A 142,476-nucleotide genomic window follows, 5' to 3' on the forward strand; every position below is an offset into this window, starting at 1 on the left:
TACAGCCGATGATGAAGTGCTTCTGTTGTTGCGTTGAAAAGCCTTTATGCTACATAGAATAATATATGCTATAATATATGCTATTTTTAAATGTACGTCCCTGTGCCTCAAATCCTGTTCGGAACGATCATGTCTGCAGTTTGCCTGTCTAACTAACTGTAGATTAAATGTTGATTTTTTTACTGCTTCGTCTCTGTTTATCGGTTTTATTCTTCCTGAAGTAATCAGTGGAACAACGTTTCTGCTGTGAAGCTCCAAAGGAAGCTACGTTTCTAAAACCCGAAACGTTTTCAGATGTCTGCAGGTTTTCTGTATTTGTGGACTTCACAGCACAATGACTGTGAGTAATTGGTCTAGTAATAAAATCTTTTTGTTGGTGCCTTTGATAAGAGCCTCTAAGGAATCATGGTTTTAATAATGTTGGCTGATCGGCAATCGGTCGATATTTACGTGTGAAGCTGATCGTCAGTAGAATAATACTGGAACATTGACGATGTATCGTGACAATAAAACACCGGAGCAGGTCAGTTGAAAACAAAGATCAAAATCGGCTGGTCAGGATTTGTAAAGGTCACTGATCAGAAATCTGTGATCGTTGCAGTGTTGCTAACAGCTGGTCACTGAAGGAAGCAGTAAATCCTTCAGTCACTGGTTCAAAGTCACGGGATTTGAACCAGTGACTTTTGTCTGCCAGCTGATTTAACTCAACTTTGAACCTCTGAAAGAAGCAGAATAGAAAAGGAGACATGAATCCAGGTGTGTTTGTTTCATCAGTCACTGTTTTCAGACATTTCCAGAGGACTCCTCTGTCCCTGCCAGCTGATTCTGTCCCGGTTGGACTTCGGGCCAAACGTCCTGCTGGTTCTGTCTGAGTCTGACTGATGCTGCTGCCCTTCAGAGGAACACAGAACTTTAAAGGTGGAGAAAAAAGATTCCAACCTGCAGATCAAACCTTCAGCCGTCATGGAAGAATTCAGGAAGGAAACGTCCTGCAGACGGATCAGAGCTGAGAGAGGAGAAGAGGCGAAGATCTGATGAGGAGGAAGCAGAGGAGCTCCGTCACCAAGGAGGAGCTCCGTCACCAAGGAGGAGCTCCGTCACCAGAGAGGAGCTCCGTCACCAAGGAGGAGCTCCGTCACCAGAGAGGAGCTCCGTCACCAGAGAGGAGCTCCGTCACCAAGGAGGAGCTCCGTCACCAGAGAGGAGCTCCGTCACCAGAGAGGAGCTCCGTCACCCAGAGAGGAGCTCCGTCACCAGAGAGGAGCTCCGTCACCCAGAGAGGAGCTCCATCACCAAGGAGGAGCTCCATCACCAAGGAGGAGCTCCGTCACCAGAGAGGAGCTCCGTCACCAAGGAGGAGCTCCGTCACCAGAGAGGAGCTCCGTCACCAGAGAGGAGCTCCGTCACCAGAGAGGAGCTCCGTCACCAAGGAGGAGCTCCATCACCAGAGAGGAGCTCCATCACCAGAGAGGAGCTCCGTCACCAAGGAGGAGCTCCATCACCAGAGAGGAGCTCCGTCACCCAGAGAGGAGCTCCGTCACCAGAGAGGAGCTCCGTCACCAGAGAGGAGCTCCGTCACCAAGGAGGAGCTCCATCACCAGAGAGGAGCTCCGTCTCCAAGGAGGAGCTCCATCACCAGAGAGGAGCTCCGTCACCAGAGAGGAGCTCCGTCACCAAGGAGGAGCTCCGTCACCAAGGAGGAGCTCCGTCACCCAGAGAGGAGCTCCGTCACCAAGGAGGAGCTCCGTCACCAAGGAGGAGCTCCGTCACCAGAGAGGAGCTCCGTCACCAAGGAGGAGCTCCGTCACCCAGAGAGGAGCTCCGTCACCAGAGAGGAGCTCCGTCACCAAGGAGGAGCTCCGTCACCAGAGAGGAGCTCCGTCACCCAGAGAGGAGCTCCGTCACCAGAGAGGAGCTCCGTCACCAGAGAGGAGCTCCGTCACCAAGGAGGAGCTCCATCACCAGAGAGGAGCTCCGTCACCAAGGAGGAGCTCCGTCACCAAGGAGGAGCTCCGTCACCAAGGAGGAGCTCCATCACCCAGAGAGGAGCTCCATCACCAAGGAGGAGCTCCGTCACCAAGGAGGAGGTCCGTCACCAAGGAGGAGCTCCGTCACCCAGAGAGGAGCTCCGTCACCAAGGAGGAGCTCCGTCACCAAGGAGGAGCTCCGTCACCAGAGAGGAGCTCCGTCACCAAGGAGGAGCTCCGTCACCAGAGAGGAGCTCCGTCACCCAGAGAGGAGCTCCGTCACCAAGGAGGAGCTCCGTCACCAGAGAGGAGCTCCGTCACCCAGAGAGGAGCTCCGTCACCAGAGAAGAGCTCCATCACCCAGAGAGGAGCTCCGTCACCAGAGAAGAGCTCCGTCACCCAGAGAGGAGCTCCGTCACCAGAGAGGAGCTCCGTCACCAGAAAGGAGCTCCGTCACCAGAGAGGAGCTCCGTCACCCAGAGAGGAGCTCCGTCACCAGAGAGGAGCTCCATCACCAAGGAGGAGCTCCGTCACCAGAGAGGAGCTCCGTCACCAGAGAGGAGCTCCGTCACCAAGGAGGAGCTCCGTCACCAGAGAGGAGCTCCGTCACCCAGAGAGGAGCTCCATCATTGAGGAGGAGCTCCATCACCCAGAGAGGAGCTCCGTCACCAGAGAAGAGCTCCGTCACCCAGAGAGGAGCTCCGTCACCAGAGAGGAGCTCCGTCACCAGAAAGGAGCTCCGTCACCAGAGAGGAGCTCCGTCACCCAGAGAGGAGCTCCGTCACCAGAGAGGAGCTCCATCACCAAGGAGGAGCTCCGTCACCAGAGAGGAGCTCCGTCACCAGAGAGGAGCTCCGTCACCAAGGAGGAGCTCCGTCACCAGAGAGGAGCTCCGTCACCCAGAGAGGAGCTCCATCATTGAGGAGGAGCTCCGTCACCAAGGAGGAGCTCCGTCACCAGAGAGGAGCTCCGTCACCAGAGAGGAGCTCCGTCACCCAGAGAGGAGCTCCATCACCAGAGAGGAGCTCCATCACCAGAGAGGAGCTCCGTCACCCAGAGAGGAGCTCCGTCACCCAGAGAGGAGCTCCATCATTGAGGAGGAGCTCCGTCACCAGAGAGGAGCTCCGTCACCAAGGAGGAGCTCCGTCACCAAGGAGGAGCTCCGTCACCAGAGAGGAGCTCCGTCACCCAGAGAGGAGCTCCATCATTGAGGAGGAGCTCCGTCACCAAGGAGGAGCTCCGTCACCAGAGAGGAGCTCCGTCACCAGAGAGGAGCTCCGTCACCAGAGAGGAGCTCCGTCACCCAGAGAGGAGCTCCATCATTGAGGAGGAGCTCCGTCACCAAGGAGGAGCTCCGTCACCAGAGAGGAGCTCCGTCACCAGAGAGGAGCTCCGTCACCCAGAGAGGAGCTCCATCACCAAGGAGGAGCTCCGTCACCCAGAGAGGAGCTCCGTCACCAAGGAGGAGCTCCGTCACCAAGGAGGAGCTCCGTCACCAAGGAGGAGCTCCGTCACCAGAGAGGAGCTCCGTCACCAGAGAGGAGCTCCGTCACCCAGAGAGGAGCTCCGTCACCAGAGAGGAGCTCCGTCACCAAGGAGGAGCTCCGTCACCAGAAAGGAGCTCCGTCACCAAGGAGGAGCTCCGTCACCAGAAAGGAGTTCCGTCACCAGAGAGGAGCTCCGTCACCAAGGAGGAGCTCCGTCACCAGAGAGGAGCTCCGTCACCAGAGAGGAGCTCCGTCACCAGAGAGGAGCTCCGTCACCAGAGAGGAGCTCCGTCACCAAGGAGGAGCTCCGTCACCAGAGAGGAGCTCCGTCACCAGAGAGGAGCTCCGTCACCAGAGAGGAGCTCCGTCACCTGGTTGTTGATCAAGTGACTTTTGTGATGAAAAAAGTATTTTCTTGGTAGTTTAGTGAAATAAGCTACACCTCATTCACCTATTTTTTTTTAATTAAAAAATTAGTTTAACATTGATGTTTCCATAATGTAATTTTTTTTCAAAATGTCATGTTACCCATTTAGTTGTTCCGTGTTGATGCAGCTGGTGAAGCTGCTTCATTGCACACAGAGCTCTGCTAACATGCTGAAGCAGAGAAACATCCATGCTACATCCATGCCGTAGCATGTAGCATGTCGTAGCATGTCGTAGCATGTAGCATGTAGCTGAACACTAGGATAATGGGATAACTGTGTGTGTCTGCAGTGGATGAGCCTGTTCAGGTGAACCTGCTCCAGCGTCTGACAGACGTTCCTCTGAAACGTGAAGCGTCCTGACCTGACCCCGTCCCGCCTCTCAGCACCTCTCAGCGTGCCGCCCTGATGCCAACTCAAACAGCAGACGGTCCTTGAACGCCTCGCTGATGAGGCCGATCCAGAACATGTAAACATCTTTATCTGCTCCTGGTTTATTTCTGCCGCTCCTGCTTGGATGTTCACGTTGTGACGTTAATGAGACCTAAATATCCGTCTGCTGCTCCAGGAGAGCAGGGAAGGTCAGGGAAGGAGAGGAGAGGAGCGTCTCTCTGATCCTGATGATGTTTGTGTTATTTACAGTCTGAGCTGCTCGGTTATTTTTACCCTGCAGAAGATTCTGTTGTTCTGCTGCTGATCTGAGGACCAGTAGCTGTTTCAGGGCGACTGGAGACGCAAGAAACAGACAGAGAGCAAAAAAACAAGTTCAGTTATTAGGCATTGGACCAAAAGAGGAACAATCTAGATTCAACACACAGCTTCAGTTTTTACAGCTGGAAACTAGACATCAGGGTGACCTCTGACCTCTGACCTGACCCTTCAGAGCCACATAAAGCCGGTTCCACAGTGGACCTTCTTCAATCTGCAGAACATTTCAGGCCCAGAGGACGAAAGTCTGAGACCAGAGAAACTTTGATTCCTGCAGCAGGTCAGAGAGACGAACCAGAAGCTGCAGCTGGAGACCTGAGTAGAACCAGGAGGGTGGAGACACCAGCTGGTTCTACACCACCCGGTTCTACACCACCTGGTTCTACACCAGCTGGTTCTACACCACCCGGTTCAACACCACCTGGATCTACACCAGCTGGTTCTACACCAGCTGGTTCTACACCACCTGGTTCTACACCACCTCGTTCTACACCACCTGGTTCTACACCACCTCGTTCTACACCACCCGGTTCTACACGATCTAGTTCTACACCACCTGGTTCTACACCACCTGGTTCTACACCACCTGGTTCTACGCCACCTACTTCTACACCACCTGGTTCTACACCACCCGGTTCTACACCACCTAGTTCTACACCACCCGGTTCTACACTACCCAGTTCTACATCACCCAGTTCTACACCACCTGGTTCTACACCACCTGGTTCTACACCACCCGGTTCTACACCACCTAGTTCTACACCACCCGGTTCTACACTACCCAGTTCTACATCACCCAGTTCTACACCACCTGGTTCTACACCACCTAGTTCTACACCACCCGGTTCTACACTACCCAGTTCTACATCACCCAGTTCTACACCACCTGGTTCTACACCACCTGGTTCTACACCACCTGGTTCTACACCACCCGGTTCTACACCACCCGGCTCTACAGTCCTTGTCTGAGACAATAAGCTCCTGTTAGTTTATGCATCACAGATTAAAATCTGTTGTTATCTCAGTCTTCCAGATCTTTCAGGTCTTCTGGTTCTGGTTCTGCTCTAAATCCCCAGATGTTTTTATTTATTTTATATAATTATTTTTTGTTTTATTTTATATCATTTCAACTCTTTAATTTGTATTTTACTGAATGTATTTAAGTTAATAAGTAGATTCTAGGATAATTTTCTTGTTTTTCAGGTTCTGCGGTTTATAAGTTGGTTCTTTTGGATCATTTTATTAGTTCTAATGTCGGGTTAAACATCTCTGCTGCCCATTTCTGGGTTTTCTGCTTTGTAGCTCCATCAGTAGCGACCGGCGCTGTCCAGTCAGCTGCTGGTTCTGATCAGCTGCTGGTTCTGATCAGCTGCTGGTTCTGATCAGCTGCTGGTTCTGATCAGCTGCTGGTTCTACGCTGGTGGCCCGTTCCAGGCAGCGTCAGGTTCAGGTTCTGAGTCAACAACTGCACTTGAAGCTGGTGACTCATAAACACGCCGACGCTGTTCAGTGTGGCTGCAGACGGGCTGCAGGTCAGAGGTCATTGTGATTTACTGGGGGCTTGTCCGGGATGACAGGTGCTCACTGTGACTTTAATCCGCCACTTTTCAGAAACACGTTCACTTAAATCCAGAACCAAACAGATATTTTTACAGCCGTGGAGGTTAAAACGGGAATTTACTGCCATATTTTCATCTTAACTTGCACAACCACTGAAGTCTGCTGACATCATCAGCATGTCCAGCATTCACAGGCCACATGTTCTTCATCAGCCCAGGAACAGACTGTCGGTCTGTCTGGACGGCCGACGCAGTCCAGAGTGTCAGCACACACGTTTTCAGGCGTGTGCTAACGAGGAGTTCAGGGTTAGCGATGCTTCGTCGCCATGACGACAGGGTGTGAATTAAGGTTTAGGTAAAGTCAAGTTAAAACCTGTTGGGAAACGCCAGGTGATTTGAGTTTAGGTTGGGTTTGGGTCAGGCTTGTACTGGTAATGGTTCGGTTTAAGGTTCACTGCACAAACACGAAATATTACCAGGTTTGTTCAGTTTCTACTGCAAAAATATCAATACACCTTAAAATAAGACAAAACTGACTTATCAGTAACTTTTCAGCAAAATAAAGGCACATATGACATAGAGACAGTTTCAACATATCTAATAAAGTATTATAAAAAGTACATACTGCAGCTTTAATGCTGATGAAAATCATGACTTCCACTGGCAGATTATTCCACTTATGGGAAAAATGTCTTATCATAACTACAATAATCTGCCAGTGAAACTGCCACTTTTTCATGATTTATATTAATAAGTAATTAGCTTAAAATGAGCTTCTGTTATTGTAAGTTAGTGTTGTCTCAATTCAAATGTAAGAAGATATTCAGACTATAAACTAGAACAAAATACGTAATAATAAGGTTTTGTTTTTGCAGTGTGAAGGTCAGACTATGGAAATGAATGGAAGTCAATGCAAAGTCCCTGTGAAAATAGAAAGACATACTGTGTGTGTGTGTGTGTGTGTGTGTGTGTGTGTGTGTGTGTGTGTGTGTGTGTGTGTGTGTGTGTGTGTGTGTGTGTGTGTGTGTGAGAGAGAGAGAGAGAGAGAGAGAGAGAGAGAGAGAGAGACTGTGGGTATTTCATGGCAGCAGGTGTGTGTGTGACACCATGTAGAACATATGTAAAATATGCAGAAGCTTTGACACTTGAATAACTTAATCTTGAGTAGGTGTGTGTGTGTGTGTGTGTGTGTGTGTGTGTGTGTGTGTGTGTGTGTGTGTGTGTGTGTGTGTGTGTGTGTGTGTGTGTGTGTGTGTGTGTGTGTGTGTGTGTGTGTGTGGTTATTTTCCTGGAATGAGACATGGAACCAGGTTCTGCTGTGATGGACTTTTAATGACATCACATGATGAGGATGATGTTTCAGTAACTGAAGGAGTCGTGAAGTTCTGGTCCACGTTTCGCTGCGTTCTGACTCAAACTGGACTGAAAAACATCAAATCAAAGATAAAACTTTCACGTTTGTGAAATGTTTTTGCTGTAATCGTAATAATTATCAAAGTTCCTCCACCAACCCCCTCTATCAGAACCCCCCCCCTGCCCTCGTATTGCTGAGTGTTATCGGGTCGGTTTACAGGCCCGGCTGTCTCAGATGATCAGGATCAGCAGCCGCTCCCTTCATGTCTCCATGGCTGTGAATTATCATCATTCCTAGAGAAACTGAGCGCTGACGCTTCCATCTGCTCCAGCTTTCTGTCTTCAGACCAAATGGAAAAATGTTAATGAAGGAGTGAGACACAAATACAATGTTTTATAATTAGTTTGTTTCATTACAGCTGCTAGTTCAGCGGTGTCAATGACATGAAGACTGTGCTGCAATAAAAACAAACATTTATTCACACCTTCCTGTGTTTCTGGCTGCAGGGTTCAGCCAGCAGAGGGAGCTGCTGAGCTGCTGCTCTGACTGTGAAGAGCAGAAAACGCTCAACGCTCCTCTTAAGTTACAATGTACATCTGAAACTTTAAATATTAGCTGACCCTAACTTTTATAGACAGAAGAAGAGGATGGAGTAAAAATGTTTCCAAAAAGAGCAAATCCTTCACAACAAAGTTCTGCTGAGGTCTTGGATCTAACAGACCAGGTCCAAATGGACCTTACAACAGAAAACACATCAAACATCCATCCTCCGCCTTTGTCAGTGGCCCGGTTGGGGTGGAGCTGCTAGTGGAGCTGCTAGTGGAGTCAGGAAAACATCACTGCTTGCTACAACAGACTGTAATGCTGGACGTCGCATTAGCATGACGCCTCGTTAGCCGTTAGCACCTCGCATTAGCATGACGCCTCGTTAGCTGTTAGCACCTCGCATTAGCATGACGCCTCGTTAGCCGTTAGCACCTCGCATTAGCATGACGCCTCGTTAGCCGTTAGCACCTCGCATTAGCATGACGCCTCGTTAGCCGTTAGCACCTGCTGACGGAAACTCCTAAATAGGCTGGAGCATGAAATAACGTACCACACTGAACCGACCAGTACCAACCAGTACCGACCAGTACCAACCTGTACCAACCAGTACCGACCAGTACCGACCAGTACCAACCAGTACCATCCTATACCTACCAGTACCAACCAGTACCATCCCATACCTACCATAGCAACCAGTACCATCCTATACCTACCAGTACCTACCAGTACCAACCAGTACCATCCCATACCTACCATAGCAACCAGTACCATCCTACACCAACCAGTACCAACCAGTACCAACCAGTACCATCCTATACCAACCAGTACCAACCAGTACCAACCAGTACCATCCTATACCTACCAGTACCAACCAGTAACATCCCATACCTACCAGTAGCAACCAGTACCAACCAGTACCATCCCATACCTACCATAGCAACCAGTACCATCCTATACCAACCAGTACCAACCAGTACCAACCAGTACCATCCTATACCAACCAGTACCAACCAGTACCAACCAGTACCATCCCATACCTACCATAGCAACCAGTACCATCCTATACCAACCAGTACCATCCCATACCTACCATAGCAACCAGTACCATCCTATACCAACCAGTACCAACCAGTACCATCCTATACCTACCAGTACCAACCAGTACCATCCTATACCTACCATAGCAACCAGTACCATCCTATACCTACCATAGCAACCAGTACCATCCTATACCTACCATAGCAACCAGTACCATCCTATACCTACCAGTACCAACCAGTACCATCCTATACCTACCAGTACCAACCAGTACCATCCTATACCTACCATAGCAACCAGTACCATCCTATACCTACCATAGCAACCAGTACCATCCTATACCTACCAGTACCAACCAGTACCATCCTATACCTACCAGTACCAACCAGTACCATCCCATACCTACCATAGCAACCAGTACCATCCTATACCAACCTGTACCAACCTGTACCAACCAGTACCATCCCATACCTACCAGTACCAACCTGTACCATCCCATACCTACCTGTACCAACCTGTACCATCCCATACCTACCAGTACCGTACCGCTGAATGGAAGCGAGGCCTCAGAGGTCTGACCCTCGTTCTTGTCCAGAAAGAACAAAGAATGAGTATTTTACTGAAACTGTTAAAGACAGTGACAAACATTTATTGTTTTCCTGAGTTATAAATCGGACCTAAGTGTGACTCGGCCCTGAATCGATGGTGTATGAACAGATGGCCCGGCGGATTCCTCAGACTCTCTCAGACTGCCTGGACCTCCAGTGAGAGCCATTAATTAGGTCGTTCTTCTGCAGCAGCGGGACACACAGGCGTAAATAGGTGGCAAAGAGAGGCAGTAAATGTCTGAGAGACACACCGGGACACAGAACACACACACACAGACTCCTCTGTTTAATCTGAGGACGTCCATCTGGAAAACCGCAGCTACTGGTCAGGCTCTAACTATGAGCTACAACCTGGCAACACGTTGGTTCCGAGGTCGACTGGATCCGGTCGACACAGAAAGGAGAACATCAGATGAAAACCTCGTTTCAAATCTCTGAGAAGGAAAAAATTCACATCTAATAATCTGATTGGCTCGGCTTGATTTGGTATCAAAATTCCTTTTCAGTTGCTGTGGTTTGCTTTTTTTTTACCCAGAATGCCTTGTGTTGCATTTCACTTCCTGTTTCTGGAGCGCTCTACAGTCCGCTTGGCGTTCACATGTGCACCAGAGTTTGGTTGAACCGAACCCAGACTGAGGCTTACGGGACGACCAGAGTTCAGTTCTTCGGTCAGAGTTTGGTTCCACATCCACACCAGAAGAACCGGACTTTAAAGACAAACGGACTGGAGCCGATTGAAGTGGACCAACAGGGCTGATGTGAACGAAGTCTTACAGGATTTTATAACCTGGTTCTTCATCTGACATCCATCTCTGTGTCATTTCTTTGGAAACTCAGCACTCATTAAAATATGTTACTCTAAAAAGCCCCAAACTGCTGGAGCAAAGCAAAATAAAGGTTCAGATGATCCAACAAACAGAACCAATCAGCAGAAACACCAAAGAGGTTCTGCTTCAGAACAAAGCAACACCAGGAACTTCATTCAGAACAAAACCTGAGGCAGAGAAAGACTGGAGGAAGGAAAGGAGAAAACAGAAACCTTCCGTTCCAGTCAGGAAGGATTCAGGCTCTCCAGGAGGAACGTTACCGCCAGCGCAAAGCCTGCTGACCTCTGGCAGCAGAAAGGTGTGAGGGAGCCACAAATTAAACCAGTTCCTTCACTTGGACTCTGTTGATTCTGCATGTGGGTCAGAAAGTTAAACCCGAACATGTCAAATCAGTTCAGATCTTTAAGAGGAATCAGTTCAGATCTTTAAGAGGAATCAGTTCAGATCTTTAAGAGGAATCAGTTCAGATCTTTAAGAGGAATCAGTTCAGATCTTTAAGAGGAATCAGTTCAGATCTTTAAGAGGAATCAGTTCAGATCTTTAAGAGGAATCAGTTCAGATCTCTGAGAGGAATCAGTTCAGATCTCTGAGAGGAATCAGTTCAGATCTCTGAGAGGAATCAGTTCAGATCTTTAAGATGAATCAGTTCAGATCTCTGAGAGGAATCAGTTCAGATCTCTGAGAGGAATCAGTTCAGATCTTTAAGAGGAATCAGTTCAGATCTCTGAGAGGAATCAGTTCAGATCTCTGAGAGGAATCAGTTCAGATCTTTAAGAGGAATCAGTTCAGATCTCTGAGAGGAATCAGTTCAGATCTTTAAGATGAATCAGTTCAGATCTCTGAGAGGAATCAGTTCAGATCTTTAAGAGGAATCAGTTCAGATCTCTGAGAGGAATCAGTTCAGATCTTTAAGAGGAATCAGTTCAGATCTCTGAGAGGAATCAGTTCAGATCTCTGAGAGGAATCAGTTCAGATCTCTGAGAGGAATCAGTTCAGATCTTTAAGAGGAATCAGTTCAGATCTCTGAGAGGAATCAGTTCAGATCTTTAAGAGGAATCAGTTCAGATCTTTAAGAGGAATCAGTTCAAATCTTTAAGAGGAATCAGTTCAGATCTCTAAGAGGAATCAGTTCAGATCTCTGAGAGGAATCAGTTCAGATCTTTAAGAGGAATCAGTTCAGATCTCTGAGAGGAATCAGTTCAGATCTCTGAGAGGAATCAGTTCAGATCTTTAAAAGGAATCAGTTCAGATCTCTGAGAGGAATCAGTTCAGATCTTTAAGAGGAATCAGTTCAGATCTTTAAAAGGAATCAGTTCAGATCTTTAAGAGGAATCAGTTCAGATCTTTAAAAGGAATCAGTTCAGATCTTTAAAAGGAATCAGTTCAGATTTACAGCCACACCTGGATGAGATCTTCTGATCCATCTGGGAGGATTCATGGAGCTTGGTTCTGGTTGGACATCAGAACGAAACCTCCAAATCCTTTTGGTCAGTCTGATGTTGGAACCTCAGAACTTCCAGAATCTCTTCCTCTGAGTCGCATTCGGATCCGGGAGCCTTGTGGGGTTCAGGGTTAGGAGGTGTTTCTGTTTCATGTTGGTAAAATAAAACCATGTCATGTGTTTCTGACCAGCAGGATTAAAACACTCTGAGGTGATTCAGGTGTGTTTTAACATTAAACCTCAACACAGTGAGAATCAGAGCTAATGGAGTCACCAGCTGGAGGAGTGATGTCTGTTTCCTCACTCTGCATCAGGTAGGATACTGACGGATCACAGCCTTTCAGCAGAACCCCGACACATCAAGTCTGATCCGTCTCCTTCACTCCTGTCCTCAAGCCAATAATAATGATGGAAAGTTTCCGATGAGGTGGAAAAACTCCGATGTCATGCTGGTGAGCAGCGCCCTCTGCTGGCCGCCTGAAACATGACAGGGAGTTACGAACTGCAGGAAGGTCAGAGTTCAAATCACGTTTAGGTGAATCTGCTGTATTCAGAAGATATGAAGTGAAATATTTCAGATGAACTCCAGCTGTGATCCCATCAGCTCCGACTTCCTGGTTCTGGTCCAGATGATCACCAGCATGTACTGGAAACGGGTCCAGCCTCTTCCTCCTCTTCCTCCTCCTCCCAGTTGAACTACAGTAACCTCTCCACTGCTCCACACTGTTCTGAGGGGAGGCCTGTGTGTGTGTGTGTGTGTGTGTGTGTGTGTGTGTGTGTGTGTGTGTGTGTGTGTGTGTGTGTGTGTGTGTGTGTGTGTGTGTGTGTGTGTGTGTGTGTGTGTGTGTTGCTCTGAAACGGTCTGAATAAGACGTCCTGCCTCTCCAGATGTTGGTCCTGCTTTTTTCTCTCTCCAGCAGTTTGGAGTGGTTGCTATGAATCAACCCAAATATTCCTCCTGACAACCACTACCTCTTCCTCCTCTCCCTCCTCTTTCTCTTCTTCCTCCTCTCCCTCCTTTCCCTCCTCTCTCTCTTCTTCCTCCTCTTCCTCCTCTTCCTCCTTTCTCTCTTCTCCCTCCTCTTCCTCCTCTTTCTCTTCTTCCTCCTCTTTCTCTTCTTCCTCCTCTCCCTCCTCTTCCTCCTCTCTCTCTTCTTCCTCCTCTTCCTCCTCTCCCTCCTCTTTCTCTTCTTCCTCCTCTCCCTCCTCTTCCTCCTTTCTCTCTTCTTCCTCCTCTTCCTCCTCTCCCTCCTCTCCCTCCTCTCTTCTTCCTCCTCTTCCTCCTCTCCCTCCTCTTCCTCCTCTTTCTCTTCTTCCTCCTCTCCCTCCTCTTCCTCCTTTCTCTCTTCTCCCTCCTCTTCCTCCTCTCCCTCCGCTTCCTCCTCTCTCTTCTTCCTCCTCTCTCTCCTCTTCCTCCTCTTTCTCGAACGGCAGGATGAAGCAGCTCAGGGATCAAAACCCAAACCAGACAAAGTTCTGAAAAGTAGAACCGGTTCAGTAAAAATGAAGTTTTAGAGATTTTAGATCCTAAACAGAATATTTTACCAGTTTGTTTCCATCAGATTTTGTGATTAAAGTTTCCCCCAAACCTTCTGTTTTACGTTTTATTTGTGGATTTCCAGTTGTAAACTCCTCACCAGCTTCTTCATAACAGTAGATTTTAATAATTTATCAGTCTTAGTTTGTTTCTGTTGTAATCATTTATATAACCTGCTGCACATTTTAGGCGATGGTTGCATCAAATTTAAATGATTGTATTACTTTGTGTGTGTCAGTAATAAACATGATAAATGATTTAATTCTGACTCCCTGTTGCTGATTTATGATCATTTATTTTCACAACCTGTTTCTGATTCTGTAAGGAGCTTTTGATCCACTTCAAGTTTAGTTAATAAAGTTGTGATCAACAGTATCAAATGTTTTTCGATCTTAAAATACTCTTGCAGCTTTTTTTGTTATCTATAAACTTAGTGATTTATTGCAGAGACGTTTCTTTCTAGTGGATGAAATCCGTGGAGATCAGGATCTTTACGGGCCAAACCTGCAGCGTTTAGAGTCACTTCAGCCTTAAACCTTCATGTTTTCTTTGTTTTTCTGTCTCTTTTTTCTGTTTTTGGTCTAAAAAGAAAGAGGTGAGGCTCTGGGAAGCTGCCTCGCTCCAGCCGGCCGGATCAGATGCATCCAGTCAGTCAAACACGTTCCACTGAAATAAAAATAAAAATAAAACTCACCCTACAATCTGCCTGAAAGACACAAATTTAAGGAGAGACACAAAGAAACTGAGTTCTAAAATGTCTGCAGGGTGAATTCATAAGACAGCAGATCCAGGAGGATCATTCAGGATCCCATCAGAACCTTCCTGGTTCCTCCAGGAGGATCCAGGAAGTCCAGGAGGAATCCCACAGCACCACTACATGCATTCATGCTGAGTCACTGGTTGCCATGGTGACCTCATTTTGAGAACGAGCTCACGGCTCCGTTTTGGGCCTCGGACAAACAGCCTCTGTGAGGAAAGTGAAATCTGTGCCGAGACATTTTTGGCAGCGCAGAGCGAGAAGGTTGTCGTGGAAACGGATCCAGTTTTCTGAGTGTTTTTACCAGAGATCTGCAGAATCAGAGCTGGAACCTGAACGAGTCTGAACTCCGACCTGATTGGACAGAAAACTGTTTGTCTCACAGCAGGAAACTCACCGGGTGAAAGCAGCAGAAACGCCTTTCATAATGAAAATGTTTACTACAGAACATGAAATAAGAAACAACAGAATCTACAGGGACATCAGGCCGCTGCACAATCTCCAAAAATGATGAAACATAAAGCAGAATAAAAACTGTAAACCAGATCAACATGCAGTCAGAAGGTTAAAGTTCATCTTTCTGAGTCATTTTTACCTTTGAATTATGTTTCTGCAGCAAAGTACAGCTGAGCTGTGAGGCTAAAAACATAACTGAGTTTTTCTCCTTTAAAATCCACAATATGGCGTCATTTGTGACGTTTGACATGAATTTGGTATAAATACTGTAAAACGTCACAGCGCACGATTCCTGTTTCTCACAATGGGAGGAGCGAAGAATCAGAAGAAATGCGCACAATGCGTTAGCATTAGCGTTAGCATTAGCATTAGCATTGGCGACGGTAATGATCCAAACAGCTGTGATGTTTCATCAGATTAATCTGTGATTTATTCATAATCCTGTTCTCACATTTTTCCAATAAGTTGTCTGTGTTTGTTTCATGTTTGTTCAGAACTGGTTCATGTTCATAGTTCACCATTCAACTTGAACAAGTTCTCATTTATATCATGCAAATTGTCTGGAATAAAGCTTATAAATATTTCTTATGAATAATATGAGTTGTTAAACATCAGTTTGATTCTAAACGGAAAAGAGCATCATGACTGAACATGTTTATGTTGGAACTGATAATAATGTTTCATTTCCATTAAACCAGCTCAGCTACCAGTAGAAACATCTAATGGTGAAAAATACCCAGCAGTAAAACACTGAAGTTTTCTTATTCACTGAATATCTTTGTTTTATTATAAGTAAGTTAAAGCTCAGTCCTGTAATTCCTCAGCTGGATGGTCTGAAGGTTTAAATCTGCAAATTTCCTGCTCAGTTTTTCTCCATAGCCAACAGCAGAAACCAGGCGGCGTCTCGGATTGTGAAACATCCAAAGTTTGGGCTCAAAGAATCTTTTGTTCTTCCCCAACTGAGCCGCGTTCGATGACATCAGGTTTTCTTCATTTCATCAGCAGAGGAAGCTGTTTAACTCTTACATAACGACCCACAATGCAACACTGCTTGACTCCTCCAGCAGAAAGCAGCAGGTCCAGTTCAACCTGCAGTACTGCGGCCCGACGACCCGCTGGGTTCTGTTCTGCTGGGTCCCAAACACCAAGGCTCCCAGCAGGGTGTGTTATTCACTGGGAGAACAGAACCGCAGGAGAGAGAGAGAGAGAGAGAGAGAGAGAGAGAGAGAGAGAGAGAGAGAGAGAGAGAGAGAGAGAGAGAGAGAGAGAGAGAGAGAGAGAGAGAGAGGAGAGAGAGAGAGAGAGAGAGAGAGAGAGAGAGAGAGAGAGGAGAGAGAGAGAGAGAGAGAGAGAGAGAGAGAGGAGAGAGAGAGAGAGAGAGAGAGAGAGAGGAGAGAGAGAGAGAGAGAGAGAGAGAGAGAGAGAGAGAGAGAGAGAGAGAGAGAGAGAGAGAGAGAGAGAGGAGAGAGAGAGAGAGAGAGAGAGAGAGAGAGAGAGAGAGAGAGAGAGAGAGAGAGAGAGAGAGAGAGAGAGAGAGAGAGAGAGAGAGAGAGAGAGAGTTGAGTTTGAGCCCCAGAAGCCATAAAAATCTCTGGACTGATGCAAAAAGCACATCTGGGTTTGGACCAGCACCACGTGTCTGCTGCTGAACCGGGCCTCCGCTCCGAAAACAAACCCAGCTCAGGCTCAGGGCGACCGGACCGGACCGGACCGGACTGGACTGGACCAGACCGGACTGGACCGGACCGGGTCAAGCAGCCAGAACTGAACATCTCAAACAGAGAAAATAAAAATTTCAGATTTTATGTTAACGAGTTTGAAGCTCAGTTCTGATTCTGTCCAGAATCTGGACCCTCTGCTCACAATGTTTCAGGATCAGAATTTAACCTTTGACCTCTTCAGTGTGTAACAGCTGTCAATGAGGAGAATCCATCACAATCTTTAGGATCCATTCAGGAAAACTTGTTCGTAGTTCATAACTAATTCTAATTCTTTGTGATATGCAAATTTCATCTGATGTTTTTAAGCTTTTATATATCAAAGATCCAGAATTTTAAAATGTCAACAAAGAGATGATGCAAACGTTGTGCAGAGAAGACATGATGCTGACCTGGTCCAGAGGTGGTGTCCGGTTCTCTGAGCTCAGAACCATCTGGATGGACCATCAACCTCAGAACCTCAGAACCTGGATTGTGGATGAAGACGCTGCGGCCATTTTACCCCCGACGGTAGAAATCAGCTTCCAGACTGAGGAAGAGGAGGAAGAGGAAGGCCCGTCTGCTTCGGGTTCTGTTAGAGCTGCTTTGATTGCTGACCAGAGGAACTGATCCAAACTCAGGTCCAAGTCCATCCGGGTTTTATCGGATCGGAGCGGGTTGGTCAACCTGATGCTGGTTTGGAAACAAACGTCGTAAAATCGGATTTTATAGCAACTTTCTGCAGAAACACTGGAGCTTTAGGGAAACCAGACGGATGACGACGTGAACATTACAGGGAAACACACACACACACACACACACACACACACACACACACACACACACACACACACACACACACACACACACACTGAGGGCTTCAACAACAGAAGCCCTTCAGTTTCTTTATGTTCCGAAAGAGTTGGCCTAAAGCCCGGATTCTGTTTCTCACTAATTACGGGTCCAGGAGTTAAATTGTAGCAGTGACACAGAGGCTACAGAACCAGAGCTGGAGGAAACTAAAGTCTCCACTTCCTGTGAAAACTGTCAGAATAAAATGCAGCTAAATAAACCAAAGAAAAGCCAGACTGGAGATAAACACACTCTAACGGGAGCATCAACATGCTAATAGGTCAACATGCTAATGAAAGCACAGAGACTGATGATAACATTTTAGCAAACATTAGCATTTAGCTAATACAAGCTAAATGGAGTAGTAAACATGCTGGTAATAGCTGTCATGCTAGCATTAGCCTTATTGTAAAAATACAAATTTCAGCTATTTTTATATAATAGCTAAGTTTATCATACTGAACAGAGGCAGTCAATGTTAGCTAACAAGACAGTGATAGCCCACATGCTACTGAACAGCTCAGTTAATTTTAGCTTATATGCTAATACTTACACGTTAGCAGGCCCCTTTAAAGTTTCTCTCCTAACCAGTTAAAATGCTAAACATTTGATTTCTTCCCAGCTGACTCAGCAGATATTGTAATGAATTTTATAGCTCTTGGGCGCCCTGTGTCTTTCTGCCACCCTGGGCAACTGCCCATATGGCATATATCAAAAACTGTCGCTGGTTCTGGTACATTTAAAAACTCTGTTCCAAAATGAAATTAATTTTATTTACTAAGTAAAAATAAATGATTGAAATGTATAAATCCCACCACTTTTCTTCCTACCGGTTGTTTTTTAGTGTATTTGTTCTGTTTCGGTAAGTTTTCATTTCCCTCTGTTATGTTTGGATTCCCCTTCAGATGGTTTAACAGATTTTATGAGTTTTTCTCTCCCTTGCAGCAGTTTTGCTCTTTTATTTTGAATCCTGTTCCCCCCTCTCTCTGCTGGTGACGCTGGGTCTCCAGGCGCCTCCTCCTCTTCATCCTCCTCCTCCTCCTCCAAACATGGCGCCGGCTCGCTGCTGGGCTGCCTCCCCGACCGACGACGCAGAAAAGCAGAGAAAGAAGCGCAGACGCAGCGGGTAGAAACTTTCCTTTAACGTTTTTAGAACCTGTTTTTAACTTTCTCCCGCGGCGCTCCCGCTGTTTGGAGAGATCCACGCCAGACTTTTACGCGCAGCCTGCTTGTTTGGAGACGTTTGCGCGTCAGGCTGTGCGCGTAACGGGCATCTCACCTGTCCGACGAAGGGAGATTTCACTCCGCTTGTTGTAGGATGTGAATCTCCCTGATTTCCCCTGGTTGCGGAGCGCAGAGGCGGACATCTGCGGGGAAAACATGCGCAGCCCTGTGAGGAGCAGCACCGCAGGCGCAGCTGAGGACTGAGACTTTCCACGGAGGAAAAACACGTTTTCCACTCTTCAGGATGGATGGAGAACATTCTGCTCTGTCGGGAGTTGAGAGGGAAAGAGAGAGGCTTCCACCCATCTACACCAGCTCTCCTCCTGTAAGCTAACCCTCCTTTTCTCTCCGTCTGATGTCAGAAATGTTTCGGGTTTTTCTGGCCAGATGTTTCAGTTGGTAGATCCTGACGTGGGTGAGGATGAGAAGAATCGTGAACTTGAGAGTTTTTGAAAGTTCGCAGAAGTTCTTGTTTGTTTTGTCAGGACATTTTCTCTAACTGCTCGTCAGTCATTCCCTCTGCTTTCATTTAAAAGCATCACTTCCCTGCAGAATAAGACATTAGAGGCGAAACACAAACAGCTATGCAACATGACATCACACTTTTCATCTTGTTTTTTGGGTTTAAGTTTTCCTCCATTTGACCTGGAGCATCACTCCGGGTTCGATCTGCTGCTGAGTCAGCTCAGTCTGTGTTTTACGTAACGCCCGTGACGTCATCAGGCAGCTCTCCGGTCATCCGCCTCAGTCCAGAGCTCAGAGCTGAAGGCATCTCCACCTTCAGGCGGTTCTGATGGATGGATGGATCTAAACAGATTCTTCTGGCCCGTTCGTGGCGTAGCGTTCGGTTCCTGGATGTTTTAGTCGTTGGTGAAAACGGAACCGGTCCAAACCAGGAGACTGGATCTCCAGTAGAACCTTAATCTGACGGATCTGACAACCTGTTCGAATTGGGTGGTGAACTATGAACATGAACTAGTTCCGACCAGCCTAATAATCTGACCGGTCTGGACCTCTGGCTGAGTTCGGACTCTGTTCCGCCGTCTGGATCCAGGATTTTTCTCTGATGGTTCTGATTCAGACCTCATGACCTCATCAGGTTGGATTGATCCACTTCATCCATGTTACAAACTGAACAAACTTCTGCTCCACTGCTGAAGCAGAGGCTGATTCCCGACCAGAACCAGAACGTTTGACCTGCTGAAGGTTAAAAACCAGAAATCCAGGAGATGATTCTCATCATCACTGATCTCATGCAGATTTTAATGACGATCCTTCCTGTGGTTCTGACCGGGTCCGATCAGAACCACTTCGATCTAAACGATTGAAGAAACCTTCATTATGTTTTCAGAGTTAAACCTAAACTACCTCATATGGGCGAGTCGAGCTGAAAGTCTGGAAAACTTTGACTCTGTTTCGGAAACAACAGACAAAGCCCACCGGTCTCAGCCCAGAGGGTCGTCTTGCAGGATGGAGTTATTGTCAAGAGAAAATATAAAATAACCGTTCTGCCTTTATCAGTTCGTAATAAACGGCTGTCAGAAGGTGGCTAGCCTGCAGTCCGCTGCTTTACAGACGAGCTGCTCATCATTTGACATGCTGAGCTTCTCTCTGCGTCATCGGTAAACTGATCCGGTTTGTTAGTAAGGCTGTCTGCTGCGGCAGCCAGCCTGCAGTCTGCTGCTTTACAGGAACCTTCAGACATTAGCCGTTTAGAAACTGTAACTTTTTTTAAAGGTTTTGTTGGCTCTAGTGGCCTTTATTTGAAAGTAGTTCAACAGGAAGGAGGGTAATGAGGGAGGGGGAAGACATGCAGCGAATGTCACCAGACCGGGAATCGAACCTGTGACCACCGCCACGAGGACCAAGGCCTCAATACATGGGTTGTGCTTTGCCCCCTGCACCCCTAGAAACTGTAACTTTTTAAATCTTGATGACACATCAGGGACATAAATATCCTGAAATGGGAGAATAAATTATGAATAAACTGTTAAAATATTAAAACTTCCTCTGAATTTGATCGGAACATTAAATAATATACTGAAAACTGATTGATCAAATAATATTTGAGGATATTAACGTTGAAGTTTTAATAATTCTGGTTGTTTTAATAGAAGTTTTTATGCAGATTATTAAAAGTAAACATGACTGAAGGAGTTTAGTAAATTTGATAAATCATGAACCGATCAGGTTTCTGAGACAAACTGATTGATCACAACTGATCAGTTTGAAGTCCTGAAGACAAACCGTCACCCAGGCGACCAGCTGCATCACCAGTCCGGTCCGGTCCGGTTCCATCAACAGCTTCATTACAGCCAGTCTGTGTCTGTGACTCCTCTGAGACGGACCAGCGCTGGCCTGATTCTGTCAGAACCGGTACCAGACCCGTTCCAGACATGTGGTGAGTAAATCACCAGAAACCCACTAAGATGTCTGACCCAGTCTGCCTGCTGGAACCGGACCAGTACAGCCCAGTCCGCAGAGCCAGACCGTTTCCCAGCCGGCCCACACCTGCTGCTCTGCTGCCAGAACAAAACATGGCCGCCTGGTGGAGGCGGCGGCAGCACGGCGCGGTGGACACTGTGGACATGGTGGACATGATGGACATGATGGACATGGTGGACACTGTGGACATGGTGGACACTGTGGACATGATGGACACTGTGGACATGGTGGACACTGTGGACATGGTGGACATGATGGACATGGTGGACACTGTGGACATGATGGACATGGTGGACACTGTGGACATGGTGGACACTGTGGACATGGTGGACACTGTGGACATGGTGGACATGATGGACATGATGGACATGGTGGACACTGTGGACATGGTGGACACTGTGGACACTGTGGACATGGTTGACACTGTGGACATGGTGGACACTGTGGACACTGTGGACATGATGTACATGGTGGACACTGTGGACATGGTGGACACTGTGGACACTGTGGACATGGTTGACACTGTGGACATGGTGGACACTGTGGACATGGTGGGCACTGTGGACATGGTGGACACTGTGGACACACTTATGAGCTGCTCCATCAGCCACCAGCAGATGAATCCAGCTGCAGCAGAACTCCGTCACTCTCTGCCGTCACTCTCTGCCGTCAGATGTGATGTGAGGATTCAGTCCCAGCTCCAGGCAGAGGTGCATTCTGGGACGTTTCTCTGGATGTTTCGGGGTTCCCTCAGCAGCTGAGGGTGGCAGAGGTGCATTCTGGGACGTTTCTCTGGATGTTTCGGGGTTCCCTCAGCAGCTCAGGGTGGCAGAGGTGCATTCTGGGACGTTTCTCTGGATGTCTTGGGGTTCCCTCAGCAGCTGAGGGCGGCAGAGGTGCATTCTGGGACGTTTCTCTGGATGTCTCGGGGTTCCCTCAGCAGCTGAGGGCGGAGCTGTGAGAAGCTGCTCTCAGGTAACAAGCAGCTCTGACCACATCTTTCATCCAGCAGCTTCAGCTTCTCACCGTCTGACGGAGTTTCAAACCTGGACAGGAAACGCGACTGAATAAATCTGGTTTCATGGCCTTTAGTGGAAACTTCTAAAGTTTACAAAACATTAAACAACATATCCACACTTAAATCTCATTAAACGTATAAACATCATTTAACTTGTTTATCAGAGATGCACCAATCAATTTTCCTCATCAACTCATCAAAGTCGGAATTCTTCATCTTTAAACACCAATAAATTATATTTAGTTTAAATTAAAATCTTATAAAGGTTTATAATAAATGACTTTCACACAATAAATGTTGATATTTAAATTTCCTTCCTCTGTTAAACATCCTGCAGGATTTTTACAGTTTTTAGAAAAACCCTGACTCAGCAGGTTTAAAGAAAAACATAAATCTGCGTTGAATCCTGATTGGTGCGTCTTTAATGTTGAAATGATAACAGGAGGATCTGATCTGAAGTTTTTACTGCAGTAACTGTACGCCATGATGACGATCGGCTGATTATTTTACTGTTGGTCACAAACTGTGTTGACACAAACCTGTGTTTTCCTGCAGTCCCTGAACACACCACAGGTTTCTGTCTCTGTGAACATGTGGAGCTGCTCTGCATCCGTTCAGCTCTGAACCTCTTCATCCTATTTTCTTTCATTTCCATTTATTCCCCCGCTTCCTGAATTACTCTCTCTCTCATATCCCTCTCTTCCTGTCCTTTATCCTCCCCGTCTTCTGTCCATCCCACTTTTCTTCCTCGGCTCCTTCTTTTTTATCCTGTAATTTCCATCTCGCCTCGCTGCTCTCGTGGCTCTGCTGCTGCGACGCGTCTGATAGCGAGGCCGGCGCAGCGTGTGATTAATCACGGAGAGCAGTCGGTAAACGCTGGGCTCATGTGTTTAGTTTTGGTTATGCTCTCATTGTCTGATCATGCAGCCCAGAGTCTGGACCAGCTTAGGAAGTTCTGCTGAGAAACCTCAACATGTGAGAATGCAGAGAGTCACTTAGCCGACTTTATTGGTCGACTAAAGAGCCGCGAGACGACGGCTACTCGGTCATTAGCTGGAACGTTTGTCAGGAGAGCCCATAAAATAAATCTGCAGTTACGAATTTTTTCCAGAACAAGCTGGTTATAAACCAGCGTCTCATTTATGAGACGTACAGCAGCGGCAGATGGAAGCACCGCTGCCTCCGAGCAACAAGGTCCTGGGTTTGAATCCCAGCCGGGCGTCTCTGCATGTTTCACACTGGGGTTTTCTCTGGGTACTCCAGCTTCCTCCATCAGTCCAGAAGCAGGACTGTTCGGTCTCGAAGCTGTGTGTGTGCGCGTGTGTGTGTGTGTGTGTGTGTGTGTGTGTGTGTGTGTGTGTGTGTGTGTGTGTGTGTGTGTGTGTGTGTGTGTGTGTGTCCTGTGATGACTGCTGGACATCAGCTCCGGTTTTGGAGTCATTAAAGCTGCTGATGGGTCGTAAAGCAACGCCGAAGGAGCCGAAGGAGATTCCAACCAGCTCTGCTCATAATCCAGTGGAATAAGGAGCAGAGCTACAACTAACCTCTGGAAAAATGGGCCACAGTGTCCTGAACGCCTGGCCAGCTGTAAATCATGGTGGTGGCAGCATCATGCTGTGGAAAGTCACAGCATTAAAATCCACAACCGAACAACTTCAGTAGAAAACATGAAATGTCTCAGGATAAAGATGTGAATAATTTACTGAGCTTTTAAAATGTTTATGTTTAAAAACAGGAGGGCAGAATTCACATCAAAGGTGGAAAAAGTTATTAAATGATTTTCCTTGATCTCATTTTTATATCATGGAAACCAGCGGTGGGCAGCTAGCTAAAAGGTTAGCTGCGCTAACCCTAAAGCACTAATCACAAACATCCATCCACTTTCTGACACCCTTGTCCCCAGTGGGGTCAGGAGGGTGGGGGGTCCTGGTCTCCAGCGCTAAACACTTTCAAAGTTAGGACAAGGTGCTAAAGGAAAAAGTAGCTCCGCTATTAGCGCATTAGCAGAAGTGTATGTGCTCACACACATATCTGTCTTGTTTTTATTTTCCTCCAGACATCGTTCTGTTGTTACAGAGTATTAAACAGACGTTTTCTCCACGGCAGGTTTTGGGACGAGGACCCAAGCAGCCGTTTCCATCTCTGGGAACCTTCATCTCCACGCTCAGCCAGAGGAGAGACGCGGGAGGGCGGGGCTTCGCCATCGGCATCGGGGGCCCGCTGACCGGCCCGCTGGGGATCAGGCACAGTGAGTTACATCTGCTGAGGCACGATCCTGAGAACTGCTGCTGAAGCAGGCCATGCTGCTGGTACCAACGGCACACGCCTCCAAATTGCACCTAGGCTTGGCTGTGCTGGTTGCTAGGAGACCGAAGGAAGAATCTAGACTCTCAGGCTGATAAAATGGCAGCATTTACCTGTGAAGTCGATCAGCAGTCAGAAGGATCCGGAGGTTTGGGTTCAACTGAACTGAAAGCCAAGCAGACAGCAGACGGCTCCCAAACCAGGAAGTGGACTACAGCACAGGGCATTCTGGGTAAATAGAACCAAAACGAATATGCTAATTTAGTGCTAGCAGGAGAAATGACTCGTGGTTTTTAGCCAAAAACTGAAGAGAAATCCTCCAGAGGTTTTGGTGTCGTTTCCTTCTGTGGTTCTTGGTGCAGCGCCCCCACAGGCCAGGAGGGGAACAGGTTGGTCTGACTCAGAGAGAAAGAGAACCACAGCATCTGGAGCTGGAGCAGATGTTTCAGCGCTGGTCCTCTATCGAATCGAGTCTCCCGGACTACGACGTGTGGAAACAGGAACCTTCTGCTCTCTGCTGTGTTTAGACAGAGAGCAGATGCTAAACCACTGTAACCTGATTCAACATCATTTCTTCATGTTTGAAGTGCCGAAGCTGGTTGTAAAGAAACTGTCTCTCCTGTCCAGCAGTGAGACAAGCAACACTTTGACCTGCTGTGAAGGTTTACAGCAGATGTTCCTCACCTACAGCCTGACCCGGTTCTGTTCTCTGAGTCGATCTGATGTGGGTCCCGTCTGAGCTGTAATGATGTGTTACTTCCTCTGTTTACAGTACGCCTCATGTATTCAGTCAGAATGCAGCCTGCATGGCAGGAGGAGCGCAGTGTGGCCGCGGATCCAAACCCAGGATCCGACCCGTAACTCAGATTTCTGCTGATGCGATGCAAACCTCTCTGGTTTCTGGGCTGAAATGTGCAGCCGAGGTTCTGGTGAAGCGGCGAACGTCTTGTCGGTTCTGAGTCACTGCGAGTGTTTTTACGTGGAGGAGGATGTTGGTTCTCGTAAAAGGCGAGGTTATTTCTGACTGCCATGAGAACGGAGACCCAGCGGAGCGCTCATCAGCCAGCTTTGTCACCACGGCGACTGATGCCAGAATAATTATGCGAACCTCCACCCCAAATGAAAACCATATGAAAGGAAAACAGTGGACACACACACACACTCAGGCTGCGTACACAGGATGCTGCAGCATTCCTCTGCCCGGTTACAGTCGTCAAGTCTGCTGGATAATCACAGATTCAGGAGGTTTCTGCTTCCTTTTTCATTTTCCTCAAGTATGGTTTTGAGTTCTGAGGCCGAGCTAATCAGAGGTTCATCTGAAGCTTCGAGTCAGAATCAGAAATCACTGACGCCTGGCTTTCAGAGCCAGAGGCCTGGAAGGATAAAACGCCATCATCGCTCCCATCAGGACGCGTTTCCATCAGCGCTGCACAAAAAAAATCACCAACATATCGGTTCTGATGGTAGAACTGATGCTTCTGCTACGTTCCAAACAAAGACAACTTTTCCCTCTTCCATCCACCCTGGAGAAACCAGAGCCTGGGACTTCATCAGAGCCTGAACCCAAAGTACGATCAAAGCCTTTAGCTTGCATAATGCTGGTCCTCCTGAAGGCGATGAAAAGCTGCCATGGCAACCAGGAGTTGTTGCCATGGCGAGTGACCTGGGTGATGTGGCGGTCCAGTCAAAGTCTCCACCCAGCGAAGGCCAAACCGACCCTGAGCTGACATCATCCGTGTGCAGAGCTCACCCAGGCTCAGAGAGGCTTCTGGAACAGGAAGTGGCCGTCGTCCTGGAAACAAGACATCACCGCGCTGGAGGCACGCCACGACCAGAACAACGAGGAAGAACGGCAACATGGAGGGGAACGGCAACATGGAGGAGAACGGCAATATGGAGGGGAACGGCAGCATGGAGGGGAACGGCAACATGGAGAAGAACGGCAATATGGAGGGGAACGGCAACATGGAGGGGAACGGCAACATGGAGGGGAACGGCAACATGGAGGGGAACGGCAACATGGAGAAGAACGGCAATATGGAGGGGAACGGCAACATGGAGGGGAACGGCAACATGGAGGGGAACGGCAACATGGAGAAGAACGGCAGCATGGAGGAGAACGGCAATATGGAGGGGAACGGCAACATGGAGGGGAACGGCAGCATGGAGGGGAACGGCAACATGGAGGGGAACGGCAGCATGGAGGGGAACGGCAGCATGGAGGGGAACGGCAACATGGAGGGGAACGGCAGCATGGAGGGGAACGGCAACATGGAGGGGAACGGCAACATGGAGGAGAACGGCAACATGGAGGGGAACGGCAACATGGAGGGGAACAGCAACATGGAGGGGAACGGCAACATGGAGGGGAACGGCAACAAGGATCTTTATGTCTCTGTATGTAGTGATGCTGCGGGCTGGAAGGACCTTCATCTTCATCCTCTGACTGAGGCCGTTGCTGCTGTCTGTCATGGCCGCCCTGTCATGCTAACAGCTCAGCATCAGGCAGCAGAGATGAGTTTCCACAGTATCGTTGGACCGAACTGTTGGACAGATGGACTCCCAGAGACATCATCGCTGGTCCAGCCAGTCACTTCAAGGCGCAAATCAAGCCCAGATCACCACTCCTCCAGCGCCGTGCTTTACAGCTGCTCTGATGTGTTTGTGCTCATGTAATGACGCCTGGCGTCCACATGTCCACATCTGTCCAGAGGACATCGTCCCTCCATCAGGTGCAGCTTTGCAAACCAAAGTTCTGCTGCTGGATTTTTAAAGTGAAGAGTTTTTTTCCAGACTGCAAACTGTCCTTTCATGAACTTTAACCTTTGACCTGCTGACTGAGGCCTGTAGAGTCTGAGATGGGACACTTTGGCGTTTTCTCGTTGACCTCGGAGTTGAACTTGCAACCTGCTGGGATTTCCCCTGGTTGGCAGTTGTTTGGAAAATCCTCCATTTTCTGCAGTTTGAACCAGTTTAATTTAGATTTCTATGGTTTTAATGTTTGGAACTTATTTAATTATTTAGTTTTCATTCCACCTGGATAAAAACTGGAGTTGGAATCCGTTTCAAACCCGATGACCTCCTCTGAGCGCCATGCTGCCCTCAGACCGCCTCTCCGCTCCTTTTCCCTCCTGCTTGAACAATCTGTCCTGCACCCACAATGCACCTGGACAGGCCTCGTCCTGAAGGGAGTTACCGTGGAGACGGAGACAATGAGGGGCCAATTATGAAGAGAAAGGATGGGTGTGTGTGAGGGAGGACATGTGTGTTTCCACCCGGCCTCCATGGTGGATCAGCAGGCGTCACTTTTAGATATGAAAGCAGAAAAATTCAATCTTTTCTCATTTCTAGATGTAAACGTGTTTATCTGTTAAATCTGTTCTGTTTCCGGCGAACACACCGGACATGTCAGGAGCAAAACTACTGATGATGCATGAAAATAAAAACTATAGAGGTCCACAAACCCAGCTCTTATTTTGATAGTCTACTTCCACTGATCCACAAGGTCATTTCCATCATTTTAAATATTTAGCTTCCTAAGTATTTAGGTAGCTAAATATTGAGCTAGCTAGTTGCTTGCTAGCTAGATATTTTGCTAGCAACCTACATATTTAGGTTTAATTTGGAAGATAAATATTTATTTTGAAAATTAAATATTTAGTTTGGGAAAAAAAATACTTTAGAACTAAATATTTATGTAATAAACAATATTTAATTTTGAGCTATTTGTTTAGTATTTATCTATTTAAATATTTACTTTTGAACTAAATGTTTAGCTTTTAGCTTCCTAATTTAATTTGCAAGCTAAATATTTACTTTGTAAACTGAATATTCAGCTTCTGAGTTAAATATTTAGTTTGGAACATTAAATATATGATTTGTGAAAGCCCAGATTTCCCCCCGCCAGGCTGAATAAACCCGATGCTGTAATGTTTTGCTGTGTGCCGTTTCGAGCGGCTCCTCATGACTCCTGTTTCCCCGCTCGGTGCGCCGCAGCGGTCAGGGAGCTGCCTCCCATCTGCAGCGACGTCCGGCAGAAGCAGCGGCTCTCCATCGACACGCTGCCTCAGGAGGTCAAAGCTCCGTTCCCCTGCGACCCCGTCATCCCGCTCCGGACCAAAACCACCAAGGAGTTCCAGTGGGTCTCCTCTCTGACGCTGAAACATCCCAGAATCCTCTTCGCCGCTTTACTCACATCTGCCGTTTCCAACAGGGACGACGTGGAGCGAGCCGCCCAATCAGGTGACTGGAGGGACGTCAGAGAGTTTTACCTGACGACCTTCGACTCCTTCGTAGAAATCAACGCCGCCTTCAAGGTAAAACAGATCAATCTCCGCCGCTGCCGCCTGGCTCTGCTTCCGCTTCCTCACTGCGTCTGAACGTCCCGCAGCGGGAGGCCAACGGATTGTTCAACACTATCGAGGACTCGGGAGTCAACGGCAAGTTCGTCAGCGCCGTTTACGACTCGCTGCTCAGCACAGTAAGTGAGACCCAGACCGGTTCTGATGAGCCCAGGCTGTGCAGCCCTGAGTAGTCATGGCAACTGATGTTATAATCCGAGCTAACGCGAGCATGTAGATATTAAATAGGATGGTTCCGAGGATTGAACCTTGAGGGACTCCAGGTGACAGAAGCGACCACTGGAGGGCGCTGTGCAGCGTGAGCTTTGTCTCAGCTCCACTGCACAAGGAATTTAAGCTAATTAATAAAGTATTTTAGTGTCTAGTTAATTTTAATGTTTATTTAGTTTTTAGTAGCCGTTTAAATTGGGTTTTAGGCGTTAATAAATATTTATAATCATCTGTTACTGAGTTCATGAGGTCGGAACCTTCAGCTCACCCAACTGGACTTTTAAAACTTTTATGAAACAAGTTCAGCTTTGCTTCTGTTTGGGTTTCAGTGTAATGTTGAGGTTTAAAGCTGGAGCAGACGTGTGTCCGTCTGAGCGGTGTGTGTTTGTGTTCAGCCTCAGGACATCCAGAAGTCGGTCTTGAAAGGAATCATCAACAGCCTGCTGAGAGAGTGGAAAGGGTGAGAGCCGCTTCAGTTTATCGCTTCATCATTATTAATGTTTCCAGACGGAGTGAGATCAAGTGAAAGATGTTTGTGGGTTTCATCCTCATGCCGGTTCTTTGTTCTTGTGTTTGTGTCTTTAGGCCTCGGACAAAAGACGACCTGCGGGCGTATTTCGTTCTGATCCAGGTGAGACTCAAACACACCGACAGGCAGGTTAAACGTCCAGCATGACGGAGCCATCAGAGAGAAACTGCTGAGTCATGGGGAGCCAGAGACACGCGTTGCTATGGTGATTCCCTCCTTTTCTTGGGAGCCGTGCATTTTTAGTCAGAATATGTAGAAAGTTTTCTAACATCAGTAATGGAAACGCATCGAGTGTCTGAAAGTCGACAGAAATACGGACGCAATGAAACTGACAGAAACTTTAAACATCAGAGTTCAGAGTCATTATCACAATCTGAGCTGCATAGTACGAGGCAAATATTACAATAAAATGGCAAATTCAAACTGTGAATGTTCAAAATGCTAATCCAGTCGGATGAAGTCCGACTTTAAGCTTCAGATGCTGCTGCTGGAAGGTCCGGCTGAGCTTTTCTCGTTAAATCTTTGACGATTCATGGAAGTGTGCAGTTCTGCCTGCATCGCTCTGAGTGCCGCCTGCAGCACTCTGCACCGCGTGCAACGCTCTGAGCTCCGCCTGCATCGCTCTGAGCGCCGCCTGCAGCGCCCTGAGCGCCGCCTGCATCGCCCTCAGCACCGCCTGCATCGCCCTCAGCGCCGCCTGCATCGCCCTCAGCACCGCCTGCATCGCCCTCAGCGCCGCCTGCATCGCCCTCAGCGCCGCCTGCATCGCCCTCAGCGCCGCCTGCATCGCCCTCAGCGCCGCCTGCATCGCCCTCAGCGCCGCCTGCATCGCCCTCAGCGCCGCCTGCATCGCCCTCAGCGCCGCCTGCATCGCCCTCAGCGCCGCCTGCATCGCCCTCAGCGCCGCCTGCATCGCCCTCAGCACCGCCTGCATCGCCCTCAGCGCCGCCTGCAGCGCTCTGAGCGCCGCCTGCAGCGCCCTGAGCGCCGCCTGCATCGCCCTCAGCGCCGCCTGCATCGCCCTCAGCGCCGCCTGCATCGCCCTCAGCGCCGCCTGCATCGCTCTGAGCATCGCCTGCATCGCCCTGAGTGCCGCCTGCATCGCCCTCAGCGCCGCCTGCATCGCTCTGAGCATCGCCTGCATCGCCCTGAGTGCCGCCTGCATCGCCCTCAGCGCCGCCTGCATCGCTCTGAGCATCGCCTGCATCGCCCTTAGTGCCGCCTGCATCGCCCTCAGCGCCGCCTGCATCGCTCTGAGCTCCGCCTGCATCGCTCTGAGCGCCGCCTGCAGCGCTCTGAACGCCGCCTGCAGCTCAGGTTTTCCCATCAGGCCTCTCTTTCTTCAGCGTTCTGCAGCTCTCTGGCCTTCCAGTTGGCCGACAGCAGATCTGAGAGCTCATCTGCGCTCTTTATAGGAACAAAACCCCTGAAACTTAATGGTGCTTGTTGATAACTGCTATTAAAGTTCAGGCTGCAGTTCATCTCCAGCTGTGGTTCATCAAAGGTCTGCTGGAGAAAACTACAAATCTTTTTCTGTCTCTGGTTTTCATCCACTTTCCTCTCTCTCCCTTATATGGGCGTGAAACAGGAAACTCTATTTAAGGGCGCCAATCCTAAAGTACTCAAGCTGTTCAGCATCTTTCTTCTTTTTATTGCTGCAGATTCAAAGCATAATTTGAATCAGCTTTTGGTCATAATGCTTCAGAAACTATTCAGCAGCTTTGTTGGAGTCCTGCTCGGTTCTGTTCAGCCCAACTTTCCAGCAGAAGCACCATTAAAGCTGAAACGGCTCAGAAACTTTGACACCGTTTCAACTCTGGGTTCTGATCCAGTGAACTATTTGAAAACTTTCTGTCCTCAGTTTCGTGCACATTCACAAATGAACCAGTTTTTTCTCCGTCTTTCTGTTCGGCTCTCAGGAAAAGGTGCAAATCAGCCTAGAAACCAAAGACTTGGACGTTTTTCTGGTGTCTGGGTTTTATTTTGCTCTGCAGTTTTTCCATCATCAAGTGAGCTAATGAGCTGGTTCAGATTCAGCCTCTACTTCTTGATTTTACCCATCATTTGGGATTATATAACTCAGATTACACTCAAGAGTCTGAAATATGGATAAAAACACTTAGCAAAGTGAACACAAGGAGCAAAACGTAAGAATAAATCAACTAATTACAGACGAATGAACATATATGGAAAGACCTTTACAGCAATACTAATGGACTGAATATGGTAAGACCAGTTGAGGAATAATAAACAGTAAAGTCAAAGTTCAGACGCCTTCAGACTGAAGCAGCTTTACTTTGGACCGTCGGAGTGAATGTGGGTCATGGAGCCAGAATCCTCTGAGCTTCATCTGTTTCTATTTCTGTGCTTAAACTAAAGAGTTAAACAGATAAAACCTCCCAGAAACAAGTGAGTCATTTTTCAGGAAAAGTTTAAAACATTTTTATGTCAGTTTTTGTCAAATTTTAAAATTTACCAGACAAATTGAGCTTCATCAGTTCCAGCTGTGATGAAAACCCAGAGGGCCGAGTCAAGGTGTGACTTAGAGGAATAAATAAATAAATATGAAGTTATGTGTTCATCTGTACAGTAACGATGCGCCGATGGCCGTAGTGAGGAAACTCCCATCTGATCCGATTCCGTCTGGTTATTAAAATATTCCCAAAACTTGACCCAAAGTCTCCTGTCAGCTCCAGACATTCAGTTTGTCAACATGTTGGGATGAACCGTGTCAAAGGTCATGACCCTGCTGTGTCCAGAACCCCCAGTATTCCAGCACCAGCACCTACGTGATCTTCGCTCACCTGCTGCGGCAGATCGCAGCGCTGTCCGAGGCCGACCACCACTTCCTGGTTCACTGGCTCAAGAGGTCAGTGTGTTCATCCTGCTTTCACCGTCAAGCTGCAGATAAATTCAGTTCTCTGGAGAAAACATCTGAGCAGAAGATAAATCTAAAGACGTCTTCAGGCTCGATTATCAACCAGCGGGTTTTTATCTGCGTCTTTTCATGAAACGGCTCCAAACGGTTTGATGCGTTTCCATAGAAACTGAAGAGAACTAATTATTTAGGACTTTCATTCACAGTGACCGCGTCTAAGAAGTTCATGTAATCTGATTTGGACCAACTCTCAGCTGCAGAGAGTAAATCCGTTTAAAATTTCTGCTTTTTAAAGCGTCTGTTTGTTAAATTGCGACCTGGCGCAGACGGGTTCTGGGGTTGACTCAGAACCTGAGCGGACCAGCGTTGGCCAGCTTCTGTATTCGTCTCCCTCAGCATGAGTCAGGAGCATTTCAAAACATGTTCTTTGTGGGGTTTGATTTAAGAGCAAGCTGCTTCAAATTAGAGGTTCTGTTTAGTTCTGCTCAGATCCAGAAAGCCACGTTTTTCCAGCCGACGCTGCTTTTCTTCTCCCTCTCTGCGTTTTTTTCTGTGAAGTCTCTATTTTCGTCCTCTTGTGCGTTCGGCTTTAACTCCTTGGTGACATGGGTCTGCTTGGGTCCGTCAGGCTGTCGGCCAGGCGCTTCCGGCAGCTGGTGGAGCGCCTCCTGCAGTTCATCTCCACGCGCCTGTTTCCTGCAGAGCCAGACGAGCTTCCTCCTCCAGCCAAGTGTTCCTGGTGGATTCCCTCGGCCACCAAAGTGCTCAGCCTGTTCAGTGAGTCTCACGAACGCCACGCCGCCGGTTCGCCCTGCAGATCGCTTCCAACGTTTTACTGTCTTCCTGTCAGATGCAGCCAACAGCGTCTCCTCTCCTCCCATCATGCCCTTCACCGACTTCTACAACATCACTCTGGAGCACATTGACTTCATGGAGGACTACAGGACCTGGCAGAACTACGGCAACTCAAACAGGTCAGATTCAGCCTGTCAAACTGAAGATTTGATCTGTTTTTAACTATTGTAAATTATTTGTGTCTAAAGTCCATAAAACAGTTTTAGTAATTAAGTCTGAACACAGTTATGCTCTGCAGCACTCATGAATCAAACTCTTATTATTTAAAGTTTTTTAGCAATAAGTCTGTTTGAGGTTGGCACTGCTAGCTAAACACTTAGCTACGCTAGCTCTGAAGCGCTAATCAGAAACACTAGTTCTGCTAATGCTAATGCTAATGCGCTACAGCCAACCATATCAATACCCTCAGTGTGTCAATGACACAATACAGTATATCGCCCCCAACAGGCTCCAGTTAGTCATTACTAACCTACCTGTGTTGTTTGGGCTTTCAGGAAGCGTCTGCAGAACTACAGCAATGCATTCTGGGTACAGAATAACCGTAATTTGCCTCACTGCATCACGGATGGAGAATGTGAGCAGTAGCTGTTTTAGGATTGTTGTTACGCAAAAATCTTCAGGAAAAATACGAGAAGTTTTAACAGGAAATCAGATTAGCGATTAGCGCGTTAGCAGAAGTGTGTCCACCTTTCATTATTATTGCAATAAACAAATTAAATTACTTTTTAAGTTCAAACTGCCCGTTTCTAATCGGAACTTCTGGGACTTTGTCCTTTGGACAGAGGAGACCGACGTAGAAATGTTTGGCTAGAATGGACAGAACCAGACAGAGCAGATCAGCACTGAGACCCCAGTCCAGCCGCCAAGCACAGTGGTGGAGGAGTGGGGATATGGGCTTGTTTAGCAGCAACCTGGAAACCTGGAGTTATTGATTGGACTGAGGTCTCCTCAGAATACCACGATGTGAGTCCGTCTGCCGTACAGCCAGGATCCGAACTGGGTCATCAACAAGACAACGACCACAAAACCTACAACAGAACGGCTGAAAAAGGAAAGAATCAATGCAAATGGTCCAGTCAAAGTCCAGACGCCAAGCTGTGATGGAACCTCCAGAGAGTCGAGCAGAAATGCTGATGAGCTGAAGCAACGTCGGAGAGAAGAGTGGACCAGAACCTTCCCGGTGCTGCTACAAGCTGCCGGGCCGCAGGCTGGACTCCAGGTGTTCAGAACAAAATACTTTCTTTTTTCTGTGACTGCATGTTCTGCAGTTTGTTGGTTAAAATCCTGGGACCCCTCAGAGAAGTCACACTCCTCAGATCGGGACGGGACGAGGTCCAGTTTGCCTCCAGGAACCGCGGCCGGCGTCAGCGCCGTCTCAGGGTTCCTGAAAGTCCGATGGAGCGGAGATGAGGAAATGTTCCCACAGCTGCAGTTTGAAAGTCTCACAGAAGCCATGAAGTTTGTTTCACGCCGCGTCGCGTCTCGTTAGAGCCTGACGGTGGAAACTGATCCAGTTGAAACGGTTTCAGACGGAAAGAACTCCCGGGCTGCCGTGTCGGGGATCCAGGTCATGAAGGATGGCTTAGCTTGGACCAGACATCAGAGGAATGAAATGTTTCTGTAAGGAAAATGATCCACTCGTTTCGTTTCTTCTTCTCTCTATCAGGTTTTCTTTTTGTCAGTTCCCCTTCATCCTGTCGACCGCGGTGAAGAAAGCCATCATCCAGAAGGACTCGGAGCAGCAGATGATCAGCCAGGCCAGGGTGAGGATCGGAACCGGCGCTGTGAAGAGCTGCTGAGGGTCTGCACAGATAAAGACATGTCTGTCTGCTTCACAGCTCAGCCTGGTGAGCAAAGTGTCCCGCAGGCAGAGGGTGGACATGAACCTGCTGTTCCTCAACATTAAAGTTCGACGAGCACAACTCCTGAGCGACTCGCTGGATGAGGTCAGAACACAAACTCACGTGACGTTCTGGGCTGTGGCTGCGGGAGAGTTCAGGTGTGTCAGGTGTGTTATTGAAGATTAACACAAATCAACGTCTGTCGAAAGGTCAGATCTGCATTCAGGACTTCTGGACATTTGGATTGGAGCTCCGTCTGCTGAGCTGCTTTAGTCTGTCATGGTGAAGAAATATCTGAACCAAGAGCCGTTGCTCTAGATTTTATCACTCTATGTTCATGACTGGAGGAAGTAGATTCTGTTTACTAGAAGCTGAAATGAGCTTCGTCTGTAGAGAGTGATCCTAGAGAAAAGTGTCATCTACAGGCTGGCTGGTTTGGTTTGGTTCTGGCCGAGTCGGGTGTGTCTCAGTTGGCTGTGTGTGTGTGTGTGTGTGTGCGTGCGTGCGCGTGTTCAGTGTGTGTGTGTGTGTTCATGTGTAGCTATCCAACTGGGGACATGCGTGTCATTTTACACTCACCAACAGGGGACTCACCGTTGAAGAGGGGACATTTTGTAGGTCCTCTCTTGGAAATGACCCTGTTTTAGGGTCAGGGGTCGCAGTTGGTACTAAGGTGTGAATTGACTTTTGGTTAGGGTTAGGGTTAGGTATGTGATGGTTAGGGTTAGGAAAAGGGTTAGGCTGTAGAAATGAATGGAAATCAATGGAATGTCCCCTGTTGGATAGCTGCGTACGACCGTGTGTGTGTGTGTGTGTGTGTGTGTGTGTGTGTGTGTGTGTGTGTGTGTGTGTGTGTGTGGCAGGCTGTGAGCGTGCATGTGGCCGACCCACTGATGATGTCACTTTGCTCATGGCAGCCGGTTCTCCAGAATCTCTAATCTCTGTTCTTTGCCCATCCAGTCAGCGCTGCATCCGCTCCTCTGTTTAAAACGGTTTGGACCTCAGGGTTTGATCTGGCTGGTAAATGGATTTACGTCCATTGGTGACGTAAATCTGTGGACCAATCAACGAATGTTTCCTGGGGCCAATCAGATCGCTTACACACAACACCTGGCTGGTTTCAGGATGGTCCCAGAAAGCAGGAGGGAACTGTGGCGGCCCGTGGAGACGAGGCCTGACTACGTCTTGACTCGATTGCCAGAGTCTTCCCTTTGTGTCGGTTAGCCTCTATTTTAGTACCGACTACAGTGAGGTTCTAACGGAGCCGAGTCGGAGTGACATCAGGAGACTGTCTGTCTCTGATTGGCTAAAGGCTGGGGTCACAACAGCAACTCTGTTGATGGCTGCTTATGGATACCAGCAAACACCAAAACAACGTTGTGAGCAGCTTAAAACTCTGTAAAGTGGTTAACATGAAGGGCCACGACAGCCTGACGGGTTTGAACCTAAACGTCATTTGACCAAATGGTGCCGATATACAGGCAATGAGCCTTGCTATGCTATAATGGTCCCCACACATTGACCTTTGAGTTGTAATGGAAAGGTCAACGTGCGCAGGTTCTGGTGGAAGAGGCCGATAAGGAGGATGAGGGTAGCTGGAGCTTGAGGATGTGTGAGAAATCCAGCAGAAAAGCCTGTTTTCCTGATGCTCCAGTGAGGGGAAGAGGCTAATTAGGGTTGTGGGAACAGTGGATGGGAGAGGTCTGCGAATATAAAGAGCCTGAAGATTAGCAGGAATGTCTGCAGCTCTCCCTCCAGCCGTTGGCTGATCGTAAATCTGAAGTCTCTCCTCCTCGGTGTGAGGTTCGCACCAAACGTCTGTAATCCGTCATGTTCGGCACACATGGTGCTGTTCTCCCCCAGACGGCTCTGTGATAAAACACCACACCAGGCAGCATGGAAAAGATTAGTTTAAGCTTTGTTTGTGTCTCTGTGCAGTTGATGAGGAAACGGTGCGACCTGAAGAAGAAGCTGCGGGTGACGTTTGTCGGGGAGGCGGGGCTTGACATGGGCGGTCTGACGAAGGAGTGGTTCCTGCTGCTGGTTCGTCAGATCTTCCACACCGACTACGGTGAGGTTCCACACAGACAGCGCGGCGTTTCTGCAAGCTACAGGTAACCTTCTATCAAAGCCCAGAAACATTTCCTTCCATCAGTTCAGGAAATGCTGACGATCGGTGGATCTTCCAGAATAATCGAACTTTGTGTCGTGAAGTTACAGAGATCGTAAAGAGTCTTTACGATCAAAACAAACTCCCCACAGCTGAAGCTTTAGAAAGGCAGCTGGAGAAACACAAGCTGATTAAGTCCAAACCTTAAGAAGACCAGAACATCAGAGACGGTTGGGTCCAGAAGATCCAACCGTCTCTGAAGGAAACGCTGGTTTCCAGGGAGCAGCTGGGAATCTGGAAGGGAAATCCTCGCTGATGCAGAGTCAACGGAAAGAGAAGCTGCTCTTTGTTGAGAGCAAGTGGAAAAAAATAACATTTTTATTGGCTAAAAATGGAAAGAGCACTTTTATTAGCCGCGGCCTCGGTGGATTTGAGCTGAGAGTTTTTGGGTCGGAGGAATAAGTGTCAGAACGCTGAAGAAAGCAGACACTGTTGGTTCTGGAAACTTGGACATTGATCTCTGAACTCGGCTCCTTCAGATCCTACAGATCAGGGTTTCTCCTCTCCTCCTTTGTCCCTGACTTCCTCTCGTCTTTCTACTCTGTCATTCACACCCAGAGATGATTCTGGATCAGAACCCGACCTCAGGACTCGGGTTAGAGGCATTAAGCTCTTAAAGGGCCGGCTACATGGAGCGGTGTCCCTCAAGACGCGAGAGTTGATTTGGACTTGGAATAAAGGACTAGTGAACATCTGAGCCAGATGAATACATGTCAGTGACTTTGTTTCTCATTTCTTCAAGGACCAGGATTTGGACCATAATGCGAACAGAGGCTCATTTAAAATCTTTCTTCCTGACAGAAAAGCTTCATCTGAACTTGAATGTTTGCTGTAGAGCAACAGACTCCATAAATCTTAGAAGATGATTTAATTCTCTGGATTTCCAGCCAGATGTTTCTTTTCTTGCTTGTGAATCTTTTCAGTTAAACCAAACAAACGTTAGTCAGAGCATCTGCTCCTTTCACTCCTTCCTGGTGTTATTTCTCCTTCTCTCTCTCTCTCTCTTTCTCTCTCTCTCTCTCTCTCTCTCTGCTGGTCAAGTTGTTCTTTCCATCATCGTCTCTGCGGTCGTCTGTGTTTCTGCTGCCAGAGGGACGTCAGCCCAGAGCAAAGACAGTCAATGAGAGCTGTGTTCCCCTCATTAGCCGAGCAGGGGAAGCCCCCCCCCCCTACACACACACACACACACACACACACACACACACACACACACACACACACACACACACACACACACACACACACAGCTGCACAGACAGGTGCATGCAAACACACACAGGCTCCTCTGTGCGTGGAGCAGCTTCAGGTTCGGAGATGTGAAGCCCGGTTCCAGATGTTTGCCTCCTCTTGGCTCTGACCGCCGCCGTCCCGACCAGTCAGAGGCGGATTAGTCTGGACCTTAGTCAGCCAATCAGAAACTAATGAATGGATCTGCTGCAACAGGAGGGTCTTATAGTTGTGATGTTTTGCTCCATCTTATTCCGTCCGGCTCTAACGGGAATCGTTTCTGCTCCAGGGATGTTTTCCTTCATGAAGGACTCGCGCTGCCACTGGTTCAGCAGCTGGAAGAGCGACAACTACTCTGAGTTCCAGATGGTCGGGACTGTATCCTTCCACAGCACAGAAATCTGGGTTTCTATGTTTCTGTTGTTATTTTGTCTTCTTAATTGTTCCGTCCATCCTGGAGGTGGCGCCCTCTGCTGGCCGCACATGAAATGGCAGCCCAGACTGACGTAATGACTGACGAATGTTCAGAACCGGGACGGATCCGGGACACGGTGGCGTGTGTTTGGAGCGTCTCCTTCACATCTGAATAATGGAGAACATGCATGTTGCATTGTGGGGGTGTTGCCTTCGTGTGCGTAGGAAACCAGAGCGATCCGGCTCTGCAGGCGCGGTGAAAGGCCAGCTGGGAGCCGTCAAAAGGTTATATAACCTAATAGCTGCCTGTTCCTGCCCAGCTCTCTGTGAGCAGTTAAATCACTCGTGGTCGCACACATAAACCTGTTAACACCTCCAGCGCTCTGGTTCTAGACCCTCGGTGCGTGGAGGGCTGAAACCTGCAGGGTTTTGGTTTGGTTCAGCGTGAAGCAGCAGGGATGAGAGCGACCCGGACCAGACGGGGGTTTGGTTTGAGTCTGGCAGGAGGAAGAGGAGGGGCTGTTTGCTTCTGGGTGTTCCTGCATGCTCCACATGTGTGCCTGTACTACAGGCTAATTTATCACGCTTTGTTCCTGTTCAGCCGTCAGAAAGGCTCTGGAGGGCCGAGCCAGGCGGCGCCGAGACGAGAGGCTGCGTCTCCTGAAACCAACCCTGGAGGAGGCAGAAGTGATGTGACGGTGGAACAGATGGATCGAATATGTCGAGGAGAAAGAACAGAGAGTTCAGATTGTTTCTGACGACGGCTCAAATACAGAACGGCCAGGCTGAAAAACCGACGGGAAAATCTGTCTAGAAGCTGAAACACGTCCCGATTCTGTCGGGTTTAATCGGATCTGTTCCGAAGTCGAACTGCGAACTTTGCTTGGAGAAGTTTAAACTCAACCAGGAGTTTTGGCCTCAAACAGAAAGTTACGCTGTGAAGGTCAAAACAAACTGGTTGCCATGGAAGCGACCACCTTTTCTGGAGAGCAGCTGGAGCCCACAGCATGACTCTTTTCATCATCCGCAAACGGAGAGAAGAATTCGAGCCTCGAATGAAAACTTTTTGTGGAAACTGTCGGTCACCTCCGACGAATTCTCCAAGTCCAGTCAGAACCTTGGACTGGACTCAGTTCTACATTTCCATCTGTCCGCAGTCTGCTGCGTAAAGAGATCCTTCAGTCCCAGCTTTTTCTTACGAACATTTAGAGCTAAAATCTTCTTTCATTTATTCAAATATTAATAATTTCTGTTTTTTGTGGCCTGTCGATGTTTCCCTCCATCCAGTGACCAGCAGGTCCAGGAGGAGGTGGAACCTCGGTGTGTTTCAGTACCTACAGTCTGTGACCCGGTGAAGCTTTTCAACAGGCTCGTCCTGATTTTGGTCCAGTAAAAAAGAACCAGTCTGGTAAAAGGAAGGACGAAGGCATAAAACCAGAGAGGTGATGTGAAACACAGAGAGAGCAGCTGACAGGAAGGAGAACAGAAAGAAACGGAGGGAGAGAGAGAAGGAGAGAGAGAGAGCAGCTGACAGGAAGGAGAACAGAAAGAAACGGAGGGAGAAGGAGAGAGAGAGAGAGAGAGCAGCTGACAGGAAGGGGAACAGAAAGAAACGGAGGGAGAAGGAGAGAGAGAGAGAGAGAGAGCAGCTGACAGGAAGGAGAACAGAAAGAAATGGAGGGAGAAGGAGAGAGAGAGAGAGAGAGCAGCTGACAGGAAGGGGAACAGAAAGAAACGGAGGGAGAAGGAGAGAGAGAGAGAGAGAGAGAGAGAGCAGCTGACAGGAAGGAGAACAGAAAGAAACGGAGGGAGAAGGAGAGAGAGAGAGAGAGAGAGAGAGCAGCTGACAGGAAGGAGAACAGAAAGAAACGGAGGGAGAAGGAGAGAGAGAGAGAGAGAGAGAGAGCAGCTGACAGGAAGGGGAACAGAAAGAAACGGAGGGAGAGAAAGAAAGAGAGAGAGACAGCAGTTTTTTTTATGTTCTGTAACGTCAGAGGAGACGTAGGCTGCGTTCACACTGCAGCCTGAAGTGACCCAATTCCGATTTTTTTTGACATAATGTGACCTGTGTCCGATCTTTTCATGGCAGTGTGAACAGCTCAGGTCGGATTCTTTCAGAATGTGACCCAAATCCGATCCATAACCGATACGTATCCGATTCAAATGCGACCATAACGTTCAGGCCGCATTCATCCGAACTGAACGTCACTGAATCTCAACAAATCTCACTATTCTGCTCCTGATACGAGCAAGAGGGAAGAAAAACATCAACCATGACGGATTATATGAGGATTAAGTTGTTAATTTGCTGCTCCGGTTGAACAACAACTTCAAATATATAAGCTAAGCTACACCGTTAGCCTCCATGTTTACGCAAACTCTGAGCTCTTCTTCTTTATGGCGGTTAGCAGAACACTGAGAACGCTGACGCTATGGCGCCCTCTGCTGCGCATGCGGGGCACTTTCAGGTCGTTTGCCCGTTTACGCTGCAGAACACATGCAGGTAGCATTTACTGGCAGTGTGAACGGACCCGGCAAGAAAATCTGAATTGAGTCACTTCAGGCTGCAGTGTGAACGATTCACTAAACGTCGTGGAAGATGAATGAGCAGCTGAGCCTTCAGTCTGACCCACATCATTCTGACTGTAATGACCATAATGGTTGTGGTAAATCTACAGTGTGTGTTTATTTTTCCTTTGCTACCTCTGTGTGTGTGTGTGAGTGTGTGTGTCGCCTTGTTGCAATCAGCGCCGCTCGGTTCAAACGCAGAACCCGAGCCTACTCACAGAACCTCAGCACACATGGTGACCACATGCGGCAGCTGGGAGCCGTTTCTGAGTGTGTGTTTTGGGCCGCCGCCCTTCAGACTGAAGCAGGAGAAGAAAAGCTGCAGGTGGACGAATCGTTGGTCTGCAGGCTGCTTCTCGCTCTGTGGACCACAGAAAGAGGTGTGTGTTTCTCCCACAGAGAAACACGGAGGTTCTCCGGTCCGCTTCGTGTCTGCCTGGGTGAAATGCATCCATCCGTTCATCATGTCTACCTGCTGACCCTGCAGGGTAGGACAGGTGTCTGTCTCCAGATTCTCCATTTGGCTTTAGCTGTTTAAGGAGGAATGACAGCTGGAGTCCATAAAGCCTTCCTTCCTAGCACCTTGTTATGGTAGAAAATAGTTTCTGAACTCAGCAGAAAGTTAAATATTGTTTCTGTTTTCAGTCCAGCAGCTTCTCCTCCTCCTAGCTGTGTATTTTTTGAGCCGTCTCCTCCAGCAGACATATTTATCTCATGTTTGCACATGCAGTGTGTTTCCGTCTTTAACGCTGTGTGTCGTCAGCTGATGGGCTTAGCGGTTTACAACAGCATTGCTCTGGACATCCACTTCCCTCTCTACTGCTACAGGTAACAGCACTTCCCTCTTTTCTCAAGCTGTTCACTGCACCCACTGCCAGATTTAATAATGCTCCTGTGTTTTCCTGCAGGAAGCTGCTGACTCCGCCCACTGTACCGTCTGATCCTAATGCTTTTGTTGGCACGGCAACAGCCACCTTGGACGACCTGCAGCAGGTCATGCCTGTAAGGATCAATAAGCTGATAAACTTGTTCATTTGTGATCAAAATATTCAGTTTAAAATAAATTAACTTGAGTTTTGTTTCTTAATATCGAACATTTAGATCAGAAAAGGTATTGTTTTAGTTGGCCACCAGAGGGAGACAGAGTCAGACTTTTGAATCCATCCAGTTTAAATTATCTTCACTCAGTTTTACTTAATGTGTTGCTGATTAAACAAAAGTGCAGATCAGCATTTATTCTTCTGTTTCTCCATACGCCTGTTTGCGCTGCATATAAAATGCTGCAAAGCTTTAAAATACTCATATCTGGTGAAATAGCATTGTAAACTAATTCCTTATTGTTTTGTTTTTAATTTTTAAACTTGTGTAATTTTTCACCACTTTAGAATGATCAGAGTTTCTTTATTGAACTTGAAGAAACAGATGAAGAACCATTTTAAGTGTCAAAGTGAAATGGAAAACATTTGAGTTAGAAAATGACCAAACATGCATGTGAAAAACATGACCTGGGTCACTGCTATTTTGGCAGTGACCCAGGTCACAGTTAGCTCTGTTGGCACAGTTAGCTCTGTTAGTACTGTTAGTACAGTTAGCTCAGTTAGCACAGTTAGCTCCATTAGTACTGTTAGCTCCGTTAGTACTGTTAGCTTTGTTAGCACAGTTAGCTCAGTTAGCACAGTTAGCTCTGTTAGTACTGTTAGCTCTGTTAGTACTGTTAGCTCTGTTAGTACAGTTAGCTCCATTAGTACAGTTAGCTCCGTTAGTACTGTTAGCTTTGTTAGCACAGTTAGCTCAGTTAGCACAGTTAGCTCCGTTAGTACTGTTAGCTCTGTTAGCACAGTTAGCTCCGTTAGTACTGTTAGCTCTGTTAGCACAGTTAGCTCCGTTAGCACAGTTAGCTCTGTTAGGATGGTTTGTGTTTAAAACCTTTTTCTTTGTTAGAATAATTAATTTGTCATCACGGTTAACTTGTTTTCCAGTTTGCTCTTTCACCTCATCTGTTAGGATGGTTAACGGTGTTAGCACGTGTAGCTTAGCTAGCATGACTTCAAATGGTTAAGCAAATCAGCCCTTTCGTCATAGTTAGCTCTGTTAGGATGGCTAAGCTCATCCTGTTAGCACAGTTAGCTTCGTTACCAACAAACTGGAGCTCTCTTTGCTAAGCCATCAGGCTGATATAACTTCCAAATCAAAGACGTTCCATGATACGGATTAAAATGTCTGTTTTCTCCTGAGGCCTGTCTCGCTCCTAAAGTAAATTGGCCTTTCAGTTTGACCTGTTGCAGCGTTAGCCTGTAAGGCATACCTGCGTAGATAACTCAGTGTCCATTTTAGGAACCTCCTAAATCCTCTTTGTTCCCTCTGACTGCATCGTGAAATGCTTCTCTGATATTATAAATAGCTAACGTTGAGTCTTGTTCACAGCTAGCTTATAGCCAGAGTGAGCTGATAGTTTCGCTGCGGTCCCATTAGCAGCTCTCCATGTTGCTGTCAGTCAGGCAGGAAAGCGTCTGGTTTTGGTCATCAGCCAATTATTTAGAGCATCTGACTGCGATCTGGCTGAGAGCGTTTAAAAAGTAGAATCATGCATCAATTCAAAGATATTTGACCAACGCCATCAGCTGTTTAAAAGGGAGATAGCCTTTCTGAATCAACCTTTCATGTTGAATTTTTGGCACTTTGTGCTGACGTTTATTGGACCCAGGCCTGAACATTTAAATATTTCTAGTCCTTAATGAGCGGGCTATAAGCAGCCGCCTCCCAGCAGACACTGGGAGTGCTGACGGACCGAACAGAACACAATGCGACTGACGTAAGAATTCAGTGAGAGAAAAATGGTGAAGTGTCTCCAAACAGTCGCTCAGTTACCTGATCCACAGGCTGCAACACATCCAAAACCTTCCTGACTGCGAAGGTCAAAACTCTGCCAGTCACCACACACACACACACACACACACACACACACACACACGCTGTGGAGGTAGTTGTATAACTGGAGGATATCAGTTTTAGGCTTTCAGAACCAAACGTTTCCGGTTCTGTACAGAAAACTAACCCAGATGTCCTTCAGCAAAATGAGATTTAGTTATTTTTTTCTCAAAAAGTCTTACATTTGTAAAACGAAGAGTTAGAAAACCGATTGTTACGTTATGAAAAGTTTGCCGTCTTGCTGCACTCTGACTCTGTGACATCAGCTCAGCCTGCAGCTGAGGGAACCCTGCAGCATCTCAGACTGAAGGAATGTTGTTGTTTACATACCTGAGAAGTAAATGTGGGAATGTGTGGCATGAAAAAGTGTGAAGCTTGACTTGTGAAATGAGGAGTTTCCATCCGTGTGTCTGCAGGATCTGGCTCACGGCTTGGCGGAGCTGCTGAGCTACGAGGGAAACGTGGAGGAGGATTTCTACCTCACCTTCCAGGTGAGCAGCCGCTGAGCTTCTAATGTCGAGCTGGAAAAATGACAGAGACCTGAACTGAATCAGTTCTGTTTTTAACTTCTGTAAAAATGGAAAATATTACCAAATATGACTCAACTTCTCAGTTCTTGTAAAGATTAAACTGACTTTTTAAAGCTGATACTAGAAACTCACTCATGTCATAAATATGAATAACAAAGTATCAGTGGAAGGTCATGTTATTCACACAGCTGGCAGGTTTAGATTCAAAGTAATCTTTTAATTCGACCAGCATGTTTCTCCTGACTGGATGTGATAAAATCGTTTTACCAGACTGAGTCCAGACTTTAATCATCTGGAGGATCTCTGCAGGACGGTCAAATTTAGACAGAGCTCTGGTTTGGTTTCAATGCATATGTGAACGACAAGCCGGACTGGAGACCGCTCCAAAAAGCAGGAAGTGGACCACCATGCAGGGCATTCTGGGTAAATGCAACCAAAGCTAACGTGCTAGCCTAGCGCTAGTAGCAGAAATGGCTCCTGGTCTTTAGCCTAAAGAGAAATCCTCCAACCGCTAAAATCCTCCATCTTGTTTCCATCTGGTGAAGAAGGAAGTTGCTCTCAGTGTCTTCAGAGGTTTTTGTGTCGTTTCCTTCAGTGGTTCTTGGTGCAGCGCCCCCACAGGCCAGGAGGGGAACAGGTTGGTTTGACTCAGAGCAGCTGGAGGTGGAGCAGATGATGGAGTTCTGGTTCCAATTGGACCGAGTCTAACGGACTATCAGGAGGAGAAACATCCTTACTGATGTGAAGCATTTTATAAACTTCACAGTAACTCAACCAGAGAAATCGACCCCCTGATCAATATTTTCTCTACACGATGATGCCATTTAGTTTGACGAAGGTTTAGATTTTGGTTCTACCGGGTCTGAACTGGGACAGTATGATCCCTCTTCCCCCAGGGTTCAACCACATCCATCCCTACCTGTGCAGGTAAAATCACTGAAATACTCCTGACCTCAGCCAGGTTTCTGTTTGGTTTCAAACCTGCGTCTGAGTCCCACTGCAGAGCCCCTCTAACAGCTCGCAGTAAGAACAAGACCTGCTACTGAGCAGCATCACCACATATAGTGGAGTCACTGATGCTGCAGGGGGATAAATATGGAGCACATGTGGGAAGACAGAATATGTAAAGCCCTGAGGTTTTATTTTAGCCCCCAGTGTGACGGCCGGCTGCTAACAGTCGCACCACTGTGGCACCGTTTCCACCCACCTGCAGAACTCAGTCTGACGTGGGTCTGCCTCCAACATGCATGTCAGCGTTTAAACTCATCAGAATAAAACTTGAGCCAAAGTTTATTTCTGTTACTTACCTGAACACCAAACCAAGAGACGGAAAACGAAGAATAAAAACTCAGGAGATGGTCAGAGCTTTTCAGATCCTTAAGTAAACATAATGAAGTCGATTAAATCCATATGGATTCAGTTATTTGGTCAAACGGAGCTGTTTTCATTGCTGCAGGTGTTCCAAGAGGAGATGGGCGTAGTCAAATCCTACAACCTGAAACCCGCAGGAGACAAAATCCCCGTCACCAAGCAGAACAGGAAGGGTGAGTCTGAGCAGAACCAGAACAGTTCAGCTGTAAATAACACCGGAGATCGGCACAAACACCGGTTTACCTCTGGATCCAACAGAGTATTTAACCTTAATAAACTGATTCCACTGAAAATACATTTATTTATGGTCTCTAATTGTCTTAAATCAGCAATTTTAGATTAATCTATGGATGCAGCTTCCAGAATCTTCTACTTTGTTTGAGTTTATGATCTATTTGCTCACCGTTTCCCTAAGTAACGGGTCAGGAATGTATATGTGTTCAAACGTCTAAATATGAGTTTTATCATTTAATAGCCATTGGTTGGTGAAGTTAAAGTAGCTTATCACATGAGCTAAAATAAACTATTAACATCTTAATCTAAACTTTGAGCCTCAAAACTTAATGTAAAGTAAAGAAAGCAAACTAACTATCCTCACCTAGCAAAGTTAGCATTAGCATCTCATGAGGTCTGGTGACTATTTCAGTGTTTGGGACGTTCAGGGATGTTGAAACGTTATTCGCTTTTTGTTTTCAGCTGAAAAAGCAGTTTTGTGCCGTCTCTGTCCCCAGTTTTATTTGTGGTATTCTGTAAATATTCATTCCTGAGACACAGGGAAGGAAATGCAGGAAATGTGTGTGAATGAGAGCGAAGCAGTGAGAACCGTCAGTCATCCAAAACACATGAGGGGTGAAGAAGAGAGGCACAACGCGCCGCTGCAGCTTATCGCCATGGCGACAGCAAGGGTGGTGGCAAACCGCCTACAGAGGATTAAGATGAAAACACACTCAGGAGTCACTTCAGTTCCTCTGGCAGGAAGGAAGGGAAGCCCTGGGTCACTGGACCGCAGCCAGAAACGTCAGACCCTAAAATCTGGACGAACCCTGACGCTGTGGTTTGGTGTTAATCAGATGTTTTTGGAGTCGTGTGCTTTAAAAGTCATTTTTCCTTTCGGTAGTGGCCTAAATGTAAACCTAAGACCTTAAAATGAGACATTTGAAGCACCTAAGTTAATGATTTATCCAACGAGGAGCAGGAAGTGGTAATAGTTTAGAGACCTATCAAACCAGCACCTTACAAAGTGATTTAAAAGTACAGCGTGGCGAAGCCAGTCGGTCTGTAATTCACTGAGATGGAGATGAGCTCTAGTGACACAAACTGTGAATCAGAGCACAAAGGTCCTGGCAGATTCTTTAGACTTTACAGGTTCTGGTCTGGTTCTGACCGGTTCTGCTACTCCAGTTAATAAGCTCTCCCATTCCTCCAGTCACCTGAGTTATTAGAGACGTACAGGGGAGGAAAGTCTCACCTTTCCCCATCTAACACAGTGATGTGGCTGTTAGAATAACCTTCTGTCTGCTCTGAAACAAATCTTTAGGTTTTGATGATTTTAAAACCTTCCAGGTCTGCAGCTTCAAACCAGATGCTGTGTTAAATATTGCTGATACATTTTTTTATAATAAAAAAGTTTAAACTGAGTTAGAAATATGAGTTACATCTTCGTGTTTTGCGTCCAGCTCTCCTTTTCTTCTCCCTGGCAGAAACACGGACCCGCTGCTGTCAAAGCCTCTATTGTTCAGAACCATGAACTCATTTTCCACCCAGCGGCTCTTGTTGGTGCTCAGATGTAACTTTCTGCCAGCGTCGCCCAGAGAAGCTGGTGGAACCTGGTAATGGAATAATGGAAATAAATCCCTCCGCTCTCTTTCCACAGAGTACGTCCAGCTCTACATCGACTTCCTGCTGAACAAATCCATCTACAAACAGTTTGCCGCCTTCTACCACGGCTTCCACAGCGTGTGTGGCTCAGACGCCCTGATGGTGAGTTCAGAGGGTGTGTGTGTGTGTGTACTTGTTTATATTACCACACGGGGTCCTGAGCACGGGAGCACACCAACGTTGAGGGGCCCGATTATGTTGTGGGGCCCAAAATGCTGGACCCCACATGGGAAACCATTCTAAAGCAGCTTGGGATGCTCTCCTAACATGCCTCATGCATTTTTTTCACTTGGCCCACAAGGTAGCAAAAACTGTAAAAGTTTGTGTCAATTGTGTGTCAAAGTGGTGTGCGTGCGTGCGTGCGTGCGTGCGTGCGTGTGTGTGTGTGTGTGTGTGTGTGTGTGTGTGTGTGTGTGTGTGTGTGTGTGTGTGTGTGCGTGTGTGTGTGTGTGTGTGTGTGTGTGTGTGTGTGTGAATACATACACTGAAGGCCAATGAAACAGCTGGTTGCAACAATCTTTTCTGTCACTTTCTAATTTTAATTAAGGTTGTTCAGGTAACTTCCTTGATTATTAAACATTTATTGTCAAAGTTAATTCCAACAGTCTTTATCCTAATTGAGCCCTGAATATCCTTTTCTGTAACTAATCTGCTGAATCGTCATTGACTGAATTACAACAAAATTTTCTAAAAATGTTCTCACCACGTTTTCTGACATTTAGCAAATAGAATAATTAGAAATAATTTTGGTAATTCTGGAAAACAAGAAAAGTTTGGTTTAACTTCACTCAGTGTTGTCTTTTTGTTCAGTGTATGTATGTAGTGAATAAAAACGGGTTGGTCATGTGATAGTGACGCAGCAGAGGATTGTGGGATGTTGATCTGAATCGCAGTAGTAATTAGCAGCTTTCTGATGAACATCAACAGGAAGCGAATCAAACGTATAATTTTATGACCTGAGTCACATCCTGGTGACGTTAATCTGCTTCTCACCGTTAAACCGAGGAGCTGTCTTCTTCCTGTCGGCGCCGATCACTTTCTGTGCAGCAACACAGGAATAAATTGATTAACTGAACTGCTGATTATTTCAGTTTGCTGTCTGACTCTGTTTATAGTTCAGGGTTAAAGGTCACCAGCATCACCAGTGGGTCATATTTCTGACTCAGAGTCAGAATGTTTCAGCCGAGCGGCTGGATTCCCAACCGGGAGGCGGATCGGAAAACCACAGGAGATCCTTTCATTCTTTCACTTAGAGTGTGGATATAAGTTATAGATTATAGACTGTGTTAATGATCATCTTTTGCTTTTAGTGAAAGTTTGACTAACTTTTGTGTTTATTCTAACTAATTAGGAGAAAATACTGATTGTTTTAGGGGCATAAAAATAATTTAGCGCTGAAGCTGAAAGGAGTACAGGTGATGTTTGGCTGTAATATTTAATATTTTTATTCAGTTTTATGTAGGAATCATTCTGCCGTAAAGCTCTCAGGTACCAGCCAACTGAAAACCAGGATCTGACTCCAGTTTTCCAAACAAACCGAATCCAAGAGCAGCAAAGTTATAAAATATGCACTTCCTCTGGCGGCCATAGGGGGGCGCTGAGGAACCAGACCTGCTTCCCATGACCTTAGCTGCAGCAGACAAGGACAAACTTCTTCCAAGCTAAGATTAAATATTCAGGAACAGACACGTCAAGGCAGAAATCTGAAATTCGAGAACCATAAAATCTCATATCTGATGTAAAGTAATAAAAATGAGTTTTATCCAAAGTTCTGCCGTAATCTGACCCAGATTCTGCCGGTTCCGGCTCAATTTCTCTCCTCCGTGCTGTGGGTCACGTCCTGCGGCTGCAGGATGTGATGAGGCAGGTCGGTGGGCGTGTCGGAGTTTTCAGCCTTTACTCATCAACTCATCATCAGCACCATCTTCCTCTTCCTGATTCTCTGTAATCTGGTGGTTCTGATCCACATCTGACCCATTTTCTCTCGTCATTCTGCCTTTATGACAGCAAGTTTCAGTTGTTTTCACTCCCTTCCTGTTGAGCGACTCTGATGATGCGTACTTCCTGTTCCTCCTCCTCGCTGCCGTTGCTACAGCTGAACTGAGTTTGGTGTTTCTGGACATTTTAGCAAAAGTTGCAGCTTGTTGTCACTGAGGAGAAGCAATTCTTACAACTTCTGGTCAGTTAATCAAAAAAGGCCATTTGTTGAAATAAAAACACTCAGAGCAGCAATGAAACCAAAAGAGTAAACAATATATGAACATATTTGCATTTAAGATAATTATTTAAGATATAAAATGTGTTTTACCCAGGATTCCTCTGGTGGCAGTTTTATCTTCACCTGGTTCAGATTCTGTAAAACCCAGTTAATCCCAAAGTAATCGGCAGGAGTTTTTTTAGCTGCAGGTGAATTAATCCTTCAAATGTTGACTTTAAAATATTATTTCATAATTTTAAAAGGAATTAATTTGTTTATTTGTATCTTTTAGTGTTTTTATAATATTGAATAAAAAGGTTAAAAATGTGAGATATTTAAAATCAGATTTGATGGATTAAATGTCAGATTAATAAATTAATCCTCAATTTCAGCCCTAAAACCTGCAGCTTCGTCGCTGCTCTGTTTAAACATCGTCGGTGTTTTTGTCTCCAGTAGAGGAGACCCAGATGAAACGTCTTCATGTTTTCGTGTCTTTGTGTCTTCATGTCTTTGTGTCTTCATGTTTTCGTGTTCATGTTTTCGTGTCTTTGTGTCTTCATGTCTTTGTGTCTTCATGTTTTCGTGTTCATGTTTTCGTGTCTTTGTGTCTTCATTTTTTCGTGTTTTCATGTTTTCGTGTCTTCATGTCTTCGTGTCTTCATGTGTTCATGTTTTCATGTCTTCATGTTTTCATGTCTTTGTGTCTTCGTGTCTTCATGTCTTTGTGTCTTCATGTCTTCATGTTTTCATGTCTTCATGTTTTCATGTCTTCGTGTCTTCATGTCTTTGTGTCTTCATGTCTTCGTGTCCTCGTGTTTGTTGCTGCAGCTGCTGCGGCCGGAGGAGGTGGAGATGCTGGTGTGCGGCAGCCCGGAGTTGGACATGATCGCTCTGCAGAAAGCTGCGCAGTACGAAGGCTACAGCAAGATGGACGCCACTGTGAGGTAAACGCCTCCTGCAGAACCTGGACCGGACCAGAACCGACCGGACTCTGGCCTTTGATTTGTTGGTTTCAGTTGTTCGGCTCGCTGTGAGACGTGGGGCGGTCCAGAATCTGCCGGTTCTGACCCGCTACGTTTCCGTTTCCAGATAGGAAAACGAGCCGAAACGGGTCAGAACACTGAGCAGCCCGTCTGACTCTGAGCTTAGTCAGCACTTTGAGGACCAGAACCTGGCTCCCAGTGCTCCCAGTAAGCAGGGTGTGCTGGTTCCCCTCCAGGTTCTTCTGGGACGTGGTTCTGGCGTTTCCTCTGGAGCTGCAGAAGAAGCTGCTGCACTTCGCCACCGGCAGCGATCGCGTTCCCGTCGGAGGAATGGCCGACCTCAACTTCAAGATCTGCAAGATCGACGTTCCGGCAGACTGGTGGGTTCATGGGACGTCCAACCGTCCAACTGTCCATCAGTATGTCCACCTGTCCCTTCATCAATCCATGGAATAAAATGTAAAAACCGGAGAAGCCTTCATGCTCCTCCATGTAAACCTTTTGACACGAGATAATAAAAACTGAACCCACTGACCTTCAGACACAAAACAACCTCAAGCTCATCATTAATTGATCAGGATTGTGACCTGTTAGCTTCTCTTCATGTCTGTGTTTTAGCTTCGTAGCGCAGCTGCTTGTTTACTATGAGGTGTCATCTGGACGGCTGGGCTTGATGTTTTCCCATGGAAAAACTTTCCACAGCATTGAAGCTCAGTGAATGGCCGGGGGCCCAGCAGCTCTAATCTCAGCTGTGTGTTGGGCTCTGTGTGTGTGTGTGTGTGTGTGTGTGTGTGTGTGTGTGTGTGTGTGTGTGTGTGTGTGTGTGTGTGTGTGTGTGTGTGTGTGTGTGTGTGTGTGTGTGTGTGTGTGCGTGTGTTTGTGTGTGTGTGAGAAACCACGCTGCTCTGACAAACAGCTCTCCTTTCACACACACACTGAACACACATGAGCAGCCGGGCCTCTATATGGTCAAACAACAGGATCATGTTCCTATAGCTGCACATATACAGATAGCGCTGCTGGAGGAATCCCACATACACACACACACACACACACTGGGCCGGGCCTTCAAGAGGCTCCCAGATGATAACTTGACCCCCGAATGGAGGCCATTGTGTCATATCTAAAGAAAACTACGTTCACTGAGTTCAAGGCTAGAGTGGGCGGCCGTGAACTCGCTCACCCGCAAGCTGCTGCTGCAGCTTAAGCTGCTGCTGCGGCTTACGATGCTGCTGCTGCAGCTTACGATGCTGCTGGTGCAGCTTAAGCTGCTGCTGCGGCTTACGATGCTGCGGCTTACGATGCTGCTGCGGCTTACAATGCTGCTGCTGCCGCTTACGATGCTGCTGCTGCTTACGATGCTGCTGCTGCTTACGATGCTGCGGCTTACGATGCTGCTGCAGCTTACGATGCTGCTGCTTACGATGCTGCTGCTTACGATGCTGCTGCTGCGGCTTACGATGCTGCTGCTGCCGCTTACGATGCTGCTGCCGCTTACGATGCTGCTGCAGCTTACGATGCTGCTGCAGCTTACGATGCTGCTGCTTACGATGCTGCTGCTGCGGCTTACGATGCTGCTGCTGCGGCTTACGATGCTGCTGCCGCTTACGATGCTGCTGCTTACAATGCTGCTGCTTACGATGCTGCTGCTGCGGCTTACGATGCTGCTGCAGCTTACGATGCTGCTGCTTACGATGCTGCTGCTTATGATGCTGCTGCTGCGGCTTACGATGCTGCTGCTGCCGCTTACGATGCTGCTGCAGCTTACGATGCTGCTGCTGCTTACGATGCTGCTGCAGCTTACGATGCTGCTGCTTACGATGCTGCTGCTGCTTACGATGCTGCTGCGGCTTACGATGCTGCTGCGGCTTACGATGCTGCTGCTGCAGCTTACGATGCTGCTGCGTCCTGTGATGTTTGGAAGGACAGCTCAGCCTCGTCCCGTCTTTCTCTTTATTCTCCCTCATTTTCAGAAACTCTTCAGCTTGTTGACGTCTGAATGTTTTTAACCACAAACACGTCAACAAGTTGCTTCTGCCTGAGCAGGTGGATCATTTTCAGGTCCTGCAGCCCCAACCTGAGCCCACATCACCATCCCTCCACCACCATGCTGAACAGCTTGCATAAGGAGTTTGGTTTTCTCCTGGTGATTTATAGTCCAACATTAAAATGTGTAGTCGAGCTGAATGCAGGATCTGTAATTTATTGATCAGGTTTTAATGTGAAACTATTAAAAAAACCCATTTTTGCTGCTAAATTACTGAATAGACATATGAGCTCAACAACAAACATAGTTAGTATTTTAATCTTATTTGTTCTTCAGGTTCTTCAACCATCAGAGGTCCTGAAGCAGAAATTCCTTTCTTCTTTTTATCAGTATATTTAATTTGCTGGTTGTGAAAATTTCCCCTGCTTTGTTTGTGATGCTGGTTCTGTCAGATTTACAGGCGTAACCGTAATGTGTGAATAATATGGAATTAAAAAAAATACAATTAACATTTTCAGTGTGGCAGAATGTATCTCGACAGTTATTGGAAATTAAAGCGTTAAAGTCCTGTTTACAACCTTCCCAGGTTGTTGAGCAGCAGCTGCTGCTTCTTCCACCTGAACGCTCCGTTTCTCTGGCAAATGTGAAAACCATCCATGCTTTCATGAACTCAACACATTTACCAGCTTAGCTCTCACCGGCTCCCACAGCACTTAACCCAGTGTGTGTGTGTGTGTGTGTGTGTGTGTGTGTGTGTGTGTGTGTGGGGGGGGGGGGGGGGGGGGGGGTCGTGTTTACAGACTGCGGGTCTTTGTGTCAGAGCTATAGAAAATCAGAGTGAGCCCATTAGCCAGAAAATGCTGCCATGAATCCGCTGAGCTTGATTAAAATGCCTCCTTCAAGTCTTGCTGGATTTTCCTGTTTTTCCTCCTAAGCTCCTAATCTGCACCTTAAGGTTCCTCTGGATCCTCTGACCCGTAAATACCTCTGAGTCAAAGTAGCTCAGGTTAAGGTTCTGCTTGTTTAGGGTCGGGTTCAGAGGGAACCAGACGTCCCTCTGCTTACTGACACTGAGGCGTTTCCAGGTAAGGAGGGGAGCAGAGACCCCAACACGCCTCGGGTCTGTCTTTGGGAAACGGGGTCTGTCCTGGGGATGAGGTCTGTCCTGAGGAACGGGGTCTGTCCTGGGGATGAGGTCTGTCCTGGGGAACGGGGTCTGTCCTGGGGATGAGGTCTGTCCTGAGGAACGGGGTCTGTCCTGGGGATGAGGTCTGTCCTGGGGATGAGGTCTGTCCGGGGAACGGGGTCTGTCCTGCGGGATGGGAAACGGGGTCTGTCCTGGGGGGCGGGGTCTGTCCTGAAAGACGGGGTCTGTCCTGGGGGGTGGGGTCTGTCCTTGTGGACGGGGTCTGTCCTGGGGGACGGGGTCTGTCCTTGTGGACGGGGTCTGTCCGGGGAAGGGGGTCTGTCCTGGGGGATGGGAAACGGGGTCTGTCCTGGGGAACGGGGTCTGTCCTGGGGATGAGGTCTGTCCTGAGGAACGGGGTCTGTCCTGGGGATGAGGTCTGTCCTGGGGATGAGGTCTGTCCGGGGAACGGGGTCTGTCCTGGGGGATGGGAAACGGGGTCTGTCCTGGGGGGCGGGGTCTGTCCTGAAAGATGGGGTCTGTCCTGGGGGATGGGAAACGAGGTCTGTCCTGGGGGGCGGGATTTGTCCTGAAAGACAGGGTCTGTCCTGGGGGGTGGGGTCTGTCCTTGTGGACGGGGTCTGTCCTGGGGGACGGAGTCTGTCCTTGTGGACGGGGTCTGTCCGGGGAAGGGGGTCTGTCCTGGGAACGGGGTCTGTCCTGGGGGATGGGAAACGGGGTCTGTCCTGGGGGGCGGGGTCTGTCCTGGGGAACGGGGTCTGTCCTTGGGGACAGGGTCTGTCCTGGTGGATGGGGTCTATCCTGGTGGACGGGGTCTGTCCTGGGGGATGGGAAACGAGGTCTGTCCTGGGGGCGGGATCTGTCCTTGGGGACAGGGTCTGTCCTGGTGGATGGGGTCTATCCTGGTGGACGGGGTCTGTCCTGGGGGATGGGAAACGGGGTCTTTCCTGGGGGGCGGGGTCTGTTCTGGGGGACAGGTTAGCGTTTTTGCTAACTTTAAAACATTTAGCGCACTTTGCTTCCCCTAAATTGAATTTTCCTGAACAAGCAGCAGGCATTAACAGAGTGAGGCAAACTGAAAACGCTTCCACCATGCATTATGTCATAAACCATGTTGATGTAGCGTGTTAGCGTTAGCAGAACGAATGCTAATTCTCAGAGCTGTACCCTCCTCTTCCTCAGTCATGGTTTGATCTGAATTTGGAATCTGGTTTCTATGGACTTTGTAGCAAAAGCTCCTGGACTTTTGTTGGTCCTGAAGAATCTGCTTCAGTTAAAGTTCAGCAGCTCTCTGACCGCTGATGTCAGGCTGTTTGCTAACGTTGAACGTCCTCTGTGTCCTCAGGCTGCCCGTCTCTCACACCTGCTTCAACCAGATCTGTTTGCCTCCGTATCGAACGCGGAAGGAGCTCAAACACAAACTCACCATCGCCATCTCCAACGCCGAAGGCTTCGGCCTGGAGTGAAGGCCTGCGGACAGGAACACCAACAGAGACTGTCACTCTGCGTCTGCCGTGGATCTCTGTGGATCTCTGTGGATCAGGAACTGAGCAGGTCCCTTTGTCTCCTGATCAGACCGGAGCTTTAACCCAACACCTGAACAACGGCTCAACAAATCGCTTCCACATCAACTCTGTTGGTTCTGCTTTAACAACCCGATGAACAGAAACCAAACGGATGTGCAACACTGTGCAAAAGCTTTTTCCAGTTTACATGTTTATTTCCTCATTGCAGAGCAGAAACGGAAACTCTCTGCCTGCCAAGTGCCTTAAACAGAACAAACCTGCTGCCGTTTTCTATCCGCTCCTGTTTTAGACCGATGGTAAAACATTTTGCAGTATTTTTAAAGTTTTGTGTTATTGATAAACCTTTTGCACAGTATTGTTGATGTTATCTGGGATATAAGTCTGACTAGTCTCTGATAGGTGAAAATAACTTTAAAAATTCTCGTTTTAATGTTGAAACGCGTTAAGTTTGTGCTGAAGTCGGAACATCAGTGGGTGAAAACGGTGGAGCCTCTAATGTCAGACAGGATGGATTTTGCAGAAAGCAAACAGAAACTCCTGAAGACTAAACTGGACAACATCCTCCTGTAATGGCTGCCAGTCTGGACCTAAACATGGCCGTCAGAGGTTTAACTCTAAATCTGTTGCTGTAGGTTTACAAACCATGGTCAGTTTTTCAGAACAAACACAAATACAGCTGAGAACCTTTTTGACATTAAGTATAAATGCCTCCAGGTTCAGCTGATGAAGATCTGGTGTAAAGTTCAACTAAAACATCTGAATAAACTCCTAAACTTTCATTTTATGATCTGCACACCTGATTCCATGTATTTAAACATGGCCGCCATTCAGGAAGGCTAATTATTTATGTTGGCATCATCGTGTTTTCCAGTTGGTATCAGGCAACATGTTCTGCTTTTTGCAAAAACCTCCCATTTCTGCTGCAGCATTAACAGCAGAGGCTCCATCTCATAGTTTCTCAGGTATTGATTTGAATCGAGAATATTTTTTCTGGTCCTGTTTATTCGGTTCTGAACGGATTAATCAGGAGAATTGAGGCGTGGAGGTTTAATTGAAGGTAAAGCTCGTGTAAGTAAGCTAGCTAGCTTGTTGGACATAACGGTGTTAACGTTTCCTGACGTCCGACACTTTATGATTTCCAGAAATGTTTTTTATTTGCTTTGTTTGCAGCACACTGTTACGACTGAACGCTTTATTTTGAAGAATGCTTTTGTATATTACGAGACGCAGCTTGTGGCTTGTTTCCTTTGACATTGCGGCCGGTTGGATTGAACAGAGGCTGCAGCACAAGTGTTGCTTTGCTGTGTTTTGTGACGTTCAGGACCTGCAGACCGGCTTCCAGATGGGCTGCTGCGTTTGTGTGTTTGGTGCTTTTAAATTATTACTCCTTGTTTCGGTCCGTCCAGTCCGGGTCCAACTGCACCGCCTCCAGATCAATGTTGTCACTTTATCCACACCACATCGATCGCTCAGACCAGCTCTGCCGACAACCCGACCTACTGACCCAGTTTGGGTTCGGTTTGCCTCAGAGATCAAAACCTTGGGTCTAGAAATGAATCGTCTTCCAGCTGCAGGTTGGAAAGTCAGGGATGTGTTGCTTATTTTATTAGATTGAACTAAAACGAAAACCAGTTAAATAGTTCAGTTAAAACTGTTTATCTCTGGGAAGCGGCCATGTTGGATGTAGAGGTTAGTTTCTGACGGAAACATTAAAGTTGGGAGTTTAAATTCCAACATGCGGGTAAAAAATGCAACATTGCAGCATAACTTGAAAACATCCTGAGCTTGGATGACATCTAGATGTTGGACAGTCTTCAGATCAGGCACAATAACACAGAGTCCGATATTATCCAATGATCCTGAAATTATTCGAACGAAACTCAATAAATTATCTGATTGATTGAAATGATCAACGCAGGATTCCCAGTTTACCGTCTCCTAACTGGACCAACTGGATTTAAAATCCCAGCTTCATGTTTACCATCATGTCTGTGTTAAAGTCCAGATGTGAAACATCAGAACCTTTCCCCAAACACACCACTGATCTCCTCTTATAGCGTTATGGTTAGTTAAATGCAGGTGGATATCACTGGTTAATTTTAACCACCGTGGCTAAAAGCGTCGAGTCCGGCAGGATGAACTCCAGTAACCAGCGGTGGTGGTTCTAGTTCTGGCCCGGTTCTAATCTGGGTCTCTGGGAGGCCGCGGTCTGGAAAAGATCCTCACTCAACAACCCATTCAGTTTTCACCTCAGTCGTCTGCAGCCCAGAACGTTCAGCTGATTCTACCGTCTCTTTTGGTGTTGGTTCTGAATCTGCGGTGCTGTCTGGTCCAAAGTCCCACATAACAAACTGAAGTATCCCGGCAACCGTCGAGAAACTCCTCTGGCTGCACTGTCCAAATTTACATGGCTGTAATCTGGGTCACTCATTCACTCAGCCAACAATGGATCCTTTATGTTATGTAATGATGGGGCTGGAGCTGCTCTCTGCTGAGAGACGGACCGGGCCAGAACCCCAGAACCGGGCCGCCGGTTAAAGGCTGGACTCTGACATGACTCAGAAATGTGTTTGACTTTGACTCGGTTCTGTTGTACGTCAAATGGACCAAACTGTGTCAGGTTATACAGTGGAGGAGTGAAGACCCGTTTGAAAATAGTTCTAACTGGGTCCCGGGTTTGTTGAGATGTAATTATTTTCTCTGGTCAGGTGTTTAAGTTAAACGCGGACGGATCGGAGGAGCAGCTGACCCGTGCATGACCCGGTTTGTAAACCCGCTGTGGCTTTTGTTGCTGTGTAATGATGTGTGTGACTCCACAGATATTTGCAATAAACCCAAACGAAGGCTCACGCCTCCTGATAACGGCGGATGCTGAACGTGTTTCATTTGTTTGAGTCGGTGGTGAAATGTCAGATAGAGGAAAGAGACCGAGTGACGCTTTATTCTGAAAGTCTGAGAAGAAAATGGAGTATAAGGCTGATGGGTGAAGCTAGGTTACATCCTGCAGATGCATTTTTTAATCTTTAATGAAATAGTGACACTAATGAAGGGACGGTGGCTCAAGCTTTATAATAAACGCTGCTTTTATTTTTTCCACTCTTTCTTGTTGGATTCTGCTGGTGCTGAACGGTGACCCGGTTGGTAGCTCTGATCCTGTGCAGCAAACATGTTGTCCACTTTACAGTTTTACAGCCCTTCACCCATCAGGGGGCCCATGCGGGCCCCATCAGGGCCCGGATGTTACAGTAACAGAACTGTGAGTCTGTCTGCCTGGTGACCTCCTCGTCCTTCTGACCTTTGCTGACCTTCTCTCTTCTCTAACATTTCTGCACCTCCAGGCGACAAACTCCCTCACACCCACTCAACACAAACAGACACACTGACATGACATAGTCCAAAAGGTCGAAGGTCATGCAGATTATTGCATCCATGTTGCCTGCTGAGATGCTGGACGCTGTCCTGATTTTATTCTTTATTCCATCGTTAGATGTCCTTTTGCAGAGCCGGTCTGCTCTAGGCAGCCATCTTTATCTTAGCAGGTCTTCACAGAATGAACTCTTGTTCCAGAACAAGTTCTGAACATTGGTGTTGAGTTTGGTTCTGTTTTAGGAGCCAAGCAGGCGTCGCCAACAGGGGGCGGTACACTCAGGAGCATCGTATGGAGATGGCGGAGGCTCTGCGGCCATGTTCACCTCCATGTTCGCTGTTCCTTTATCTTCAGGTCGCATGGTGGCGCCACAGTTCACCTCGTTGTTGTGATGGAAACATGACGTCATGTTTGGGAACCGGAACCACGTTGAATGGAAAACCCTCTGAGAAAAACCCGAAATACCAAAGACAGGAAGCAGCTTATGGATTTCACTGAAAACCAAACCGTGTTTGGACTTCTGACAACCGTCAGGATCGTCTTCCAGGAACGAAGACTGAATGGCGTTACGGGAGCCCAGAGGACGGATCCTCTGGGCGAGGGGAAGTCCTGGTCCGTATCGCAGGATCAGGACAGAGAAGATCCTGATCAGTCAAACCCAGACCAGGGGGGGGTTTGGTTTCCCAGAGGCGGATGAATCAGCCAGAGAGAGGCGGGCCGAAGGCGGGAGTCGATTCTCAGCTTCAGAGACACACAAAAAGGTCAAACCCCGTCCAGAAACACAAAGATGGAAGTAAACATCGGTTGGTGATACCGACCCAGTTTCAACGATAAGCTAAAGAACGACTAACACACTGATTTAACACATACAAACTTTAAAACATACAGTTTGGATCCTTACTGTAAATGACCATTTAAAGCTAAAGGTGCAGTCAGTGTGGTTCTGTTGCTCTCATTCAGATGTTTCAGGAACGTCTGAGTCACGTCAGGTTTCATCCAGAGGTTTTTACTTTGCATCTGTAATGAGGCTCCTGCAGGTTTAACCACAGGAAGTCGCTGTATGTTGGGCTGTTGGACGTCTGCTGAAATCTTCTTGGTCTTTCCTTTCCTCCCCACAGCCTGGTGAGGTCAGATTTTATCTCCTAAACAAACCAAAATGTAGGCCGCGGCCAGCAGCCCTTTGTCAGTCATTAACCCACCAGCAGGCCACCATTATGCCTTCAATCAGAGCGCAGACAGGCTGACTTGGCAGATTTCAGGCCGTTCATTTTCTAAAATAATCACACAATAGTTGCTGGGTGTTGGGCCAGAGCCACCGGCCGGCTGCGCCGAGCCACACAGAGGCCATTCATTCAGCCTCACAGGCCTTTCTTTCATCCAGCCGTCATATCGAACGGCCACTCGTCACGGCCGGCCCTCAAAAATAACTTTGCTGACCTATTTGTGGACATTTTCACAGCAGTTTGATTTTTTTCTCTTGTTTCTCCCAATCAGACCAGAAAGTTCCTCTGATTTATTTCTTTATTTCACCTGTAAACACAGAAACAACATAAACAGAACAAAAACAGACCTGCTGGATCTTTAATGCTGGGGTCAGAGTCAGAGGGTCAGAGTCACAGAGTCAGAGTCAGAGAGTTGGGGTCAGAGTCAGAGAGTCGGGGTCAGAGTAGGGGTCAGAGTCAGAGGGTCAGAGTCAGAGTCACAGAGTCAGAGTCAGAGAGTTGGGGTCAGAGTAGGGGTCAGAGTCAGAGAGTCAGTCAGAGTCGGGGTCAGAGTCAGAGGGTCAGAGTCAGAGGGTCAGAATCAGTGGATCAGAGTCAGAGAGTTGGGGTCAGAGTCAGAGAGTTGGGGTCAGAGTCAGAGAGTTGGGGTCAGAGTCAGAGAGTTGGGGTCAGAGTAGGGGTCAGATGGTCAGAGTCAGAGAGTCGGGAGTTTGGTTAATCATTGAACTTCCTTCTTAAAGTTAAACACATTTAATGCAGATTAACTTGACTTTCTGCTGTTTCTGTGGGAATATCACTGTAGCTGAGATAATATATATTATATATAGATATATTAATTCTTTCCAACAGCTCCAACTTTATTCAACATAAAGTTTATAAAACAGCCAAATAAATTACATACATTAATTGAGGGCACGCTGAGTTTGCTAAACATGTTTAACTTAGCAGAAGTGATAAAAATGAGTTTCCCTGTTAGCTCTTTAGTAGAAACGTGTCCATTTCTACTAAAGAAATGGACACACAGATTATTTTACTTCAGATTTTGATGATTTTTTACCTGGAGGTCCAGATATTACCCTAAATGAAACCTTTCAAAAGTTTCACAATTATTAGAAACATGATGCTACAACAAAAACACTCGGTAAATCATAAGAGATGAAGTCATAAAAGTCACCAGGAACAACAAAATAATTAACTAAGAGCTTTTAAAGCAGCTTTCGGTTTGGTCCAGATCCGGTTTAGTCTTTGCTTTAACAGACCGTCTGCCTGTTAATGAAGCTCCAACATTTTCAGCTTCATCTAAAACTGTTTCCTGTTCTGGTTGCACAAAAGTTTGGAGCAACTCAGGACTAACAGCAGGTAAAATATAAGAAGAATAAAGACAAAGAAACCAGCAGAAACAAGAAATCAGTTCAATAAAAACTCTGAAAATCAGTTTCTAGAACTTCTCAATGAGAATCAGATCATTCAGGAGGGAAACGACAGAAAAGACGAACAGATGTGGAAAATAACTCGCAGCTCTTCACCTTTCATCTGAATCCAGCCTGTTTCCTTTTACCTCCACATCGTTCCAACTTTGATCAACTTTTTGTTGATCAAATTTGATCAAAGTGCCAAAGTGGAGTTTTAAAGATGTTTCTGCTGGAACATCCAGAAACGGCCGACTGGTTTCAGCCTCAGTTTTTTCTGCTGCTGTGGAAAAATCATGGATGTTTTTGGGAGTTTTAGAAACCAATCACAAAGTTTTACTATCAGAAGTGGTACCAGAGTACCCAACTGGTCTGGCTGCAGATTGGGATGTTGGAGAGCTGGTGGAAAACAGAGAACTGTTCATGGTATGAATGTTCCTGTGCTGGTGCTCTGCATCGCTTCTGTCTGGGTTTTATTCATGTTGGGGAAAATGACATCCATCCCTGTCTGACTGTCTCCAACAGTTAACTACAGAATGAACTGAAAGAGGGAAGTTAGCTGGTGGAGACACAGATTCACCTGAACGTCGTCAACAAAACAGCGAAATACAAATGGGCCAAACATGAAGCCATGAGGAACGCCACAGCTCAGTGAAGATCCAGTTACTGCCCTGAAAGAAAACTTTCACAAAAGTTTGGAGCAACTCGGGACTTACAGGAGGTAAAATATAAGAAGAATAAAGACAAAGAAACCAGCAGAAACAAGAAATCAGTTCAATAAAAACTCTGAAAATCAGTTTCTAGAACTTCTCAATGAGAATCAGATCATCCAGGCTGGAAACGACAGAAAAGACGAACAGATGTAGAAAAGAGCTCGCAGCTCTTCACCTTTCATCTGAATCCATCACCTTTTACCTCCACATCATTTCAACTTTGCTCAGATATGATCAACAAAAGTTGATCAAAGTGCCAAAGTGGAGCCGACCAACCGGGCCCAACCTCTCCAAACCCAATCATTTGGAGACAAACAAGCTGCAGGTCTGCTGAAGAAAGGTGAAACCAGGGGAACTTCATGTTTTAAAAACACGACGTGTTGTTGTCTTCTGTTGGCCGTTGACCCAATCCGGACTTCAGTCACTCTGTGTTTTCTCTTCTGCTGATACCAGATGTTTGTTCCTGGTAGCAGCAACTCAGCGCTGGTCAAGGAGAAAAAGTTACATAACCGACCCAAAGAGTCCAGATGATGGGCTAAATGAAAAAAATGACCAGAAATAAGCAGAACAGGATGGAGAGGAATGGATGGATGTAAATGAACACAGATTAAAATGTTTGTCAAACATTTCATGGACTCATGTTGGCATGTTCTCCTTGAGCTGCTTTTCTGGTTAACGTCCAACTTTCATCATCCTGAAGTGAAAACCAGAACCGAGGCTCCCATCAGGTGAGTTATGGGGGCGGAGCTTCCCGTCATGTCTGCAGGTCTGAGGAGTTCAGGTCCGAACACGAGCCGGGCGGAACCCTGAAGGGTTTCCTCTCCTTCACTTCAGATTACGCTGCAAACAGCAGATTAAAGGTTCATCAGTCTGAAAGCTCCAAACAGCAAAATTCATCATTTTAATGCTTTCCTGGTAACATGCATGCTTTATACAGCAGCTGTGCAGAGAAACAGTGTTTCCCATGAAGAGGCATTTTATCCAGCAGTGGAAAAAGCCAGAGCCTCACAGAGGGAAGAGCCTGGTATGCAGTGATCACTTCACACCAAACAACCCAGAGCAATGCATTTTACTGCCAACTTTTCACAATATTTAGCTCAAACTTGCAACACTTGATGTTTTCAGGGTCAGGCTGCAGGATTTGTTTGTTTGAACAGAGATTAAACACAGATCATTAAAGAGTTCATGGATTGTTGACTTTGCTGTTTGTCCAAATGACTCAGTTATGTAACGTTTCAGATTTGCAGATGGGCTCCATTTATGGTTTTAACACCAATAAATGCACGTTTGCACTAAAAAATGACATAATGAGATTATCTTCACTGTTGACTCGTCTAATTATTTTTACATTTTGGAATCGGAGCAGAATCGGCGTTGGGCGTCAGTCCTGCGTCTTCCTGCTGCAGCTGAATGACCTCCATCGTTCTGCACAGACACGCCCTTCATCACACCTGCAGCTCGGCCAGGTGAAAACAATCACACATCATTTCCCAGTGTAGCATGACTCGGGCCAGGCGGACTGCCATCGTCCAGCAGACATTCAGAGTAAATATCTGCATCATGAGGCGTCAGATTCATCAGCTCTGACCGACTTCTTTAGTCACGATGGACCCGAGGATCCATGTCAAACCAAATCACAGCAGAGAACAAGGGGTCAAAATGTTCATGAAACTTAAATGTAGTTCATTTTTATTTTAGTTTTATGCATTCTATACAGAAAACTGAATAAACACAACATCAGAAGACAGAACGACAGAGAGTTTAGAGATTTCTTCTTTTTCAGGTTTTTGTCCTACCAAGCTAACAGCTAGCTGCTACCAAGCTAACTGCTAACCTCTACCAAGCTAACTGCTAACTGTGAACGGTAGCTACCGTCTAACATTCACAGTAAAGTTGAAGTTCTGACAAACATTTAAAACAAAGAGAAGTTTAAATCACAGAATATACTTTTATTAAATGAAATGCTTTAAAGCAAAACAGGTCAGTATTTCCATGAGATTTTTAACTTTTAATGATGTTTCTGCTGTAAAGTGTGAGTGAGCTGTGAAGCTCCAAACAGAACTGTTTGCTCCTCTAGCCGCTGTTAAAAACCATGAATATTTGAGACTTCCTCTTGAGTAGATCTCAAATTTTGGTAAATTTACCCTAAATTAACAAATTTAGGGTGAATCTGGTGTTTAAATCATCCAAACACCAAATGAATACAAACACAAAGCCGTGTTAGCGCTACCACAGAAGCTAACCGCTCTCTTTGGGTTCGGCCAATCAGCATGAAGGAAGATGTAAGGTGCTCCTGGATTGGCTACTTCACAAACTGCAGCCAATAGCGTCTCTAGTAGCATTGAGTGTTTTAGCTTCCAAAGTTAAATTTCCTTCAAACATCAACAGAAAAATTCACAATTGACGTATTTTCTTCAAGTAAACTGAAGTTATGCTCCACAAACAGAAACATGAGTGGATGGTCCGATCGGGGGTCCGATGCGATCGCAAAGAGTTAAATTCTAGCATTGTTTTGTAGATTTAACACAGCAGTCGGTACCAAACACCAGGCATCTGGATCAGATGTTGGTTTTTCCACTGCAGTAAAAAAGGAAGCAAACCAAAAACTCTGCTGTTAAGAAAGAACAGGAAAAAAACAACAAATGGACATAAAAGTTTAATTAAATTCTTCAGTGTTGGTGGCTGTAATTATGTCTTTATGTGGCATGAATCCATCCAGACATTTGTGGGTTCTGGTTGGGTTCTGGTCGGGTTTCATCACGTTCCCATGTTGGGTGTAAACACGCAGCTTTGTCCTGTGGAAACAATATTTAAACGAATCTGATCCTATCTGCGCTGGGGAGGCGGATTCATCTGTGGCTGCTGTTGTTGGTTTGAAACTGAAATAATTTCAGATCATATTCAGAGCTGAGGTTGGAGCCCTGCCCCTTGCCCCGCCCCTTGCCCTGCCCCTTGCCTCGTCCTCAGCCGAACTCGCCTCTGCTGGCTTCACAAACAGCTGTGAGAGCCAAAATAACTGCAGTCACGTCCCTCAGCACACACAGCCTCCGTCTCACACTCTATCTGCAAAAACACACATTCACGTTTAAAAAGAGAAATTCATAAAGTTTTGTTTGGCCGGAGAGCCCCTCGCTGCTGTTCGGTCCTGATGTGAAAAAGCTCTTTGTGCTCAGCAGAACCTCTGCAGGCTGGAGCGGATCCGGTTTGACTCAACAGATTTATAGACGTCGACAAGCAGGAGAAAACGGGAGCTGGCGGCGGGAAGCTGCTGTTACACAAGCAGCTATTTCAGCTTCGTCACGTCTTCTTCCTCACTGAGGGGAAGGCCGAAAAACCAAGACCACACTGAACTCTGCCTGATGTCTCCGAGTTTATTTCAACAGATCAGAAGCAGGTTGGGGCGGGTTCCTGAGTGTCTCTGGTTTGTCCAAACGGAGCTCATCTCATCATTAATGTCTCCCAAAAACATACAATTCAATATCTTTAAAGACCTGCAGTAAGTCAACACACAGTGAGTCCTGTGGATGCAGATCCAGCCCAGATCACCAGCCCTCCACCGCCGTGCTTCAAGCCACTTCTGGGAAAACTGACAGCTGTTTTTAAGGTTTTTATTAACATTTGAAGTTTTTAATCAGCTTCATACTTGGCCTTTCCCAACAACAGTTGCTCATATTTCATCAATCTCTGCATTGTGTGGACATAATACAGCAGCAAACCATTAAAACTCCTGATTTTATAGAACATTTCACTCTTATAACGAATGAATTGCTTTTTAATGAAGCCAAGGATGATTTATTAGGCATTTAAATGTCCAGAACCGCCAAACAGAAATAGAATAAAAAATAATAAAATGAACAGAATCTGCTCAGTGTCTGTCCTGCTCGATAATATTCAGAACCTGATACATTTTTTATTTTCTTCTTCATGGTTTACGCCAGAGGCAACTTCTGTTTGTTGATCATGTGATGCAGAAAAACTGTTTTCATTGCACTTGGTAAAATAAACCAATTTCAATTTGACTGAAAAACCACAGCATTCTGGTGCCAAAGGTTTTCTAAATGATTTCCACTGAGGAAACGTATTTTCTAAATGTCAAATTGTAAAATCATAGAGTCACTGGAAGCACAGATAAAGACAGGATGATAGTTTCTTTATCGAAGAAAATCTGCAGCAGCACATTTAAACTGAAAATGATGAAATATTGCATCTGCTGAAGCAAGAAACGGGGCGGAGCCTGAATGTAGAAGGGGGCGGGGCCTGAATGTAGAAAGGGGCGGGACCTGGATGTAGAAACGGGGCGGAGCCTGAATGTAGAAGGGGGCGGGGCCTGAATGTAGAAACGGGGCGGAGCCTGAATGTAGAAGGGGGCGGGACCTGAATATAGAAGGGGGCGGAGTCGGATGTTCGAAGGGGATCTCATTGAGTCTCAGTGGGTCTGTATGGGTCTCATTGTGTCTCATTGAGTCTCAGCGGGTCTTAGTGGGTCTGTATGGGTCTCATTAAGTCTCAGTGGGTCTGTATGGGTCTCAGTGGGTCTGTATGGGTCTCATTGTGTCTCAGTGGGTCTTAGTGGGTCTCAGTGGGTGGGTGATGGTCTCTCAGTCTGCGCCTGGAGGAAGGAGTGAGTTCTGGGTCCAGTTTCAGCCACTTGGTTCTCCGGTTCCAGTGTCTTTTTAAAGCTGCTGCTTGTCTCCTGTCAGTAAATCATTAAACCATCCAGACATGATGCAACACGTCGTCCTGTCGTTTCCACCAACCTGCTTCATTCTGATTACTCTGGATTTCCTCCTGACTTTCTTCAGCTTTTCTGCAACCTGTTCCTGCCTTCGGCTCCGCCTCTTCACCGTTTTCTGACATTTTATTTCTTAATGTTGTGAAGTTTATTCTCTCCTTTACCTGCCAAACCAGAGGACTTCCTCTAGTGACGACATTATGCATCAGATCATTTCAGAGTTGCATCATTTTCTTCAGATTGTGTAAATTCAGAGAAAACATTACGAATCTTCATTTCCTTTGACTTTTCACAATCGTGACGCAGTTTACTGAGAGCTTCTGGGTTTTCACGCCTCAGCCGGGTCTCATGAACTCTGGCTTGTTTTTGCTTTTGGCCTGGTTTATTTCTGTGGATGTGGATGCAGGAGTCGCTCCGCCATCCGGACCAAATCAACCAGATTAACAGATTGTAGAAAGTCTCAGTTCTGGATGGTTTGTCTGCAGACTGAATGTGATCCGAGTTCGATCCAAAATGTCTTCCTGCAGCCAAACGTCTCTGAAACTTCTCCTCATTATTTGGTTTATTTCTGATCATTTTCACCGCAATAAATCCCAGAAACAAACAGATTAATTTCTCCATTCCTCCTGTGGTTCTGCAGCTCTGGACCCATCCGACCAGCAGACAGACTGTCTGGGTCACACGGTCCGTTTTTCCTCTGAAAAGAACCGAACCACCGGGAAGATTTAGACGTTAGATTCATCTTCAGACCAAAGTTTCCAACGACAGGTTTGAGTTTTCCTCTGCAGTTTCGTTCTGAACCAGGCGACAGATGTTTGACCTCTCTCACTTGGAGCCTTTGAACCTTTTGACCCCAAACGTTTTTAGACGACCTTTCAAACTAAAATAACTCGGATGCATTTAGAAACACGTGTTTATTGTTGACCATGTTGGTCACGTGGCCGAACAAGACAGTTTGTTTCCTAATGTACATAAAAACCACAACACAATAACTGCATCTAAATACAGACAATGTATGGTTTGACTTGAGAATATAATTTTATAAATCTGAACTGATATGAAGTTTTAAGACTCAGAAAAGTTCAGATTCAGATCAGATCTTGACTTATTGAAATTGTTTATATTGTTTTAAATGTATTTTCAACAACTTTCCTGCTGCTCTGAAGCTACTTGTGTAAGAAATGAAAGTTTTAGTTCATTTTGCTGGTCAGCCTGTTGGGATGTTTCTCAGCCGTCAGGTTCTGGTTCTGTTTGACGGTGCAGTCGGGTCGGGTCGTCCTGAAGGGAAATGCTGCAGAACGCTCCACCACAGGCATCACGTTTCAACCGGCTTTTATTTTAAAACGTGAACTGAAGGATTTCTTTAACCGCTCAGGTCTTTGGCATAACTCCAGTTTGCATTTCTACCTGCTGGAAGCTTTTACTCTGAAATACTCCTAGAGTCAATAAAACAGTAAAAACCGTGAATTTAAAGAATGAGTCCAAACGAGACATGGCAACCGATTATTTAACAGCTTTGTGTAAGATAGAATAATAGAAAACGACTTTTAGATTTTACAGATGAAGTCCTGGACCGAGCCGTGTCCCTTCATCGGTTTTGTCCTGACTGACATCCCTTCCTTTCCCCTTGTTTGGACCGGCACCTGTTCACAGGCACTCTGAGATCTTAAAGTCCATGTCAGAGCCGTGCACAGTGTGTGTGGATCTGCTCAGATGCACACACACACACGTCTGCGGTCGCCGGCCTTTTCTCACTGCCAGCTCAGCGTTGCAACACGCTGCTTTGTGAAACTCTGCCTGAATATCGCAAAGATAAACACAACCTGGTTCATGAGCCGGAGCCAAATGTTGGGCACCGGAGCAGCTGAGGGGCGGATAGAGGCTAATCACAATCTGCTAATGAATGAATGAATGAATGAACGTCATCTATGATGTTAATATTATTTGGACTAAAAAAGTCACTAATCGCTTCATCAGCTGTTTTTATGTCGTCATTTTAACACCTTATAGTTTCTTTTAATAATTGAACTAGAAACCTAGTTTCTATAGAATTAATAATTGTTATTAATAATTATTACTAAAACCAGATGAGTTTTATCTGTTTCCACTATTTTCAGACCATTAAAAAATGTAACCTTGTTTCTGAAATAAAAACCAAACATCTCCAAAATGTTGAGTTCAGCCAACATGAGTTTAATGTTTAATGTTTGCAAACTGAGTTTTTTCTGCTGTAGTTCGACTCACATTGAGTTTAAACAGTTTGTTTTGTGTTTCATGACTTTAACTCTGATCAGTTTATGTCACCTTGTCCTGTTTTATCGTTTAATAACTCATAGATTAGTAAACATTCATTTCTTTTCCTTTAGCTTCATGTTAGCTTAGTTTAGCTGACATTAGCTGAAGCTAGGCTTTCTTTAGCCACCTTTGCTCGTTCATTGTGTGATAATTTACTCTCCATTTTATCTTTCTGTTGAGTTTTGTTTATCAGACCTAATCTTTTTTTTATATTTCTGTTCTTACCGTTTTTTCTTTGAGCCATTTTTATCTGTAGAGACATTTATGTTGCATTAGTTTCACATGTTTAATTTGAATCCAACATGAGACTAAGATGTTTTGTTTTCAAGACAACTGATCTTGAAATTATTGTCAATCAATGATAAAACACATAAATGCATTTTTTTGTGTTTTCAAATTGAACATTTAATCTGTTTTCCTTTTGCATGTGGAAACCTGAGCTCAGCCTTCAGGTCCAGATTTTAGATTAACAATAAAACTCTTCATTTGTTGTGAAATGACTCAAACCACTGGAATGAGTTCAGAAGGAGTTTGACATTTTTACATCGTAAGAATCCAAAACCATTTTGGTTTTAATATCCAACTAAAAGACGTTTAATCTGAATATCTGAAAGAAAAATAAACTGAGAAAGAGTAGAAACAGGAAATGTAAAAGGGAAGTGAACATCAACATCAATATGCACATTTTAACACAAGATACTTTTTAAAGCATATTAATTAAAACTATGCAGTGAGAGACATTTTGCATAGACCCTAAAGCCACAGATGTTTGATTTCAGTCATATAATCTATAAATTGTTCTGGCTGAAGGGTTTCAGCTTCACCTGGCCGAGGACAGACTCTCCCTCTCTCCTTCTGGGTTTCACGGCGTTGCATCAGAGGTTGGTTGAGGTGAGTAAACCGGATTCGCCTCCTGGTTCCCATCAGTCAGGTGATCCGAGTGTTGAGCAACTGACCTGGCTGACCTCCACGTTTCACACACAGTCGGATGTTTCACTCCGATCCTGTCAGTGGTGAGTTTGGCTACAAGTTACACCCAAAAACCACCAAACTGGTTCCAGTCAGACTGGGGCTGATTGGGGTTGGCTAAGTAACGGAGATCCAGCGAGGCGGTTATCTGACGGCGCGTAAAGAATCTGTTTTTGGTCCATTTTTAAAATTATATTAATTACCTGTTATTAAAATTAGGGGAGATTTTTCTAATTGAAGTGATGAGAAGTGACAGATTGTCTGAGGGTCTCATCAGAGACGCTAACTCAATATTTAGCTCCCATTTAGGTTATTTAGTTAGTGAGTTAAGTATTTAGTTTGAACAACATAGAAGATGTTTATTTTTGACAGTAACTTTACAAACGACCTTTGACCCATAGTGAGGATCGGGTTTTATGCACCGAACTGTACATGTTGGGAACCAATCATTCCCAACGTGGGAATGATTGGTTCCCATGTTGGAACCAATCATTCCAACATGGGAATGATTGGTTTGAATGATTGGTTCCAACATGGGAACCAATCATTCCAACATGGGAATGATTGGTTTGAATGATTGGTTCCAACATGGGAACCAATCATTCACAACATGGGAATGATTGGTTCCCAACATGCATAGTTCGGTCTGATGCATAAAACCAGATCCTCACTATGGATCTGGTTTTATGTATTCCCAACATGGGAATGATTGGTTCCCATGTTGAACCTTCATACTAACGTCTGACACATTCTGGTCTTCTTGATTTTCACAGGTAGTTAGCTGGTGACCTTTGACCCGGTTGTCCATCAGCTGTTCCCCGTTGGGTGAAGTTTCTCCGTTTTGATGCAGGTTTTCCTCAGCAGAAGGAGAAAGTTTCCTCTTCCCTGAGGAGAAGCAGCAGAGACTCGGAGTGATGATTCTCTGGGTGTTTTCAGGTTCTCCTGCTCTTCCTCTCGTCACCATCATCACCTCACAGTGGCTGTGATGAGGTCTTCTGCTCTCCAGCTGATTGGCTCAGCCTCAGGTTGTTGATCAGGAGGATTGGTGGCTGTCACCTGGGGGAACCTGGACCTGCAGGCGTTTGTTCTCTGAGCGTGTCAGAATGCAGTCCATCAATCAGAACCGTTTTTACTGGCTGTCACAGTTTGGCACTTCGCATGTGAACCGATGTTTTATAGGAAGAAGAGGGAACTCAGCCTGCAGACATCGTCTCGCTGCGACGAGTCGCCGTCTGAACAGTCCAGGTTAGAAACCAGATCAGGTGGACGGGGCAGGTGAAGGAGTTTGTTACAATAAAAATCCACAGACAGTCTGACAACAACCAGAGAGAAAGAAAGTGGAATAATAACTGTGTCTGCTACGATGTGTTACTGTGGAAACACAACTTTCTGCAGAGTCAGGATAGTTTTAATGTAATTAAAGTTTATTATATTTTAAAGTGAAGTTCCTGCTGTGCTTGATTGTCTTTCTAATTGAATTTTAATTTGGTATTTTGAATATATTCACCGCTAACGGCCTCTTTCCCCATCAGCCCCTCTAAATCCAGCAGCTGACCTTTTCCAGGCCGTTCTCACGTGCAGCAGCTGTCAGAGCGAACTGAGCAGCTGTCAAACTGATCGCCTCCCACAGCAACAACCAGCATATTTCTGCCGCACAAATGTTTCAGAACATTTTGTGAGAAGAGCTGAGGACGCCCTGCAGGATGCTGCAGAATCAGGAGAGTCATCTCTAGATCAGCTGGATTATTTTTATTGGTGGAGCCTCATTAGCTGATTGGCTCTCTGTTCCTCTGGGATTTAGTTTCCATCACTGCTCTGCCGCGTTCGGCTTCCTGTGACATTCTGTCCAGGACTTGTATGTCATCGGCGTGTTGTGTGACTTTCAGCGCCGTGCAGCTGCTGGGTCTGCAGAATCAAACCACAACGCAGCGTCTGCTTTGTTTCATCTGACGCTTAAAAACCTGCAGCTGCAACCAGATTCACACACACAAAGATTTATAGGTTATTATCATAAAATGTTTTTCTTCCTTGGAGCCAGAGAAATAAAAACACAACAAATTACATTTTTACAGGAGCAAATAAAAGGTTTAGTGAAACTGATTGGGCAGCACTGCTGTCCCGTTCTTTAAAGACTCAGTGAACATGTCATAAAGGAGCTTTAAAATGTCGTTTCTATCCCTGAGCTCCTGCAGTCAGAACCAGACTGATGAGCTCAGGATCTGACATGCAGTGGAGGAGAAAGTAGTCAAACAATTTACTCAAGTAAAAGTACAAATACACAGACAAAAATGTACTCAAGTAAAACTACCACATTAACATTTGTACTTAAGTAAAAGTAAAAAAGTACTGCCTTTTAAAAATACTTAAGTATTAAAAGTAAAAGTACTTGCTGAATGCATTACCTAATCCTTAATAAAATATCATTGAGTGAACCGATTGTATTTAATATTAATAAATTAGAAATGTGCCATTTTAATGAACAATGCCACAGATAAAGCATGTTGTGTTTACTCTGTAACATATTTAGACTTAGATATGTGATTCTATGCATCATAATTTCAGGGATGGAAACATCTGGTCTCCTGTCCTAACACAGCATGAACTTCACTTTTTGTGCCACTAGTGGCTTTTATTTTGAAAGAAATCCAACAGAAAGGGTGGACAAGGGAGGACATGGAACCAAGCAGAGTTATGGTCAAGACCACCTACCCAATACCAGCTATGTGACACAAAAAAATTAAGCTTACCTATAAAAATTGCTTCTCAAATTATCCCATAAAACACCTAGATATTAAATACTTAGATCTTAAATAAATGTAATCAGTAAAGATCCGTCCAGAAGAATCAGATCGTTCCTGAATATTATATCACTATATTGCACTTTGGTACCAGCGTTGTCCCATATTTGCGACACCTCAGTCAAAACCTCCACACAATAATTCAGCGCATGAGTGACAAACTGTTTTTCATCGCAGATGCAACACGTCTCTCTGTACAGCTAGCTTAGCTAGCATCACCTCCACAGATCTTACCTTTCTTTAAGCTTTCCTTTTAAAGTGACGCTAAAAGTTGGACGAAGTCCCACCGTCTCTGAAAGCGAAGCGCTGCTGATTTTACATGTCGCCATATCAATTTATGCAGCTATTATATAACTGACATTAGACAGACATCTTCTCCGCTCAGAGGAAACCACTGCGCATGTCTGGAGCTCCGCGTGCGAGTAAAGGTGGAGCCGATGGGTGACAACAGACACTACGTCACGTTATTGCTGGGATTTTACGGCGCCACCTTAAATCCCTGAACTTCACATTTTAACGGACAAAAAGCGCAACGAGACTTGGATGTAACGAGTAACGCGAGAGTTTGTAGAAATGTAGTGAAGTAGAAAGTACAGATACTTACTGTAAAATGTAGTGGAGTAAAAGTAGAAAGTACCCATTATTAAATCTACTTAAGTAGAGATACACGAAAATTGTACTTAAGTACAGTAACAAAGTACTTGTACTTCGTTAATTCCCACCACTGCTGACATGTCAGACGAGTTTCCTGGTGTTTATAGAGACGTTTATTTTTTTCAAACATTTCTGTGAGATAAAAACGATGCGTTTATCTCACAGGAGGAGAACACAATGTCGGACACTGCGGTCCTGTGTCCGGGCTGGCCTAGTCAAAGCACAAGCTTACATCATAGCAGACAGCCCAGCAGCAGAGGCCGAAGCAGGACAGCGTCCCACTTCCTGTGGTGATCAGCAGAAAACACACAAACTGAGCAAAGCAGCAGCAGCACAGAGGATAGAAAAGTAAAATCAGCTCATGTGGGACACAGCTGTGGTGAAGGGACACGTATGTAGGACAGAGAACCAGCTAAACATAGCAGGACAGTGAAGGCTGGGCTGAAACATGCCTAAATTACACAAACAGGGAATCTGGAGCCAGGATGACAAACTGCAGTTCAACGACCGGAGATGAATCTGGGAGATCTTACATTCAGCGTCCTCAGATTTCATCATCAAGCTACTTTGCTCTAATTGTGTCTTTCTGTCCTTGCTGCAAAAAAAATAACCGTCCAGCGTGCCAGATTCAAAAATATGGGGAAGCGTTTCCCTGGAGACAGAAAACTGAACTGTGTTAGGATGTTTTCACCTGACAGTGCAGGAGACTCGGTTTGATTGATGACTTGTTCCACCTCCAGTTCTTTCTCTCTGCTCTGAGTCAAACCAGCCAAACCCGCTGAAAGTGTAAAAACCTGAACAACCTGTTCCCCTCCTGACCTGTGGAGGCGCTGCACCAAGAACCACTGAAGGAAACGACACAAAAACCACTCAAGAAGAAATTGCGCTACTTCCTTCTTCACTAAATGGGAAAAAAAATGGAGTGGAGTCATATTTTAGCAGTTGGAGGATTTTTACTGTCCGTCAGTCCGTCCACTTCCTGTGGTCTCTGACCCGCTTGGCATTCACATTTGCATTAAAACATCAAAGTTCACTTCAACGGAGACATAGGCGGGAGACAGAGTTCACCTTTTTGGTCCTCATGAGAGTTCAATTAGCATTCACTCCTCACAAAACGAACCGGACTTTCTGCACAAGCGGACTGGAGTCGGATCGAAGCGGACTGGAACTGGATTTAAGCGGACTGGAGCTGGATCGAAGCGGACTGGAGCTGGATCGAAGCGGACTGGAACTGGATTTAAGCGGACTGGAGCTGGATCGAAGCGGACTGGAGCTGGATCGAAGCGGACTGGAACTGGATTTAAGCGGACTGGAGCTGGATCGAAGCGGACTGGAACTGGATTTAAGCGGACTGGAACTGGATTTAAGCGGACTGGAGCTGGCTTTCAGCGGACTGGAACTGGATTTAAGCGGACTGGAGCTGGCTTTCAGCGGACTGGAACTGGATTTAAGCGGACTGGAGCTTGCTTTCAGCGGACTGGAACTGGATTTAAGCGGACTGGAGTTGGATCGAAGCGGACTGGAGCTGGCTTTCAGCGGACTGGAGCTGGATTTAAGCGGACTGGAGCTGGATCGAAGCGGACTGGAACTGGATTTAAGCGGACTGGAGCTGGCTTTCAGCGGACTGGAACTGGATTTAAGCGGACTGGAGCTGGCTTTCAGCGGACTGGAACTGGATTTAAGCGGACTGGAGCTGGCTCGAAGCGGACTGGAACTGGATTTAAGCGGACTGGAGTCGGATCGAAGCGGACTGGAACTGGATTTAAGCGTACTGGAGCTGGCTCGAAGCGGACTGGAGCTGGATTTAAGCGGACTGGAGCTGGCTCGAAGCGGACTGGAACTGGATTTAAGCGGACTGGAGTCGGATCGAAGCGGACTGGAGCTGGTTTTCAGCGGACTGGAACTGGATTTAAGCGGACTGGAGTCGGATCGAAGCGGACTGGAGCTGGTTTTCAGCGGACTGGAACTGGATTGAAGCGGACTGGAGCTGGATTTAAGCGGACTGGAGCTGGCTTTCAGCGGACTGGAACTGGATTTAAGCGGACTGGAGTCGGATCGAAGCGGACTGGAGCTGGCTTTCAGCGGACTGGAACTGGATTGAAGCGGACTGGAGCTGGATTTAAGCGGACTGGAGCTGGCTTTCAGCGGACTGGAACTGGATTTAAGCGGACTGGAGTCGGATCAAAGCGGACTGGAGCTGGCTTTCAGCGGACTGGAACTGGATTGAAGCGGACTGGAGCTGGATTTAAGCGGACTGGAGCTGGCTTTCAGCGGACTGGAACTGGATTTAAGCGGACTGGAGTCGGATCGAAGCGGACTGGAGCTGGCTTTCAGCGGACTGGAGCTGGATCGAAGCGGACTGGAGCTGGATCGAAGCGGACTGGAACTGGATTTAAGCGGACTGGAGCTGGATTTAAGCGGACTGGAGCTGGCTTTCTGCGGACTGGAACTGGATTTAAGCGGACTGGAGCTGGCTTTCAGCGGACTGGAACTGGATTTCAGCGGACTGGAGTTGGATCGAAGCGGACTGGAGCTGGCTTTCAGCGGACTGGAACTGGATTTAAGCGGACTGGAGCTGGCTCGAAGCGGACTGGAGCTGGATTTAAGCGGACTGGAGCTGGCTCGAAGCGGACTGGAGTTGGATCGAAGCGGACTGGAGCTGGCTTTCAGCGGACTGGAACTGGACTTAAGCGGACTGGAGTCGGATCGAAGCGGACTGGAGCTGGCTTTCAGCGGACTGGAACTGGATTTAAGCGGACTGGAGCTGGCTCGAAGCGGACTGGAACTGGATTTAAGCGGACTGGAGTCTGATCGAAGCGGACTGGAACTGGATTTAAGCGGACTGGAGCTGGCTTTCAGCGGACTGGAACTGGATTTAAGCGGACTGGAGTTGGATCGAAGCGGACTGGAGCTGGCTTTCAGCGGACTGGAACTGGATTTAAGCGGACTGGAGTCGGATCGAAGCGGACTGGAGCTGGATTTAAGCGGACTGAAGCGGACTGGAGCTGGATTTAAGCGGACTGGAACTGGGCTGGTGTGAACGATGCTCCTGCGGCTGTTCTGTCCAGGAGAAACAACTTTTGAAGTTTAAACAGCTCACATCTCTTTCCTGCATCCCTTTTTATCCTTTATATATTATAAAAGTTGACATTTGATTGGATAAAAGTTGAACTCAGGCTGTGTTAAAGCCACACTCAGATTCTAGCCCTGTTAAACATTCAGAAACCTTTATGTTTAAACTCCTTTCATCCCTTTTCATCGGTTCTGTACAGTTTTTACATCTATTGCAGGTATTTCTGCTCTTCTTCTTTTGTCTCTTCCTCTGCAAGACGCACCGTTTTCTGTTCAATCAGCCCAGAGTGCAGAGAGACACACAGACTCTCATTCACTCCCATTAAATATCAGGTGTAAATATTTATTTCCAATCTGGACAGAAGTATTTCTTTAACTCCTCAGATCAACAGGAAACCCTGCAGAAGGTTCTAGCAGTTTTCTCCTCCCAGGGATGTTTTTCATCCCAATCATCCGGTGTGAGTGTAAAGAGCAGTGATCGCACCTCAGTGGTTTTCAGGTGAACGTGTTGAACTGCAGGATCTTCATTCTGTCCTGGAGAAACTTTCCTGGAATGAACCGTTTCTGATGCGTCTAAAGCAGGGGTGGGCAACTCCAGGCCTCGAGGGCTGGTCTCCTGCAACTTTTAGATGTGTCTCTACTTCAACACACCTGAGTCAAATAATAAGGTCGTTAGCAGGACTCTGGAGAACCTGCCTGCACTAAGGAGGTGATTCAGCTATTGGATCCAGGTGTGTTCTACCAGGGAGGCATCTAAGAGTTGCAGGACACCGGCCCTCGAGGACCAGGATTGCCCACCCCTGGTCTAAAGGGAAACAGGAAGGACTTTGTTTGCTTCAAAAGATATGAAAATAGAATAGATAATACGTGGCCGCCGTCAGCCTTTTGGGGTGATTTTTAATTTGATGGGTCTTTTGTGGCTCCTGTCTCTTCAGAAAGACTCTCTGTGTCGGCCCGACTCACGTGGACGGGTTCCAGTCCGTCAGTTTGTGTTGCTGCCACCAAACAAAGAGTCATTTATGTTTCCTCCCAGAAACAAACAGAAGCAACAAGAAGCTCAGGCATGCGTATGAATCAGAGGCTCTGCAGTCTGGGAGCATTTCATGTTTCACTCCATCAGAGCAGCGACGGTTCTGGTTCTGAAGCAAAAACACAGCAGGCTAAACAAACGTCAGAAATATTTTAAAATGCAATACACAACTAACAGTAAGGTATTTATCAATGTAGCATTGCTTAGCGTTACGTAGTGTTAGCATTAGCGTTGCTTAGCCTTACTCAGTATTAGCATTAGCATTGCTTAGCGTTACTTAGTGTTAGCATTAGCATTGCTTAGCATTACTTAGTGTTAGCATTAGCATTGCTTAGCCTTACTTAGTATTAGCATTGCTTAGCGTTACTTAGTATTAGCATTGCTTAGCCTTACTTAGTGTTAGCATTAGCATTGCTTAGACTTACTTAGTGCTAGCATTTGCATTGCTTAGCGTAACAGTGTTAGCATTAGCATTGCTTAGCCTTACTTAGTGTTAGCATTAGCATTGGTTAGCGTTACTTAGTGTTAGCATTAGCATTGCTTAGCCTTACTTAGTGTTAGCATTAGCATTGCTTAGCATTACTTAGTGCTAGCATTAGCATTGCTTAGCCTTACTTAGTGTTAGCATTAGCATTGGTTAGCGTTACTTAGTGTTAGCATTAGCATTGCTTAGCCTTACTTAGTGTTAGCATTAGCATTGGTTAGCGTTACTTAGTGTTAGCATTAGCATTGCTTAGCCTTACTTAGTGTTAGCATTAGCATTGGTTAGCGTTACTTAGTGTTAGCATTAGCGTTGCTTAGCCTTACTTAGTGTTAGCATTAGCATTGCAGTTTAACGTAAAAAATAAGATACAAGAATTTGAAACAGATAAAGTGTAAAAAGCTGAACAAATATAAGTTAATAAAGATGAAAATAACAAGTTATTAATTAAAATAACTTCAACCAATTAAACTTTTTTTTTAAAGTAGACTAATAAGCAACAGAAATGACAAAGAATGAAGGAAAGATGAACGTATAAAATAATCCATTAATAATAACTGAATAAAGTCTAAAATGTCACAGATGAATAAAGCTAGAAAATAAATACAGATGTTAAAATATTAAATACTCAAATAAAATGTACTTCAAATAAACAATAACTGATACATGAGTAACATGATAAAAATATATAGAAGATAAAGATAATACATAAATACTAACATATAATAGTATTAGATAAATAATGGGTTATTTTATAATTATGACTGAATAAATAAAAATTTATGTTTAATTTTATCTTTAAGTTTTAGACTTTCACTGCAGCTCCAGGCTCATTTTAGTTGCTGCTGCTGTTTTTATCCATGTTGACATCAGAAATGTGACCCCCGGATCGGCTGACCCAGGATCAGATGACCCGGGGTCCGCTGACCCCCGGGATCCGCTGACCTTCAGGTTCAGGTGACCGTCAGACATTCATCTCATCATCAGTTCCCCCTCAGAGCCACAGAAACCTGCTAACAAGCCGATAATTGATAGCAGGGTGATAATGGAAACAGTCATCCCAGTGGAACTGGAACCAGCATCAAACTAATTGCTCCCACGACCAGTTTGATGTTTTACTGAAACAAACAAGTTTCCCTTTAAAGGTTTTCATTTTGGCTGCACAGTGGCGCAGTTGGTAGAGCTGTTGCCTTGCAGCAAGAAGGTTCTGGGTTCGATTCCCGGCCTGGGGTCTTTCTGCATGGAGTCTCCATGTTCTCCCTGTGCATGGTGGGTTTTCTCCAGGTACTCCGGTTTCCTCCCACAGTCCAAAAACATGACTGTCAGGTTAATTGGCCTCTCCAAATTGTCCCTAGGTGTGAGTGTGTGCATGGTTGTGTGTCCTGTGTGTCTCTGTGTTGCCCTGTGACAGACTGGCGACTTGTCCAGGGTGACCCCCGCCTCTCGCCCGAAATGTTGGCTGGAGATGGGCACCAGCACCCCTCCCGACCCCACTGAGGGAAAAAGGGTGCAAGAAAATGGATGGATGGAGGTTTTCATTTTCTAGTTGTTTGAACCAATCAGCTTCCATCAGAAAATAAACAGGAAGTGATCAGACTGTCTGTATGGCTGCTGCGCTTGGATGTTATGTAATCTGGAATCAATTCAATGTCATTTTTAATCCACATCTCTTCCATCTGTTTCGATTCATTTCGTTTTGTAACTCATGACGGATTTAACTGGAGGCAGAGAACAAAAGCTCTCAGCGATTGTTCAGCTTAAATAGGTCAGTGGTAAAAATAAACTGTGAGTCTGAAGTGAAGCAGCTGGAATCCACGGCTGGACGGAGCAAGGTCAGCCTGAGGTCAGAGCTGTGAATATGCAGCGGGCCGCCGTAAGCCGAGCCGCCCTGCCGCTCTGCTGCAAGCCGGCCAGGCGCTCCAGCTGATCACGCTGCCACGGCGTGGACCGGACGTGACGGAACAGGTGCATCGCATTACAGGATCCTGGCTGCAGCCGCATGGCGAGGTGTGAGGGCAGAGCCAGGAACCGCTGAGGTGCCGCCAAAATATCTAGAGGCAGCAGTTTATTACAGCAGAGGATGATCGCATCATGATTTATATCTGTTATTAGGTAACATGAAGCACAGCGGTGGGAAGTAACGAAGTACTTCGTTACTGTACTTAAGTAGATTTAATAATGGATACTTTCTACTTTTACTCCACTACATTTTACAGTAAGTATCTGTACTTTCTACTTCACTACATTTCTACAAACTCTCGCGTTACTCGTTACATCCAAGTCTCGTTGCGCTTTTTGTCCGTTAAAATGTGAAGTTCAGGGATTTAAGGTGGCGCCGTAAAATCCCAGCAATAACGTGACGTAGTGTCTGTTGTCACCCATCGGCTCCACCTTTACTCGCACGCGGAGCTCCAGACATGCGCAGTGGTTTCCTCTGAGCGGAGAAGATGTCTGTCTAATGTCAGTAATATAATAGCGCTGCATAAATTGATATGGCGACATGTAAAATCAGCAGCGCTTCGCTTTCACAGACGGTGGGACTTCGTCCAACTTTTAGCGTCACTTTAAAAGGAAAGCTTAAAGAAAGGTAAGATCTGTGGACGTGATGCTAGCTAAGCTAGCTGTACAGAGACATATGTTACATCTGCGATGAAAAAAAGTTTGTCACTCATGCGCTGAATTATTGTGTGTTGACTGAGGTGTCGCAAATATGGGACAACGCTGGTACCAAAGTGCAATATAGTGATATGACATTCAGGAACAATCTGATTCTTCTAGACAGATCTTTACTGATTACATTCTTTTCAGCTCTAAGTATTTAACATCTAGTTTTTTTATGGGAAGGTAAATCTTTCAGTTCAATTTGAGAAGCAATTTTGATAGGTAAAAGTTACTTTTTTTGTGTCACATAGCTGGTCTTGACTTGGTCTTGGGTTGGTGGTCTTGACTATAACTCTGCTACATGGCTCCTTGGTTCCATGTCCTCTCCCACCCACCTTCTTTCCATCCCCTTTCTGTTGGATTTCTTTCAAAATAAAAGCCACTAGTGGCAAAAAAGGGAAGTTCATGCTATGTTAGGACAGGAGACCAGATGTTTCCATCCCTGAAATTATGATGCATAGAATCACATATCTAAGTCTAAATATGTTATAGAGTAAACACAACATGCTTTATCTGTGGCATTGTTCATTAAAATGGCACATTTCTAATTTATTAATATTAAATACAATCGGTTCACTTAATGATATTTTATTAAGGATTAGGTAATGCATTCAGCAAGTACTTTTACTTTTAATACTTAAGTATTTTTAAATGCTAGTACTTTTTTACTTTTACTTAAGTACATTTTTTGAGTACTTTCTCCTCCACTGATGAAGCAGCAGAAGAGACGCAGGATGGAGGTGAAAGTTGTTGTTGAGGCTCATCAGTTGATTAGGAGATTCAGAGACCAGCAGCTGGACTGACTGAGCCAGAGATTATCAGCTCACGTAAAAACTAAATAAAAGATGTTTTCTCTGTTATCACATCAGGCAGAGAGAAAAAGATTACACCTTCAACATCTACCTTTAGACAGATATAATAGCTGTTAGCTGAACTGGGGATAGGGCTACGATGCGTTCAGGGCAGCCATGTTTGCCTGTTTTAATCCAACTCCGGGTCGTTTGGGGAGATGTGAACCAAAACACAAACTCTGGTCCTCCTACAAACCTCCTGGATGAACACCAAGTGGACCGAAGACTGCTCCAACAGCAGGAAGCGCACTATAACACAGGGCATTCTGGGTAATTAAGATCAAAACAAGTTTCTCATGATGTTCTATCAAAGACAAAACTGATCCTACAGCCGCTAAAATCTGATTTAGATTTTGTGAAGAAGGAAGTTGAGTTCAGTGTGAGGAGGGGAACGGGTCGGTCAAAGGGTTCGGCTGAAAGCAGCAGCTGGAGATGGAACAGATGTTCAACTTCGGTCCCAAATCGAACAGAGTCTACCGGATCATCAGGTGGAAAAACAGCCTAAAGCTCCTTGAAGAAGCAGGACGGGGAAAGATGTCATCAGGAACCATCAGAACCACAACAGAGAGACGGAGGTAGATGGAAGAATGCACCAGGAACAAACCTGCAGAGCTGCTGGTTTGTTCAGACTCATCCAGTTTCCACACCTGGTCCTCAAAGCTCACTGACCTGCATGTTTCAGATCTCCACCTGCTCCACCTGCCCCATTCAGACACCTGGAAGTCAGAAACACCTGCTCGTCAGCCATCATGTGAATCAGGGGGATGGCTGAAACCTTTAGGGCCGAAACACGCCGGACTAAAGGATCAGAAAGATGATTACTGGACGCCTGGAGGTCCACAGAGGGCCTGACCTGGACCTCATCTCAGGTTTCCACTGGAGAGCGTCCTGGAGCAAACGCTGCAAAGACAGGCCAGCTCAACATTATGGTCAGGGACCTGCTGGATCTCAGTCCAACTGGAAATCCTTTGTGGAAACAGGGAGAGATGACATGCTGGTTTTCAGACAGTAAAGATGTTGAAGCCGTCAGGAAATCCAGAGGAGACGCAACCGGGTCCTGACTGGTTTGGGTTTGTGATTCCATCCAGTCAACAAACGTTTCTCTGGAAACGGTCAGAAATCCCTCCTGGATGCGCTTCAGGGCGCCGGCTGCATCTTGACCCTCTGAATCGGTTCACATGTAGATCAAACCATGACACAAACTTCTAGAACTGCTTCAGATTCAGGTTTTCCTCTGCTGCTGATACCTTATCTCTCTTTTCAGCCATCCACTCCCATTTTATCGCGGAATTTCGTCATGGCCACTCGGTTTCCTTATCGGTGCTTCAACTCGTTTATCTCCAGCTTTTCACCTGTTGCAAAGGGCAGAGCGAGTCAAAAAGGCGGTTTACCTGTTAATGTGGCGTCATTACAGCTCGGCAGGATGTCATGTTAAACTGGTGAGCTGATTCAAACCGGAACCAAGAGAAGAACGAACTGGTTCAGACCAGACGGTGGTCTTAAAGGGCCAGCGTCCTGCAGGTGTTACATGTGATGTTTGACTGACTGGACTTCAGATTGGAAACCTGAAGGGCTCGAACCCTGGAGGGCTGCAGTGGGTTTATGCGGTGCTGCTCAGGGCAAAAAGAAGAGTGACCCGGAGAGTGGTTCTGACCGTGTCGTCGTTCTGGGACATCAGAACCAAACTGGTGGAGAAGAAACGGGTCATGTGGCCAAATAATTCATAAAACTTGCTAGTATCCATTGGGATGATGGGAAATGAAGAATCTGTCATGAGAAATGAAAGCAGCCGTCTGAGTGGCTCACAGAAAACACACGGTACACCTGTGTGTGTGTGTGTGTGTGTGTGTGTGTGTGTGTGTGTGTGTGTGTGTGTGTGTGTGTGTGTGTGTGTGTGTGTGTGTGAGCCTTCAGCTTTATGGTCAGATGTTGCTGCTAACTGAAGCCTGTAGAGCCTGAACTTGAGTTTCTAGGTTTTTTCTGGTAACTTGTCTTGGGTTTGGGCTGCACAGTGGCGCAGTTGGTAGAGCTGTTGCCTTGCAGCAAGAAGGTTCTGGGTTCGATTCCCGGTCTTTCTGCATGGAGTTTCCATGTTCTCCTTGTGCATGGTGGGTTTTCTCCAGGTACTCCGGTTTCCTCCCACAGTCCAGAAACATGACTGTCAGGTTAACTGGTCTGTTTAAATTGCCTATAGGTGTGAGTGTGTGTGTGTGCATGGTTGTGTGTCCTGTGTTGCCCTGCGACAGACTGGTGACCTGTCCAGGTGACCCCGCCTCTCACCCGGTACGTTAGCTGGAGAGGCAGCAGCACCTCCTGACCCCACTGAGGGACAAGGTGTAAGAAAATGGATGGATGGATGTCTTGGGTTTTCCACTTGGTGTGAATCTGCGTGTCTGTAGGTTGTTGGACCTCAGACAGTTTGGAGTTGACGCTTTAACTCTTCCCTGATTCATGTGATTACCTCTGCAGAGTCGTTTTCTAAAAACTTTCCTGTCTGAATCCAGCAGCAGCTGTAGTTAATCACATAACGGTTCTGGACAGTCATGGAAAGTTTCCTTATTCCATACCTGGATATTTCAGGACCAAACAAGGAAAATGGAAGGACGACCAAAACTGAAATGCAAGAAGAAGAAGAAGAAGGAGCCAGAATCCTGATCATCAGCTGAGTTTTGTTTTCTCTTCGCTCATCTTTATCTTTCCTGACTCCCATCCTGTCCAACATCCCATCCCAGGTTTCTGCTCTTGAACTTCAACCTTTCTATGATTTTTTTTTGTGGTTTCCTTCTGTAGCTTTATGAATTCAGGGTTAGCATACAGTTTATGCAACAGAGTGTGGAGGATTGCCTCCAACCAGAATCTGCTCTTCGTTGTGATTTTGACCTTTGAAGTGACTCTGGAGGACGGATTCCCAAACTGATGTAACTAAAACCCAAACAGCAACAGTTGTGTCTGTGGCAACACTCTGCTGTTTACAGGCCTGCATGCTGAGCAGCTCCATCTGTGTTTATCATCAAACAGGCCTGCATCGACCTGACGGAGCTGACCGAGGCGCCGTGGAGAAACCCTCAGACTGCATCGATGGCAGCCGATAGCAGAGCGAGGATCATTGATCCCGACTGATGTGTTTCCCTCTTATCACCTGAAACTCAGCCTGGATCCCAGCCAGGACCTTTGACCCCCAGCAGACTGCTGTGTGTGCATGTTGCTGGTTCCTAGCACCTGCTGCTGTCCAGCCTGACCTTGCAGTTCACTCTGGTGGTGCTGGGATGTTTCCTGGAGCAGCATTAATGGAGATGGAGGCATTAAACCAGACCGAACTTTCCCTGTTTTGGTAGAGCTGCACCAGCCAGTTTATCTAAGTCTAAGGGAGTTTTTCACCTGACAGTCCAACGTGTTACATCTTCAGTTTGATTAAAGCGGACTGAACAGGGCTGGTGTGAATGCAGCCTAATTTACATATTTCTGAAAATGTTTATATGAGGTGAAAAGGTTTTGGTAGGAAATGAGTGAATCAACCCCAGAACAAAACGTAAAGACCTTGAGAAGATGCTGCTGCAGAGTGAGAAAAGCGACATGGACTGAAGATCCAGGTCTGGGCTGAAGAGGAAGAATCCATCACTGCTTTACAGAAACACTCAGGGGCAGACTTTAACCTGTGACCTCCTGAAACTAAACTGCATTTATGTTTTTTACTTTTGGAGGAAATGGGAAGAATAACACCTGACAACATCACACCAGTGAAGTATGGTGGTGGCAGCATCATGCTGTGAGGCTGTTTATGCTGCAGTAGAAACTGCTGCTCTTCATGATGGGATCATGATGAGTAAAGATGAGTCACGTTACACAGTCTGTGCAAATATCTGGTTTATTTACTTATTTAGTTTCTAATGCAACTAAACCAAACCGACTGAAATGTATTTATCGTATTTAAAACCTGGTCCTGACAGCCAAACAAAGATCTTCTATTGGACGTGAGCGATGACACAAAGTGTATTTTAGAAACCAGCAGGAACTTTTTCAGACAGTTTAACACATCGGTGTGTTTGTCAGAGCTAATGAGGCTAGCTGCTGCTGCTCAGTGAAGCTAGCTGCTGCTCAGTGAAGCTAGCTGCTGCTCAGTGAAGCTAGCTGCTGCTCATCAAAGCTAGCTGCTGCTCAGTGAAGCTAGCTGCTGCTCATCAAAGCTAGCTGCTGCTCAGTGAAGCTAGCTGCTGCTCATCGAAGCTAGCTGCTGCTCAGTGAAGCTAGCTGCTGCTCAGTGAAGCTAGCTGCTGCTCATCGAAGCTAGCTGCTGCTCAGTGAAGCTAGCTGCTGCTCATCGAAGCTAGCTGCTGCTCAGTGAAGCTAGCTGCTGCTCAGTGAAGCTAGCTGCTGCTCATCGAAGCTAGCTGCTGCTCATCGAAGCTAGCTGCTGCTCAGTGAAGCTAGCTGCTGCTCATCAAAGCTAGCTGCTGCTCAGTGAAGCTAGCTGCTGCTCATCAAAGCTAGCTGCTGCTCAGTGAAGCTAGCTGCTGCTAATCGAAGCTAGCTGCTACTCATCGAAGCTAGCTGCTGCTCATCGAAGCTAGCTGCTGCTCAGTGAAGCTAGCTGCTGCTCATCGAAGCTAGCTGCTGCTCAGTGAAGCTAGCTGCTGCTCAGTGAAGCTAGCTGCTGCTCAGTGAAGCTAGCTGCTGCTGCTGCTGCTCAGCCTGTGAACAGTGATAACTGAGTTTCTCCTCTCTGGAGACTCCGGCTTACTTTCTGCTTCTATCTTTCCCAAACTGCTTCTGTGAGCTGATTGGCTCTGAAAACAGCTGCTGACGTCAAAGCGAGGACATTTATTAAACACAGGACGCCATGACACATTCTTTTTACTGCATTATGTAACTGCATGGTCAGTCTGAGCTGCAGGCCGGCTGAGCTCTGATAGAAAGCTCAGACTGATTCCTGAGACGGTGGAGAAACGTTTCTGTCATGAAGGAGCCTCTGTGGTTCCAGTTCCTCCAGAAGGAAACAACAGCTGGAAGAAGTTCTGCTCTGGTTCCTGTAAGCAGCAGTGGACCGGCTCAGTTCTGACAGTCTCTCCTGGGCTTCAGCTGCAGAGCTGGAAATCTCTCCGTTTCCATATTTGGTGAAAAGGACCACAGGACAAGCCTCTCATAGCTCCGTCTGGATCCTGCCTCACGCTTCCACAGAACTGTAAAGGTTTCATACCAGAGAGGTTTTATAGCCTGGTCCCAGAAGACATTGGGCCCGTGGTGTGTATAATCACTCCAGAACACCAGAACTCTCCTGCAGGCTGCTGCAGTGAGAAAACAGAAACAACCGGTCCTTTGTTCCCGTTTTCTCTTCCCACTTAGCCAAACCTGGAAATACATGAAGCTCTCCTTCATTTCAGAGTCTGTTTGTGTTTTATAGGGGATTTTTGGCCCTGTTGCATCCGAAAGGACTAGTTAAACCTGAAAGCAACGCTTTCTTGCTGATAAACGATCGAAATAGGTTATCTAAGGTTCTGCCTGGCATTTCTGGGTACATTTTTAAATTCTGCAATATGGTCTGTCCTCAGTGGTCTGTCCTTGTCAGTCTGTCCTCAGTGGTCTGTCCTTGTCAGTCTGTCCTCAGTGGTCTGTCCTTGGCAGTCTGTCCTCAGTGGTCTGTCCTTGTCAGTCTGTCCTTGTCGGTCTGTCCTCAGTGGTCTGTCCTTGTCAGTCTGTCCTCAGTGGTCTGTCCTCAGTGGTCTGTCCTTGTCAGTCTGTCCTCAGTGGTCTGTCCTTGTCAGTCTGTCCTCAGAGGTCTGTCCTCAGTGATCTGTCCTTGTCAGTCTGTCCTCAGTGGTCTGTCCTTGGTGGTCAGTCCTTGTCAGTCTGTTCTTGTCAGTCTGTCCTCTGCGGTCTGTCCTTGTCGGTCTGTCCTTGTCAGTCTGTCCTCAGTGGTCTGTTCTTGGTGGTCTGTCCTTGTCAGTCTGTCCTCAGTGGTCTGTCCTTGGTGGTCAGTCCTTGTCAGTCTGTCCTTGTCAGTCTGTCCTCAGTGGTCTGTCCTTGGTGGTCTGTCCTTGTCAGTCTGTCCTCAGTGGTCTGTCCTTGTCAGTCTGTCCTTGTCGGTCTGTCCTCAGTGGTCTGTCCTTGTCAGTCTGTCCTCAGTGGTCTGTCCTCAGTGATCTGTCCTTGTCAGTCTGTCCTCAGTGGTCTGTCCTTGTCAGTCTGTCCTCAGAGGTCTGTCCTCAGTGATCTGTCCTTGTCAGTCTGTCCTCAGTGGTCTGTCCTTGGTGGTCAGTCCTTGGCAGTCTGTCCTCAGTGGTCTGTCCTTGTCAGTCTGTCCTCAGTGGTCAGTCCTTGGCAGTCTGTCCTCAGTGGTCTGTCCTTGTCAGTCTGTCCTCAGAGGTCTGTCCTCAGTGATCTGTCCTTGTCAGTCTGTCCTCAGTGGTCTGTCATTGGTGGTCAGTCCTTGGCAGTCTGTCCTCAGTGGTCTGTCCTTGTCAGTCTGTCCTTGTCAGTCTGTCCTCAGTGGTCTGTCCTTGTCAGTCTGTCCTCAGTGGTCTGTCCTTGGCAGTCTGTCCTCAGAGGTCTGTCCTCAGTGATCTGTCCTTGTCAGTCTGTCCTCAGTGGTCTGTCCTTGGTGGTCAGTCCTTGGCAGTCTGTCCTCAGTGGTCTGTCCTTGTCAGTTTGTCCTCAGTGGTCTGTCCTTGTCAGTCTGTCCTCAGTGGTCTGTCCTTGGTGGTCAGTCCTCGGCAGTCTGTCCTCAGTGGTCTGTCCTTGTCTGACGTCTTGGACAGAAGTGGATTGTTTGTCCCAGGCATCAGTCTGTCCATCCTCAGCTGCTTCATGCTGTCCTGACATGAGGTCTGCTGATAGAAGTGGGACTGAGTGAAACGTCCTCACCGTGAGACGTGACCTGGGGGTCAGACAGCCATGAACGGAGCCGGTCAGTGGGTGAAGGCTCCAAGGTCGCCCAGGAGGAGATAATCTCAGTCTGGAGGGATTATCTTCTCAGACGATGTGGAAGCTTTAGATGATCCGTCAGGAGAAGGGAATGGATGGAGACGTGGAATCCTGACAGGAAGCTGGTCCTGAATCCTGACAGGAAGCTGGTCCTGAATCCTGACAGGAAGCTGGTCCTGAATCCTGACAGGAAGCTGGTCCTGAAGGGCTGACAGGAAGCTGGTCCTGAATCCTGACAGGAAGCTGGTCCTGAATCCTGACAGGAAGCTGGTCCTGAATCCTGACAGGAAGCTGGTCCTGAATCCTGACAGGAAGCTGGTCCTGAATCCTGACAGGAAGCTGCTCCTGAATCCTGACAGGAAGCTGGTCCTGAATCCTGACAGGAAGCTGGTCCTGAATCCTGACAGGAAGCTGGTCCTGAATCCTGACAGGAAGCTGCTCCTGAATCCTGACAGGAAGCTGGTCCTGAATCCTGACAGGAAGCTGGTCCTGAAGGGCTGACAGGAAGCTGCTCCTGAATCCTGACAGGAAGCTGGTCCTGAATCCTGACAGGAAGCTGGTCCTGAATCCTGACAGGAAGCTGCTCCTGAAGGGCTGAGGAGTCGTTACTGACAGGAAGTTCATGAACGTTTAAAATCATTCACATCCACAGGCTGAATGGAGGTCACCGATTCTGACCTTCACCCAGCAGCTGGTTAGATGAGATCAGATGAGACTGGCTCCATCCTGTAACCCGTCACCCCTCTGGGGTACCGCAGATGACCTTTGACCCCATGTTGAGGAATCCTGGAGAGCTTTTCCTCTGTTACGCTGATGACAGTCAGATTTATGTCACACTTACCTGAGATGTTGATTTGTGCTTTTTGGTTTTTCATCCCTGGGCTTTTAAAGTATTTTCTATTTTAATGGTGTTTGTAATTTTAATGTTTTAACCCTGGAGACTTCAGGTTGTTTTTAAAATGAAGCTGGATTAGATTAGATTAGATTAGATTAGATCCAAACACCCTAAACCTGCAGAGCAAGTCAAAAGTTTCAGTCTCATCTCCACGTCTTCCTCCCAAAGTGAGTCTTTATTTCCCTCTTTGCATCAAAATCCATTTTAAAGGATCTTTCTGCCGTTTTCCTGGATGGAAATGTGATTTTTTTTTTTTCTCTGCAGGTAAATCAACTTCTGCAACACTTTGCACTAAAAAACTTCACATTTAAACAGACTGAATCTTAGTTCACGATGCTGAACTGCTTTCCTTTAGGCGGCGCCGTGTCCGTTGCCATGGGGACGGCGGGTCCTGTGGTCCCCGGAGCCTCCAGATGTTCAGTTTCTCACGTGAACATGTGCAGGACGGCAGGCTGCGAGGCTCAGACTCTGCGGGTCAAACTGGAGCAGAACCAGTCCGGACTGGTTCTGCTCCAGTCAGGCTGTCGGGTCGCTGCTGAAAACCCGTCTGTCCATCTAGAGAGGGGACAGACAAACGGGGACAGCGTGGAAATTAAGCTGGCTGATCCTCTAAATGCACAGATTCAAACAAATTCAGTTGAAATCACGTGATGTCGTCCGTTTTCTAGTTTTACAGTGAATTTCCTGAAGCGTTTAAATCTGAGCAGCAGCTGATGGAAAATCCACTAAGTGACCCTCCCTCCCCCCACCGGGTCGATGCCTGACGCCCAGCGGCGCACACCACACGGCCCACACTTATCCCATCATGTTCCCATCAGGGAGCTGCTTTATCTGATGACCTTTGACCCCCTCACTCAGAGAGTCCTTCCCACCAGCTAAATATACACTAACGAGCAAATCCATCAGAATATGAATAAATGTATCCTGTTTGTGTTTCCTTCACGTTAAAACCCTCATTATTTAACTTTATAGGTTTATTTTGAACAATAAGTTAATAAAAATATGATGCAGGTTGTGATTAACTGTGTTTAACTTCAGCAAAGACTTCATTACATCAACTTTAAAAAAAAACCCAGATTCATTGTTCGCATTCAACAAATCTCATTCCAAAACATCAGCATTTTAATTCATTTTACTTAAAAAATGAGCTCCACGTTGAGCCCTGAATGGATCAGAACCGGATCACAGACCCAGGATAACCGAATTAGCTCCTCAATGAAACTCGGCTCTGTGGAAACATGTGAGCCTCTTCATAACTGGAAGAGTTTGAATCAGATTGTGGCCAGTTAAACCATTAAACATGACAGAAATCTTGATTTATTTCCATGAATTGGCCTCGACGTCAGTTCTGTAGAAGCATGACTCGGCAGTTTCTCTGGGTTTGATCCGACGCAGCGTCATGCTTTCATGTTTCCACGCAGCGTCATAATGACACATAAAGACTCTTCATCATCATCATCATCATCCCTGCAGGAACCGACTTGTTCGCTCAGCGGCAGACCTGAGCATCAAACCAGTTCAGGACTGGAGGGTTTCCACCTGTACACCAGTTCAGACAGTTTCTACTGGTTTGCTGCTCTGAACCCAGTAACCACACCAGTCTGAACCCAGTAACCACACCAGTCTGAACCCATAACCACACCAGTCTGAACCCAGTAACCACACCAGTCTGAACCCAGTAACCACACCAGTCTGAACCCAGTAACCACACCAGTCTGAACCCAGTAACCACACCAGTCTGAACCCAGTAACCACACCAGTCTGAACCCAGTAACCACACCAGTCTGAACCCAGTAACCACACCAGTCTGAACCCATAACCACACCAGTCTGAACCCATAACCACACCAGTCTGAACCCAGTAACCACACCAGTCTGAACCCAGTAACCACACCAGTCTGAACCCATAACCACACCAGTCTGAACCCATAACCACACCAGTCTGAACCCAGTAACCACACCAGTCTGAACCCAGTAACCACACCAGTCTGAACGCAGTAACCACACCAGTCTGAACCCAGTAACCACACCAGTCTGAACCCAGTAACCACACCAGTCTGAACCCAGTAACCACACCAGTCTGAACCCAGTAACCACACCAGTCTGAACCCAGTAACCACACCAGTCTGAACCCAGTAACCACACCAGTCTGAACCCAGTAACCACACCAGTCTGAACCCAGTAACCACACCAGTCTGAACCCAGTAACCACACCAGTCTGAACCCAGTAACCACACCAGTCTGAGGCCTGAAGTGGCAGGAAGTCCGTTTATGGGCAGGAATCTCCAGACGCTCCAGTGAGCAGCTGTTACTGGAAACGCTCTGGAACTGGGAGGCCTTTCTTCTCCCATTTAGCTAAAATAAGCATTTCCTTTGACTTCTGGCGGCGTTTTCTCACCTTGGTGCAGAAATATACTTTCTTCTCATGTTTCAGGTAAAGATGTCAGCCGTCATAAATGGTTCATGTTAAACAATCATCAGTGATTAAATCACGGGAAAAAGTGAATCCAGATTCAGGTTCATGGATTAAAACCTCCAAATTAATCCATTAACACACAGGGTCACACACAGGGACACACACAGAGTCACACACACAGGGACACACACAGAGTCACACACACAGAGACACACACAGGGACACATACAGAGTCACACACAGGGACACACACAGAGATACACACACAGGGACACACACAGAGTCACACACACAGGGACACACACAGAGTCACACACACAGAGACACACACAGGGACACATACAGAGTCACACACAGGGACACACACAGAGATACACACACAGGGACACACACAGAGTCACACACAGGGACACACACAGAGACACACACACAGGGACACATACAGAGTCACACACAGGGACACACACACAGAGACACACACACAGGGACACACACAGAGTCACACACAGGGACACACACAGAGTCACACACAGGGACACACACAGAGTCACACACAGGGACACACACACAGAGACACACACACAGGGACACACACAGAGTCACACACAGGGACACACACCAACATCCAGGCTTAACGCTAAGCAGCTTTACACCCAGGGCCACAACTATTCGTCCTCCTGGCAGATCCAGTTTTAAAAGGATTTTCATTCAGACGTTTATTCTGACATCAACGGATAAGAAACGTTTCAAAGGAAAATAACTGAAAACAATTCAGCTGTTGTTGGTTTACAGCAGATTTACAACAGACATTTTCAGTGTTTATGTGCTTAATATTTGTACCTTTTTATGATATTTACTAAATGTGTCCACTCTCTTTTTGCTGTTTGTTTGTTTGTTTTTAAGGTTAAATCTTTATTAAGACTAAATAATTTCTGTCTGTCTGTAAATCTACGCTCAGGTTTGTTCATGTCATGGTTCTGTGTGTAAACAGCAAACTTTGCATCATATAAATTACAATGTCAGAACATTTCCTCCTTCAGTTTCTTATCTGGAGTTTCTGTACCTGACCCAGAATTTAGCTTCATTTTAACTTCATGTCCGCCCGTCCGTCTGCCCGCTGCTTCCTGATGCCGTGACTTTTTCCTGCTTTAGCCAGTAGCTAAATATTACCCTGCAGACGTATTTTGGTATTTCTTCATTCTTTCTTTTCATGGTTTTACTGTTAGACAGAAGCAGAGAGGAACAATGTCAACAGGAAACCAAATGCAGGAGAGGAAATGAGAGCAGACTGAGCAACAAATGGGAGGCAGTGAAGTTCAGACGTACGCAGAGGGAATGAAGAGCAGGACATCTAGAGAGGTAGTTCATGTGATCCGTCAGGAAATTACAGGTTTTCGGGGGAATGCGGCTCATCGGCTACAGGTGGAGAAAAGCTGGAACTAGAAGTTGAGTTGAGGATCAAACTGTGTTTTTCCACCTGATCTGGAATCACCTTTTCAATTTCACTCCTTAAATCTCCTCAGAGAGAAGCAGGATCAGGGTGGGAATGTTTGAGGAGTTATGAGACAGAACCACACCAGAACCAAAACCTGCTGCTGGGTGAGCCATGGACATAACAGCAACATCTACAGCAACAGCAACATCTACAGCAACATTACAGCAACATCTACAGCGACATCTATAGAAACATCTACAGAAACATCTACAGCAACATCTACAGCAACATCTACAGAAACATCTACAGAAACATCTACAGAAACATCTACAGCAACATTTACAGCAACATCTGCAGCAACATTTACAGCAACATCTACAGAAACATCTACAGCAACATCTACAGCAACATCTACAGAAACATCTACAGCAACATCTACAGAAACATCTACAGCAACATCTACAGAAACATCTACAGCAACATCTACAGCAACATTTACAGAAACATCTACAGCAACATCTACAGCAACATCTACAGAAACATTTACAGCAACATCTACAGCAACATCTACAGAAACATCTACAGCAACATCTACAGAAACATCTACAGAAACATTTACAGCAACATCTACAGAAACATCTACAGCAACATCTACAGCAACATCTACAGAAACATCTACAGCAACATCTACAGAAACATCTACAGCAACATCTACAGAAACATCTACAGCAACATCTACAGCAACATTTACAGAAACATCTACAGCAACATCTACAGCAACATCTACAGAAACATTTACAGCAACATCTACAGCAACATCTACAGAAACATCTACAGCAACATCTACAGAAACATTTACAGCAACATCTACAGCAACATCTACAGCAACATCTACAGAAATATCTACAGCAACATCTACAGAAACATTTACAGCAACATCTACAGCAACATCTACAGAAACATCTACAGCAACATCTACAGAAACATTTACAGCAACATCTACAGCAACATCTACAGAAACATCTACAGCAACATCTACAGCAACATCTACAGAAACATCTACAGCAACATCTACAGCAACATCTACAGCAACATCTACAGAAACATCTACAGCAACATCTACAGCAACATCTACAGAAACATTTACAGCAACATCTACAGCAACATCTACAGAAACATCTACAGCAACATCTACAGAAACATCTACAGAAACATTTACAGCAACATCTACAGAAACATCTACAGCAACATCTACAGCAACATCTACAGAAACATCTACAGCAACATCTACAGAAACATCTACAGCAACATCTACAGAAACATCTACAGCAACATCTACAGCAACATTTACAGAAACATCTACAGCAACATCTACAGAAACATTTACAGCAACATCTACAGCAACATCTACAGAAACATCTACAGCAACATCTACAGAAACATTTACAGCAACATCTACAGCAACATCTACAGCAACATCTACAGAAATATCTACAGCAACATCTACAGAAACATTTACAGCAACATCTACAGCAACATCTACAGAAACATCTACAGCAACATCTACAGAAACATTTACAGCAACATCTACAGCAACATCTACAGAAACATCTACAGCAACATCTACAGAAACATCTACAGCAACATTTACAGCAACATTTACAGAAACATCTACAGCAACATCTGCAGCAACATCTACAGCAACATTTACAGAAACATCTACAGCAACATCTACAGCAACATTTACAGAAACATTTACAGCAACATTTACAGAAACATTTACAGCAACATTTACAGCAACATCTGCAGCAACATCTACAGCAACATTTACAGAAACATTTACAGCAACATCTACAGAAACATTTACAGCAACATCTGCAGCAACATCTACAGCAACATTTACAGAAACATTTACAGCAACATTTACAGAAACATTTACAGAAACATTTACAGAAACATTTACAGAAACATCTACAGAAACATTTACAGCAACATTTACAGCAACATTTACAGCAACATTTACAGAAACATTTACAGAAACATCTACAGAAACATCTACAGCAACATCTACAGCAACATTTACATCTACAGAAACATCTACAGCAACATCTACAGCAACATTTACAGCAACATTTACAGAAACATCTACAGCAACATTTACAGCAACATTTACAGAAACATTTACAGAAACATCTACAGAAACATTTACAGCAACATTTACAGCAACATTTACAGCAACATTTACAGAAACATCTACAGCAACATTTACAGCAACATTTACAGAAACATTTACAGAAACATCTACAGAAACATTTACAGCAACATTTACAGCAACATTTACAGCACCATTTACAGAAACATTTACAGAAACATCTACAGCAACATCTACAGCAACATTTACATCTACAGAAACATCTACAGCAACATCTACAGCAACATTTACAGAAACATTTACAGAAACATCTACAGAAACATTTACAGCAACATTTACAGCAACATTTACAGCAACATTTACAGAAACATCTACAGCAACATTTACAGCAACATTTACAGAAACATTTACAGCAACATTTACAGCAACATTTACAGCAACATTTACAGAAACATTTACAGAAACATCTACAGCAACATCTACAGCAACATTTACATCTACAGAAACATCTACAGCAACATCTACAGAAACATTTACAGAAACATCTACAGCAACATCTACAGAAACATTTACAGCAACATCTACAGCAACATCTACAGCAACATCTACAGAAACATCTACAGCAACATCTACAGCAACATCTACTGCAACATCTACATGAATCTCTGTCAGTCGTATTTCCAGCTCCAACATGTTTTTTATTTTATTTCTTTTTCTCTCTCTCTCTTTGAAGCCATGTTGGTTTTTGTGCCTGGTTGAATTAAGTATTTATTTTATTTTGAAGTATTTTCATGTTTTAATCTGAAAAACAAATAAAGCTGGACTGAATTGGTTTGAAGCTCCAGTTTAATGTTTTATGTTTTTGTGTAAAATTTAATATTTATTTCCTACAAGTAATAAAACCTAATCTTGAACTCGTTTACTAAAAATGATGATTGCTGACGTTTTCTGGCAGCATCATCTGGATCCTGGTCGTATTTCATCATGTAAACATTGAAGACATGAAGCTTCTGCATGAAGCCAGCAGGACCAGCTCTGCTTCAGAGCCTCATCCAAACTCCACATGTCAAATGTTGTCAAGACAAACCTGAAGATCCTCCAGAGACCATATGATGCTGATCTACACTGGATGAGACCAGAGGAGCCGTTCCTCCTCCTCCTCCTCCTCCTCCTCCGTCCTTCATCTCATAAATCCTCTGAAGACTCTTCCTCACATGACTGTCCTCCTCTCTCACTGAGCAGAAAAGTTTCCCCAGGGTTTCTGTTGGAAAAGTTCTTCAAACTTCTTATCTTTGATGTCTCTGTGTATAAAAGTGCATTTTTTTAAGCTGCTAGAAACAAACCGAATTCAGTTTCTTCATCTAAAGAGCAAGAACACTCACACAGGAGGAGAATCCCTCAGGAGCTCAGAGAGTCACAGTTTTTATTCCTATATATGAGAAATACCCATGAAAGCAAAGAAAAGCTGCATTAAAGACTTGAATCTGTGATAAAGCAGGAATTTTCAGGCTTCATGTGGCGGTTCTGGTCCCGCCTGGAGCTTTTCCTTTGTGCGTGCCAAACAGAGGCAGGCGGCGTTCCTCCTGCTCAGTATGAACAGCAGCGAGGATGAAGCTCCTGCAGGCAACGGAGGCTTTTATCGGCTTTCATCCAGAGTCGGAGTGTACCTTAAAATGAGACCCGGAGCTGGAGGGGCTCAACTTTTAATTATTTATATAAGAGTCTTGCAAATTCAGCAGCTCAGTCATAAGGACCTGATGCATGAGAGAGAAGGACGGTTTGTGAGCCTGGTCTGTCGATGAGGGCCAACATCAGCTGAGTCTGCTGCAGCAGGCCGAGAAAAACGGCTTTTATTCACATGTTTATTACCATAAAGTTCTGACCAAACTTAGGAATCCTGCTGAAGAGTCGACATTCCCTGGTAGTTTAAAGCCTTTAGAGGCAACAGCTCTGCTGTGATCCACCAGAGTAATCTCTCCATCGGACCTGATCCTGATTTACTCTGACATCACAGAGACTCAGATGATCATAATCTGATAAGACGTCTCAGTCACTGCTCTGTCTGAACGCAGACCTTCACATGCAGCCGGATGATTCAATGAGGACGAAACGGGAAAAAGATGCAAAACAAGGAGCTTCACTGTTCGATTCCCTTTGATCCGACATTAATAACCGAGTAAAGTGGTTCCTGTCAGATTCAGTTAAATATTCGCTTCAAATCCAATAAACCACAACAGTTTCCACAGTGTCATCAGTTCCAAAACGCAACGACGGAGAATCTGGGAAAACAGAGATTCATTCTGACGGTAAAACCGTAGTAACGCTGTGACTTTATTCTTGTATTATTTAAACTTTATTCTCTTACGAATTGATTCTGGTCATTTTATTTTATTATATTTTAGAGTTTTCATGTGATAAAATGTTGCATCGTCTCTGCCGGGCCTCGGTTTCTGTTGCTCTGGAGCAGCGGTGTGTGTTTTAACACATCTGCAGTGATCTCATACGTCCAGGGGCAGGGGTCAAAGGTCATCTCCAAGCCGCCTGAAGCCCGTCACTCTGAGAGCTGAGGGAAGATTCAACCCAGAGGTCAGAGAAATGACTAAAACCTGCGGGGCTGATCTCAGACTCACTGAGCAGGTTAAAGGTCAAAGGTCACGACTGGGTAATTAGACCAGAATTGGTTGTTAAGACGGATTAACAACCAAACGTCTTCCTGCAGGACTGAGGTTTGAAGAGACGACAGAAGAGACCAAAGTTTGTCCTGCAGCTGCACGGCGGTGGAGGAGTGAGGATGTGGGACCATAAATCCTCCGTTTACCAAAACACGTCCACCAGGTTCTCAGGTCATCATGACATCCGATCTGGCAGAACGGCTGGAAAAGAAACAGGGTGCTGCAATGGTCTAGTCAAAGTCCAGACTCAGGTCTGACTGAGATGCTGTGCTGGATTCTTTAAACTCCTGCGGAGCTTCGCCAGCTGGATCGGTCAAACAGGAAGTGGCAGGCTGATGTCACTTCCTGCTTGGGACAACCAAAGGAAACTGGTCCCAGTCTGGTGAACTGGTCTCAGGCTGGGTGAACTGGTCTCAGGCTGGGTGAACTGGTCTCAGTCTTGGTGAACTGGTCCCAGTCTGACCAATGAACTGGTCTCAGTCTTGGTGAACTGGTCCCAGTCTGACCAATGAACTGGTCTCAGTCTTGGCGAACTGGTCCCAGTCTGACCAATGAACTGGTCTCAGGCTGGGTGAACTGGTCCCAGTCTTGGTGAACTGGTCCCAGTCTGACCAGTGAACTGGTTTCAGGCTGGGTGAACTGGTCCCAGTCTGGTGAACTGGTTCTGGTCTCTGTGAGGTAAACGGTCTTTGCCACCTGATGTTCTGACCGTCTGACTCTGTTCACTCAATTATTCATGAATCTCCTCCATGTTTGTAAACACAGGACTTGTTTTGGTTTTGCTCCAATGTTTACAAACATGACTTATGTAATCCTTTCTCCATGTTCTCCCTGTGCATGGTGGGTTTTCTCCAGGTACTCCGGTTTCCTCCCACAGTCCAAAAACATGACTGTCAGGTTAACTGGCCTCTCTAAATTGCCCCTAGGTGTGAGTGTGTGTGTGCATGGTTGTGTGTCTCTGTGTTGCCGTGCGACAGACTGGTGACCTGTCCAGGTGACCTGTCCAGGTAACCTGTCCAGGGTGACCCCGCCTCTCGCCCGGAATGCCAGCTGGAGAGGAACCAGCACCTCCTGACCCCACTGAGGGACAAGGGTGTAAGAAAATGGATGGATGGATGGACTTATGTAATCCACCTTCATGAGCATCATAACCGTCTCTGCTCTGCTCAGCTTGTGTTGTTATATTTGAGCTGCTACTGGTGAGAAAATATGATTTTAGCTTTAATTTATTAGCTTCTTTAAGGGGATAAATGAACAAATATGGAAAAACGAAGGTTTTTATATTGTTTAATGGGTTTATGTGATGTTTACTTCAATAAAAGACACTGGAGGCGTCGACTCGTTAGCACAAATATAGAAATTTATTTCAAAAAAGGAAATACATAACCAACATGGCGCGTGAGCAACGCGCCTTCAAGTGAGACTCAAAACGCCGCGGCTTGGACCTTTTCTTCAGACAGAAAAGAAACATGTCCGCTGCATCCACACATTCTGTACACGCGTGATCAACAATTGCACTTCGTAAAAACAGCTAAAGGAAACGACACATTCAGACTTTACAGCACTTCTCTGCACATACCACAACCTCACACATTTCCAAACTTCCTCACTTTCATAGTCAACCAATCACATTCCAGTCTTTTCTTGAGACATCTTCATAGCAGCTCAGTTCCTCAGAATTACATCACTGAAGCTCATTTACCTTACAGACATGTGCAGTCTACGTGGAGGGAAACACAGGGCTGCATGGCTCCCGTTTGTACAACCGAGGCGATTCTGAATCATGAACTTTCCAAGTCTGACAGAAGGTGCAGGAGGTTTAGTGTCTTTGCTTCATTAGAAATGAATCAGCTGTTTTCTGCGGCCATGCACTCCCCAAGCTCTCCCTTCAATATGAAGGATTAATGCCAGTAATTAATTTCCCTCAGCTTACAGCCGTTGTCACATTGAGAGGGACGTCTCAATCAGTGCATGTCCAGCTGATGAAATGCCCCACAGAGGGGCCAGCCGTCCGCATGTGCACTAAGAGTCTTTGCTTTAGTGGGCAGGCACAACGAGAAGGCACATTTCAACATGTTTTACAGAGCAGAGCTGTGTTTCAGGTGACTCTCCGCCGGACTTCCCTCCTGCTCCTCCAGTTTAATCATTCGCCGGCCCAGTGAGCGGTTCCGGCTGAAAGCAGGTCAGTTGAGCGGGTTGAACTCGGGGTTTTGTCTGGTTTGTGTACCTTCAGGTTCAGTTTGCTTTGAGTCGATCGGACTCAGACCCGGAGCTGGCTCGGCTCTCACCAGTAAGGCACGGTGTTGTCGATGTGGCCCCAGCTCTGCCAGCCCGGGAACAGTCCGCTGGACATGCGTGGGCTGCCGAACTGATCGAACTCCAGCTCCGGGACCTTGGCGCCGTCGGCCTTGTGCTCCGGCAGTTTCTGCTGCGCCCCAGAGTCTTTGCTCAGGTTCTCCCCGCTCCAGCCGACGTGCTTCAGAGGGTAGTTCTTGCCTTCGTTATTGTCCCAGTAGGTCTGGCCCTGGACCGTGAAGCAGATGCAGAACTCGATTCGGTTCTGGGGCTGGGTGTAGCCCGGGAGCTCCAGCTCGAAGGCGAAGGTGTCGGTGTCCTGGCAGCCGTACACGTTGTTCAGGAAGCTGCAGTCGACGTCGCTGAAGGTCGCCCACGAGTCGTAGGTGACCCGTACCTGCACCGACTTCTCGTAGCCCACGTTCCGGACCTTGATGGTGCCGGTCAGCGAGCGCTCCTGCAGCGAGCAGTTCTCCAGGGAGACGCAGTTCCGGATCAGCCGGTTCCGGAAGTCCAGGTAGTCGGCGGAGGGCTGCTTGAAGTCGAGCGCCAGGCTGCGCACCGAGCTGATCTTTAGGTCCATGGTGGCGTTCTCCAGGTCGCTCATCTCGAACTGCAGCTCCTCCGCGATCCCGTCCACCGCCTTGTTGTGGTACTGCTCGTCGTCGAACTTGGAGAAGACGTGGATGGCGGTGAGCGACAGCCCCTTGGTGTCGGCGAACACCACGCTCTTCTTCATGGGCTTCTTCTTGGCCCAGGCCACGTGGGCGCCGTCGTCGGCCGCCCGCCGCTGGCTGCTGAGGCAGGGCCGCAGCGGCTTGTAGAGCTGCTGGCTGCGGGCGCTGGGCTGGTTGGCCCGGTTCTTGGCCCGCTGCAGCTCGCCATAGGAGCTGATGAAGCTCCGCAGAGGAGGCGGAGAGTGGCTGATGTAGAACCTCATCGCCACGTCTGTCATCACTGGGCCAGGCATCGCGGAAGGACTGAAGGACGTGAGCACACTGAGGAGGAAACGGAAAGTTCCAGAAGGATCAGAGCCTGGAAACCAGTTAAACTTCACTTCTTTTACTGTTAAACCGTTTAAAATCAACACACAAGTTCAGTTTAGTTTCAGGTGCAAATATCTGAAATAAGATCAAACTAAGCGGAAACATTTTATTATAAATGAAAGAATCTACCAGGGGAAATAGTGCTTTTATTATTAATAATTAGGAATTATGGACTTTATTTTTGGAGAAGTGGTCCGACTCGGTTGCAGATCCTGATTGTTTTTATTTGCAATAACTCCACAGTATTTTCCAGTCTTGGATAGTAAATTATTTTCATTATTATGTTTTTAAAACCTTCTTTTAGCTTTTATACCTGATGTTGCTGCTTCGCAGGAATTTCCCCTTTGCAGGACAATAAAAACTTTTCTATTCTGAAACAAACTGTTTGCATCAAACTTACATGTAACTTAGTTTCCCCTCATTTCCAGTATATTAACATATTTGCACTAAAATATGTTTCATTAAACACATTTAGATCAAATTCTTCCTACATAAACTTTGACCTTTTCATGTAAATGAGCTCCGCAGCTCCAGTTCTGATGCAGCTTCTTACCTCGCAGCACTCATGGAAACAGAATCGGACCCTCGGAGGAGGAAAGCAGAAGGTTTTCGGTCCAGCGGGTCTACAGGCTCATGCTGCGGTCACTCCCCCTTCGCTTCGCTCCCTCAATGCCGGGCTTTGCTCAGCACTCCGCGATTTCAACTGCCTGCAACGCAACATTTGCATACGCAGTCATCTGGGCTGCGCAGGCAGCCAATGGGGAAGCCAGAGGCCAGTCCGCAGCGGCCAATCAGCTGGCAGGAGGCCTGGCTGCGGGCCAGCTGATTGGGCAGTGACGCCTCATTCCTCCAAGCGGCCGTAAGAGAAGCTTGACGGCCCCCTGCTGGCCGCCGGAGAGCCGCTGAGCACCGCGGGTCCTCTGGACCTGAACCGACATCCCGGTATAGAATAAAACTCAACTCTTCCAGTAAACAGGTTAAAACCCAAACAGAGCAGAACTACTTCAACACATTTTTACTCAAGTCAAAATAAAAAGTTTTCGGTAAAAAGGTTACAAAACATTATTTAATATTTAACAATTAGATCATCAGACGGACCAAAACATAAAGACATGCGGAAGTTTTGCTGTTTTAAAGACCAGAATGACAATAATTCATTGGAAAAACACAAAATCTGACCCAGGATTTTTGTTCTAGTTTTTAGTGTAAATATATTAATAAACTCAAAATAAGACGAAACTAATTTATAACTTTTCAGAAAGAAATAGGAGCCAAATTATTTCACTCATATCTGATGTGAAATAATCTGCCAGTGTAACTTTTCATAAATATTTAAGAATTATTGACTAAAAATAATCTCCTACATGTAGCTGAAAAGTTACTTTTTTCTCATTAGTTCAAGTATTAAGTTTTTTGCATGAGAAACTTAATAGAGTAAAATACTTGGTGAGATTTTGTGTTTTTGTAGAGTTTATTCAAATTACATAACTACAAAATAAAATCAGGAAAGGAAAACATTTTTCCTGATCAGTTTCTTTCTAAAACTTCATAAACTTTAACTGAAGCTGCAGGTGTTTGAGTCATAAAGTGGTGAGAAGACGGAGGTAGATCCAGGATGTAGATGAGACTCACAGTCCAGATCAGGCAGAGTTAGCAAACAGCTAATACCGGTAGCAACAGCTAATACCGGTAGCAACAGCTAATACGTAGAAACAATACGGTAGCAACAGCTATACCGAAAAAAAAACAGCTAATACGTAGAACAGCTAATACCGGTAGCAACAGCTAATACCGGTAGCAACAGCTAATACCGGTAGCAAACAGCTAATACAAGTAACAACAGCTAATACCGGTAGCAAACAGCTAATACCGGTAGCAACAGCTAATACCGGTAGCAACAGCTAATACCGGTAGCAAACAGCTAATACCGGTAGCAACAGCTAATACCGGTAGCAACAGCTAATACCGGTAGCAAACAGCTAATACCGGTAGCAAACAGCTAATACCGGTAGCAACAGCTAATACCGGTAGCAAACAGCTAATACCGGTAGCAAACAGCTAATACCGGTAGCAACAGCTAATACCGGTAGCAACAGCTAATACCGGTAGCAACAGCTAATACCGGTAGCAACAGCTAATACCGGTAGCAACAGCTAATACCGGTAGCAACAGCTAATACCGGTAGCAAACAGCTAATACCGGTAGCAACAGCTAATACCGGTAGCAACAGCTAATACCGGTAGCAACACGTAACCAAGACTGACAACACGAGCTAATGCTTCACAGGACCAGCGGGCCGGCAGACAGCGTTAGACAAGGACAACAGGTGGGACTAAATACACACGATGTAATCAAGGGAACGAGACACACCTGGGGGACAATCAACGGGGAGACACAGAGACAGAGACTCACCGGAAACAGGACTAAACACAGAAAAACTCCAAAATAAACACACAGATCATGACAGTTTGTTTGTTTCTGGTTAAGACATGTTTGTTCTTCATTCAGTGAGGAGAAAAGACAAAAGTTTGGCTCAAATAAGAGAAGCAGAAAGTAAAAATGCTCCTAAAATGACATTTTTTCAAAACGTTACTCAAGTAAACGTAATTAGAAGCAACTCTGCCAGAACATTTGTTTCCTCAGATGAAGCTGATGGAGCGTTTAGCTCCTGATGGATCATCTCTGATGAGCCCTGAAGATTTTTCAGCTCTTTCTTATGAATCTGCTCACATTTTATTACAAGACGCTTCATCCGAGTCTCACTGTAACCTTTACTAGGGGAGTTTCCTGCTGTTTGGGACGTTTTGATGTTTTCTGACCTCATTGATTTCCAGCTGAGTTAAACATTACTGAGGCAGGTGGGTTATTTAAACACAAAGAGGAACTGGGTGAACTTCCTTTTGCTTTTCTTGGTTTTCAGGGAGCCGTTGTGTTTCTCAGGTGTGCAGAGGGTCGTTGTGACCTGCTGCTTCGTCGTCCGGCACCGAGGATGAAGGTTTAGGACGTGAACAGCAATCAGACTTTATTTATAGAGCTTGTTTTGTAACAGCTCGTATTTTACTGAGGTTAAAACAGGACGACGGACACGAGACGTTCAGAACATCAAACGGAGTCAGACACAATAAATAATGTTGAGGTTCATAATAAGAAAATATACACTATGATTATATCATTGTAGCAGAAAAAATCACTTTTTAAGGGTTTTTGGAAAATGTGCATAAACAATAACAGACAGAAATGAATGTATAAAAGTATAAATGTGACATTTTCTATCCTAAAAGATTCTCTTTAAATCAACTTTCTACCTTTTTTACTGTTATTCACTGCAGGGCCAACAGTTTCCCGTCTGATCAGCATTTAATTTTCATTCACTGCATTTTTAATGCAAACAAGAACTAATAATCTCTCCAACTTTATTTACACATTTTCAGATTTTAACTCATGTATCGTCGTGTGTTTTATTAAATTACTCTGTCCTCCTTCAAATACATTAATCAGTATTTTAAAGAAATGTTTCTAAGAACGTTTCGCTGTCGCTGCTCTGAATTCGATAAAGTTTTGTGTAAATGTCTGAGCTGATCAAATATTCAAAACATTTTACAATTCTGAGTGGGAGACGAAGATCAGGAAATCAATAAAATGATTGGGTCACCTTTATTAATCGTCTCTGCTTTGTAAAATACAAACAAGGCTATGAAGTCGGCTGTAACTTCAGCTGCACTGAAAACCCGGCCTGGACTCCAGGCCCGGACTTCAGGCCCGGACTCCAGGCCCGGACTTCAGGCCCGGACTCCAGGCCCGGACTCCAGGCCCGGACTCCAGGCCTGGTCCGGACTTCAGGCCCGGACTCCAGGCCTGGACTCCAGGCCCGGACTCCAGGCCCGGACTTCAGGCCAGGACTCCAGGCCTGGACTCCAGGTCTGGACTCCAGGCCTGGTCCGGACTCCAGGCCCGGACTCCAGGCCTGGTCCAGACTCCAGGCCTGGTCCGGACTTCAGGCCTGGACTCAAGGCCTGGACTCAAGGCCTGGACTCCAGGCCTGGTCCAGACTCCAGGCCTGGTCCGGACTTCAGGCCTGGACTCAAGGCCCGGACTCCAGGCCCGGACTCCAGGCCTGGTCCGGACTTCAGGCCTGGACTCAAGGCCCGGACTCCAGGCCTGGTCCGGACTCCAGGCCTGGACTCCAGGCCCGGACTCCAGGCCCGGACTCCAGGCCCAGACTCCAGGCCTGGTCCGGACTCCAGGCCCGGACTCCAGGCCCAGACTCCAGGCCTGGTTCGGACTCCAGGCCCGGACTCCAGGCCCAGACTCCAGGCCTGGTCCGGACTCCAGGCCTGGACTCCAGGCCCGGACTCCAGGCCCGGACTCCAGGCCCAGACTCCAGGCCTGGTCCGGACTCCAGGCCCGGACTCCAGGCCCGGACTCCAGGCCTGGTCCGGACTCCAGGCCCGGACTCCAGGCCCGGACTCCAGGCCCGGACTCCAGGCTTCTACTGAGTTAACTTTGCTGCAGCATCATTTTCATAACCCGATCCTGAACTCAGTAACATTTATAAAGTAAGGAGGTTATTTTGTTTTCTGGGTTTCATTCACCTGTTTCACATCAGACTGTGTCTCTGTAAAGTTGAGTCTGTTTACATCTGGGATGGTAGGACAGAGGATGACCTTTGGTGACCCCTCCATGCTCTCCAACAGGTTTTTACGTTTCTTCATCTTCATCCCTCTGGAAGGAAAACGTTGCTTTTCACAGCTGGAGTTGATTTAAACTTTTTAATTTTCTCTCTAATGTAAATATGAGCAGTAAATAGGTTTTTTTAAAATTCTTTTCCCGACTCATGAATGGAATGTTTTCCTGTTTTTCCCATTTTGAATAAGAATGAATTCAAAATTCCCCCAAACACTCACCAGTTTCAACCAGTAAAGGTTTATTTCTGTGAGGTTCTGTTGGTAGTAAAAACCTTCATCAGGTGGATCGTTGTGGATCGAACGGAACCAGAACCGGTTCTGGTTCCGTTCTGTTCCTCAGAGGCTGGAACAGAAACAGTTTGGCTTCATCTGCATCATGTGATCTGCTCTGTTTTCAAGGCTGTGATGTTTTATTTCAGGTTGTTTCTCTTTGTTCTTCACCTGCCTGTGTAGAAACCACCTGACTGGCTGACTGAGGTTCTGTTGCTCCTCAGGTGAAGCAGATTAGATGAGATTAGAAGTGAAGCAGCTTTAGAGGAAGCAGGACGAGGCGCTAATTTTACCTGCATGTCTTCATTGTTGGTCTGATTGTTTTCAGTCCAGCCAACTGAGCTCTACAGACTAGAAATAGTTATTTGCTCAGTTTGTCCTTTTTCTTTTTCCGGCAGAACATTTTGGCTCTGAAAGTGACGACCTTTATCTGTTTGCTTCATGCTCTGGTTTTCCCAGGGGGGGGATGAACATTTTGTCCTCTTAGTGATCAAACCCCAGCAGATTCACCCTCATTCTGAAGACTTTACAGTAAAAAGAACCAAAATCGCCACAAGTTTTCCTTTAAACAGCTAGTCGTCTTCCTTATCTGCTGGAGGTCAGAGGTCAGGAATCTTTTTGCCACTCTGATGGCTTTCACAACCCAAACAGTTTTGTTTTACACGTGAATCATCCGGAGTGAAACTTTAGACCGCAGCAGCTCCACGCCGTTCTCACATGGCCTCGGATCGTAACGATCTGAGCCGCGAGCGGCGAGCCGACAGGTTGCATCACACGCTTCTCTTCACAGAGCTGCTGCAAAACAAATCACACAAAACCACAAGCAGACATTAGTCACTCGTTATGAAAGCTGGTTTTAATTTAAATAAAACTAGGAGATTCTTTTGGTGGATCTGGAGAAATCGGCTTTAGCTCAGCGGCTGATGCAGCAGAGAGCTGTGAGGATCAGGCAGCACATCATCATGCCAAGGAACAAGACCGGGATTCAAAACGGAGCCGAGAACGAAAAACCAAACAGAAACTTAATCCTGGGATCTTCAGCTGGAATAAACTGAGATTACAGGCTGAGCTGGAGGTCAAACCAGACGAGTTATGAAACCATGAGGGGGTCGAGGATGAAGGAGAAACTTTTCCTGCTCACTGACTGATGGGAAACTCTTTACTGTAACATATGGAAAAGCAAAACGCAGCAGCTGACCGTCAGGATTTGGCTTCTTCGTTCTTATCAGCACAAATTTTCCCTGAAACAGTTTCATAAAAACTTTTTAAATCTTTAAAATGCAGGAAAACAGAGAATCTCTGATCTGTTTTCTCTCCTGCAGCAGGTGAAGCAGCAGCAGCTCAGGTCAAAGGTCAGACAAACACAGCAGGCCCTGTTATCCTACGGCACTGAGAATTAATCATTAACAGTTATGAATTTGGAAAATCAGATATTTCATTTAAAGAGAGCTCATATTTAAAACTGCAGACTCAAACCTTTCCCTCCTCATGTTCGTAAAACGGCAGAAAAATGAGCAGAATATAGATTTATGGAACAGTTTATGCTCATAACTGATAGATATTGAATGTTTTTATCATTTTTCTAAGATATTTTTGCTGTTTTATCCATAAGTTGAGAGTTTCTGCCGTTCAGAGAGGAAAGGCTCCCTGACCTGGTTTCGTCTCAGCGGTTTGACTTCAGGGTCGTGTTTGTGTTTTTCTCTCTCGGCCTCCATGTGGGTCGGGTCACGGAGGCGACCCGGGTGGAGAGGCTTAACGAGACACTGGGATGTTCCTGTCCACGAACGTCACGTTACGGAGAGCAGGAAGAGATTCACTGGGATTCTGATGCATATTCTCATTTTAACAGCAAAAAGAATTAAAAGCCAAAAAGACTCACAGAGTCCAGAACCTCCTGCTGGTGATGAAGATCCATAATGAGTTTGGTGCCAATTCATTCAGTGGTTTCAGTCTCTGACCGTAGAACCAGGTGGTGTAGATCCAGGTGGTGTAGATCCAGGTGGTGTAGAACCGGGTGGTGTAGAACCGGGTGGTGTAGAACCGGGTGGTGTAGAACCGGGTGGTGCAGAACCGGGTGGTGTAGAACCAGGTGGTGTAGAACCAGGTGGTATAGAACTAGATGGTGTAGAACCAGGTGGTGTAGAACCGGGTGGTGCAGAACCGGGTGGTGCAGAACCGGGTGGTGTAGAACCAGGTGGTGTAGAACCAGGTGGTATAGAACTAGATGGTGTAGAACCAGGTGGTGTAGAACCGGGTGGTGCAGAACCGGGTGGTGCAGAACCGGGTGGTGTAGAACCAGGTGGTGTAGAACCAGGTGGTATAGAACTAGATGGTGTAGAACCAGGTGGTGTAGAACCGGGTGGTGTAGAACCGGGTGGTGCAGAACCGGGTGGTGTAGAACCGGGTGGTGTAGAACCAGGTGGTGTAGAACCAGGTGGTGTAGAACCAGGTGGTATAGAACTAGATGGTGTAGAACCAGGTGGTGTAGAACCGGGTGGTGCAGAACCGGGTGGTGCAGAACCAGGTGGTGTAGAACCGGGTGGTGTAGAACCGGGTGGTGCAGAACCGGGTGGTGTAGAACCGGGTGGTGCAGAACCGGGTGGTGCAGAACCAGGTGGTGCAGAACCGGGTGGTGTAGAACCAGGTGGTGCAGAACCGGGTGGTGTAGAACCGGGTGGTGTAGAACCGGGTGGTGCAGAACTGGGTGGTGCAGAACCAGGTGGTGCAGAACCGGGTGGTGTAGAACCAGGTGGTGCAGAACCGGGTGGTGTAGAACCAGGTGGTGTAGAACCGGGTGGTGCAGAACCGGGTGGTGCAGAACCGGGTGGTGCAGAACCGGGTGGTGTAGAACCAGGTGGTGTAGAACCAGGTGGTATAGAACTAGATGGTGTAGAACCGGGTGGTGTAGAACCTGGTGGTGTAGAACCAGGTGGTGTAGAACCAGGTGGTATAGAACTAGATGGTGTAGAACCAGGTGGTGTAGAACCAGGTGGTATAGAACTAGATGGTGTAGAACTGGGCGGAGTAGAACCAGGTGGTGTAGAACCGGGTGGTGTAGAACCTGGTGGTGTAGAACCAGGTGGTATAGAACTAGATGGTGTAGAACTGGGCGGAGTAGAACCAGGTGGTGTAGAACTAGATGGTGTAGAACCAGGTGGTGTAGATCCAGGTGGTGTAGAACCAGGTGGTGTAGAACCAGGTGGTGTAGAACAGGGTGGTGTAGAACCAGGTGGTATAGAACTAGATGGTGTAGAACTGGGCGGAGTATAACCAGGTGGTGTAGAACTAGATGGTGTAGAACCAGGTGGTGTAGATCCAGGTGGTGTAGAACCAGGTGGTGTAGAACCAGGTGGTATAGAACTAGATGGAGTAGAACTGGGCGGAGTAGAACCAGGTGGTGTAGAACTAGATGGTGTAGAACCAGGTGGTGTAGATCCAGGTGGTGTAGAACCAGGTGGTGTAAAACCAGGTGGTGTAGAACCAGGTGGTGTAGAACCGGGCGGAGTAGAACTGGGTGGTGTAGAACCAGGTGGTGTAGAACAGGGTGGTGTAGAACCAGGTGGTGTAGATCCAGGTGGTGTAGAACCAGGTGGTGTAGAACCAGGTGGTGTAGAACCAGGTGGTGTAGAACCGGGCGGAGTAGAACCAGGTGGTGTAGAACAGGGTGGTGTAGAACCAGGTGGTGTAGAACCGGGCGGAGTAGAACCAGGTGGTGTAGAACCAGGTGGTGTAGAACCAGGTGGTGTAGAACCAGGTGGTGTAGAACCAGGTGGTGTAGAACCGGGCGGAGTAGAACCAGGTGGTGTAGAACCAGGTGGTGTAGAACCAGGTGGTGTAGAACCAGGTGGTGTAGAACCGGGCGGAGTAGAACTGGGTGGAGTAGAACCAGGTGGTGTAGAACCGGGTGGTGTAGAACCAGGTGGTGTAGAACCAGGTGGTGTAGAACCGGGCGGAGTAGAACCAGGTGGTGTAGAACCAGGTGGTGTAGAACCAGGTGGTGTAGAACCGGGCGGAGTAGAACCAGGTGGTGTAGAACCAGGTGGTGTAGAACCAGGTGGTGTAGAACCAGGTGGTGTAGAACCGGGCGGAGTAGAACTGGGTGGAGTAGAACCGGGTGGAGTAGAACTGGGTGGTAGAACCGGGTGGTGTAGAACACAGACTTGAGGTGACCTGCACAACGACAGGTCAGTAAGTTCACAGGTAAAGTTTGTGTTTGCTTCACAACAGCAGGTGAGTTGATGAAGCAACAATAATAGAGAAGTGAAGCTTAATGCTTCATCGTTGTTGAGTCTCTTCCGTCTGTCCAGAACCTCCAGCTGTCCTGAAGCAGCAGAACTTCAGAACCGTCAGGACCAGTTTCTCCACTATTTACACCTCACTGCACCAAACACTGAAAATGAGCCCATAACGAAGAACCAGGAAGTCATTACCAGCCACTTCCTGTTAACAAGGCATAGAAAGAAAGTTGAGCGCGTTAGCGCTGCCATTTGCAGAGCTAACGCCATTAGCTAGAGCTAGCGCTGTTAGCAGGAGCTAATGCGAAATCAAATTGTAAGATAATCAATGGATGTTTAAGTCTTTGTAACATATTTGGGAAATTGTTTTGTTCCTGATGCTGACAGTAAACGGTTTGTGTTAGAAGCAGCAGATCAGAACAAACCGTCTTCCTCCGTTTGGTTTTCCTCATTTTCGTCTCCATCTTGTCATTTCTGCACTACGGTATTTTTTACTGTGTTGTTTTAACATCTGAAATAAATATTAAACTTTGAACTGCTTTGTTGCTGAAATGTGCAATAAATAAAGTTTGGTGTTGGTCACCACTTCACAGACAGACTGAACTTAAATAAACCAACTGAACTACAGAAAAAGGTTTAATCATAATGGTTAAAAACATAATTTATAGGAAATATCCAGAATGCCTCTGATTTTCTCCACCATCAGCTCTGTCTGAATACTAAAATCTAACTTCTCCCAGTCGCAGCAGCAGTTTGAACATCGGTAACATCAGTTCTGCCTGTTGTAAAGAGAAGTGGATCTGGTATCAGAACCAGAACCATCCTGTTTCTCCTGGTCAGGACTCCGGAGGAAGGTGGTCAGTTTCCACCAGGAGGCTCAGAGCCAAACATCCTGCTGGTCTGGATCCAGACACTTTGAATAAACCGGACAGATTCATGCAAATCCACCATGTGACCTCTGCTCAGCTCTGACCACTGGGTGGTGACCTCTGTGTCCAGTGACCTTCACTCTCTGTTGGGACCATCCGGATAACAGAACCGCTCTGCCAGTGGTGGCACCACCGGTTCCCATTGGCCGCTTCCTGAACACATCTGACCTCCTAACAGGGAAACGGTGGAGCCACAGACAGTCGCTCGCATTGTGTTGCTGACTTTACAGCAGTTCCTCATTCTGAGGATGCATGTGGCGACGGTGGAGAGGAAAAACTCCCCTTTAACTGGACCAGATCCCGGCTCGGTGTCAGCCGCCATCAGCCACGACCGGCTGGAGGTTCAAGACAGAAAGAAACAGCAGAACTGAGCCAGGAGTACTTTCTGTGTTCATGGAAAGTTAATGGAGGACAGGGAGAACCATTAGGCTCTGTGGTCCGATGGGAGCATCTGATTGGTTGGTTGGTTGGTTGACTGATATGAACTTTGATAAATCCTTTAAATCTTTCTTTGTAAAATGTTCAAGACAAACATTTTCTTGTTTCTTTGTAACAGAAAACTTACAAAACCATCTAATCTCATTACTGTTGTTTTTCCAGTCACCGTTTATCAGATTCAGTCCTTTTCCTCTGGGTACTGAATGGTTTTTCAATGGGACCAGTACCACCAGTCCAGTTGACATGAAACCGTCTCTGGTCTGCTGGACGTGAAGCACAAAGCAGGAAGGTTGTGACACTTTGGCTAACAGGCAGAAACCATCCGTCCGGTCTCCAGGCTGCCAGTTGGCACGGTTACCATTCATGTAGCAACGGCCTGCAGACAAAACAGATCAGGAGAGGAAATCGGATGCTGTGATTGGCTGACAGCAGTCACATGAGCTGGATTTCTGTTAAGACACTGACGGCTCAGAAGGTTTCTGCATTCGTCTGTTTACCACAAACAGCTTTGATCCAGCAGAGCTCACTCTAATCTGACATGGCAGCATGAGATCCAGCATGAGAATAGTTGAGATTCTTTCCAGGTGAACCTTCACTTTAAGGAGGAGGGCGTTTCTTCTTCTGCTTTGGAGGTAATGAAATAACTCCAGCTCAGAAACCTGAACAAGAGCAGAGGAGAAACCAGAAAAGGTCTGAGTCTGAACAGTGAACTCCAATCGAACTCCAGTTCGATCGATACGTGAACGCCGAGCGGACTGGAGGCTGCTTCAGATACAGGAAGTGGACTACACTCTGGGTAGATGCAACCAAAACAAACACGCTAATCTTGCGCTAGTGGGAGGAATGTCTTCAGCCAAAAATCCTACAACGGTTACAATCTGACGCCTCCATTGTTGTTGACATCTGGTGAAGAAGGAAGTTTCCTCAGTGTCTTTAAAACGTTTGTGTCGTTTCCTTCTGTGGTTCTTGGTGCAGCGCCCCCACAGGCCAGGAGGGGAACAGGCTGGTTTGACTCAGAACCATAGCAGCTGGAGGTGGAGCAGATGATGGAGTTCTGGTTCCAGTAAAACAAACATTTAGCTTCAGCGCTCAAACAACTCTGTTGTGTCAAACTTCAGTTTTCAGCCAAGGAAACTCCTCCACTACTTCCTTTTTTAGCTTATATTTTATTATGATATTTAATAAAATAATTCTCTACTGAAATCTCTCGACCCTCCTGTGGTACTGTCACGACCCTGAGGTGGGTTGTGATCCCCATGTTGAAGACCTCTTTATAATTATATTATAATGTGGATTTTTAAACCCAAAACAAACATTTTTATTTACCTTATAAAAACACTTGATCCTTGTCTGTGTTGGAAAACATCAAAATGAAACATGTGGCTGTAGAAAGTGAAGGAATAGAGCAGCTAATGGACCAAACGCCATAAAGCAGCAGAGAGACGGTGGACATGTGATCCTCAGTGTGGTCCAGGTCCGGCTGAGGGCAGAGAGCCTGTTGCTAAGCCCCTGACCTCAGATCCCCTCCTGGCACCGATCCGGCATCCGTCAGATTCTCCCGCCTGCAGAATCCAGTAGCAAAGTTCAGGGTCTGGTTAAATCCTGCTGGGATGGATATAGATGTCCTGAAGAGGTTCATCCTGAAGGAGACGACAACCAGAAACCAACCAGGTTGGTTTCCACTCGTCCTGCTTCACGTCATCTTTCCCCTGATTCTGTTCTGTTGCTTATTTTTTAAATATTCTATCAAATTTATGTGATTTTTGTCAGAATTTCTCCATTATTAACAGTTTGGCCTTTTCTTTTGGATTACGTGTTCATTGGTGTGACCTTTGACCCAGAGATGCCTGAGAGGTCCTGACTGTGCAACAGCTGCAGAAATAGAAACAATCTGCTGCAGATGCTCATCATGCTGAGCGATCAGAGGAAACAAACGGGCTCGTCTGACGGGATCAGCGGCTCGGTTGGTGTTTGAGCCGCCGGTTGGAGCTGAAGGTGACCACCTGACTGACCGCAGCTCCACCGATCACAGCTGGCAAACCGTTTACACTCAGTTACCAGTAAGAAGATCTCCTGGGTCAGCAGAGGCTCCGCTGGCTGCAGGTTCTGGCTGCAGGTTCTGGACGTGACCCAAAGGCTTTTTTCATTTTTGCAGCTTTGGGTTTCATGCTGACGGTTCAGAGTTAGATAATTCTGTAAGTTCACACAGAACGAGGATCAGGCAGGAATCTGGTTGTTTCTGCACGGATCTAAACAGAACCTGAACCAAAACAGCAGCAGCCTTTGGACCTGATCAGAACCTGATCAGAACCGGGCCGGCCGCTGCAGTAGGGGTGTGTCTGTGTTTACATCGGGCCGGATCAGGCATGCTGCCTACGTGATCCATGGTAAGAGATTTTCCATTTTCACTTCGGCTCCAGCTGGCAGCGCCGGGAGGAATGTGGGTCACAGCCCGACCTTACGCAACCCGGGACACACCCCCATGACTCTTCACAAACAAGTCCGGTCCTGTCGGGCCGAGGAGGCCGAGCCTGAAACCGGAGAAACGGCTGCAGCTGGAGGCCGATCCGCCAAAAACCAATGATTCTGGTCGGGTTCCGCAGGACGGTGCCGGTTAAAGACAAGATGGCTGCCGGAAAAAAAACCCTCCAGTCCTGCAGACCCGACCTTTAACCTGCAGAATTTGTCTTCTGAATAATGATCAGTTTTTGGTGCAGCTTTGCTCTTTCAGCCTGGACTTGATTTCCTTCTCTGCTTCCTGGACTGAAGCTTCTGGGATTTAAAAACAGACACTTCCTGCTCTGCCCAGCGGTAAATTTAAAATAAAAATAAACTGAGTCAACAGAAGCGTGTTGTTCCTCTCATGCAGTCGATTAAACGTTTCATCTGGATGCATCAGATCAGATCCTGTCACAACAACCATCCAGCTGTCATGTGTCTGATCCCATTAAGCAGCGAGCAGACAGATGGACGGCAGGTGTGGCGCCGCCTGAAAGGCTCCAATCAGGTGAGGAATGAAAACACCTGTTCAGGAGCCGATCAGTCCTGAGAAAAGGGCTCGTTTTTCTCACGCTGGATGGATGGATCCTCTAAACACAGAGGAACTTCTCATTAAACTGATTTATTACCAATATCTGTTCAGAAAATAAGAACAAATCCATCCATTTTCTAACACCTTGTCCCTCAGTGGGTCAGGAGGAGCTGCTGCCTCTCCAGATAACGTTCTGGGTGAGAGGCGGGGTCACCTGGACAGGTCACCTGGACAGGTCGCCAGTCTGTCGCAGGGCAACACAGAGACACACAGGACACACAACCATTCACACACACACACACACTCACACCTAGGGACAATTTAGAGAGGCCAATTAACCTGACAGTCATGTTTTTGGACTGTGGGAGGAAACCGGAGTACCTGGAGAAAACCCACCATGCACAGGGAGAACATGGAGACTCCATGCAGAAAGACCGGGAATCGAACCCAGAACCTTCTTGCTGCAAGGCAACAGCTCTACCAGCTGCACCACTGTGCAGCCCCAAGAACAGAAATCTGCGGGGTGAAAGTTTTGTTTTTCCCTGTGAAGTTAATTTCTGGAGTTATTTGTGTGCATTTGAGTAATAATCATATCAAACATTTAAATATGAAACCATTTTTATTCATGGTTTCATCACAAACTCTCAGTAGCTGCATTTCTTTTACAAATGTGCTCAAAACTTCAAATTATTTGAAATAACAGTTTCACAGCTGCTGTTTTTTTTTAATTAAATAAGAAACATAATGATGTTGGAAGTTTTCCTAAATCAGACGTTGAACTGGTTTAACTGGTGCTGATCCCAGCCTGAGCCCCAGTTGGTCAGCGGTCAGCCAGTTTGACCTTCAGGTTTTCAGCGTCTCCTCTGTTCACGGCTCCCACCTGTCAGACCTCCTGCTGTGATGTCACTTCCTGCAGCTCCACTCCCACAGGAGAAACATTAACTGAGACTTTAAGTAGGACACATTGCTCCCAGGTCCAGGTTTCCCTCCAGACACTTCAGCTGATATCGGAGCAAAGATGCTGCATGTGCAAACATCAGGCGATAAGGCAGGGGTCAACATCAGGGGTCAACATCAGGGGTCAACAGAAACCCGCATGGCTTTCTGGACTTTCACCATAAACACAGAACCTGCTGGGAAAGCACATGCTTTAAGAAAATCCTTAATCCCCAAAGGTCAAGTCGTTTGTTTTCCTTATTGATCGAACATCAGAGTTTCACTGGGACTTTATGTTGATACTTTTACTCTGATGCCCTTAAACCGCCTGACATCCAGACAGATATTATGGGATGGATTATAAATTATAGTGGATTATAATTTTAGTGGATTACACCTCCAGGTTTTAGATGTTCCTCTGCTCTATTCTCAACATTCATTTTGATCTGTTGAGTTTTTATTTTTAAACTTTATAGAGTTCCTCATAAAGTCTGCAGCGACCTGCTCTGCCTCACGACGTTTACAGTGACGGGATCGTCTCCGTCAGTTTCAGATCCTGGAGTATTTCTGCAGCTGATGGAGCAGCTGATGGAGCAGCTGATGGAGCAGCTGATAGAGCAGAGCTGATGGAGCAGCTGATGGAGCAGCTGATGGAGCAGAGCTGATGGAGCAGCTGATGGAGCAGAGCTGATGGAGCAGAGCTGATGGAGCAGAGCTGATGGAGCAGAGCTGATGGAGCAGCTGATGGAGCAGCTGATGGAGCAGAGCTGATGGAGCAGCTGATGGAGCAGAGCTGATGGAGCAGCTGATGGAGCAGCTGATGGAGCAGAGCTGATGGAGCAGCTGATGGAGCAGCTGATGGAGCAGCTGATGGAGCAGCTGATGGAGCAGCTGATGGAGCAGCTGATGGAGCTGATGGAGCAGAGCTGATGGAGCAGAGCTGATGGAGCAGCTGATGGAGCAGCTGATGGAACAGAGCTGATGGAGCAGCTGATGGAGCAGAGCTGATGGAGCAGCTGATGGAGCAGAGCTGATGGAGCAGCTGATGGAGCAGAGCTGATGGAGCAGAGCTGATGGAGCAGCTGATGGAGCAGCTGATGGAGCAGAGCTGATGGAGCAGCTGATGGAGCAGAGCTGATGGAGCAGAGCTGATGGAGCAGCTGATGGAGCAGCTGATGGAGCAGAGCTGATGGAGCAGAGCTGATGGAGCAGCTGATGGAGCAGCTGATGGAGCAGAGCTGATGGAGCAGAGCTGATGGAGCAGCTGATGGAGCAGCTGATGGAGCAGAGCTGATGGAGCAGCTGATGGAGCAGAGCTGATGGAGCAGCTGATGGAGCAGCTGATGGAGCAGAGCTGATGGAGCAGCTGATGGAGCAGCTGATGGAGCAGCTGATGGAGCAGCTGATGGAGCAGAGCTGATGGAGCAGCTGATGGAGCAGCTGATGGAGCAGCTGATGGAGCAGAGCTGATGGAGCAGCAGATGGAGCAGCTGATGGAGCAGAGCTGATTTCCTCAGGAATGCTCCACACCCTGCGGTGACTCGGCTGCCTCTGTGTTTTAAGGAAGATAAACCTGTTGGACTCATTTGGACTCAGCAGCTGTGAGAACGATGCGTCTGGTTCTGATGATCATTAATGAAGAACCAGTTAATGTCGCTTTAGAAACCTGAAGATAAAATTATTGTTCATATTTTATCTGTTCAAGGTTTTTTTTTACAAGACAATCATCTTTATAATCTACAGCAATGGTTCAATCAGATCTGTGGGTTTTTTTTTAATTTAAAACTCAAAATGTTTCCTCTGATTTCTAATCCTACTGTGATCCAACAGCGACCTCTGGTGGTGAGATGGATGTTAGCAAAGCCTTCAGGACAGATTCATGATTTATACACTTTGCGGATTGATTTTTGTGCTGAATGTTCATATTGTTTTGATATTATTATGCAAAGTACAGAGGTAAATATTATCTTCAGAAGATTTTAGCAGATTTTTAACATACATCTGCAGATTGTCATCATTAAAGTGAACGGTGTTGACTCTAACTGATGAGATGAGACTCAAATATGATAACTTTACATAATCCATCCCAGGTTTTGGTACCACAACAGCCTTTTTTCAGGTAATGTTTACTGCATTATACAAATCTAATAAGACTAACTTTTAATATTCAATAAGTTCATTACATAACCAATTTGATCTTTTCACCGTTGACATTTTTCTTTTCTCACAGCAGATCGTAACTATTGAAAGATACATATTAATGGCATTATCTTAAATTATTTCTTTGTTTTCTACTTGTTTGTCCACTAATATTATTTTTATATGGAAAATGTCAACACAAACATTGTTGCTTCTTCTTCATTACTTGAAGCTGCTGTTCCATCACTAAACTAAAACCAGACTCTCTTCTTACACCATTCATGGGTTAATCATCTTCCAGACTTTCTCGTTCCTCCCTCTGCTTCCTGATTGAAGCTGGGCGGAGCCAACAGCTGCTGAAGGTGAAAGCTGATTGGCTGCAGCCTCTCTGCTCTGACTTGTGGTCTGCTGGTCAGAGCTCAACCCAGTTTCTGTTTACAGGAAGTGAAACTCACACAGCCGCTGTGACTGAGAGCAGAAATGGAGCAGAATCAGCTGGACAGAGAAAGTTTCTCCTGTTCGATCTGTTTGGATCTGCTGAAGGATCCAGTGACTACTTCCTGTGGACACAGCTACTGTATGAAATGTATTACAGACCACTGGGATGCAGAGGATCAGAAGGGAATCCACAGCTGCCCTCAGTGCAGGGAGACCTTCACACCTAGACCTGTGCTAAAGAGGAGCACCATGCTAGCAGCTTTAGTGGAGCAGATGAAGAAGACTGGACTCCCCGCTGCTCCTGCTGACCACTGCTATGCTGGACCTGAAGAAGTGGCCTGTGATGTCTGCACTTGGAGGAAACTGAAAGCCTTCAAATCCTGTCTGGTCTGTTTGGTTTCCTACTGTGAGAATCACCTCCAACCTCACCTTGATGTCCCTGGTCTGAAGAAACACAAGCTGGTGGAGCCGTCCAACAACCTGCAGGAGAACATCTGCTCTACGCATGATGAGGTGATGAAGATGTTCTGCCGCACCGATCAGACATGCATCTGTTATCTCTGCTCTGTGGATGAACATAAAGGTCATGACACAGTGTCAGCTGCAGCAGAAAGGACTGAGAGGCAGAGAGAGCTGGAGGAGAGACGAGGAAACATCCAGCAGAGAATCCAGGACAGAGAGAAAGATGTGAAGCTGCTTCAACAGGAGGTGGAGGCCATCAATCACTCTGCTGATAAAACAGTGGAGGACAGTGAGAAGATCTTCACCCAGCTGATCCGTCTCCTCCAGAAAAGAAGCTCTGAGGTGAAGCATCAGATCAGATCCCAGCAGGAAACTGAAGTGAGTCGAGTCAAAGATGTTCAGGAGAAGCTGGAGCAGGAGATCAGTGAGCTGAAGAGGAAAGACGCTGAGCTGGAGCAGCTCTCACACACAGAGGATCACAACCAGTTTCTCCTCAACTACCCCTCACTGTCACCCAGGGAGTCTAAAGGTCCATCCAGCATCAACATCCGTCCTCTGAGACACTTTGAGGACGTGACAGCAGCTGTGTCAGAGCTCAGAGACAAACTACAGGACGTCCTGAGAGACTCATGGACAAACATCTCACTGATGGTCACTGAGGTGGATGTTCTACTGCCAGAACCAGAACCAAAGACCAGAGCTGGATTCTTAAGATATTCATGTGAAATCACCCTGGATCCAAACACAGCACACAGATATCTGGTGCTATCAGAGGGGAACAGGAAGGTGACAAGGCTGAATCAACCTCAGTCTTATTTTTATCATCCAGACAGATTCACTAAATGGCCTCAGGCTCTGAGTAGAGAGAGTCTGACCGGACGATGTTACTGGGAGGTGGAGAGGAGCAGGACGGTTCGTGTAGCAGTCACATACCAGAACATCAGCAGAGCAGGAGGTGGAAATGAATGTGGACTTGGAGCAAATGACAAGTCTTGGGCATTGTATTGCTCCGACAACAGTTTTAAATTTAGTCACAACAACATCTGGACCTCCGTCTCAGCTCCAGTTCCCTCCAGAGTCGGAGTGTACCTGGACCACGGAGCAGGTCTTCTGTCCTTCTACAGCGTCTCTGAATCCATGACTCTGATCCACAGAGTCCAGACCAGATTCACTGAGCCGCTGATGGCTGGAGTTGGGCTTGGAATAGGATCTGCAGAGTTCTGTAATCCCAACTAGGTTTTCTCCCTGATAGATGATCAGGGTTCTGAAGTCTCTGCTCTGTTGTTTTGTCCTTATTTTTCTGGTTTAAGAGTCGTTCTCTGTGCTCCAGAAGCCGTAAATGTTATCACTGCTGATGTTTTCTTTCATTGTTAAATGTCAGAAATATTTCTTCATGAGAATCTGAACTTCTCTGGGCTCCAACAGTGAAGTTTTAATATTTGTACTGATGTATTAAAAGTTCTGGTTTCTCTTCTTCTGATCTGCAGGATGAATGTTGATATTGTTTAAACCAGTTCAGACTAAAGTGAGCTGAACTTCTTTCTGTTTTTGTTATTGTGATTAAAAAAATAAACTGAATCTAACATCAACCTAGAACTGATTGTTTTCTATCATTTAGATCAGAAAAATAAATGTGTTCTGTTTCTTTTTGCTTTATTCAATAAAACAACTTCATTACAGAGAAATTTAGAATTTTCACTTTATAATAAATTGTGAGTATTTTTTGTATAAAGACCAGAAATATTTCTATCAGAGTCTCATGATGCAGGAGAAGATAAATTACTCCCCAAACCGAACCAACATCCTGGATCTTCAAGTCATCCATAAAGTGCAACTTGCACTTGCAAACCTTCTCCAGCAGGGGGCAGCAGAGACTTCTTAAGTGTAGAACAAGAAGCTGCAGCTTCGTGAAGAAGATTTGAGTCCAACAGCAGGATTCAGTAAAGACGTGGATCCAAGAGATTCCAGGGAGAAGAACTTTATGTTGATCTCAGGAAAGTTCTGGTTCGGTTTGGTTTAATTGGCCATCAAAGAACAAAGCAGATAAATATTTCTGTGAATATTTGCTCTAAGATTATTGAACCTCAGTAGAGAAAATGACCTCAAGCTTTCAGGAGAGATTTACTGTTGGCTCTCAGACAAACATTAAAACTTTACTTTTCTACTCTGGAGTAAAAAAGTAAAGTTTAGTTTTTATAAGTATAATTTTACAGTTTTGTACGTTTCCTCTCCTGGCCCATCTGTAGATGTGGAACCGAACCTTTCAGAGATGAAACTGTCAGTCACGTTTTCACTGCTCAATGTGCAAACGGCAGAAAAACAACTTATTACAAGAAAACCATTTATTCGCCATCATCGGTGGCTATGCTAACTAGCCTTAGCATTCACATGGAGGATGATTGACAGCGCTAAGACCCGCCTCCTGGCTCTGATTGGTTGTTTCTAGTTAGCACTAGGAGAAGGAAGAGCAGCTGAATTAGTTTGACAGATTATCTGCCTCTTATGACACAGTGACAATTTAAAAACTACGTTAAAAATCCCAGCTGCATTCTGCAGGCATGGTTTCCTTACATTTTAATCAGTTATGATTTAAGCATAGTTAGAAGTTTTTATTAACATTTTAATAAAGCCATGAGGTTTTATTTAAACTTTCTCCATCATTATTTATGTGTAAACTACAGAACTTGCTTCAGACAGAGGACAGGGTCCCACCAGCACGTCCCTCCGGGTCCATGTTGGTCGGTACCAGCAGAGACCCGGAGGACAAACTGAAGCTGAAGGAGAGCTGGGGATAAAAGCTGATGAGAGGCGATGCAGCGGCTGCCAGACCCTCGCTGTGCCTGAGTCCTCAGCGGCAGGCGTCCAGCTTGGGGCCTCATGCTGTGACCCCTGCTGCCCCCTGCTGGGCTCTGAGTGGCCGCTTCTGTGCTTCTGTGTTCAGGGACAATCAGGCCACTGTGGAGATGTGAAGTGGGAGTTTGGTTCTGATGTGGGGACTGGAATACGTGCAGGTATTGGTTCTCACCTGACGGCTTGTCTTCCGTCTTCTCAGCGTTTGTTCTGCAGAAACAAACATGTTGATGAAATTCATTCAGATGAACGAACTCCAGCATGAAGCCTGGTGTGAAAAACAAACTGCAGAATCTGCTACAGGGTGTTGATTGGTATTCAGATGAAATGACCAGGATGTAAACAGCTCCCAGCCTGGAGGGGCTGAGAATGATGCTGCTGTTCACACAGCATTATGCAACATCCTGGATCAGTCCAAGCATTCACTCCGGGTCCAGCAGCTCCTTTATTTCACCGCTTTCAGCAGCAAACAGCCACGTTTAAAGACACACGAATCAGGATCCCCAGCAGAAACGCACCAGAGGAACCTTCTGGACGCGACGAGTCCTCGGACGTCTTCCACACTTTAAACTTTAATGTTGGGTAAAACCTGCAGTTATTCTGGCTCAGGTTATCCTGATCTGTTTATAACTCAGGCTGCTGGAAGACAAACTGAACATTTCTCACTCTTTCTCTGATTATGAATTATTCATGGTTATTCCTGCCTTTTACTTTATGGTTTCTGTTTTTCTTCTGTGAAGTTTCACAACGTTGTCAATGTTCCTCTAATGTTGAAGAAACACAGTTTAAAAAAGAAACGCACAATGTTTCAAATAAGTTTGTTCACATGATAAGTTATTTAAAAAACAACATGGCGTGCCATCATCCTGCTCCACTTCCTGTCGTCTTCTTCTTCATGGTTTCTGCCAGTAGTAACATCCTGCTGATCATGTGACTCATGAGATGCAAAAAAAACTGTTTCCACTGGAGTTTTGTGAAATTCAATAAAACCAAAAAAACAAACATTTGAATTAAAATATTCAGTTTATTGGCCATATTTAAATCAGAGTGAACTTTATCAATAATATTATTGATGATGTGGTTCGGACTCCTTCTTCACTGGAGACCGTTGATCATTTGAAGCCTTAGTCGGCTGTAAGGCCTGTAGTTTATGAGTCTCGTTGTAAACTTGACCAGGTGAGGCGGGTCAGGAAACCTGGACTCAACAAACCAAAGGAAATCTACAGAAACGATCAGGAAGGTTTTAGTCTGATGTCAGAAACTGATAACGACACAAAAACAATCGAGTTATTGACCACAAACATCTCAGTTAATGGTGATCATTTAATGTCGTCTATGAAAATCCAGAATTTGGTTAAAAATGATCCAACATCACAAAACTAAACATCAGGAAACTAAAACAATAAAAACCCAACAAACTTCATCACTTCATCAGCTTATTACTGCAGATTGAAACTGAATCTGTTTTAACTAACAGGGTTTACAGAGTACAGCTGTTTTTAATGGATTAGATCTAACAATTAACCTTTAAAAAATATACAGAATTACTGAAGATTCTCGATCAAATGTGAATTAAATTGGTTTTCCTCTAACCTTCAGAGAGCAGATTGAGAAATTTTACACAAATCCTTAGAAATGAGCTGCCCAGATTCCCCAAAAGGTTAAAAACACAACTTTCCTCCACTGATTTCAGATTTAATCCACACTATCATCAATAAAAAAAACAAATTTCTCTAATTTTTTTAATCAGCCCTCAAAAAACTTGACAAAGAAGGAGCAGACGGAGTGCCAGCCGTCGCTGCAGTACGTCTGCACCGGCTCCATGTCGTTCACCATTCCTTCGTCGTCAAACTCAGTCCTCTCCTCCCGTTTCTTTTTCTCCTCCTCATCCTCCTTCACCTTCTTCTTTCTCTTCTCCACCTTCCCTCCATCGGCGCTCTTCGCTCCGGCCTCTCCTTTCTTCTTCCCTCCCTCCTTGGCGCCGTTCTTGTCCTCCTCCCCGCTGCGCTGAGCCAGCTTCATGTGGGCCTCGCCAGGCGCCTTTTTGCAGGTTTTGGCCTTTAGCACTTTCTCTCCTTCGCAGGCGTTCTCCCGTTTCTTCAGCTTTCCCACCAGCTGCTTCCAGTACTGGCTGGACTTCACGCTGTAGGCCTGGCAGAGGTCGGGTTTCCCAGCATAACGACACCAGTACCTGGAAACAACAACAACCAGATGATTGGGTTGCAGGACACTGAAGGCAGGAAAGGCACTGAGCTACTGGATGAGAGTTTAAACCAAAGAACGTTTTTAAGACCATTTCCAAACCATTTGTTAGTGAAACACCCTGAACCAATCCTGCTTCAGCTGACTTTTGTCAAGGCAAGCCGCCTTCTCGGGTCAAAAACGCGGTGCAGGATATATGGATCCCTCCTGTGGTTCCTCACTGCCATCATCACTGCATGAAGCTCAAAGCTGTGCAGGACTGACAGACCTGATAGCTTTTCATCATGTCTCCACGTCTCGCCTCACCTCTCTGCGTCTCCCTCGGTTTCTGTGGAGCAGTTCACCAGCAGGCTCACCAGACCTTCACCAGATGTTTGCCAGGTGCAGCGATGGCCCTGCTTGGTGCTGAGCTCCCCGGAGCTGAGCACCGTGCGGTTCCTGGACCGCCGGGCCGGTGGCGGCGACGGCTGGGGCTGGCGAGGTTTGTCCCGTTTGTCCTGACCAGGCGTCCGCTTGGCCTCGGCCAGGAAGACGAGGCAGAGGAGGAAGACGCAGCAGCACAGAGCAGCACGCATGGTGGCTGAGGAGCAGATAGGAGATACCTGTTAATGTGTGAACTTTGAAGATCTGGAAGTTAAACAGCAGAGAAGCAGTTTTCCATTCTACCTTTGGGCCTGGAGGCTTAAACCAAAACATGTAAAACCAACATTGGTTCAAACAAATCAGGATGAAAACCCCACCAGGACCTTAAGAACTGACCGAAACATGGAAGGTCTCACAGGATCCTCTCAAGAGCCTCAGGCGGGATTAAAAACCCAACGGCGTTTTGACAAAGACTGGAGAGTCTCTACGGAGTTTTGATGGTGGAAACTGACCTGGTGTCAGGCTAATACGGTTTCTATTCATGGTGGCAGCATCATGGGGAACATATCCAAGATGTGGATCAGTTAGAGGAGAACTGGACACACCTGGTGTGGCCCCATGTCTCGTTAGCTCAGGTGTGTTAGCTGCAGAAGAGCCTGGCCCGGATCCAGGGCCTGAAGAGACTTTGGGTCTACATGGTGATGACTGTAAGAACCTGGAGTCGGTAAGGAGCGACTTGGTGTTGGGATAAACTGAGTATTCAGAGTGAAGCTAAACGATTCATGCACCATTCAGTCGATTAAAGGGGAATTTCAGTCTCTGTGATCTGAAATATTTTACACCACAAACTAAACTAACTGCGGCCCAATGACAGATTGAGCTGACTCTGTCTTCATGCTGGACCATGAAAGATTCTCCACAACCTTCAGGACCGTTTAGAACAGGGGTGTCAAACTCCAGTCCTGAAGGGCCGCTGTCCTGCAGTTTTTAGATGTGCCACAGGTACAAAACACCTGAATCAAATGGCTTAATTACCTCCTCAGTTCTCCAGAGCCTTGCTAATGACCTAATTATTCTATTCAGGTGTGGTGCAGCAGAGGCACTTCTAAAAGTTGCAGGACACCGGCCCTCGAGGACTGGAGTTTGACACCCCTGGTTTAGAATATGGATTAATACATCAGGATTACCTAGTTAAAGGCAGAGTGCCCCTTTAAGGAGGTTTCTATCTGGTTTTCTGTCACCAGTTCCTCCACATTATGAGCCACAACCTGGAATGTCTGTCAGGATTCAGCTACAACCTAAAGATCAGACATTATTCCTACAGTATCTCAGGTTAAATATGTTGTTTTCATCCATTCCACTCATCTGAGATCAGATCATGGAGGTTAGAGGACCAGCAGGGAATCCAACACATTCCTCCTGCAAAGATGATCCGACTGATTCTGGGGATTCGGGGTTTCCCACGGCCAGGAGGAATAGAAAGTACCGCCAGTGAATTCTGGACCTCAGGTTCTCCTGCAGGAGGTTCTGCCAAGACGACCTCCTCCAGCTGGCGACCCGATCAGACGGCAGAACAGCTGCAGCTGCTCGGCTCCATTCGGCTCAACACACAGGGCACAAACAGCAGCAACAGGCCGATGAAACCCGACACATGGGTGGAGATGGCAATGGCAGCTACAAAGATGGAACATTGTTGTGCACACATGGCTCAGCAGTGTGTGTGTCTACATGTACAAGCTCCAAACGCCTCACACACACATCTTCCAGTTCCCAGGCTGGAGGAGGGTTAGTGATAGTCGCCTCGTCTTGCAGGTGAAATGGAGGGAGAAACGTCGCCCCCCATGTGTCCAGCCCTTCAGGCTGAGTCCGAACAGACAAAGGAACCTCCGTATCCATCATCCTGTGTCCTCTCTGGAAGAGGAGCAGCACTCAGGCAAGGCCCCTAAACCAAATCTCCATCTGTTGCTCCGTCCCACCGTCACAAGACACTGAGATACTTTCCCTCCTCTGTTTGAGGCAAAGACTGAGGGAAGGCCACCATTTTCCATTTCTACAAGTCTATTCCTATTGGTCACATGGGGAACAACAACGGGGGATGGATGATGTAACATCTCATCATGGTGTCACTGTGATTCCTGGTGTAGGACTCAGCGATCAGGTCTCTGATGACGGCCGACTCCTCCATGGTCGACCCAGAACCCCCAAACTCTCCCATCAGGATAACGAACCTCCAAACCTACAACCCCCAACCAGAGGTACATGTAACCCATGGCAACGAGGCCCCAAACACTAAATCAGGAGGAAACACGCTGCAATATTCATGCAGTGAATCTGTGCAACCGAATAAATGATGCTTTCATTCCACTGAGAGAAATAATTACAGGAAACAATGAACCAACCAGAATATTGAATATTGCTGGATGCAAAAGTTACTGGAAGTTAATATAGTTAACAGTTTATCTTGAAAATCCAGAGAAAATCCAGAAATATCCGTTCCTCCCTCCACTAAGATCAAATTCATTCTGGAAATCAGCTAAATCAAAACCAAATGCATCTTTTTAAAATCAAAAACATTTCTGGACTTTCTCAGCCGTGAAGAATGAAGTCTGAGCAGAGAAAGTCACCAGGTGTCAGGCAGCAGCGCAGTAACAATCCTCTGATCCTGGTTAATGAGTCCCAACTCTCCGTCTGCAGCTTCGGCCCTGAAAGTTGAGCCAGTCGCTGCCGTTTCGTACCCTTGGATGCTGCTGAGAGGTCGGATCGCTGTGAGAGCGAGGGGCCCGCAGACACTGGGATAAAGGAGGGCAGGAGACGAGGATAAAGGAGGAGCGGGAGAAAGAGGGGCCCGGGGGGGAGCCAGGGGGGGGGGGGGAGCTGTTCGAAGAACTGCCCTCCCACTTTTACCCCCCAGATTTACCCCCTCAGAAAGCATCTGTGAGGAAACAACAACAGTCTGCAGGGTTTCTCTGAATCCTGCCAGAGTTTCCTGCATGTTGGGATCCACCGGATCTGAATCCAGCCTGGATCCGGTCATGGGACGGTTAGCGGGTTCTCACACCGCCCGGAACCGGGACCGGAACCGGGACCGGAACCCTCAGGTTCTCCAGTAAATCTGATTTTCTCTACGACACTGTGACAAAACCGACACGATGTGTGGGAACCAATTAGATCCACAATCAATTCTTGATGCACAATGATTATTATTATTATTATTATTATTATTATTATTATTATTATTATTATTATTATTATTATTATGTCGTCTGCTTCATGGACTCCAGTCTGTAAGGCGGAGCGATAAATGGAAACATTAAAGTATCTTTTTTATCCTGGATCATTTTGTTTTTATTTTTCCTGTCTGGATTATTCTGTTAATCTCCTTTGGGTTTAACAGATAATCTGTTAGTTTGATCCTCTGTTTGCTCATCTCCTCCCTCTGATTCTGACTCAACATGAAACACTTTCCTCAGTCCAGCATCGTCCACCAGCTGCTGTCCATTAATCATGAAATCGTGAAAATTGGAATTATGAAAATAAACGTGTTTGATGGATCATTTAGAAAAAACTCACATTTTTCAATATAAAGTTTTTGCTACAGGATGAAATTCAGTTCCAGCTTCAATATTAATATCAATATTAATATATTTTGCAAAACTGCAATGGAAACATTATTTTTGGATCATGAGTCACGTGATCAACAGCTGGATGTTACTACTGGAGGAAAAGACGAAGAAGTCGACAGGAAGAGGCAGGAGGATGATGATGGTGATGATGATGATGATGATGATGATGATGATGATGATGATGATGATGATGATGATGATGATGATGATGATGATGATGATGATGATGATGATGATGATTTATCACATGAACAAACTTATTCACGATTTTAATTGTGTTTCTTATTTGACGGAAACAATAATTGCTAAATTGTTTGTATTTTTGACAGAGTTTTGCGTCTGTAATGTAAATGCAGCTCCTGTGGTTTCCAAGGTAACGGATCAGAGTGTCACCAGGTTGATGTTGTCCATTAATTCATAATGAGTCTGACCAGAATAACCTGGTTAATGTATTTATTAGCGTAGTGATGAACGTCACTGGGCCGTTTTCTGGCTCCTCCAGGACAGAAGCTCCTCTCTGGTTGCTCCTCGGCTCTCTGAGGAGCCGCTGGGCAGGATCTTCTCCCGGCTGCAGGACAAAGACTCCTGCAGGAATCTGGGTCACGGCTTAACCCCCCACTGACACCCGGTGGTCGGCGGCCAGCTCCTTCTCATTCAGCTCAGGCCTCCACGCTGATCCCAACTCCTTCCTCCAGAGACGCTGCCAAGTCTCTGCCTGGGGAGGGAGGATGAACCGAGGCAGAGAAAACGCGCCGTTCCGCCCAGTCTGGACCCATCAGCAACAAATATGTCACCTTGTTTTTCACCCAGAGTCCTGAAGCTGGGCAGCATCATTTATTAAAGTTTGGTCAAAAGGACATCAGAGGAGGCTTTTCACGGATGAATGGACGGATTATTTCAGTCTCTCTTTCCTTGGGTTTAAAGCAGGAAAGTTTCTCTGCTCTTACTTTATTTACCTCAGAGAGAGTTTAACTGAACCTTATCAGAAACATGATCCGTTTTCAGATCCAGTTTAGCTCCAACCGTTTCATCCTGTTAGCTGCTGGGAACCAGTAAATCCCAGTTTCCTCCATAACAGCTCAGTTGTCTTGTATCTTGTATTATTTTACCAAAAGCATCATTCCTGCATTTTATAGGGTTTAGTTATTTATTTAATCAGTTTAATTATGCAGATAACCTTTACAAACTTTTATTTGCTTTGTAGAAACTTGATTAAATATTGATGGTTGCTCTGTGTCAACAACTGTCATCAAATAACCTTCAAATTTATTTTTCCCACCTTTTAGAAGGTTGTAAAGTTTTAAATGATAGATGCTGCTGGGTTTCTAAAACCGAGTGCAGAAGGTCAAACATGTGGGAAAACCACTGAAAATCAAATGAAAGACACAGCTCACATTGTTTTCTGTCTCTGAAGGTCCAGAAAAGTTTGAAGGTTTTTTATTGGAACAGTAAAAATGAAGTTTTAGAAGAAGAAGGTTTGATGTGCTTAATATTTCCATCTGTGCACCGTTTGTTGAATAAAATAATAATAATAATATCTGCAGACAGACTGGATGTTTTCAACTGGATGATGTGTGTCTGTATTGCTGTGGTGATGAACTCTGATGCTGCAGAAGCAGCAGGTTCTGGTTCTGTTGGATAAATCGATCACAAAACGGAGAACAGAGATGAAAACGCCTTAAAGTCCGACTGCCTGGTTCTTAAAGAGAACTAAAGTGTTTCTATGGTCTGTTGATGAGACTGACAGGGGTGTACTTACTTTATACAATGATCAGAGCTGGTTTGGTGGGTTAAAATAGAGGAAAAGAAACGGTAGAGGTTGTTGTTGTTGGGCTCTGACGCCCCCTGCTGGTTGCTCTAAGAATATGAGCTAAATTGAAAATAAGAAACTAATTTATTGATCATTTATTGGTTAAAAAGCCATTAAAACATCATAAAACTAAAACTGAGATTAGTTTTGTTCTCCAAACACGTTGTGTAAAATAAATAATGCTTCTAAAATGACCAGCAGAAAGTCAAAGTCAGCTGCATCAGGTCTTCCTGATTCCGTCTCCTGAGCAGCATGTGGGGAGGAACAGCTGCTGTTTAACAGGAGGAAATACACAACAGAACCAGAACCACAAAGTCCAGGACTGTCATGTATGATACAGAAAATATACACAGAGACTCTGATTCATCTGAGACAAACGGCTCTGATCCCATAATGAAGCTTTGACCTGATTTGGTGGATCTACCCAGAAGGAGCCCAGCAGATTTAAAACCAGATTCAGATTCAGTGATTTCTTAGTGTTTGCAGATCAGGAGTTGCTGCTGATGGAGCTCTGAGGTGACTTTCCTCCCTGCTCCTCATCGGGATGAAGAGTGTTTGTGCGCCAGCTGGATGGGTGACGGTCCGAGTCCTTGAGGCATCAGAAGAGTCTCTGAGTGGCGGCTGCAATCAGCGGCTGCAATCAGCCGCTGCAATCAGCGGCTGATTAACGGCGGGAGCCGCGACCTGCGCCGGTCTGAAGATCCGCCTGCGGCTGAAACTCATCACTCTCAGCTGCTCATGATGTAACCAGGCTACATGCTAACAGCTCCTCTTTAATCACTCTGATGGTTAAACAAAAATATCAAACATAATCTTTATATTCAGACATAATTTATCTTCTGATCAACATCAATGCAGAGATAAATATTGATAATGTATCGATTATAAGAAATGCTTGTAGCTCAGAGAATCAAGAACTTTATGCCGAATTAAAGACTAAATATGTTTACAGCATGAAAAAATATTATTTATACAATAATGTATTAAACATAAATTGAGGCGAGAAGCTTAGTCTGTTTAAAAACACATTTTTAATTTAAAACATTTAAATGCCTTAAAAAAATTAACTTCTGGGATTAATTAATTTCTATTATTTCTCTGATACGTTTTATTTCCTTTCTTTAATTATCCTGATATTTAAACACTTTTCACAAAATAATTAACTGCAGTTTTATGGTATAAAGTACCAAATAAATTTTTTATTTTTTTTTATTTTTCAATGTTTAAAAAAATTACCAAAACATTTCCATGTAGTAAAATCTGCATAATTTTACTATTGAATTTCTAAGTTTCAGGTTTTTTTCATGTTTTCACCATTTTATTTTAAACCGTTTTAGTTTAGTTTTATTTTGCCTCCATTTTTATGAGGGTGAAGAAAAACTGCATCTCGTCAGGATAAAGTGTTTATTGTTTTTATTATGAATGAATGAAAATCTTAAAATATATCAACGCACCAAATGAAGATAAACTGGTTTTTCTTTCTGGTTTAGCCAAAATCTCAACGAGGGAAAAAAGCTTGAAGTTTTAATAAATTGCATAAATTCTGAATTTGTATATGCAGTTTTGATTTATTGTTTAATAGCAACGATTCCTGGTTGGGCTGCAGAAAATGTTCCTGCAGTTTTCTGAGACTAAAACTCATCAAGAAGCAAAATAATATGAAGAAAACTGCTGAATGTGTTCAGGAGTCTTTACTGAAAATGGTTTTATTTCTAACACCAGGAAGTCAGTTAACAGCAAGGAGCAAAACAAGATGGAGAATTTACATTTTACAGCAACAAAACAAAGCAGGAATGAAGTGAATCTGCAGCGAATCGGATCAGAAATTTCCTCCGGCTGCATCAGCTTCCATATCAAACGTGTCAAAGTCTCATTACGTCGTAAATATTCCAGCTGGAGCGACGAAGCAGAGACAGCAGGAGGGTTTGAAGGCTGACAAACAGACGTTCAGTCAGAGATCAGAGGAACCGAAGTGAAGCTCACATAACGTCAGAGGAAAATAAAAATGAGATTTCCTTTAAACATCCCGACCTGATCAGGCTGGATCCATCCCAAATGCCATCATACAGAGTTTTACAGTTACTTGATCTGTTTCTGGGGACTTGATATAATTTTTATTCAGGGATTATCAGGACCTTCTGGTAGGAATCAGATGTGGCTGCAGCGAAGCCTCAGCCTGCTGTACAGCCCAGCTGGAGGTCACGGCGCGGCTGGAGGTCACGGCGCGGCGCCCTGAGAGCTCCGCTCCGTTTCAACTCGACACCGACTGAAGATGAAAGAGCAGCTCAGAAAGCAAAACCAGCAGCTTGTTCATCACTTTTACCTCCATTATTTATAAAACCTGATCGTGTTGAAATGAACCGTCTATCTACTTAGTTTTATGTAAATACATTTCATGTTAATCTTCCTAGCTCAATCTAGTGGAAAAAACTGAATAATAAATAAATAAATAAATAGTCTTGCAGTTGAATTACCAGTAAAAACATAGAAATAAATGAGTTAAATGGTGGTTACACTAAACTGTGATGAAGAACAGAGAGAGTAAGAAAAGAAACTAAAATATAAAAGCAAAGCTTGATTGGTCAAAGCAAGGGTTGACTGACCGACCCATAGATAAGGTCAATGCTGAGGTCAATGCTGAGGTCAATGCTGAGGTCAATGCTGAGGTCAATGCTAAGGTCAATGCTAAGGTCAATGCTGAGGTCAATGCTGAGGTCAAACTGAGGGAACAGGCTGATTTATGCATTCATTAAGTAGTTATGCTGGTTGTGTTTAGCAAATGTAAAATGAGTGAATGATCTTAAATCCCAGGTTCTCCTCTAACAAAATCAGTGCCTCGTTTCTCACCAGGTGCCGAGGAAAAGCTGGACTGGAGCCACAAATCTGAGTATCTTCTGTAATATTTGACTCACTCTGTCCTCCATCAGTCCAGCTTTCCGTTATTTTAACTCTGAAGTCAAAGATTTTCCAGCAGCTCAACACTGAAAAGGTGAACGATGATCAGCTGCTGCTCGTCTGAAAACCGACACGTTTTATTCCTCCAGACATTCATCAGCTAAACACGGAAGTTTCTATCAGCAGCTGCTGGTTCTGTTCAGGTCGGGATGTGGAGGATGTGGAATCATGACGGTGAAACACAATGAGACGCTTCTACAGAGGAACGAGTCCAAAGAGGAAAACAGCTTTTTACAAACTCCACAGAGGAAACATGTTAACATTTAACCACGGAGCTGATTGAGCTCCAGCTGTCGGCTTTGTCCTGTATTCAACATTTCAGTTCATTTCATGATGTCAGAGCATTTATTGATGACCAGCAGGACTGGGTCATAAACCGATTTTATTGATTAATCACATTTCTGGGTATTAACTTATTGGAAAACCTGGATGTTTTCCGTCCTGCTCTCCTCGGGTTTCCACAGCTCAGAGATGTCGGCTCGCCTGGGCGGCCATCTTGTTTGACAAACATGTTTGAATTCAGGTAAACTCTGAATATTAGGGTCAGACTAAGATTTGTTATTTAACGCAGAGAATAAAGTCATAATATTACAAGATAGAGTCTGAAATAATGTGAGGATAAAGTAGTAATTATATGAGAAGTGAAACAAGAATGTTGAGCACCTGGTGAAGTGATTAGTTTTACTTATAAGATTTAATAGACACATTTTAACACATTAGAATTAAATTATTATCAGGAGTTTTAAATGATCAACCAAACAAACAACCAGCTGAATGAATTTTCTCACATTAGATTGTAACTATTGAAGCTTCTTCTCATAAAATGACTTTTTCTCTGGTAAAATTGTGTCTTAATTCAGTTCATTTAATGATTATATTCTCCTTATACCCCCAACGCGCCTCACAGGACGGATGACTGAAATCAAAGCCACAGTTTGAAAATATTTGGTCATTTGCAGTTTCTTCTTGAGAAAAGAAAGAAAAGAATCAGATAAAACCAGAATCTGGTGAAACTAATCAGTTTCTATTGCTACCCTGAGTTCTGCTGGGTCCTACCCGTCCTGCTGGACCTGTCCTGGTATGAACACCTCGTTGTCCAGTTCTGCTGCTGACGTCATGGGTGTGATGGTTTCCAGGGAAATCTCCGCGCTGTCCTCCAGCTGGACGGCGGCCGGAAGCAGCAGCAGCCTGTCGTGGCTCGGAGAACCGATGGAGATGTTGGACTCCTCGTCGAACCGGGCGCTCATGTCCTCCAGGCGGTCATCCAGGGTCATGCTCAGGTTGCGGGGCCGCTGCTGCGGCTGCGCGGGAACCAGCGCCTCCTTGTGGAAGGTGGTGTCGTGGTGGTAGGAGACGAGCTCGTTGCTGAGGTTCACAGCTTCCACCGCGTTGTTGGAGCAGATGCGGTTGCAGCCCAGGATGGTGGCGAAGGCCCGGCGGAAGTCCGCGTTGAAGGCGTAGATGACCGGGTTGAGGGAGGAGTTGGCCCAGCCGAACCAGACGAACACGGTGAAGGTGGTGTCGCTGACGCACGGCGGGTCGCAGAACGGGACGGTGCAGTTCAGGACGAAGAACGGCAGCCAGCAGAACACGAACACCCCCATGATGATGGACAGCGTCTTCAGAACTTTGGTCTCCTTCCTGAACGAAGACTTGAGCGACGCCTCGTCGGCGGCCCGGTGCTGCTGCTGGTTCCGGGTCACGCCGTGGCCCTGGTTCTGAGCCTGCTCCGCCGCCCGCTCCAAAGACGCGATTCTGCGGATTTGGGTCTGAGCGATCCGGTAGATCCGGGTGTAGGTGGCGATCATGATCAGAACCGGGATGTAGAAGCTGATGAGGGAGGAGGAGATGGCGTAGGTTTTGTTCAGGTTGGCCACGCAGCTCATGGCTGCCGAGGCGCTTCCGGTCAGGTTGGTGGAGTTTGTCCAGTTCCTGTCCAATATGGCCGCCACGTCCTCCATCAGCGCGCCGTCCTCCTCCTGAGCCCGGTGCCAGTTCATCTGCACCGGAATGAGGGAGATGAGGATGGACAGCGTCCACGCCACCCCGATCATGACGAACGCCACGCGGTGCGTCATTTTCCGCTCGTACTTGAAGGGGCTGGCGATGGCCCAGTAGCGGTCCACGCTGATGATGCACAGGTTGAGGATGGAGGCCGTGGAGCACATGATGTCGAAGGTGATCCACACGTCGCAGAAGCTTCCGAACAGCCAGCTGTCGGTCACCTCGGTCACGGCCTCCCACGGCATCACCAGCACGGCCACGAACAGGTCGGACACGGCCAGCGAGATCACGAAGAAGTTGGTGACTTTGGACCGCAGGTGGCGGAACTTGATGACGGCGGCGCAGACCAGCGTGTTCCCGAGCAGCGTGGACACGATGAGCAGGAAGAGGATGCAGCCAATCAGGACGCGCAGTCCGTTCCCTCTCACGCCTTCCTCCTCTCCCTCCTCTTCCTCACCGCCCATCCCGTTCAGTTCGGAGAGAACTTGGGTGAAATTACTCCACACCGTGTCGTTTTCCATGGAATCACCAAAGAGAAGCAGATCTAAGAATCTGAAGTCTGACTGAAAAATAAACCAGAAAATCTGCAGATTTGTCTCCCAGAATCAGAGACAATTCGGTCCAAAGAAGAGGACAAAACCTGAGAGGACAGAAACCAGAGACAGCTGGGGAGTCCGGAGGTTCCGGTTCGAGGGGAACCGGTTGGTTCCGTGTGTGGTCGCAGACTGAGCCACAGTGGACTGACCTCCGCTCTGTCCGCTGCAGGTAACAGATTCAGGTTCCCGCTGCTGCAGCAGCAGCTGCTGCAGCTGCTGCATCATCCGCCTCCCTGTTGCTGCTCTGACGGTTCTGACCGGTTCTGATCAAAACGGTTCATTAGACTGAATCAAATTCAAACATTTATATCTTTAAAATATTTAGATTCTTTTCTGCAGGTTTGATTTTCAAATCATTTTTAGTAAAAGAAAATATTAAAATGAACCAAAAACAAATTTAAAAAGCGAGTAATTATTTTCTCTTAATATTTTAACTGATTTAAATAACATTTTATTCCATTTTTCTTTATTCCATGTCAGCGTTTTAATACATTTATCTGATTTTATCTTAATTTTTATTTTGTTCGTCCTGATTTTATCATTTAAATTTACTTCATTTATTTCTTTATTTTATTCCTCATTCTTGTAAAGGATCAGAATTGATCTTATTTTCACATTATTCATATTTCTACGTGGTTTCGCCAGTTTCGGTCTTTGTTTCTCCACAGATCGATCAAACGCAGCTCATGAAAAATCATTTTCCAGTTTTCTCTCTTTTCTGTTTTTGATCAACTGGAAAATTAAACGCTTTTGGTTTTTTTCTCAGATTAATTCTTAATCTCGGTGTTTTTGTTTGGTCTCTGGATTCGGAGTGAAGATTTTTAACTCAACCTCTGATAAAACCGTCTGTGCAGAAATAACAGATTCACTAAACTGATCCTCATCCTCCAGTCTCACCTCTATTAAACACACAGATTATTGATTTTTATATTTAATATATAGATTAACTTCTGTTCGTTTGGTCCTTTAAATATGTTTTATTCTAATTGTAACTGGAACCAGGTGACTCTTGGCTCCACAGCGCCCTCTGCTGGCTGAATTCAGTTAATTCCAGGAAGGTTTTTGTTTCACGTTTACAAATTAATTTTATTCTGCATCATTTATGTGTTTAATCTCCAGGGACAGAATCATTTTTCATAAATCAGTTGTTTATTATTTGAACAATAAGTAATTGAGTGAAAATATTAAATCACAGAAAAATTCATTCACAAAATTTCTCCAAATTATTTTATTTTTGAGGAATTTGAAAAGATTTTTACATTTCATAAATAAATATAAAGTTAAAAATGAGTCAAGCTGGTGAATTTTATTTTTTATTCTTCTTCAGACAAATTCTGATAAATTTCCTTTAACTTGAAATAAATTAAAAACTGAACTTAAGCAGCAGAAATATTATTATAAAAATTGCTTTTGTAAACCGTGATAATATTTTTATCCACAAGGTGGCGCCACGTTTCTTCTCTTCTGCCTCTACAGAGTTTTAGATCGTTTTCTTTCCCGTTTGGAAACATCCATCCATTTTCTTACACCTTGTCCCTCCGTGGGTCAGGAGGTGCTGCTGCCTCTCCAGCTAATGTTCTGGGTGAGAGGCGGGGTCACCTGGACAGGTCACCTGGACAGGTCACCAGTCTGTCGCAGGGCAACACAGAGACACACAACCAGGCACACACACACACACACTCACACCTAGGGACAATTTGGAGAGGCCAATTAACCTGACAGTCATGTTTCTGGACTGTGGGAGGAAACCGGAGTACCTGGAGAAAACCCACCATGCACAGGGAGAACATGGAGACTCCATGCAGAAAGACCGGGAATCGAACCCAGAACCTTCTTGCTGCAAGGCAACAGCTCTACCCACTGTTCCACTGTGCAGCCCCGTTTGGAAACATATAATCATAAAATACACATATTTTAAACACAACAGTGTGTTTTTGTGAATCTGTTGAGCTGTAATGACTCTGGCTCCATGTTGGTGGTGAAACTTGTTTTCAAAATGTTTAGTGAGGTTTTGGTTCAGAAACTTTCTAAATGTGTCTCAGTTGTTATTCATCATCACATATTTTGTTTTATTTGAGTTCATAAAAATGGTTTCTTTGATATTTTTGTGTTGTTATAAAAACAACATGGTAACAAGTTTGATTGTAAAAACTTTTACCAAAGTTTAGTTTAGTTTGTTTGTTTGTTAGCATGTAAACTGTTAATATTCATATGATTCTACTTTACATTAAAACATTTTACTAGTTACTGTTGCTGGTTTTGGAAATTATTCCAAATTTTAGGAGCAAATTTAAATGTGAACTGACCTTTGAACTTTCTCAGTCTTATGCTATTTTATGCTTCTTTTAACAGCTTTTATTAGACAATAAGAAAAACAACATTGATGCATTTTATTAGTAAGAAGAGTAAAACTCAGTTTGAGCCGCTCTTCGCTTCAGGAGGAATGAAATGAACCAGTTCAGTGAACGGTGAACAGTTCATCTGTGTCCTCTGCTGCTGCTTACAGCCTCTAATCTGCAGCGGCTGCTTCTCTTCTCTGATTTTAGATTTGCTGTTTGAACGCCGGCGTGTGTCGGAGCTTCGAGGTGAAGGTAAAGTCATCTTTGACGCAAGCAGGTAGATCGAGCTGGACCGCCGCCCGTCTCCTCACCTGTAATTACACCCGGTGGCGGATCCGCCGGCACTTCTGACGTCGAGGTGAAGAGTTGAAACCTTAATCACTGTTTTGGTTGAGCTGTTGGGCGGGAGCTGCGCGGCGTGTCTGTGGAGGACGGCTTCTTGTCTGCAAACAGCTGTAAGTTGCAGCTCTTGTTGACTCATGCACTCATGTGAAACCAGGCTGAGGTGATGGAGACGTGTGCAGCCTGCTGCGTTCTGCAGCTCTGCGGTTTGGAGGGAGCGGCTGAGAAGAAGTTAACCTGGTTCAGTCCGTCTAAACTCCACCGCTTTGTGAAACGGATTTAACATGACGCCGTGACTCACAGGTCAACTGGGTTTAATGGTTTCCCCCTGACTGAACCAGTGGTTGAAATGCTCTTTCCTAACATTCTGGCTTCGGTTCCAACCAGAACCAAGCATTTCTTTCCATCTGATTTTAAAAACTACTTCATCTGATTGGTTTAAAGACAGTATCCATGGTAACCAAACGTCAGTGAAACAGTCACAAAGTCTTGATGCTCAAATCCAGTTTTTTGCTGAAATCGTTTTTTCTGTGTGTCACCTGAACGCCTCGCGCTGCGTTTGGGTTAAATCCTGCTGGTCCAGTTGGTCTGTTGGCCGTGGAGTCCCAACTTCCCACTCAGTGGAAACGAGATTTAAATGACTGAAATGTTGGCTGGACAACAAGCCCACATGACCACCTACCACCACCATGCCTGATAACTGGAGTGACATGTTTCTGCTGACTTTGGCCTCTGCTTCCCTTCACGATCTCAAACTAAACACTTTTTACAACCTTTTCCTGACCATCCATCCATCCATCCATCCATCCATCCATCCATCCATCCATCCATCCATCCATCCATCCATCCATCCATCCATCCATCCATCCATCCATCCATCCATCCATCCATCTTATCCGGGTCAGGTCTTGGGGGCAGCAGCTTCAGAAGGGAGGCCCAGACTTCCCTCCCCAGCCTCTTCCAGCTCCTCCAGGAACCCCAAGGCGTTCCCAGGCCATAGAGAGACATCGTCCCTCCAGCGTGTCCTGGGTCTCCCCTCCTCCTGGTGGGACCTGAACTCCTCACCAGGGAGGCGTCCAGGAGGCATCCTGACCAGATGCCCGAGCCTCAACTGGCTCCTCTCGACGTGGAGGAGCAGCGGCTCTACTCTGAGTCCCTCCCAGATGACCGAGCTTCTCTCTCTAAGGGAGAGCCCAGCCACCCTGCGGAGGAGGAAACCCATTTCGGCCGCTTGTACCCGTGATCTCGTTCTTTCGGTCATGACCTTTTCCTGACCTTTAACCTTTAATCAGCTGACTGAGGCCTGCAGGTGGCGCTCATCAACCCTCAGTCTGAATCTTTTCATTGGTCTGAGATGTTTTCCTCTAGTAAATAATTGTTTATTCTGCAGATTGATGGATGTCGGGGTTTATAAAACTTCCCTGATTGATGGGCAGAAATTAATATCAGGTGGAGAGAAATCCTCCGAACTTCCAACATAAAGTAGTTTAACCTGAACTACAGGAGTAGAAGAGGAACCAAAAGTATCATTTATTGATTGTTTTTGTGTGAATGTAATCAGGTTGTTGTCGGAGTCAGATTGCTGCAGCCCGTAGCTGAGCTGATCTCCACCAGCTTCCTAAACACGGTGGTCCTCTCCGATTGGCTCGGTTTGTTTCTGGATTTAGAAACTTTCCCCCAAAACAACCCGGGATTTCAGCCTCCAACCCGCTGCTGCAGGCCTGTGTGAAAAACAAACGTCTGCCGGTGAGAACTCGGAGGAATCACACTTTACATCCTCTGTTTTGTAAATCTCAGGGTGAAGGTAAAGTCGAGTTAATTACAGGGTTTTATTTTGAAGGATCTTGTTGAATAGAAGACAAACTTGAGGCAGGTTGGTGTTTAAAGTGACCGACCAGCAGCTGAACGACCCTCGGAGCGTTTCTGCTCCCTTCAGTGGTTTTCACCAGCTGAGCTGGTCTGCGCCGCACTGGGAGCTCTGGGATTTCAGGTTTCCCCTCTTTGTTCAGCTGATCCTCCTGAATCCTGATGATGCTCATCAGTAAATCCTCGATCCAGAAACCGCAGTTTATCTCCCATGATTCCCTGAAACGAGTGGATTTAAGGATAAACATGTTCAGTTTTCACAGAACAATGGCTCCATTGAGAGGACCTGGGATCTGAAGCTCCTCATTTCTGAAGTAAAGCCGAGAACCAGAGGATCCTCTGGGTTTAGTTCGGTTCTCGTTTCCTGTTTTTAGTCTACAATCTTATTTACTTCACTTTATTTCTATCAAATTGTATTAGTTGTGCTCATTTTATTGATTGCAAGGAATAATTCAGCCTTAATGGCTGCCTTTAAAATATGGCTTTAAAATAAAATAAATATTTCGCACCAGATGAAATTTCCAATTTTAAACATTTTTTTTGTTTTCTAAGAAAATAAATTACAAATGTCAAAAAAATATTTAAAAAGTGACTTTTATTTTAATCATTACTTTAGTGAATTATATAACAGAGTAAATATGAGCATAAAGTCATAACACTAACAGAACAAAAAGGCATTTTTACCAGAAGAACGTCTGAAATTACAAGAACAAAGATTTTTTGTTATTTTCATGTTGGAGTTTTTATAAAATTATTACTTTGTTCTCCTAACATTAAGACTTTATTCTGGTATCATTTAGATTTTATTGTCATATTCTAGTATTTCTATGACTGTAATGTTTTAACGTTGTGACTTCATTATTGGAATAAAATTAATTCTGAACTCAAACAGAAGCTGTAAAACAAGATGGCCGCCCTGGAGTTCTGCTGTCACTCTGAGCCAAAAACCCAAGAAAAGCATCGGTGGGAAAAAAATGATTAAATCCTCCACAAAGTCAAACATGTGATCAATAGAATTGATTTTTCTCCAGCTCTACTTTAACCTGCAGGAGAAAAAGGAGGATAAGAAAATAAACGTGGAGGCGAGCTGCTGCGGACAGGAACGTCTTCAGAAACGGAAGATTCAAACTGTTGCCACATCGGGTAAAAGACGAGCAGCTGGTTTTAAATTGAATCTCCACAGGAGGAAGAGATTCACCCTCAGATCCGCATCAACCTGCAGCTGAAAGGTTTCCAGGTTCTGGAGCAGCTAAACGTCACCATCCCTCCACCACCGTGCTGGACAGGTGGCAGGAGGCCTTATGGCTTACTTCCACCCTTCCTCACAGTCTTTTTCTAACCTTTTCATGACCTTTGACCTTTAACCTGCCTGTAGAGTCAGACATGGAGCTCTTGAGGTTTGTGGTCGTTTCTCTGAGCGTCCCGCTCTGACGTTGGACTGAATCTGCTGAGACTCTGAGGTCAGATATGCTTGATGCACCTGCATCAGGTTTTTATTTTTGTTTGATGGGAACTGACACTGTTGAGCTTAGATTTAAAGAATTGCAGGAATTAGCAGAAGAAGAAGCGTTTTAAAGAAAGAAACACTTTCTGAACTGTTTTCCTCTGCTGTCCTTTAGTGTCATTTTGAAGCAGCAGGACCGACACCTGAACCCCTGACTGATTGCAGCGTTCGGGCAGAAAGCCTTTTAGATGCGACCGTGAACCTCTGAGCACCTCACACGTTCATAAATATTTACAGTGGGAGCAGACGGGAGCCATGTTGGGTGAGAGGAGGAGAGCCGAGATAAGCTCTGTTTAAAGAAGCAGGAAGATGAATCTGAATCTGCTGAAAACTGAAAGTATTCCTACATTAACCTGCGTTCATGTAAACGTGTTTTAGTATTTCATGATACAGTAATACATGTTTAAAATGAAATGGTTCTGACTCAGGAGGCTGAATTCAGATGCATGCCACACTTTTAAGATTTTTGTAAACAAATGTAAAAAAACATGGAACATTTTGTTTTCATTTCAAAATTATTCACAAC

The 142,476-nt window shown here is 46.0% G+C and overlaps 7 protein-coding genes and 1 long non-coding RNA gene across 12 annotated transcripts in view; 4 read left to right on the forward strand and 4 right to left on the reverse strand.

Moving 5' to 3' along the window:
* The window catches only part of pcgf5a (polycomb group ring finger 5a), an 11,838-nt gene extending 11,653 nt beyond the window's left edge, over nucleotides 1-185 (forward strand). For all 4 annotated transcript variants that reach the window (XM_081616291.1, XM_081616290.1, XM_081616293.1 and 1 more), the window contains one exon: nucleotides 1-185. This exon is cut by the window's left edge and continues 151 nt beyond it. The gene's annotated coding sequence lies outside the window, so the exon portion shown is untranslated.
* An 18,132-nt stretch (nucleotides 186-18,317) lies between these two features.
* On the forward strand, nucleotides 18,318-58,717 carry hectd2 (HECT domain containing 2). The gene is made up of 22 exons (XM_008430125.3): nucleotides 18,318-18,808; nucleotides 24,053-24,194; nucleotides 28,247-28,388; nucleotides 28,464-28,566; nucleotides 28,641-28,730; nucleotides 29,217-29,281; nucleotides 29,407-29,452; nucleotides 32,110-32,219; nucleotides 32,857-33,005; nucleotides 33,079-33,202; nucleotides 34,750-34,846; nucleotides 34,922-35,029; nucleotides 36,863-36,995; nucleotides 38,611-38,699; nucleotides 42,067-42,131; nucleotides 42,212-42,305; nucleotides 44,648-44,722; nucleotides 46,218-46,305; nucleotides 48,006-48,112; nucleotides 51,036-51,151; nucleotides 51,427-51,570; nucleotides 55,670-58,717. Exons 1-22 carry the CDS (start codon nucleotides 18,728-18,730, stop codon nucleotides 55,788-55,790), a joined length of 2,289 nt encoding a protein of 762 aa, XP_008428347.1. The 5' UTR covers nucleotides 18,318-18,727; the 3' UTR covers nucleotides 55,791-58,717.
* Nucleotides 38,097-38,616, reverse strand: LOC145555072 (uncharacterized). The gene is made up of 2 exons (XR_014091146.1): nucleotides 38,316-38,616; nucleotides 38,097-38,263 (listed from the first exon to the last, which is right to left on the reverse strand). It is a non-coding gene; the product is annotated as an uncharacterized LOC145555072 (long non-coding RNA).
* Nucleotides 58,718-99,931: 41,214 nt separating the features above from the next.
* Nucleotides 99,932-102,629, reverse strand: LOC103477182 (protein phosphatase 1 regulatory subunit 3C-B). The gene is made up of 2 exons (XM_008430126.3): nucleotides 102,487-102,629; nucleotides 99,932-101,885 (listed from the first exon to the last, which is right to left on the reverse strand). The coding sequence occupies exons 1-2, from the start codon at nucleotides 102,498-102,500 to the stop codon at nucleotides 100,877-100,879; spliced, it is 1,023 nt and encodes a 340-aa protein (XP_008428348.2). The 5' UTR covers nucleotides 102,501-102,629; the 3' UTR covers nucleotides 99,932-100,876.
* Nucleotides 102,630-118,639: 16,010 nt separating this feature from the next.
* Nucleotides 118,640-121,085, forward strand: LOC103477183 (tripartite motif-containing protein 16-like). Its single transcript, XM_081616287.1, has 2 exons — nucleotides 118,640-120,451; nucleotides 120,528-121,085. The coding sequence occupies exons 1-2, from the start codon at nucleotides 119,077-119,079 to the stop codon at nucleotides 120,635-120,637; spliced, it is 1,485 nt and encodes a 494-aa protein (XP_081472413.1). The 5' UTR covers nucleotides 118,640-119,076; the 3' UTR covers nucleotides 120,638-121,085.
* Nucleotides 121,086-123,651: 2,566 nt separating this feature from the next.
* On the reverse strand, nucleotides 123,652-127,772 carry fgfbp3 (fibroblast growth factor binding protein 3). 2 transcript variants are annotated; one of them, XM_008430129.3, is made up of 3 exons: nucleotides 127,647-127,772; nucleotides 124,855-125,128; nucleotides 123,652-124,537 (listed from the first exon to the last, which is right to left on the reverse strand). In XM_008430129.3, the coding sequence occupies exons 2-3, from the start codon at nucleotides 125,121-125,123 to the stop codon at nucleotides 124,093-124,095; spliced, it is 714 nt and encodes a 237-aa protein (XP_008428351.1). In that variant the 5' UTR covers nucleotides 125,124-125,128; nucleotides 127,647-127,772; the 3' UTR covers nucleotides 123,652-124,092. The 2 variants fall into 2 exon arrangements, with proteins under 2 accessions (XP_008428351.1, XP_008428350.1); XM_008430128.3 differs by having other exon boundaries at nucleotides 127,536-127,712.
* A 6,088-nt stretch (nucleotides 127,773-133,860) lies between these two features.
* Nucleotides 133,861-136,377, reverse strand: LOC103477185 (D(1)-like dopamine receptor). The gene has a single exon (XM_008430131.3). The coding sequence runs from the start codon at nucleotides 135,822-135,824 to the stop codon at nucleotides 134,352-134,354; it is 1,473 nt and encodes a 490-aa protein (XP_008428353.1). The 5' UTR covers nucleotides 135,825-136,377; the 3' UTR covers nucleotides 133,861-134,351.
* Nucleotides 136,378-138,746: 2,369 nt separating this feature from the next.
* The window catches only part of LOC145555193 (uncharacterized), a 5,008-nt gene continuing 1,278 nt past the window's right edge, over nucleotides 138,747-142,476 (forward strand). The window contains exons 1-2 of the mRNA XM_081616636.1: nucleotides 138,747-138,848; nucleotides 141,630-141,732. Coding sequence (XP_081472762.1) covers nucleotides 138,747-138,848; nucleotides 141,630-141,732 — 205 coding nt within the window. The remainder of the gene's footprint in view (nucleotides 138,849-141,629; nucleotides 141,733-142,476) is intronic.

This window comes from Poecilia reticulata, chromosome 15, assembly GCF_904066995.2.
Source record: "Poecilia reticulata chromosome 15, P_reticulata-male-v2, whole genome shotgun sequence".
NCBI classification, from domain to species: Eukaryota; Metazoa; Chordata; class Actinopteri; order Cyprinodontiformes; family Poeciliidae; genus Poecilia; species Poecilia reticulata.

Bases quoted from the DNA above. Each gene is read 5' to 3' on its own strand.
- hectd2 (XM_008430125.3), top strand. From the start codon at position 18,728: ATGGATGGAGAACATTCTGCTCTGTCGGGAGTTGAGAGGGAAAGAGAG. The intron at 46,306-48,005 runs GTGAGTCTGAGC...CTCTTTCCACAG, and splicing joins CACCAAGCAGAACAGGAAGG to AGTACGTCCAGCTCTACATC. The intron at 51,152-51,426 runs GTAAACGCCTCC...GTTCCCCTCCAG, and splicing joins AAGATGGACGCCACTGTGAG to GTTCTTCTGGGACGTGGTTC.
- LOC103477183 (XM_081616287.1), top strand. From the start codon at position 119,077: ATGGAGCAGAATCAGCTGGACAGAGAAAGTTTCTCCTGTTCGATCTGT. The intron at 120,452-120,527 runs GTGGAAATGAAT...TTTTAAATTTAG, and splicing joins GAACATCAGCAGAGCAGGAG to TCACAACAACATCTGGACCT.
- fgfbp3 (XM_008430129.3), bottom strand. From the start codon at position 125,123: ATGCGTGCTGCTCTGTGCTGCTGCGTCTTCCTCCTCTGCCTCGTCTTC. The intron at 124,538-124,854 runs GTGAGGCGAGAC...TGTTGTTTCCAG, and splicing joins ACCGAGGGAGACGCAGAGAG to GTACTGGTGTCGTTATGCTG.
- LOC103477185 (XM_008430131.3), bottom strand. From the start codon at position 135,824: ATGGAAAACGACACGGTGTGGAGTAATTTCACCCAAGTTCTCTCCGAA.